The sequence below is a fragment of the Marmota monax genome, unplaced genomic scaffold (assembly GCF_021218885.2).
Source record: "Marmota monax isolate L192 unplaced genomic scaffold, Marmota_monax_Labrador192_F-V1.1 WCK01_AAM20220418_F8-fsc00080, whole genome shotgun sequence".
Classification (NCBI taxonomy): Eukaryota; Metazoa; Chordata; class Mammalia; order Rodentia; family Sciuridae; genus Marmota; species Marmota monax.
The window spans coordinates 2,203,518-2,333,389 of record NW_026694750.1 but is presented as its reverse complement, the minus strand read 5'-3'; the positions used below and the strand labels follow the sequence as shown (position 1 = coordinate 2,333,389).

The window sequence follows — 129,872 nt, the reverse complement described above, 5'->3', positions numbered from 1 at the left end:
GTACTTTGAGAAGTCTAAGGAGGTGATTATCATAATAGCTACATGCGTGCAGCACTTCCGTCTGCGCTTGTTTAGTACACTCACAAATTAGTCAGCTTTTCATCACTCTGACCAAAATACCCGACAAGAACAGCTTAGAGGGGGAAAGACTTATTTTGACTCACGGTTTCAGAAGTTTGAGTCCATGGTTGGCCGACTCCATTGCTCTGGGCCTGTGGTGAGGCAGAACATCTTGGTAGAGGGCATGGTGGAGAAGAGCTGCTCAGCTCACGACAGCGGAGAAACAGAGAGCGAGGAAAAGGCCAGGCACAAGGCATAGTCCCCAGCTGGGCACGGTGGTGCCCATCTCTAATCCCAGTGACACAGGAGGCTGAGATAGGAGGATCTCAAGTTCAAGACCACCTTCAACAAGTGAGCATGGCCCTGAGCAACTGAGTGAGACCCTGTCTCAAAATAAAAAAATAAAAAGAGCTGGGATTGTGGGCTGGGGCTGGGGCTCAGCGGTAGAGCGCTCACCTAGCACAGGTGAGGCGCTGGGTTCGATCCTCAGCACCACATAAAAATAAAGTAAAGGTATGGTGTCCACCTACAACTAAATATAACATGTAAATGAGCTGGGGATGTTGCTCAGTGGTAAAGCACTCCTGACCAGTACCCCCCCAAAAAAAAGATACAGTCCCCAAGGGTATGCCCCCAGTGACCTGCTTCCTCCCCCAGCGCCCCCCCTGTCTGCAGTGTCCACCTCCTTCCTGTAATCTGAATTACAAATCTATTAAATGGATTAATCCACAGGTGAGGTCAGAGCCCTCATGATCAAATCCCTCCCCTAAAACTTCACCTCTGGACACTGGGGCAATGGGAACCAAGTTTTCAACATATGAGCTTTTGGGGGCCATTCCAGGGCCCAACCATCACAACTGCCTTTTCCAAAGGGCATCTGAACGCATCTGGGCCCCACAGCAATCCCTTGGGTAGAGGTTTTTATTCATCCCCATTTAACTGCAGGGAAGGAGTTCAGAGGTTTGAGTGGCACGTTAAAACCAGCCATCTTGGAAGTAGCAGAGCGCAGCCTCAGAAAAGGCTTCTCTGGACTCCTCCCCCCACCCCTTGTGCTTTTCCTTTGGCCTTGAAGCTCCCTGAGCTAAAAAACTCCAATAAAAATCAAGAGCCATCCATCCCCAGCGTGCGCACGCACGCACGCACGCGCACACACAAATCTAGAGCCAGACTCTGGCCCTCTGAAGCCTCCATTTCACTTTGCTGCTTGGGGACACCTTTTTTCCTCCTTCCTCATCTGTGTAGCAGGGATTAATAACCCCCCAGAGATTAAAAAAAAAAAATACCGGCTCAGCTCCCGAGTTGTTTGCTGCAGGCCAAGCCTGCACAGAGTGTGCAGCGTGCGCTGCCTGATTCCATGCTGGCAGCAATCCCAGCCATGAACCAAATTATCATCCTTCTCTTACAGAACAGGACACTGGGGCTCAGAGAGTTAAAGGATTTGCCCAAAGTCACACAGCCAAGGAGTAAAGCCAGGATTCAAACCCAGATCCGTCAAGCTCTAGAGCTGAAGCTCTTGCCCATGACATCACTGCTCTAATGAGCAAAGTTTCTGCAGGGCCAGGAGAAGTCAGGGGCACCCAGGTGGCTGGCGTGGGGCCTGATCTCTCCCTCCAGCTCCAAGGGCTCGTGTTATGCTGTGTGCTCACGGTTGCGCCAAGATGCTGGGGTGGAACCGCGGGAGACGGGGCACCCTGAGCAAGGGCTGCCAGAAAGTGCCCTCTGCGTGAGGACAGGGCCTGCGCTGACCATCCCGACAGACCAGGCCCCCGAACACTGCAGACCTCCTGGCTGGCCTGCAGCACTTTCCCTGGGCCTCGACCCCGCGGGCCTCGACCCCGCTTACCCCGACCTGCCACCTCCTAGCTCTGTCTCTCCTCCCTGCTTCCTCCTCTGCAGAACGGGGCTAATCACCAAGTGCGCCTCCTAGGGACGGGGCGCCATGAAGGAAAGCTCTTGGCACTGTGTCTGGCCCACGGAGTACTCAATAAGAGGTGGCTGTCATCCTAGCTGAGACTGGTAGTGCTCATCTCACGACCCCCAGGTGGAACAGGTCAGGGTGACTGACCTCCCTCTCTGCCTGGCCAAGTCCCTGAAGGAGCCCTCTCTGGGTCTCCACCAGGGAGGCTGCCTAGCTGCCTTCCTCCAGACGCCACCGGACATCTTCAGGTGCTGCAGCAGAGCTACAGGACACCCAGAAAGCCTGTGGACAGGCCTGCAATGCCCTGTTCCCCTAGCAGCCGGGTGAGGGGAGCCAGAGGAAGGGAGCAGCTCCCTGGGGAGCCCCACTCGGCTCCCGTTCCTCTCTGTGCACCCGGCCTCCACCGGGACTCCCATGGGGCCTCTGTTTTCCAGCTCCCCTTGGGCTTCAGAGGGCAGCAGGAAGGGAGGGAGGGTCCTGCCTCCCCTCCCCTCTCCTCAAGGCCTGGCTCTGCGGCTTAGCCGGCCTCATTGAAGTTGCAGGGTGGGACTTTGATCATGGAGGGCATTGATTTAGGGGATGCAAATGAGAGGCAGCCCGGCTGAGGAAGACAGCCCCCAGGCCAGCAGACGGCTCCGGCTCCGAGAATTCTCAATGAGCTTCGCTGCAGCTGGCTTAGCCGGAGCCAGGGAGGAGGACCAGAAAGGCCTGGAAAAGGCAGGGAGGCTGTGGGAGACAGGGACAGCCTAGGGCAGGACGGGAAACAAGGGGAGCCCCTGAGGGTGAGGAGTCTGCGAGTCCCACTGCCACCCGGCCCCCGGTGGCACAGGGCAGGCCAGGGGCTGTGATAGTGGGGAGAATCCAGACGGCCTGAGCTGCGGGCTGAAAGCTCAGTCTGTCTCTACTCGGCTGCAGAAAGGCCAGGAAGCTGGGGGAAGAGGCAGATGGGGAGGCCAAGGGCAAGGAGCCCCCGACACCTGGTGGGCAGGGAGGCCCCAGTACCGCACGAGGGATGCTGCGTGTTGGGAGAAGTTGGTCCCAGCCTCCAGGCTTGAGCAGGGCACCTTTCAAAGAAGCAGGCAAGCATTGGCAGGGCAGTCTCCAGACAGTCTGTCCCCAGGGCCATGGAGACACAAAGCAGCCAGGCCTGTGTACTGAGAAGGGCCGAGGGAGAAGGTCGGGTGCAGATGAATTTGACCACCGCTCCTGCAACAGAGATGTGTGCGCTGAGTGTCAGTTTTCCAAATGTGACCCAAACCTGCCGCAGGGCTCCAACAGTCCCCACCTGGCTATGACTCATGCCACGCTGCAGAGAACAAAGCACCCGTGCTCCCATCGCCGGGATCGCTGCCTGCCCAGGATCGCTGTCTGCCAAGGCCCCGGTCAGTTGCCACAGAGCTGGGGCTCGTGGAAAGGCCTGGAGCTGGAAGCTGGGAGGCCCTTTCATGCCCTCATCTTGCCCCTGGCCTCACGGGCTGGGCCCAGGTGCCTGCCTCTGAACAGGACCCAGCCAGGGTTTTTGGAGGCTATCCCCATCCCCAAGGTACCCCCACAGCTGTCCTCTGGGCAGGAGGAAGGGGAGACGAGTGTTAATTTGTCCATCTTTGCTAATTTGAAGAGGAGCATAAACAGTGGTGCTCAGTCGCACAGCTCTGCCGAGGGTGTAGTTGAAGCCCAATTATGTGCTATGAGTGCGTTTGCTCTTTGTTTCCATGGCATATTAACTGCAGATCTGGCATTGTGGCAATTAACACAATTATGGGCTCTCTTTCTCTTCCGGCAGACCACAAGCCACATGCTTCCAGCCAAGCAGTTGGGCTGGTGACATGGAAGGAAAGGCCTACTGGGGAGAATACCCAGCGTTGTGGGTTGAATTGTGTCTCCCCGAAATTCATATGTTGAAGCGCTAACCCTCAGGACCCCAGAATGTGATCTTATTTGGTGATAGCGACTTACAGAGTTGAACAAGTTAAAATGAGGCCAATCCAGCATGAATGGTGTCATTGTAAGAAGAAGAGATTAGGACACAGACACAGAGGATGGCATATAAAGAGACTGGGGGAGTCAGGCACAGTGGCCCATGCCTGTAGTCCCAGCAGCTCAAGAAACTGAGGCAGGAGGATCTCAAGTTCAAAGCCAGCCTCGGCAACATAAACGAGATCCTGTCTCAAAATAAAAAATACAAAGGGCTACGGACGTGGCTTAGTGTTAAATGCCCCTGGGTTCAATCCCCTGGTACCAAATAAATAAACAGACGGGGGAGAAGATGGCCACCTACCAGCCAAGAGAGAGTCCTGGACCTGATATTCCCTCAGGGCCTCAGAGGGAACCGATCCTGCCAACACCTTGATTTCAGTTTCTAGCCTCCAGAACTGTGAGATAAGCCATTCTGTTGTTTAAACCACGCAGCCTGTGGCCCTGGGACACTAATAGAACCACTTCTGCCCCAGACAGTCTGCTGGGTGGGGCGAGGAAGGCTGGGAGCCGGAAGGGGGAACGAGGAGGTGTTGCTGTCTGTTTAGAAGAAGCTGCTCTCGGGGACCTCCGGCTGGCTTCCCTCACCAGGTTGACCAACCACTGTTGCCGCCCTCCTCCCTGCACCTGACTGCAGTGCCTCCTTTAGTCATCTGGCTAGTCATCTGGCTCTGCCAATCCTGAACTCATCACCTCCGTCCCCTTTGTCAACCTCCAGGTCCTTGTGACAGAGGGTCACCTGCTTGTAAGGTGAAGAATGGATGTGTTATTTTCCAGGATAAACCGATGGTGATCACCAGGAATCCGTACAACCCTACAGAGCATGGTGTTTTCACCTGGCCTTTGTTTTTTGTTGTTGTTGCTGGTACTGGGGATTGAACCTGGGAGCACTTTGCCCCTGAGCTATGTCTCCCCAGCCCTTTTTAAATTTTATTTGGAGACAGAGTCTGGTTAAGTTGCTGAGGCTCACTGAGATGTTGAGGCTGTCTTAAACTTGTGATCCTCCTGTCTCAGCCTCCTGAGTTGCTGGAGTTACAGGTGTGCATCACCTCACCTGTCTGTGTTCACCTATTTTACAGATTGGCGCACTGAGGCCTGGGAGAGTCCTACGACCCATAAGTAGCAGAGCTCAGGCTTGAACCAGGATTTCTGATGGCTTTTCTAGCACTCTTTCTTCACTGCAGCAGTTCTTAGGGCCTGTTCCATGTAGCTTAAAAAAAACAAAAACAAAACCAAAAAAAACCCAAGTTCTGTGGCCAGATAGCTGCAGGAAATGGCTGTCCTCCCTGCAGGACTTCCCAGAACCCTCACTGTAGCCTGACTCCAAGAGAGGGAATCAGCGTGCGGCATTTCCCAGTCTCTTCACTCTTGTGAGACACCTGCATTTACAGGTGGGGTCTCAGGACACCACGGTGCCACTGGATGATAGTGAAACAGGTCTATCAGGGAAAGAAGAAAGCTGATTTGTTGTTTGTTTGTGGTGCTGGGGATTGAACCCAGGGCCTTGTGCATGCAAGGCAAGCACTCTACCAACTGAGCTATAGCCCCAGTCCTGAAAGCTGTTTTTTTTTTACTGTTTATTTATTTATTTGTTTTTGAGACCAGGTCTCACTAATTTGCTTAAAGTCTCACTAAGTTGTCCAGGCTGGCCTTGAATTTGCAACCTTCCTGCCTCAGCCTCCCAAGTACCTGGGACTCCAGGTGCTCACCATGCCACCTGGCTATGAAAACTTAATCTCAGTAGGAGGCTCCTCTTCCTCCTTCTGACTGAGCCCCCAGGCTTCAGACTCACTGAGCCCCCAGGGCTGGTGTTACTGTGGGATTTTTCACTCCCTGGGAGTCAGCCAACACCAGAGTCCTATTGTGGACATCTCATCTTTGACTCCACAGCGTCCTTCTTGTATGAACCATCATCGTTCCTTCCATGTGGAGACATCGCTTTCAGTAGCCTGCTCTACCTGGTGCCATTTAGTCAATGGGATTATGACTAAATCTCCAGCCGCTGTGATTGTCCCAACAGGTAGAACCTGACTCAAGCCCAGCCAAGAGAGTCTGCCTTGGGATTACGTTGGGCCCTGGGAGAAAGCAAGTCCCTTTCCACAGATGTTGCCAGGAGCCACGTCCCACTGTGGGAGAAAGCCCATCTGATGAGGCCAAAAGGCAAGATCACACGGAAACAAGCAAAGTTGGTCCTAAAGGGAGGGTGTTCAGGAAATATCATGTCCCCAGTTCTAGGCCTTGAGGCCCTGGTTCTAATGAGCTACCCTCAGAGCCTCCCCAGGGCCATGAGCCAGTTGCAGTTGGTTTCTGTGGCCTGCAAACAAGAAAGTGCTGATCAATACAAGTCTCCTAGCTCCTTTAGAAGCCCAGGATTGATTCACTGGCCAAGACAGGCCCCGAAGGATGGTGAGCATGGGGTGCCACAGGGGGCCAGGGTCCACCCCCTGAGGTATGGAAGCCAATGAAACAGGCAGGGCCCCCTCCTCTCGGTAGGACCTTGACTTCCTTATCAGCATAACTTTGGTACAGAAAATAGGGTCATGGGACTGTGGGTCACTGAAGACCAGGCAGAGGAGCCATTCCACAGTCAAGGTCACCCAATCATCTAACAGAGCTTCCTCGAGAGCCCATGACATGCCAGGTACCGGGGACACATCATTGAAGAAGCCAGACAAGTCCCTGCTCCCAAGCAGCTTACTCTCTAGTGGGAAGAGGGAGAGATTAACAATTAAACAAGAAGCTCACAGTATTAAAAAGAAAAAAAAATTAGAGTGTCAGAGAGTGGACAACAAAATAGGGCAGCCAGTGAAGAGCCTCCAAGGTGCTGCACTGGAGTTCATGTCTGGAAACTGAGGAGGGGTCAGCCAGGTGGGACGAGCATTCCCGGCAGAGGGATCAGCAGATGCAAAAGCCCTGAGGTAGGAGCAGCTTCCCTGAGGACAAAGGGAGTCAAGTGGCCAGAGAGAAATGAGCAGGGAAGAATGAGGAGATGAGGTCAGAGAAAAGCAGGGAGCCAGGTCCACCGAGGCCTTAGGGATGCACTCCAGATGGAGGGGAGACGGAATCCTAAGCCCAGAGAGGGGAACCGGGCAGCCTTACTTGTGCTACTTCAGATGCCAGAAAAAGCAGGTGAGTCTGAGGGAATGCCCTTGGATTGAGAGCAGAACAGATTACTCTGCTATGGCCAGAGTTGGCCTGCCACACAACTTCCATGGTTAGAGAGATTGCTGATGCAACTGGAGCGGTCAGGAGAGGCAGGGTTATGCTGCAAAAACAAATAAGCCCAAGGCCCTTGGGGCATGAAATGATGGTTTCTTCTTCACTTGTGGAGCATGGAGTGGCTGGGGGCTCTGCCAGGACCCTGGCTGATGGGACAGTCACCTCTGGAACATAGAAAGTGCCCGTGAAGTTTCCACCTGGAATGATCCAATGTTTCTGTTCACATTGTATTGGCCAAAGCAAGGGAGAGCTGCATTTAATTAAAAGGGGTTGGGGGAAATATGGTTCTTCCCGGCAGAGGAAATATGGTAGATATGGGGAAATATGGTAGAGAGCTGGGTGTATTTGGCAAACATCATTAATTACTCCTGCAAGACCCTTGAGACTCAGACACACAAAATGGAGTTCCCCAAGGTAAGTGGAATCCTAGGCTGCAAACCCAGTCCCCAGCTCCCAGTCCAGGGCTCTCCACAGTACCCACCCCTCCCCACACCACCTGGTGTCCTGGTGTCCTCTCAGCCTAATGACCTTGAAGACCTTAATCTTCTAAGCCTCTCTGCCCACTTCACACATGAGCAACGGCTCATCCTCTCTGTATCTTGGAGGAGAGACAGGGTGAGTCCCCTTCTTGGCCACCAAGGGAACTGGAATACCGTTTTGCGTTTGGGGCCCTGAACAGGCCTCACAGTCTGGGAGGTGTGGGGAAAGCAAGTCCAAACTGGGGTGGGTGATGGTGTAGAGCTGGTGCTCTGGCAACAGCCCAGTTCCATGGAGACCAGACTCTTAGGCTTGTCCTGACAAATCACTCTCCACACGTTTTCCACTCCAGAAGCAGCTTCCCTGGGTTCTTCAACATGAGCCAGGGACCAGGGACCCCCCAGAAGACCCCACAGTCCTCTATGTCAGCCAGCCCTCCCTGACTTCCCCAGGGAGCCATGTGACAAGGCAGGGAGAAGGTTAACCCCATGGGCAGGTGCAAGGATAGCTCTTCCCTGCAGGCAAGCCTGGGTCTGCCAGCTCCAGCTTGCCTCCTCTGAGCCATGAGGATTTTTCCAAATCAGTTTCCTGCAGCAGCCTGAGCAATCCCAGGGCTGGGGCCTCCATCGCTGCCTTCCTGGCCCAGCCCCAGCCCAGTGGGTCTTCTGTCATCAGATCCTGACCAGCTCAGGCCTGGCAGGGGCCCAGCTGGCATGGACTGGGCTGGGTTAACTCTCAAGGAGCCTGGAGGATTCCTGGGCACCAGGCAGATGGCTCAGGGTTCACCTCTATAGACCCTGTCCAAGCTGGGCGACTCTGGGAGAGCTCTGAAGGAAGGTTCCAGATAGAAAGGCTGAGGGCAGAGTCCAGGCTACCCCCCCCCACTCCCAGGTCTCTTAGCAGCCTCAGCTCTTCTGATGGGGAATGAGGTGGTTCAGACAGAGAAAAGTCTACAGACCCCTGTGGCCACAGAGTTGCCCCCAGGCTGCTGGGCCATCCCCAGAGACAAACTCCCAGTGGGAAAAGCCAGCAGGAGCAGTCTGGGTTGAGGAGGGAGGGAGGGCAGGCGGGGCGGCCAGCCCCCACCAGGCATCACAGGCCTCCTCTGGGTTGGGATCTAGGGGCAGAATCTTTCTTGGGGCACCCAGCAGCAGTCACACAAGAGGCCCTGGCCAGTGGGGTGACCCGGGGAGGCTGTATGGGTGAATGGACCTGTCCCTGCTCAGCTAGGCGTGTCCTCACTGGACACTCAACTTCCCTCATCAAGACCCTCCAGTCGCTCTGGCTCCTTGCAAGCAAGGACACACGAGGATGTGTGGCCCGAGGCAGACAAAGGGCTATTTTTGCCTCCTTATTATTTCCTCCCTTAGCTTCCTAACTCCCCAGCCAAGGTACACCCCAGTCCTCCCTCTGATTCTCCGCAAACCTTGCAGCACTGTGGGCTCTGCCCTGCCGGGTGCCACCACTATCTCCTCAGGGTAGTCCAGGGCCCAGGGCAAGGTTCAGCCTATCCCGATTCCAAGGCTCAGAAGGGGCACAGAGGTGCCCGGCCCTAGGGCATCATCAGGACCCTGGGGCACCTCAGCCCTGTGTCTCCACCTCCCTCCCCAGCTGTCCCCAGTCCCAGCCCACCTGGGCCCACACTCCCCCCTAAGGGGGCCCCTGAGCAGAGGCAGCAGCCAGGCTTTCTGCCTAGAAGAGAGGTCAAAGGTGGGGGCAGCTCCCCTCAGCCTCAGCCTCGGGTTAGAGCCACCCCTGCAAGGAAACAGAAGGCACCAGGCCCTCAGTCAACCTTATTGTTCTGAAATTCTCTCCAGAAAACCCGCCCCCTTATTGTCTAAGCCCCAGGCAGGCTGCTCCCCACACCCCATGCCCCTACCTCAGGCCACTACAGCCAACAACTGATGAGGTGGGCACCTTGTGGTTCTCTTTCCAGAAAGGAAAGAGACGCTCATAGACCTCAGTGACACACAGTAACCTGCAGAACCTTTGGAACCCAGGCCTGCAGAGCCAGGGCCCAGAGCCCAGGACCTGTCTCTTTGGGCAAGGTGTGGGCCTTCCTTAGGTCAGGTGACCTCTGACCCCTGCATGCCTCTGCCTCCCCATTTAGGAGGGGAGTGGGAACCTTGACCCACTCCAGGGGGTGAGGGGCTGTTTGGTGGCAGAAGAGGGTGGCAGAGCCTGCTGGGTGTGGCTCCCCATCCTCCTCCTCCTCCTGTTGGCTCTGAAGCAGAGCCGCTGCAGACAAGGAGCTCCGGGGCTGTGGTGTTTTTTTTTAACCACTTGATCATGATCAAGGATTTAATTTTATCCCTTCCCTGCCTGGCTGTGATTCTATTTGGAGTTTCAACGCAAGCAAGTGGGCAGAAGGGTCCCTGGAAGCCAGGGCTCTCATCCCCCAGCTCTGCCCAGCTCCCTCCCTGCCTTGCAGCCAGGACAAAGTCTATCTGGGGGACCCCACTCAGCTCCAGAGGCCTGGGGGACACTGGGGGACAGGGCTCCAGTCAACACCCTTCCCCCATGGAAGCCAAAGCCGCTTAGCAGAGGGGAGGCGGTGTGGGGGTGGGGAGCTTGGCCAGGACTTCCACAGGGATCATCTGGGCTCCTCCATCCTCACAAAAAGCGCTTAACAAGCACCTAATTGGACCTGGGGCCGGGTTCCTTCCAGTGAGTGCTGCAGACAAGTCCTCAGGTTCTTGCTCTGAGTGACTTATGAGCAGGAGGGTGGGGGTGCAGGGACACCTACAATGATGACTTCATGAGGACCACGTGTCCTGACCGCCCACTGGGCTAGGTCGCTGGCTGAGCTTGCCTCCCTGTTCCTCCTTATTCCTCCACAACAGCCTTATGTGCAGATGCTCTTAGTTTCTCCCTTTTCTTAAATTCTTCTGCAGTTGCAGATGGACAGCAGGCCTTTGTCTTTTTTACGTGGTGCCCCTCGCATGCCAGGCAAGAGCCCTGCCGCTGAGCTACAGCCCCAACCCTTTTTTTTTTTCCCAGTGGTTACATCATCTGCCCCAGTCACACAGCTGCCAAGTGGCAGATCCAGGTTTCTACCCTGCTGGTCAGTCTCCAGGGCTCTCACTCTAAACCATAATGTCTCCCCACCCCTCAGCCACGTGGACATAAAGATCTATTCTGTGAGAGCAAACAGGATAAATCTAGAAGACTTAAAGTGGTAGAGGAACTTACACCCAAACCAGCTTAGCTTGGAGGCAGACTGCCAGGCTGCATGGTAAGTGTGAAAGGTGAGGAACTGGAGTCAGGATGGACACTCAGATTGCCATGGTGGACAGCCCAAGACATACTCACCTTGACTCACCTGATCCATGACTTAGGATGACATATGCCAAGTGCTACACACTTATACACAGGTGGCACTGGCTGTATTATTAATACCAAGACATGGAGATATCTGTTGTCTTAGTCTATTTTTTGTTGCTATAACAAAACATCTGAGACTGGATAATTTATAAAGAAAAGAGATTTATTTGGCTCACAATTCTGGAGGCTGTGAAGTTCAAGAGCATGGTGCTAGCATCTGGTGTGGGCCGCCTTCTTGCATTTTACATGGTGGAGGGTATCACATGGTAAGACATACCATGTGTGTTAGCTCGGGTCTGCTTTCCTCTTTTCATAAAGCCACTAATGCCATCATAGGGGCTCACCCTCATGAATTCCTCTAAGGCTAATGACCTCCCAAAGGCCGCTCTCCAATTACCAATGACATGAACTTGAGGATTAAGTTTCTAACACAAGAAATTCGGGGATCAAATTCAGGGGTGCTTTACTACTGAGCCACATCCCCAGCCCTTTTTAACTTTATTTTGAAGGCAGGGTTTCACTAACTTGCTGACACTGGCCCTGAACTTGAGATCTTCCTACTCCAGCCTCTGAGTCACTGTGATTACAGAGTGCCTCGCCACACCTGGTGGGAAGTGGAAAGGGTTAAGAGGCTCTGGGTCTGAAGTCACCTCCTGGGGCTGTGCAGAGTGGGGTGTGGCTCCCACGTGTGCAAACAGGGATGGCCTCCTGTTGCTACATTCCTCTTTCCCTGAGGACCCAGGAAGACGTGCTGGCAGGGTGGGGCGTGGCTTGCGTTGGTGGCTCTTCTGACTGGCCCACAAGGCAGGGCTGGCACAGCACTGCAGCCCTCTGGAAGCATCCAGGAGGGGGTAGTTCCATTATGGGGGTGGGGGGCAGGGAAGGCAAGACAATGGCTGACATTTATTTCATTGCCCTTGTCCCCTGAGGAGGCCTAGCCGCCACCCCCCCACCACACCCCCTCTGTCTCCCAGAAGGTGGAGTTCCTCCAATGGACAGCCAGGGTGGTGTGATCCCTTCTAACATGGCCCAGAGGGTGGGGAGAGGGGAAGGAGTGGTGGCCGGGAGCAGCCCCCAGAGAGGACCCACCCACACAGGAGGGGCAGAGGTGTGGTGCTGAGGTCCCCTGGGGCTCAGAGCTGCCCCAGCAGGAAGTTGGCTCCTGCCCCAACTAACAGAACCAGGTGCCACAGAGAGATCAGTTTCCCTGAGACAAAGGCCCCGTTCAAAGGCGGCCAGGAGCAGCCTGGATGCTCACAGCTGCCATTCACCTGAGGAGACAGAGAAGGCTCCATTCATTCTCAGCCGCCCTCCTTCCCAGGCTTGGGAAACATCAACAAAAGACAGTGCTCTGCCTTCCTGCCCCAGCCCAGACCTCCCCTAAGCTCAGCCTGGCCACATTGCCACCCGCCATCCCTCCGTCCTGCCTCGGCAGTTGCAATCCAGCCCCTTAGGGTCATTACCAGCCATGTACACCTGTGCCCAGGAAGGCAGACACAGAAGGGTGCCTGCTGTGTAGGCTGATGGACCCTGAAAGACCCAATGCTGTCCCCAATGTTTACCCATCGCCTCCGGAAGTGTTCCCATCTCCTCTTCCATCTCCTACTTCCCATTAAAGACCCCACAGATTAGACAGCTCCGGGCGATGATTCCTTCCCAGCCCGTCTGACTCTGTAGAGGCTGGGCAGGCCGGGCCATGTGAGCCAGTCTCTCCTCTGAGCAGTGTCTCTCAGAATACCGGGGAGGGGTGGAGTCCACATGTAAATTACCTAGCACAGGCCCTTGAATATACACCTCTATGCAATTTTTAGCTGACATAATAGCTACCTTTATTTGTCTTTCTTGCAATGACTATAAACTCCTTTCTGAACAAGAGCGATACAAAGACAGACCAATTCAATATAAAGATGAACGTAAGTTACCTGGAGACGAAATGGCTCACTTGTGAGGTAGTAAGTTTCCAGCCCTAGAGGGGATTGAGCAAAGCCTGGACAAGCCCTTCTCAGAGGGGATTCATGCATTTGCCCCGTGTGTGGGCTGTGGGCTGCCACATGGTATAAGATAAGCACCAAGTTGTTGGGTTTTGTTTTTGTTTTTTGAGATGGGGCCATGCTGTGTTGCCCAGGCTGGCCTTGAACTCCTGGGTTCAAGCCATCCTCCTCCTCCTGCTTCAGACTCAGCCTCCTGAGGCCCAGCTCAACACCAAGATTTAATGATGTGATTTGTGCTATCCCTGTCCATATTCTTAAAACCCCACAGAATCTAGGACCCAGAGAAATTTTTTGAAAAGGAAATATAAGTGGTGAGTTCACATAAACAGGGGGGAAAAAATCTAAAATGGGATTATGAAGGGTGGAAATGGAAATCTCTAGAAAGTGCTTTCCAAGCAAAAACTCCTGACGCAGAAATGATTTCAGCTTCCAAACTTGAATTTGCAGCTGAGTATCAGCATGTTTCCTCCTCTGCAGGAGAACAGGAGGGTCGGCTATTCTCTCTGGACTTTTGTCTTTAGACTTCCAAGGCCAGTGCATCTGGACGCTGGGGTGTCTACATCTGCAGGGTCCTCACACCTTGATGGCATGCTTAGGGTCTGTTCAAAGCATGAAATGGCAAGGTGACCCCAAAGATCACTGACTTGGGTCTGATCAGGAAGATACCCAGAATCTCCAATCTCTGGGGCTCACCCTTCCTGAGGCTCAGGCTGGGCTGGGCTGACCTGGAAATCTTTGCACACCTTGACCTCCCATCCAGGCCAGAGTCATCCAACTCGTGGTGTTGCTGTCATCCCTCCCTGTGCCTCCCTGGAGGAGGCCCCAGTGGAACCCATCAAAGCAAGGATTCAGAGGGAGAAATAGCAGCTAATTCGCCAAGCTATGAAAGATCTTTACTGTTATTTTTTCTCTAACAGATATATTTTTTAGTTGAAATATGAAGTCACAGCAACACTAGGACTTTTCTTCTTCAGAAGATGAGCCAGGCCAGGGTTGTTACTGTTATAAGAGTGAGAATTGAACCATGTAAAGTGATGCACACTTGTAATCCCAGCCTCTTGGAAGGCTGAGGCAGGAGGATTGCAAGTTTGAGGCCAGCCTCAGCAACTTAGAGAGGCCCAAAGCAACTTAAATAATAAAATTTAAAAAACAAAAAAATAAAAAAGACTGGGGATGTGGCTCAGTGGTTAGGCACCCCAGCCAAACAACAACATCAACAAAAAAAGAATGAGCTGCGATTATGACAAGGACTGGGTGGAGCAGAGAGCTCTGGCCCTGGATGGGAGCCGAGAGGGGCAGCTGGCAACACCCGATTCCACATGCTAAAACCTGGGGTGAGGTAGGGACTGAAGAAGCCCTTTCCTCAGTGGCACAGCTAGAGCTCCAGGCCAGTGAGCTGGGAGTGTGTGAATGAGCGTGTGCACGAGAGTGCCCGTGCTCTCGCACACTGCTCCTCCTGAGGGCAGACACCCTCAGGCCCTTGCTGCGATTGCTGCAGCTACATCCGTATTCCCCACTGTCCTCATCCTGTGGGGTCCGTGGACTCGCAGGAGGACAGGGGTCTTACTGGTATCATTCAAATCCTCGCAGAACAAGCGTGATGGTGTGCGTGTGTGCGACACTGTAGACACCGCTGCCCAGAGTCAGCCAGGGACGGGTTGGTGCATGCTCCATGATACACAGTGCCCCATGCCCTGGGAAGGGAAAGATGGCACAAGCGTGTCCTCCGAGGCCTTGGGAGCCAACCTGGGGCTATCCTCTGTGTTCTGGGCTCCTGGGAAGAGACCCCAGCTAGATGACCTATGGATTCTCACAGCTGAGAATATTACCTTTCCTTTCTGGGAGAAGGCCCAAGATAAGGCCTCGAGAAGGGGGACATGCAGGGATGGCAGATGGGTGAGTTGCCTAGCCCAGTGCTCTTCTGCTTAGCATGGCTGGCCAGGAGAGGCTGCACAGATTTCTTTCTTTCTTTTTTTCCTTACAGTACTGAGAATTGAACCCAGGGCCTCACCTGTGCCAGGCAAGCACACTACCACTGAGACATTTCCTGCACAGCATGTGAGACCATGCCCACTGAGGGAAACTGGCTTGTTCCAACTCATGTAAGTAATGCTTATAAGTCCTGCCTCCTATTCACCCAGGTTCTGGGTTGCTGGAACAGAACAACACCAAGCTCCTTTGGGGCCCTATTTTCCACTGTGGATCCTGCTCGGGGTCCTGAGGATCCCTGTGCTAGTAGAGGCAGGTGGTCATTAAAGCAAATGTAATCTAAGGTGGACTCCAGCCCCCTCTATGGCAACAGGAGTCATGGGCAAGCCAATCTAATTCAAATACAAACCCAAAATATGAGAGCAGCAGCAAGCTGTTTGTGTAATAAACATTGCAAAGCGCATTTGGTTTCTTTCTTTTTTTTTTTTTTTTCAAGTCAAATATAACAACCAATGTCCCAAACCCTGTTTTCTGCATTGAGAATAAAGAAGCTGTTGATACCAGCAGGACACCTGCAGCCAATCAAAGAAAAGACCATTTCCCACTGTCAGCCAATCATAATCCTTTTCCAGTTTAAGCAGCCAATTGGGCCTCTTCACATTCCTAAAATATGACCTAAATAAAGCACCAGAGCTCGGAGAGCTTCCTAGGAAGCCTGATACCGAGGCGCAAATTTTTTAAAAAATAAGAGTCAGAAATAAAAATAAAAGGTTTCCATTGGTCAAGGTTTAAAAATAAAAAGGTTTCTTCCTGAAGCCAATCATGAGTCCATCCCTTTAAGCCAAATGAAAACGCACCACTGGTGTCTCCCTTGATGCCAGCCCTGCTGATCGGCTGTGGCAATGGCTGTTGGGGGGCTGAGGGGTAGGAGTAGGGGGAGGGAGGGATGGTGGTCTGCTGCCACTCAGCCAGCCCAGGAGCCACACAGATCTCTTGGCCCTTGACAGCTTCCAGGGTGTTCCAAGGAGTTTACAGCTATTGCCTCCGGTCCTCCGTCTCCGACCTGGAAAACGCCATCACCACATCCTCGGCACCTACAGACCAGGGGACAAGAACTGCTGATAGGCTTCTAGTGTTGGCTGCAAGCAGGACGAGGCAGGAAGGCTGCGGGAACCACCCGCCCCAGTCCCCCTGCCTCCAGTACTGTGGCACCTGCTGAATACAAAGTGCTTACCTCTGGTCTGCCCTGCAGCCTGGCCAGCAGACGGAGCCAGCAACCCTGCTGCAGGGATGCAGGAGTGAGCTCAGAGGCTCACTCAAGGTTCCACCGCTAAGAGGTGAGCCATGACCAGGACCCAGGTCTCACACCCTTGCTCCAAAGTAACCAAAGTTGGGGAGCCACTTGGGAGTTCCCCCCCTTTATTCTCTAGACTCAGGTCCTGATCGCGTTGGAGGATCTTGCCCATTATGACTTGAACAGCCTCCCTTCTTTGCAAGAGCTTATCCTTTGCCCAAACCCGACACCTGCTCAAAGGAGCTTGGCCAGCCCTTCTCAGCCTGTTGTTTTTTCTGGCTGAACAAGATATATAATGCCCACAAGCCTTGTTATTTTTCTTAATCCTGAATTTGAGATTCGGGTCCAGATACTCATGAAATCATTCCTTTGTCTTGTTATAAGACAGGCTCTGACAGGCGGCCAGAAAGGCAGGGAGGGGGCAAAGAGCTTGGAATGCTACCCTGCTCCCCCACCCGTCAAAAAGTGAGGTGACTCGTAGGTTCCTCCCTGTCCCAGGGTCCCCCTGCTCTCTCCCCCTTTTATAAAGGGTGGTTCTGTGTTGTGCCCGAACACTGACAGTCGGGCTGCCCGGGGCCTTTCTGACATACTTTTCGCCTGTGTTACCAAAGAAATTCTCCCCAGAGGGGGCGGATCAGAAAGTCAGGGACCCAAAAGGCCACCCAAGGGTGAGCTGGTATGGGAGGTACACAGCAAGGCCTCTGGCACAGGGACCAGAGTTGGCACAGTGTTGGCCATCCTGGTCCACCCCATGGAGGGGGTCCCCTCCTGACATCCCTGCCACAGGAGGGGAGGAGGCAGCCAGCATTGGGGCAGTGCTGCAGAAGGAGGGCTTAATGCAATGACATCACAAAGATGTGCCTTCATTCTCACCAGGAGCCAAGGTGGTGCTAAGGGAAATACACTGCCACCCACCCTCTCACCTTCCTGGGGTTGTGTCCTTAGCCAGCACAACCTCTATTCCTGAAAATAAAAATAAGCTTCTAGAAAGAAGCTCAAGTCATCAAGGGCCTGTTTGGATCGGGCTCCTTTGCTCGAGAAGCCCTACAGTCCTGCCCCTCTTCTAGGGAACATTCCGTTCTCACCAGGCCTGGGACTTGCAGCACCACCGCAGGCAGAATCGTCCTAGCTACGCGGACTCCACAATTACATCATACCTGCGTGGCCACCACGCTGGTTACCTAACAGAGGCTGACTTCTCGGAGTGCTGCCCCCCTCCTCCCTAAGCAGGAGGGGTTGCCACGAAACTGTGACAAGGGAGGTGTCAAGACGCCCTGGTGGCAATGAGAGGCGGCAGCCCACTCGTTTCCTTCCTCCTGCCTACCAGGCTTTCTCACAGGCTTTCTCGCGGGACCGTGGGTCTCTGCAGTGTGCTGAGGCACAAAATAGCACTGGCGCCCCAGGAGGGAACTGTCAGCAAAGGGAATGGCCACCCAGGGGCCAGGGCTTTGCAGCCCCAGCCTGCCAGGGAACCTGCCTGTCCCCCAAGAGTGGGAAAGAAGTAGCCTTCTCAAGGTCACATGGGGACCTGGTAACTATTTAAGGAGACACCTGAAACAAAAGCGTTCCAGAATCCCACCCTCCCACGCTGCCAGCTGAGTCCCTCCCTGGCTGGGAATCCAAGCCTCATTATGGAGCCTCCCACTGGTGCTGCTGGGCCGCCTACAGAAGGGGCCTTTGCTGCCCAGCCGAGCCGTCCCAAAGCACTTGCTGTTTTCCACGCCTCTGCACAAGCACCTGCCTTCCTTTGGGGCTGAGGAGGGCAGGCTCTTCCAGAGCCTTTTCTGACCTATCCTCATTATGGGCTCTTGTCATGAACTTGAAGGCCTCTAGCAGAAGATGCTGATTCTCCCTCTCCTCTTCTCGATGGAATTTGGGACAATTACAAAAAAGTTATTGAGACTCAAGCCCTTTGAGTTTCTGAATCAGGAGGGACCTCAGAGGTTGGTCTCCTGAGTCTCTCCCCCTTAGAAGGCCAGTATATGGCAGTCCCCTTGGGCACTTTCCACTGTCCTTGAAGCACCGCTGGCCAACTGTGCCTTTGGGCCAACAGCTTATTTTATTTTTTATTTTGTCACTGGGGATTGGACCTAGGGCACTCTACTCCTGAGCCACATCCCCAGCCTTTTTTTATTTTGAGACAGGGTTTTGCTAAGTTGCTAAGGGTAGCCATGAACTTGCAATCTTCCTGCCTCAGCTTTCCAAGTTGTTAGGATAACAGGATGTGCTATCAGGCCAGGATCTGAAAGCTTTACTTCTTGTTTTTATTCCTTAAAAAAAAAAAAAATACATATATATATATATATATATATATATATATATATATATTCAACATTTTAATATATATTTATGATACTATATACATATATGTATTCTAAATATATATATGTATATATTTAGTTAGTTGTAGATCGACACAACACTTTATTTTTATTTATTATTATTGTTTTTAATATTTATTCTTCAGTTTTAGGTGGACACAATATCTTTATTTTACATTCATGTGATGCTGAGGATTGAACCCAGTGCCTTGTACAGGCTAGGTGAGCACTCTACCACTGAGCCACAACCCCAGCCCTTATTTATTTATTTTTATGTGGTGCTAAGGATCAAACCCAGTGCCTCACATGTGCTAGGCAAGCACTTTACCACTGAGCCACAACCCCAGCCCCACTTCTTGTCTTCATTCTCCTAAAAAGCTCTAGGGTATATTTCTGGGATAGTCTTCCCAGTATTTGTATCTTTTACAATTTTTTTTTTTTTTTTTTGGTGCTGGGAATTGAACACCTGGGGCTCTTTGGCACTGAGATACATCCCAGTCCTTTTTTTATTTTGAGACTGAATCTCACTAAGTTGCTGAGTTTGGTTTTGAACTTGCCATCACCCTGTTAGCCTCCCAAGTCGCTGGGACTACAGGCTGCACCCCCCACCCCACCTGCCCAACTCTAACTTGGTCTTAACACTTCTACTCAATATGTGTTTTTTTTTTTAATTGTTGATGGACCTTTATTTTATTTATTTATATGCTGAGAATGGAACCCTGTACCTCACACATGCCAGGTAAGTGCAGTACCTCTGAGTCACAGCCCCCCAGCCCCTCAATACTGTTTTGAAGGTCCATTCCTGGGCAATAGGCAAGAAGAAGAAAAGGCATCCAGAACACAAAGGAAGAAGCAAAAACATCTCAATGTATAGAAAATCTGAAGGAATCTACTTTAAAAAAAATGTTAGAACTAATAAACAAGTTTCAGGGTACAAGATCAATACAAAATCAATTGTAGTAAGGCATGGTAGCCATTCCTATAATCCCATAAATTTGGGAGGCTGAAGCAGGAGGATCAAAAGTTCAAGGCCAGGTTAGGGGTGGTGGCCCATGCCTGTAATCCCGCAGATCGGCAGATCCGGAGGCTGACATAAAGCCAGCTTCAGCAAAAGTGAGGCACTAAGCAACTCAGTGAGACCCTGTCTCTAAATAAAATACAAAATAGGGCTGGGTATGTGGCTGAGTGGTCAACTGACCTGAGCTCAATCCCTGGTACCTTCCACCCCCCCCAAAAAAAAAAAAAAAAAAAAAACCAGGCCAGCCTCAGCAACTTAGTGAGACGAGACCCTGTCTCAAGATAAAAATAAGTATGGGGATGTACCCTGCGTCCAATCCCTGGTACCATGGTCAAGGGCAAAGGAATGAATCTTTATGATTGTTATGGTTTGGATCTTCAGTGCCCCAAAGGTTCCTGTGTAGAAGATGTGGTCCCTAGCTGATGGTACTATTGGGAGGTAGGGAACCTTCAGGAGGTGGGACTTGGTAGAAAGAGTTAGGTCAGTGTGGGCATGCCCTCGAAAGGGACATTGGGAAGCTGGCCCCTTCCTCTCTCTCCTCTTGTCCCCATGGTCCTGAGGTGAGCAGCTTCCCCTGCCACACATCACCACAATGCACTGTCTTGCCACAGATCCAAAGTCATAGGCCCACTGCTGCCTCCACAGACCAGGGCACCTCCACCTTGGCTGCTTAGGCCAAGAGCCCAGGCTCTCCTGACGGCCCCTCCACATGCTCCACCTACAGAGCCATGTAAATACATCTGGGGCACTACCACAGCCCCTCTCACTGGAGCCAGGTCCCTGTTGTCCTTGATTTCCCACCTGGCACCGATGATCTATTCTCCACACAGCAGCCAGAGGTATGTTTTCTATATTTGAAGTCAGTTTCTGTTACTCCTTTGCTCAAAGCCTTTCAAAGACATCTTACTCCAAAATGTCTCACCATATTCCAAGTGAATGCCAAATACCATGCTGGTCCACAAGACTCAACACACTAAGCCCTCCAGATGCCTCTTTGCCTCCTTCTGCCCCTCTACCACTCACTCTGCTCCAGTTGTGCAGGCCTGCTGGCCACACTGCAGGCAAAAGTCTCCTGCACCTCAGGACCTTTGCACTTGCTGTTTGCCTCACTGAATGCTCTTTTCCCAGTTCATCCAAGTTGGTCTGACTTGTATCCTTGTTTTACAGATAAGCAACACGAAGCTCAGAAAGCCTGCCTCAGCAACTCAGGTGGCTGAGGCGGGAACATCCCAAGTTCAATGTCAGTCTCAGCAACTTAGGGAGGCCCTAAAAAAACCTAGCAAGACTCTGTCTCAAAATAAAAAGGGCTGGGAAGGTAGCTCAGTGGGAGAGCACCCTGGGTTCAATCCCCAGTACCAAAAAAGAAAGAAAGAAAAAAAGAAGAAGAAAATTCAAAATGGAACCTGGAGAGACAACCTGGGAGAAGCACCCCCCGCCATGGCTCTCACCTGAGTGCCTGAGTTACTGGCTGGGGGGGGATGGGGGGCTGGATCTATGAAGGAGGACAGGGCAGGGCCAGGCATCCAGGGGGCCCTCCCATCCCACGCCCAATGCCAGCTTTGCCCTGGTAATGGAACTAGTCAAATGACTGGGCAGAGAAAAATGACAAATATGCAGAAGCTTAGAAAAGGGAAGGGGCCCTGCTCCGGGGGTGAGTGGGGTGGGGGGCAGACAGTGGGGTCATTGGTCTGTTTGTGAGCCAGGATGAATTCACACAGCAGCGTAGGGGCTGGCACTCACGCCTGGCCAGAACAGCTCGCAGCAGGAGCCTGTGGTCAGGAGAAAGGACCCAAAGTCTGCTGAGAATCCCTCTGGCTATTTAAGGCTCCATGCTGAAGTGTTTCCAGGGTCTTTTCGTGAACGTGTCAGGCAGCTTGATGTGCTTCCTGAACTGAGAATGTGTCCCTATGGGCCAGGGAGGGTTAGAGTTGGGTCAGTGAGAGGGGATGGAATAGCAGGAAGGAGGAGCATGAAGCCAGACAATGGTGCTGGGGCACGTGTGCAGCCAAGGGGTCCCACAGCCTGGCCCAGGCAAACCAGTGCAGCCCCCATGCTTTCCCAGGACCTTCCGGTGAGCTCAGTGCACATTCGCCCCGAACCTGCACACTGCGAAACAGAGTGGCCCAGGCCATGTGGAAACATGGCCTTATCTTCAGTCCTGCCCCCACCTCCAAAGCATCCCCCAGACCTGTCTATGGCAGACTCCCTGCAGCTGTCCTCCCCAGGAGGCTCTGTCCCCCATGAGGGCAGGGATCTTCTGACTATGTGCTTTCTGCCTTCATTCATCACAGCACCTTGGTACAGGAAGGACAAGCTGATTTGCTGTCCCATTCCCCAGTCTTGGGGATCCTGCAAAGCCCAGCTTTGAGTCAGGTGCACAAGGTTGGCCAGAGAGGAAAAGAACAACCCTGAAAGCAAACACTACTTCAAACACTGATGAGGTACAAGGCCTTGCTTGGCTCCCAAGGGCTGCAAATGCCAAGACCCCACAGACCAGGCAGGGCAAGGCCCCACACAGATGTCACTGGAGAAAAGGGGGGACTCACAGGAATATCATTAGCCTGGTGATGCCCATATTACCAGATTCAGAGCCAGGGGCTCCTCCAAGACCAACTGCTTGAGAACCAAAAGGACTCTGGGGACAGGGTGCCTCTGCTTGCCCTCCCAAAGAACTCTGGAATCGTATCACCCCTTGGTAGCTGAAGTTTCTCAGGTCAATTCCAGTGTCGATATTCCTGCAATGGGCCTTGCACCTGCCTAGTTAGGGTACAACTTAGAGACCCAAAAAGCTCAGAAATAAACCCTGAAACCCCAGACACTCCACATTTCTGTGGCTGATGGAGGAAGCCCCTTTGCAAGCCACCATTAGCCAAGGGAGCTAACCTCAGCTAAGTGTTTCCAAATTATCCAGGAACGCACCTGCCAAGTCCAGGGCCCATCCTGGGCACACAAAGCAGACCACACTATTGTGAAGAAACCTCCACAGGCTGCCAGTTGGCCAGGGCAATTGCCACCCTGGGTGCTTCAGGCCCTTCTCTGACCACGTGAGTTTGGGTTGCAGCACCTCCTCCTGCGTGAGCTCATTATCTTGCTTGAATGCCAACCAACATCTGCTACCTGCTAGCCAACACGGCAACTGCTCAGCTACCAGCTCTGGGGAAATACTGCCTAGAAAAACAGGTCCTCCAAAGGAAGGAGCTTCTGGGAGGGATAAGACTGGGGTGCCACCCTGGACTTGCCTCCTCCCAGGTGAGCTGACACCCATAGGGTGCCATGTACTGTTTTGGGGAGCCCAGGGCTATGAGCCAAGTGTTCTATACATCTCAACTCTGGTGTCCCAAGTTCCCAAGGGACAGCTTTTACCCAGAAGCAGCATGACACTTCAGTTGCTATGGCAACAGTGGCCACTGATTCACCAAGGTCTCAGCAGCCAGAGCAGCGCTAGGCTCAGTGGCGCCTGCTGGCTCCAGGACAACCACCACCATCACGAGCACATGAAGCCGCAGGAGACGGGGCTGTAGAGGGCAGTGCTGCCACATGCAGGTAGAGATGCCCTGCTGGCTCCAGCAGAAGCCTTGGGCCTCCTGGGCTGGACAACAAGGCTCAGGAGGCAGCACCCAGGGTCCAACGGGAGGCACCAGCTGGGACCTGGCTTGGGCCTTGCCCTGCCTATCTGAGCATCCCATGGAAGCCCCTGAACATCCAGTCTCAGTTCACTCATCTGCAAAACGTGATGAAGGGCATCTACCCCACCCATCCATCTGGCCACGGAATAGCATCTAGCCTACAGCATTACGAACAACATCTGGGAGGTCATGTTGGGGCTCTGCTCTGCCTGCTACTGTTCTAATTCCAGATGTGACTCCCAAGCCCCTCCCTTGTTCTCAACCTCCCATCCCACCGATACTCACACTCACACCCTTTGTGGCTGGTACTCCCAAGTGAGGTCCTCATTCTCTTCATCTGAATTTTTGTTTCCTCAAAACATAAGCTCTCCTAGACCACACAAACTAACTATGCCCAAAGGGACAGAACATGGGAGGAAGGGTTGCCCATCCCTCCAGGAGTCAGGGACAACCAGGTCATAACCTACAGTCTTGCTGGGTCCTCAAGTTTTAGATTCTAGGCATCAAAGTCACCTTGGGGGTTTGCTTTGTGTTGAGATGAGGTATCATCATGTTGCCCAGACTGGCTTCCAATTCCCTGAACTCGAGTAGTCCTCCTGCCTCAGCCTCCTGAGCCACCACACCTGGCTCACTTAAAATGCAGACTCCCAGGCTCCCTGGCAGGCACTCTGATTCAGATGGGCTGGGATAGGGGGAGCGACTGGGATTCTGAATTCTTCACAAATACGGTTGGTGACTCAGGTGCAGTGGTCTATGAACCACACTGAAAACTTGAAGCTTCAGGCTGTCCTTGACCTCCACTCCACCCTGAGCTGCTGCCATTCTCAGCCAACAGTTCTAAGGTCTCTGAGGCTTCAGGGTTTATTTCTGAGCTTTGTGGGTCTCTAGGTTGTGCCTTCACTAGGCAAGTATCTTCTCAGAGACATCAGTTCTCACTGCTTCTTCCCAGGCTCTGCCAAAGGACCTCTGGGAAAAGGGCTCCACTGGCAAGTGACCTGCTGACCCTCTCCTTCCCTCAGAGCTCTACTCTGCCCCTCCTCACACGGACCCTGGTGTAGCACCCTCCCCATGCGCAGCCTACTTTCCCTGGGACACCCTCGTTTGACTCCTCTCCCATACCCACAATCCTATGTGCTTCCACCTGAGCCATGGCCCACTCCCTCCTGGATGCCCATGGGCACCTCCCATTCAGAACTTAGACCCACTCCCCTGCTTCCTATCATGTCAGCTGCTTAGCCCTAAATGTCCCACCATCTCTGGAATGTGTCCATATCACCTGGACATCCCTGTAACCTAACTGCTGCCCTGGGAACTTGCCCCAATGCCCACTCTGGACCATGAACCAATGGGCCATTCTTCCTCTTGAGGTGGGTGGTGACTCCATGAGGCTTTGGAATAAGCCCAAGCAGAGGCATCTGCTTTTCCACCCACTCTCGGTCCCCCCAGCAACCACACACCAGACTCTTAGGGGATGTGGAAACACCCTAACGCTTGCACATGTCTGGGCCGGCTGCAGGGGCTCTGCTGGCCGGCAGTCCCTTCCCTCCCCCTAGGTTGTCTGCAGGTGCCTCTCCCTGCGTCCTTCAGGAGCAGTGCAGACAGCACCTTCCCTGGGTTGCTTCCCCTCCGTCAGAACCAGTCACACTGTATCTCACCTGAAGCTCTTCCACATGTTCACATGTCTGCATGTCCTGGTGGACCAGCAGCAAGAGGACAGGGCTGTCCTGAGACTACACAGAGCTCGCAGTAACCAGGGACTAAGGTGAGAAGAACTGTTCAACTGCTGGGCTGGGCAGCCCCTCAGGGCCCCCTAAGAGGCCCCTCTGCGAGAGGGATGCGAGAGTCCTGGGGGGGGGGCGCAGGCCCACTGGGCTCCTTCTCAGTTCTCAACAACAGAACCTTCACGCTGGGTGACAAAGGTCAGAGCAGCCCTCTGTGAGCCAGAACCAGAATGTGATGAAGCAGCTGGGCCTGTGCCTCCCACATTCCTTGCCTTTTCTTGAGATTGGTTTTCTGTTTTTCAATGACACAGGTCATACCCCAAGTCCCGGTTGATTTCGGTTTGATTCAATGTACACATGACTTCTGGCTCCGCTGTTATTGGGTTATAGGTAATTCTCATGTAAGTCTTGATTAAAGTTAAAAGAAGATGAGTTTCCCATCCCAGAGCCAGGAATTCTCTCTGGACCTGACTCTAATTTCAGTGCCAAGTTCCCTGTTGCCTGGGGCCTCTGGGAGAAGCCTTGAAGCCATGAATGGGCAGAAAGGAGACCAGAAACCCCAGCAGAGGGCTGTGTGGTGCAGAGAAGCCCAGCTGGTTGCCCAGGGAGGAGCCACCAGAGCAACTAGGCCTCCTCAAGGAGGCGGGGCTGCTCAACCTCAGAATCCAACTAACACCTGCTCTGGGCCAAAAGCCGGACAAGAGCTGAATGTGACCATGAACACAGCACAGACCCCAGCCCCACGGGACTCCTGACACAGTGTGATCACAGCTCCACAAAAGGAAAGTGAGGGTCCGGCTCTAGGAGCCAGAGGGGAGGCAGCCGATGACCCTGGACTCGGGAAAGGCTTCATGAAGGACTAGAAAGAACAGAGGCTGGAAGAGAGTGGGGTGGACTCCAGAGAACTTTCCACACTGGCTGGAAAGTAGTAAAGATCTTGGCACCACCCCCACCCGAAGGGCGCTGCAAGGGTTCAACGGGTAGGAACAGAGCCAAACGAGGGGGAGCCACTTCCTTGGAGCGCTGGTCCCTGACTGTTTGCTGTGATCACAGTTATTTTAACAAGGTTCCCAGTGTAACCCTGAGACCGAAGGACCTATTTTAGGCTCTCTGGCAGCATAACTTGAACCAGCAGCCCCAGCCTCTGCAGGGAAAAAGCCAGCAGGAATTACCTGGACGTCTCCTGGCGAAAGTATGACCATGGAGATGCCACAGAAGCCGAGGGAGCCATGTGCCAGCACAGCTCCCAAGGGCAAGGAAAGGGGCAGAGGCACATCAGGTTATTTCCCTGGGAGGCCCCCAGGCAGAGAAAGGACTATGCTACTCCTGATCTACCTTAAAACATGACAGGAGGATTACCCACAGTATTGGTGAATGCTGGGTATGCCCAGACCCCACACTAGGCTGCCTTTGTGGCCTTGAGCTATGTAACCTTTCAGCCGGTTTTCTCATCTTGCAAATGGGGCCCTGGCAGCACCTACAGAACAGGCTATAGTGAGAAGTATTTGGGATACATCTCCTATGCTGTATGGCAAGGAACCTGCCACATCAGACAAGTTTAATGAATGTTTTCCATTGTTTTGATTAATGGCAGAATGGAACCAAAGATCCAACAGGAAGGTACTGGCATAGCCATTTGGCTGTATATTATGCAACCCCTAAAACATTTTCTTGGAAGTTGTTTAGGAGCACAGTAAAGTTACCATAAGTAATACATGGATGCTGAAATGAGTATTTAGCCAGGTGTGATGGTGCATGCCTGTAATCCCGTGATGTAGGAGGCTCAGGTAGGAAGAGCAGTTTTAGGCCAGCCTTAGCAATTTAGCGAGGCCCCGAGCAACTTAGTGAGAACCTGTCTCAAAACTTTAAAAAAGGCTTAGTGGTTAAGTGATCCTGCATTCAATTTCCTGTATCAAAAAAAAAAAAAAAAAAAAAGAGCATCGAAGGCTGGGTTGTGGCTCAGCAGTAGAGTGCACACCTAGCACAGTGAGGCCCTAGGTTTAATCCTCAGCACCACATAAAAATAAATAAATAAAGGTATTGTGTCCAACTACAACTAAAAAATAAATATTAAAAAAGAGTATTTAAATATAAACTATACATCCCAACTTTATGACGTGCATATTTTTAAAACTCTGCCAGCAAACTGAAGGAATGATGAATAGTGGTTATAGCTGAGCATAGGATTCAATTCTTTCAACTTTTCTGCTGTTTCTACCTCTCTCCAGTTTTCTGCAATGACCACGCATATATGATAACCAGGAGAAAGGATCAATATGCATTCCAGTGGGGGCGGCCCTGTGATGAGAAAGGAAAGCTCAGCACTACCTGTCTGCTTTGCAAACCTGCAGCCCTTCCCCGCTGCCCACAGCTGCCCTTCGCAGCAAGGCGACCTTCTTGGAGAGGTATTGATTTCCTTTGATTCAAAACATGAGTCCTCTTGGCTGTCAGGTCTGCTCGACCAACTTCAGAGACAGGAGACGGCACTCACAGAATTTTCTGCCTTTCTGGTAGACCTCTGGTTCCCATCCTGCTGTGTTCAAGAACCAAGGGCCTGCCAGGTGCAGTGGTGCACACCTGTAATCCCAGCACCTCGGGAGGCTGAGGCAGGAGGTTTGCAAGTTCAAAACCAGCCTTAGCAAGTTAGTGAGGCCCTAAGCAACTTAGCAAGACCCTGTCTCAAAATAAAAAATAAAGAGGCTGGGCTGGGGATGTGGCTCAAGTGGTAGCGCGCTCGCCTGGCATGCGTGCGGCCCGGGTTCGATCCTCAGCACCACATACAAACAAAGATGTTGTGTCCGCCGAAAACTAAAAAATAAACATTAAAATTAAAAAAAAAAAAATCTAAAAAAAAAAAATTAAAAAAAAAAATAAATAAAGAGGCTGAGATGTGGCTCAGTAATTAAGAGCCTCTGGGTTTGATCTCTGGTACAAAAAAAAAAACAGAAACAAGGTTCTAAGGGGCCCACCCAGGCCTAGGCCCAAGCTCAAGGAGCTCAGTGTCCAATCAACAGAGGGACCAGGAGACAGCATGGGAGTAGAGGAGCCAAGGTGTATGTGACAGGCCTGATCCAGGCTGTGGAGGTAAGTGTTTAGAACTGGGCTTCTGGATGCCAGGGCAAACATGGAGGCAGAAAGGGGTGAACACACAGGCCTGAGTCAAGAGTCAAAGCCATTCACTATGGCCATTTATGTTTTGAGTGAGGGGGTGGGCTCAGGGTGAACTGGGGTCTTGCTCATTATGCTAAGAGGACCGGAGTCCCTTAAGGCAGCAGGGAGCCACTGAAAGATTTTAAGTGGGAGAGAAACCTACTGATGTCCCTTTGAACCTCTAAAAGTCACTCTGGCCATGTAGAGGGTAGCACAGGGGGAAAGACAAGCCAAGATACCAGTGAGGAGCTCTTTGCAGCAACTGAGAGGAGAATGAAGACCAGAACAAGGGTCCAAATAAGAGGGAGAGAATGAGCTGGGCACAGTTGCGCACCCCTATAATCCCAGAGGCTTGGGAGGCTGAGGCAGGAGGATCACGAGCCAGCTTCAGCAAAAGTGAGGCACTAAGCAGCTCAGTGAGAACTCTCTCTCAATAAAATACAACATGGGGCTGGGGATGTGGCTCAATAGTCGAGTGCCCGGAGTTCAATCCCTGGTACTCCCTTACCACCACCAAAAAAAGAGGGAGAGGACAAAGCAGATTTGGGAATAATAAGGTAGGAGAGTCCAAAGGACTTGGTACCTATGGGGTTGCTGGGAAAGAGTCCAGGCTGAGCCCTGGTCTCTGGGTGTCTGTTAGGAAAACAGGTGGAAGAACAGATTCTTGGTGGGGAGAGGGTAAGAGTTAGATCTGCTGAGTGTGGGGAGACTGTGCCAAGCCGTATGGTTGACAGCCACACAGGAAGGTCTAGGTCAGGAAAGGTGTCTGGATTGAGGGAATATGTTTGGAAGGTACTGACCTGAGCTGTCTGTTGAAGGCACAGGGACATATGTGATCACCTAGGGAAACTGTGTGAGGCAGAGAAAATAGGACAGAGGGCAGAAGCTGGAGGACAGCACAGAGGGAGAAGAGAGCAATGGGCAGAGAAAGGAAAAAAGGGGTCATGGAGGAAAGGGAGAGGCAGAGGCCAGAGGAGCTTAGGACCTGGAGATTGACCATTTAGTACTGAGAGGCCACTGGGCCCTCTACTAGAACCACTTGGTCAGGCCTTAAGGTATAGGCCTATGTCCCAGGGTCTCTAGCAGCCGTCCATCTTCAGCAAACGTGGCTGGACTGTGATGAGATGCTCAGGTACTAGATCCCTCCAGCCCTGGAAGGTAGGTAAGTGTGGCCTAAAGGTTGTGTCTGGACCCACAGAGACAATGCTGAGTGCTGTCCTGTGGGCGCCGAGAGGAAACCTAGGAGAGGCTCAGGGAGCCCGGGATCTCATCTAAGTCTAGGGTGGAGCAGCTTGCCATCTGCTGAGAGACAGCACCACCTAGTGGGCAGGAGGAGCTCAAGCCAGCCTTCTCATCTCAAGGCTCCAAGCCTTTGGGGCTCTGCCCATTGTGTCCCTAGTCCTACCCAGTGTCCTGGGGGCACCAATTCAGGCTTTGGCCACAGGGCAGGGCCTGAGCCTCTGAAAGCAGGATACTCTGCTATCAGTTGAGATCGGCTCTGCCAATGGAGAAAGTGGCAGGTTAGAATTTTAGCAGAGATCAATTTGGCCCCGTAGTATGGGCACAAATGCAGACTTCTGGCTTAGACCTGCACAGTATGAGAGATGAGACTGAGACTCTGTTGTTGTGTATTTGTGGTGTCTTTAGGCACACATACAAAATAACAGGTTTGTGAAACTTCTTCTGGCACAGCTACCCCTCCCTTTAATTCAGCCATGTAATTCTCTGGGACTCCTGCAGCAGCATGTGCTTCAGGCCTCCACAGCCAGGTCAGAGGGGACCTTCCTTCCCAGAAGGGAAGGGGCAGGCTTCAGGGTACCCCAGCAGCAGAGAATCATGTCATCCACCCTCTTCTCAGTGATTCTTTCTGAGCGTTCCTTGGCTCAAGTTTTGGCTCCTAGAGCCCCTTGCTCCAGAAAGGGAAGTGTATTTGGATGCCACACACCCAGCAGGGCCCAGATTCCAGTGCTGGCATAGCTGACCACCCAACAGTCTAGTAAATCCTGGCTGCTCAGCAGTTTGGGGGCCCAGGCAACAGCGAGGTGAGGTCAACACAACCTTCTTTCACAACTCAGCAGAACTCCTTTTACTCTCAACTCTTGGTTCAGTTATATGAGATAAAGAATTCTATTAAAAATATTTTTGGTAAATATTTATTTTTTAGTTATAGGTGGACGTAATATCTTTATTTTATTTTTATGGTGCTGAGGATCAAACCCAGTGCCTCACACATGCTAGGCAAGCATTCTACCTCTGAGCCACAACCTCAACCCTATTGAAAATATGTTTTAAAAGATATTAAAATATTTAAAAAATGTTTTTTAAATATTTATTCTCAAGTTTTAGGTGGACACAATATCTTTATTTTATATTTATGTGGTTCTGAGGATCAAACCCAGGGCATCGTGCGTGCTAGGCGAGCACTCTACCACTGAGCCACAACCCCAGACCCCTAAAAATATATATATATTTAAAAAATTTTTTTTTAGTTGTAGATGAACACAATGCTTTGTTTATTTATTTTATGTGGTGCTGAAGATTGAACCCAGGGCCTCACACATTATAGGCAAGTGCTCTACCACTGAGCTACAATCCCAGCCCCCCTTAAAAATATATTTAAAAAAAAATATTTAAAAAATATTTTTAAGGCCTGGAGGTATGATTTAGTGGTAAAGCATTTGTCTAGCATGCATGAAGTCCTGAGTTTGACCCCCAACACCAGGGAAAAAAATGATGAGCACATGGCACATGCCTATAATCCCAGTGACTCAAGAAGCTAAGGCAGGAGGATTACAAATTCAAGGTCAGACTCAGCAACTCAGCGAGGCCCTCAGCAACTTGTCTCAAAATAAAAAATAAAAAGGATTGATGATGTAGCTCAGTGGTTAAGTACCCCCTGGATTCAATCCCTAGCACAAAAATTTAAAAAAAAAAAATTTTTTTAAATATATTTTTAAGGCCAGGGGCTATGGTTTAGTGGTAAAAGTCCACAGCTAGCACATATAAGGTCCTGGGCTTGATCCCCAGCATCAGAAGAAAAAAAAAATTCTGTGAATGTCAGCACATGCCTGTAAACCCAACAACCCAAGAGTCTGAGGTAAGAGGATTATAAATTTAAGGCCAGTCTCAGCAACTTAACTAGATTCTGTCTCAAAAATAAAAAAGGACTGAGCGAGGTATAGTGGCACCAGCAACTAAGGAGGCTGAGGCAGGAGGATTGCAAGTTTGAGGCCAGTCTCTTCAACTTAGCAAGACCCTCAGCAACTTAGTGAGACAGTCTCAAAATAAAAAAATAAAAAGACTGAGCTGCCTGTGGTGGTATATGTTTGTAATTCCAACAACTAGGAAAGTTGAAACATGAGGGTCACAAGGTTAAGGTCAGCTTGGGTGACTCAGAGACACTAAGCAACTTCATGAGACCCTGTCTCAAAATAAAAAAATAAAAAGGGCTGGTGATATGGCTCAGTGGTAAAACATCCCTGGATTCAATCCCTGGTACCAAACAAAACAAAACAAATAAAAAAACAAAACAAAAAACCCCAGTGCCAAAAAAAAAATTTTTTTTGACTACCTCTTATTGCAAAAAGAACGTATGAACAATGGCAAAAATTAGTTTTATAAAACTAAGCCTGGTGCTGTGGTGCATGCTTGTAATCCCATTTACTTGGGAGGCTGAGTGAGGAGGACAGCAAGTTCCAGGCCAGCCTGGGCAACTCCGTAGTACAGCTGTATTAGCAAGCATGCGAGGCCCTCACTTGATCTCCAGCACCACACACAAAATAACAGCCCAGGGAGCTTAAGTGGTGGGGACTCTGTGGTTCTGTCATTATAGTCCCACAACTTACCTTGATTTTCTATTAAGAGCTCCTGTAGGGCTGGGGTGTGGCTCAGTCGTAAAGCACTTCCCTAGTGTGCCCAAGGTTCTGGGTTCCATCCCCAGCACCACAAAAGGAAAAAAAGGTTTCCACTAAAGATGCCCTTACCACTCCACCACTCTCACTCAAGCTCTGGTTGACTCAGTGACCCAGGATCAAGTGGGGAGGAAGGTGAGTCCACAGGGACTACAAAGCCTGAGGTTTTCAGGTAGAGCTGGCTCAGAGGCCAGCAGAGACTCCCACACTGGAAACCTAAACCAGCCCTGGAGGAAGGAGGTCTTTCCCACGAGACCCTGGGAGGGCGGAGCACCTGGCACACAGGCTGGGCTGTGGCAGTGGTTAGGGCACAGCTCTCTGGGACGGGCACGCCCAGGCAGGTTATACATGGTAAGTGGTGTCTAGGGAACTACTGGAACCATTGGAGTGCCCAGAAGGTTTCTGCTGAGTTGAGTCCACATTCTGGGTCACACCCAGTGTCAGTGCTTTAGAACGTGCTCCCATGCCAGGGCAGAGCCCAAGACATTCAGGAGAACCAGGGCGGCAGCCCTGGGTGCCAGATCAGCTGTATCCCCAGCAGCCTCACCACACAGCCAACAGCGTCAGCACTCTGCTCCTGGGAGCCTGCTCACGTCTGGACATGCCACAGGCTGGAAGACTTCATGACCAATAATCCCATGAAGCATGAACAGAATACCAGGAAAGGACTAATTGGAGATGCTGGTCAGAATACTGGGGTACAGTACAGAACACCGAGGATGTGGCTCAGTGGTACAGCACTTGCTCACATGTGTGAGGCACTGGCAAAGTACTGCCCCCCCCCCCAAAAAAAAAAAAGAATACTGGACTACAGTGTTAGGACAAGCCTTCCAAGAGAGGCAGTACTTGATAAGTGGCCATGGGATGCAGAGCTGCCCAGCAGCCTCACTGGTTACAGGAGCGAGGACAGATAGTAAATGGCTGCTCTAGTTGGGCTGTGAGTTGCACCCCAGTTTGCACTGGCTATATGACCAACAGCAATGACATTGCTGCTAAGCCTAGTTTCCTTGCCTGTTAACTGGAAGTAAAACAAATAGCAGCAACACCATAAACACTGTTATTCATGATCATGAGAATTGTCTGGGCATCCCTTCTGGCTAGAGCCAGGATCACACCAGTCACAGCATGGCCTATGCCCACGGTTAAGGAAATGCAAGCAGACCCCCTGCAGTTACAAGGGCTCCCATACACTTCCATTCCTTGCATCCTCCAGGCCTAAAAAGGAACCCCACCGTTTGCCTTATTGGGTGCTCAGCTCCTACTGGGGGAAGAAGATGGGACCAGGTAGGAGGATCCATCTGTGGAAGAGAAGGGGCTGTGGCCCCGTTTGTCCCAAGTCCATCTTTCTAAAGAACCACTGCTCAATGCCCTGGGAAGGACTTGGCTGGCCCCCGGCCCCTGACTCACCCTGGTCGATAGAGTGCTGTGGCAGCTGGCTGAGCTGGCTGCTGACCACTCCCGCGTAGGTGCGCAGGAACTCCTCCTCGCTGGCTGTCAGCTGCAGGGTGAGAGCACAGCAGTGAGGGCAGCAAGCACCTGCTCCCTGAAAGGCCCCTCCCGGGCCGCCTGATCCCAGTGGAGGCTCCTCCTTGGCTCCCTGGGCCTCCAGTACTGAGATCTGACCTCTCTAGTCCAAAGCAGCCCAACCCCTCCCACCCTGAATACTTAGTCCCTGAGGCCCACAGGCTTGGGTATTTGGGTTGAATCTGACTGTAGCATCTGGTCTGACATAGGCCAGTGGGAAGGCGTAGGCCCTGCCTAGAGAGTTGATGGATGGCCAATGGGCAATTCTGAATCCCTCCTTCTTCCCAAAAACTTCCCTGCACCTGCAGGTCTGCTGTCCCCTCAGTGCCCAGCTGCCGTTTGCATGCCCCTGGGACAGAAGCCTCACAGGAATCAGCAGGGAAGAAAAATAGAAGGTCAGGGCCTTGAGGCCCTTGTCCACCCGGCTCAAGCATAGCACAGAGTGGGAGGCTGCCCCAGTGGCACTCTCAGAACTGGACATGCTGGGCTCTGTGCCTGGGAGGCCTATACTAGCCACAGAGCTGAATTACAGGCCCAGCTGCCTCCTCCTCAGACCACAGTGACCCAGGAGGGGGATCAGTCCCCTGCTTCAAGGCAGCCAGTTCCCTCCCTGGGAAGCCTGGTGCTCGCCCCCGCAGGCACTCACGTTTGATCCCATCTTCCTCAGCATGAGCAGCACTCGAACCTTCTGCTGAATGTACATCTCCTCCGGACTCTTCCCGGGTGCTCCTTCACGGTTCATCCCCCTGGCCCAGCTCTTGGGACTCCTGTGGGGTCAGGTAGACATTGAAGGGTCAGGGGTCAGGGTGAGACATGCTGATATAGTCACCTGTGGGTGACCCACACTTTCCCCAGTAGCCCCTTCCCCTAGGGTCTGCTTTCTTAGAGCACAGAGGAGGTGGAGAGCTTCCCAGCTTCTCCCTCACCCACTGGCTCCAGGCAGCCCGGGAGCAGTTTATTCCAGGAGGGTGTTGCAGGGGTCCTGGCCACTTCCATGGCCAGGGAGAGAGCTGACACTTTTACCTTCTAGCTCCCACACAACCTGCAGCAAGGTGCCTACAACAAGTTGCAGGGGACATGGTACAAGAAGCCAAAGTGTCCCAGGCTTTTAAAGCAAGCAATTTGTACAAGGTGCAAAGTTACGTCAATGAAAGTGGCTGGTTGGGGCCTGTGGCTTGAGAAACCATGAGATAAACCTCCACTCCAGCATGGAGTGGGAGGTTGCCCCAGTGCCCAGTCCCCAAACACAGAGACGGCTCCCTGTGCAAAAGCTCCTGCTGAGTTCAAGAGGTCAGCTCCTAAGAGGCTGGCTCAGGCATGTGGGACACAGGCACCCAGTGGGGTCGGCTGTCACCACCCTCACACACCCACCCCACCTGTTGAAAGGTGGTTCCTGCAGGCAGTTGTGAAGGCCAGCAGCTGTGTCCAGGTATCTCAGGAACCTGACCTGCAGCAAGGCCCCAGAAGAGAAGCCCAGAGCTTCCTCCCTCCAGGAGGAGGAGGAGAGGAAGCAGGCGTGGAGGGGCTTGAGTTACATACTTGTAACTCCTGGATGAGTCAGAAATAACGCGGCAGCTGGTGGGGGTGGAGTCTTGTCAGCCCTGCTGCCAAGGAGCTGCTCTAGGAGAATGGGGGAACTGGGCTGGAGGGACAAGGACACTCCTCACACTATCCACCCTCAGGGGCCCGATAGCCCTGGCTGGACCAGCAGGCTCTCCCAGGCAGGCGGCAATCTGTGCCAAAGGTATACTTAGGAGCAGCTTCCTGTAGGTACTTGTCAACTGCTCACTCCCCCCAAATAGGACCCTCACCCTAAAAGCCCGCAGAATAGGCTAAAAACCTGGCCAGTTGGGGCTAATGTCATAGCTGAACTCTTGATGCAGCACAGCTCCTTCCAGAACCTTCCTTTCTATCCCTGAAGCCTCAGAGTTCAGGCTTTCTTCCTCTGCTGTCTGCTGCCTTCCAACTCTTCCTGGGCTCAGAAAGGGTCCGAGTAACAACTGAGAACTGAGAAAAGGAATGGTGCACCTCAAGAACCCTCAATTCCAGGGTGCATGCCAGTCTGTACAGCCAAGCGGGAAGCTCACCTTTGAGCTACCCCTCCTCCTGTGAACCCATCCTCACTTCCTCCACTTCACCTCCTGTGCAGCACTACTACCTGGGGTGGACTCCACACGGCTTCTTGGAGCGAGCCCTACCCTGGGCCTCAAGCATGGAGAGTGTGGCTTCCATTTCCCCGCCACCCCCCGACTGCTGCTTCCCTCTGGGTTGTGGCTCTGGTCTCTTCATGACCTCCCCCATTTCCTTTCTTGCCCTTCTACCAACACAGTATCTGCAAGGATCTTCTCAGAAGACCAGAAGAGATAACTTCACTCCCTACCGAAACCTACCCTGAGGATACATGTAACAGGCCTGGCATGGTCAGCCCTAGCCTGCTCCAGCTTACCTCTCCCATCCTCCTGGGCCAGTCTCTGTACAGGGTGTCCCCTTGGCCTGGAACTGGCTTCTGATCACCCTTCATTACAGTTTAGAAATGTCTTTCCAGGGAAGCATCTGACGGCAAAATGCAAGCCGGCTCTGTCCCCCTTCCCCAGTTCCTCCCAGATATGTAGCCCTGTCTGTCCTGATTTTCTCAAAGAGTCCTGCTGGCATTCCTGCTTACTATCTCTCCTTTGCCCTGTGGAAGGCCAGGGCTGTGTCTACTTCATTCAAATGTCCTCAGCTGGCAGGCACTTAATAAATGCTGCCTGGTTGAATGAATGGAATAAGGAGACAGCCTGTGGTGTCTAAGCTTCCCACTCCCTATGACATCCACATTGATTTAGGGCCAAATATCATTGTGTTAAGAGTGCCTAAGGTGGCTGTGAGTGGTGGCCAACACCTATAATCCAAGTGGCTCAAAGGCTGAGGCAGGAGCATTGATTGCAAGTTCAAAGCCAGCCTCAGCAATTTAGCAAGGCCCTAAGTAACTTAGAAAGACCCTGTCTCAAAATAAAACATAAAAAGGGCTGGAGATGTGGCTTAGTGGTTAAATGTACCACGTTCAATCCCCAGGACTAACCCCTGCAAAAAAAAAAACAAAAAACAAAACAAAACAAAACAAAAAAAACAACTAAGTACTAAGCCAGTCTTCATAAACAATGTAGCTCTTCTAAAGACACATTTCCAAAGGACTCTGTGTTTCCTGAGCTATGGTGTTCTACAGAGGGCATCTGAAATGCTCCACAAAGCCTTCAAACTGGGAGGCAGAACTCCTAGGAGTGAAAACCTTCCAATTCTGTCCTGTGCTCAAAGGCTAGGTTTTAGTTTATTCTCCTTTGTAAAAAGACATGATGCAAGGGACCAGCCACTGGGTGTCGCCATACACGAGCGCACCAGAGATGCAGCTCCTCCTGGATACCCAGCAGGCTCCCAGGTTCTGTGGACCTCCTTCCATAGCCAAAGCAGGAAGCTTTCACCCCTGCTGAAGCTGACTTTATTTCAAACCCACTTTCACAAACCACACTCTAGCAGCTGAGTGAGGCAGAAGAATCGAAAGTTCGAGGCCAGCTCAGCAACTTAGCAAGACCCTGTATCAAAATAAGGAGGAAAAAGTGCTGGGGATATAGCTCAGTGGTAGAGCAAACTTGGGTTGGGTCTTTTGGTACCCCAGAACCAAAAATAAAATTAAAAATAAATAAAAAGGGCTGAGGATATAACTCAGTGGTAGAGCACCCTTGCATTCAATCACCAGTACTACAAAAGAAAGAAAGAAAGAAAGAAAGGAAAAAGAAAGAAAGAAAGAAAGGAAAAGGAAACATACACACACACATACAAATAAAAACAAAAACCCATCCCAGTCCTGGGTCCCAAGAGAAGATCTATCATTCAGTAAGGCCTAGCCAGAAATGGCTGGTTTGTGCTGCCACAACCTCAGGATCCCAAGAGTTCTGGAGCTCAGCGGGTGCTTACTGGAGGAACATCTGTTCTGCGTTATACGATCATTTTACTGGGGGCCCATATTAGAGACCTTTGCTCTGACAATCCTACCCTCCACCACTGTATAGATTGGTGTCATCCTGTCCTTCTTGCTGTTGTAGATTCGCTGACCCCAGGGACGTCTCACACTGATTGCCCATCCAGGGGCCAGAGGTGCCATCGGGGTGTTCATGGGTCTGTGCAGCCAGGTTATTCCTACTTCCACATGCTTCCCTGGCGTTGGTGTTTATTTAAAAATTTTTTTGCAGTTCTGGGGATTGAAGACATGCTAGGCAAATGTTCTACCTCTGATCTACATCTGAGCCTTCCCCCTTTTAAAAAATTTTATTTTGAGACAGGGTCTCACTAAGTTGCTGAGGCTGGCCTTGAACTTGTGATCCTCCTGCCTCAGACTACCAAATAGCTGGGTTTAGAGGTGTGCTCTAAGACTATGCCACACCTGGCTCAAGACAGTTTCTTAAACTGACTCTTCTTACTTTGGGAAAACTCCCGAACTGTCATTTCTACAAACTCTGGTCATCTAGTGTTTTTCAAGCTCTGCTTTGAGCTGATTCTGCCCTGCCACCTGACAGGGTAGAACGCCCAGGGCTGGATCTGGGGCAGAATGTGACCCAGCTCACATGTTCCCGCCCTTTGTTCTCTAGTTCAAGTGCTCTAGAACCATCATGACTGGTTGCTATGATTCTGCCTAATCTGCAGTAGGTGTTGACGTGAGAAAATTAATAATTGAAGAGAATATGCCATAATTAACTCAAACAACACAGACTTGGCAGCCACTGGAGAGCTCACCACAGCATATTGTAATGCATTTGGGGTTGTTGCCTATCCAAGTAAGCATGCTATTAAATGTTCATCACAATTCTGACAAGTACTGGAGTAAGTTCACTTGAGAATTCTTATTTTCCCTGTAGAGATCAAGAACTAGTCTCCATTAAAATGTACTTAGATTACATAAGCTCCAACTGCACCTAATTTAAACATACTGCTTATCTGGTCCTCAGACCTAAGAACAAAAAGTAATGATGTTTCTCAGTTATGGTCTCAGTTATCCCTATAAACATTCTGTTACCTAAAATGGGGCAGCACTTCCCTTCCAAATTCTAAGAAAATTTCTTAGGATTGCATGCACAGTGTTGGCCATACAAGTCAGAGATGAACAGATAAAAGGAAAACAGAAAGAAGCAACAGGCAGCTGTCAATTATGCAAATGAATAGGGAAAGGCAGAGACCTGTGGTTACCTATTGCGGATCACAAACTGCACTTTATACCAGAAGTGGGTGCCGATCCGCGAACTCACATCTGATGGGGCCAATACAATCACACAGCATGTACATTCACCCCACACCCAGAGAACACACATGCACACACACCACTAGGGTGGTTCTGAGCCACTTCTCTTTTGAAGGAATTTTGTTGGTTGTCAGGAAAAGACAGTAGGAAGTGGCTCCCAACCACAGCATGGGATTCATACAAACAGCTCTGTGGGGCTCCTGGCCTGATGGGCCACACACAGCAATCTCTGGGAGACATGGGAGGACATGATGCCACACTCCTGACCTGCCTGTGCATACACCTATTACTGGCCACCATGTGATCTTCAGCTTTTAAGCTCTTGATCTTACTTTAGAAGAATTGGGAGGTATAGCAGGAGGCACTCAGAGAACAAGACAAGAATGTTAGGTGCAGCAGCTGGGAGGCTCCAGCCGCCATGGGGTTCTATCTGGGAAATGCAACCAATTCTAATAAGGAGCCTGGAAAGCTAGCCTCCCTTTGACAGGCACAAGTTCCTGAATGCAAACAGAGCCACCTGCGCTCATTTTTATTTATAAACCTGAAATTAATGCTGTTTGAACACCCACAGTTATGTAAATTAGAATATTCATTTATACCCAGGGGGTCTTGGATCTGCTAGGAAAATTTCAAGTAAACTCAGCCTGCACCAGACCACTGGGTGGGTCCTTTAGGTACACAAGGCACCTCTGACCTCTGGGTTGCAGCATTTCTTTCGTTTTGTTTGTTTTAAAACACATCGTGATAGTTCTTAAATGCTTGCATTTAGAAATGTACACACATTTTCACAAAGTTTGTAGAAAAATACAATGTCATATAATTGAGTGATTCAAAGAGTTTATATAAAATATTAATTCAGAGTCTGCACAGGCTTGGCCTGAAAGAAATCAGCAGCACCACGACATTCACTCTAACAGCCACACATAGGCTGGGGTAGAGCTCAGTGGTAGAGCACACGCTCAGTACCACAGCACCCAAAATGAAAAAGGAGCCCCACAGCTGAAGAAATGAGCATTGTGAAGACAAGGGGAAAGATGAGCAGTCAAGGTAACCAGAGGGTCAGCCCCTGCTGACCAAGGCCACCGAGCCCCACCCAATACCACCTGGGGCCACAATGCTGAGCCCTTTCCTTTAGGTCCTTACCTGCTTCTGGAAATTCACTTCAGGCAAACAGGTGCTCAACTGTTAGGGAAGGCTGTGGCTGGGGAGAAACAAGAAGGTGCCGCCCTGTGGAAAGGGAACATGGGTCAGGGAGGAGCCAGGAGGGCCAGTGCTGCTGCAGCAGAAGCGGACACGTGCCCCGTGAGGAGGGAACAGGACCGCTGGCGGGAAGCTCATGGCCACAGGCTCGCCACAGTCCAGAAATACCTGTGTGTCAGGCAAGCCCATGAAACCTGCTCCAACACCTCGAGACAGGGTGCTGACTGCGGCTGGGTAGGCCTGTCACTTCCGGCCAAAGCAGGTCAGCCAGCTCCACACCACACACCTCCTCCCTGAGTTAGTCACCAACTCTAGAGTCATCAAGGACCAGAATGAATCACGGTGACAGCTGATGGGCAAGTCCTGCACCTGCACAAGATGACATCCCACCCACCAGACAGTACCCGTGGCAAGGCCCAGGTCCCTGTGCTCTACCTCCCGTGTGCTCAGCGAACATCCACAGCCACCTATGCAAACCTCAGCTAGCAGTCACGGGAAGCACAGCTGAGGCTGTGTAGGAGGCCAACCCGGCCCCGCATCTGCCTGCCCCAACCCAACTCTTCCAGGGTGGAACAGCACTGCCTTCTCCTGCCTCTCACACCCCTCACCACTCAGGTCCACCTCCCAGCTAATCTGGCACAAGCGCGGCCACCGAGGGACAGGACCAGAGAGCCTTGGCCCCTGCTCCAAGGCATACAGGCCTGGTGAGCCTCTGCCATCCCCAGAGCACCTGGCTTGGAGGTGGCCCCCAGCACTCAATGCTGCCATGAGAGGTTTGAGGACAATTCTGAGAAATGATGCAAGACCAAGGAGAACCTAGAACACCCCCTCGGTCTTCAGTGGCTCAGCGAACATCCACAGCCACCTATACGAACCTCAGCTAGCCCAGTCTCATGTCACACGCACACAGGAAACGCAGTGGAGGCTGCTCAGACACCTGGGGGGCCAAGGAAGAAGCAGTTCCAGAGAAAGTGGTATTTCAAAAGCCTCGCCTAAAGTCAGGGTCGCTCCAAGCCTCTGAGTCTGTTGTGTGTGTCCCTCCAATGAGTGGATGTCTCTGGGATAAAGATCCATCTCCCATGCTGCCACCCCCAACAGACTAACCCTACAGGAATAGGTCATTTATAGCAATTAATTACTCTTTTATTCCTCCAGATATCAAAGCACCAAAATACCAAGGAACCCTGGGGAACTTTCCACTCAGTCCCCACTCTCCTTCAAAAAGAGATGAAAAGAGAGCCTTCTCCCTCTCGAAGGGCTGTAACTCCTCAGCTACCATAATAGTCATGAATCCCTCATCTGCAGGGCTCAGGCCCTTCCAAGGAGTAAAGAACTTGGCATTCACAACTTTATGAGAAGGGGCCCAAAGGCCAGAACTGTGCAGGGGTCCGCATCCAGATGTTCTATTTGTCATATAATATAATATATAATTGGGTCATTGTTCCCAGTTTACAGAGAAGGAAACTGAGGCTTGAGGTGCCGGGGGCTCCAGAGCAGAGGAGATAGTAATGTGCTCTAGGGGCTGGGTCCTGTTTCAGGCCTGCTGTTGCTGACCAGCTAAGCAACCAAGTCCAGGCACCAATCACCTGGGCACATCACCATTTGTAAAAAAAAGAGATATTGGATTTGGACCACAGTCTCCCTGGGAGACAGGCAATGAGGGCTGGCTTCGTGGGCGTGAAGCTTGGGTAGTGGAATGGGGCCCCATACTTGGTTCACTGCTGTATTGTTACCACCTTAAAATTCTTATTTATTTTTGAGGAAGGAGCCCTACACCGGGCCCCGCAAATTATATAGCTGGACCAGAATGAAAAAGGAGGTCAAGATGCCTGCCAAACTGCCAAAGGCTCCCCAACCTTAAGTAGATGCTACCTGGGGACTCAAGAGAATTTACCAAACCACTGTAGGTACACACAGCCCTGTGCCAGGCTCCAGAGTAGAGATACAAAAGCGGGGCTATGCCATGCAGCCTGCCTGTCAGAGATGACTACATGGCTAAGGAAACCATATTACACATGCAGAGATAATAGTACAAATAAGACACAATAATCTCAGCTACTAAGAAGGCTGAGACAGAAGGATTGCAAGTTCAAGGTCAATCTAAGCAACTTAGGCCCTGGCTCAAAATTAAAAATAAAAAGGGCTGGGGAATAAAAAGTAGCTCAGTGGTAAAGTGCCCCTGTGTTCAATCCCTAGTACCACCCCCCACACACACACACTCAAAAGCCAGGTGCCATGGTGCACACCTGTAATTCCAGATGTTCGGAAGGCTGAGGCAAGAGGATCATGAGTTCAAAGCCAGCCTCAGCAAAAGAAAGAAAGAAAGAACTAGAGTGAGGCACTAAGCAACTCAGTGAGACCCTGTCTTTAAATAAAACACAAAATAGGGCTAGGGCTGGGGATTTGACTCGGGAGTTGAGTGCCCCTGAGTTCAATCCCTGGTACCACCCCCCCCCCCCAAAAAAAAAACAACACAATAATGAATCAAAATGATGTCATGTTAAGGCAAACAATCCCAGGGTACCAACCACACATCATAGACTGTACCCAGTATAGGAAGTGGCAGAGCAAGGGGGTGACAAGCTCTGTGAGAACAGTGGGAGGGACTAGCCGCCAGGGCTCTAGGGAGAACTCTCTGGAGCTGGGTCCTGAAGGCTGACCAGGAGTTTGCTGGTAAGGAAAAGAGGATGACACCGGGCACAGATATGCAATGGGCAATTACTGAGCACCTAATGTATGACAGGCACCAAAAAGACTCAGGTAGATCCACTTGTAAGACAGATGCCAGTCAAGTCATCCAGGACAATGCACCCCAGACTCTGTGACAAATGACATGGTGGGAAGTGCAAGGTGCCCTGGGGCATGTTGCTGGAAACCTGACCTGTTGGACTGCAGCTATGACTGTGGGGAAAGGCCTTGCACACACAGGTTGCCCAGGTCCATGGTGAGAGCCCAAACGACAAGCTGGAGAGCCAGGACTACGAAGCCCACACGGGTTCAGAAGCAGAATGATGCCGTTGACTTGTCCTTGAAGGAAAGTGAGCAGCTGCAAAGGGTCCTGGAGCCTGGATCTCAGGGTATCAATCAACCATATTTGGGAAATGCCAGACTTCCTGGGCAGTACTGGGATGGGGGGACGGTTTGGGAAGAGGAGCCACATGAGTCAAGGGGGCACTGGTGAGGGGACTTCCCAGCAGGAGGACACCTTCTATAAGACACTAGGACAGTGAGGACACAGAGTGGCCTGAGCTGTAGCGCAGGATGCACAGAAGGCCAGGTGATGTGCCGAGCTTCTCCAGTGACATCAGGCCCTCATCAAGAGGTGACTGAGCAGAGTGGTCTGGGGGGCTCCGTGTGATCCTGAGTGTAAGTGAAGGAGAGGGCGGGGCGAAGGGACCTCAGTGAGAGCTCTGCCAGAGGTGAGAGGGACAGGCTTGCAAGAGGTGGGCAGCTGAAGGCACTGTGTTCTGCTATACACCACCACCCGCCTTCGTGGGGCCACTGCTCCCAGACTGTGTCCCCAGTGCAGTGTTCATTAAGCCAGTGATTGCTAACGAGCTTCCACCCGCCAGCCTCAACAGCCAGTACTGCTTAGGTGGCCAGGGCAGTGGTGCTTTGAACCCAACCTCCTCTGGCTAGACATCCTTCTCTTCCCAGACTTCCAGTTCTCGGGGCCGCTCCCTTCTTGGTATCCTCCCAAAACTCAGCACCTACCCAGCACTTGCTGGGAACCTCTCTCTGTATCCCTAAGGGGCAGGGCAGGGGCACAGTTTTACCTATCCTTGTGCCTGCCTGGCAACTCTCTTGCGTGGTCATGCACTCACAGTTCATGGGGACTAGCCAGAGCCTTGTCTGTAATGGCTCTCAGCATCCTAGGCTGAGTAGATGCTCCATCTCAGTTTTGCCTCCTCCAGGTTGGGTCAGCTGACAGTGACAGAGGGGCTTCTCAAGGTTACTACCCCATAACCTCAAACAAAAGAAAGAGAGAGGGAAGGCTGAAGATGTTGATGGGAGGAGACATATCAGAAAGGAAGAGAAGGGCAAGGGGCAGAGGAAAGGAGGGCAGGAAGAGGCATAGACAATGCCCAGACAGAAGAGGGAGGGCCAGCAACAGGCCTGAGCTGACCCAACAGCAAAGTGCTCATAGCTGGGCCTAGGGCCTGCAGATCTAAATACTCCCTGCCACTTTATTTTTCTCTCCTCTTAAACACACACACACACACACACACACACACACTCTGTACACACACACACACACACACTCTGTACTGGAGGGGGGCCACCTAAGATAAGAATGTGCTCTAAGAATTGCTCCAGGCAAATTTATCAACCCAGAAATGGGAAGGCAGAGATCAGCCTATCCAGGATCCAAGGGGTGCCCACTCACAGGCTTCTCCCAGGGCGAGGGTGGTGGCCCTGGGCAAGGGGACATGAGGAGGAAGAAGGCAACACAGCAGAGCCCACTAGGTGGAGAACGACAGGTCCTACTCACTGCTGCTCATCTGCCACCAGTCTGCAGTCCTCACTTCCAGTCATCCTTCAGAAATTAAAATAGAGATGGGCTGCCCAAAGCTCCTCTCTGTAGGAACATCTAGAACTGGTGTGTGAGCCACGCTAACTCCCAAATATTTCCTTCCATCTATAGTTGATGGAATCTGCAGTGCAGACCACCAGAAGCCCAACTGTAGCATCCTTCCAGTTGCATCAATCAAAATTTCAGGTGGGCTGGGGCTGGTGGTAAAGTGCTGGCCTAGCATGCAGGAGGCCTTAGGCTTGATTTCCAGCACCAAAAAAAGAAAACCACAAAACAGTGCATAAACCACCAGACATGCAGGGAGGAACCCTACACACCGAGGAGCGAAAGTGCTTCATGCCAGGCTAGTTTGGGGCTCCACAAATGACCACCAGCCAACAGGGAGGGGCCCTGGGGCAGGCTGTTTTTTGCATATGAGACACCATCCTGGCCTGATGCCAACTGCATAGGCTTTGGGAATTGTGTTCATCCATTTCATCGATTTACTGAGTACCTACCATATACTTTCTAGAACACAGAAGTGGAAAAAAACTAGTCAAAACTAGTTCTACATACAGCCTAGTGAAAGGGGGAAAACAGACAATAAAACAAATATAAGCAATGAGCAAGTAATAGTCAAAGAAGGCGGCAACTGGAGCTGCCACACAGACTGAGCTGGTGGGGCTGTCAGGGCGGGTGAAAGGTGGGGAGGGAGCCCTGTGGTGGGGGCCTATGGGGTGGCTGGAGAGAAGCAGCCAAAGCAGGAGAGGAAACAGAGAGCTGATCATCGGGGCCATGGAGGCCTTTGTGAGAACCTGACGTTGGCCTATGTGAACAGGGCAGCTACTGGGAGCCTGGAACAGCCTCCCAGGTCTGACCTGGTCTGACCTGGCTGGGGAGGCCACCCTGACTGCTGAAACAGAGAGGCCACAGGGACAGGAATGCAGGCAAAGCTGTCAGGATCTCGGATGAGGAGCAGTGGTAGAGGAAGCACAGCATCCAGGCTGGGGCACGTGGTGCAGGCAGACCACAGGCTTCAACATACTGTGGGGGTGGGAGGTTGGGCGTGCAGAGAATCTCCAGTTTGCTGAAGGTCGCCATTCTGACCAACCAAGAGGAGGGAGACACAAGTAGCGTGGGCCTGGTGAGAGGATGAGGAGCTGGGTTAGATGTCTTAGAACCTCTCCCACCTCTTAGCCTTCCTTTCCCCATCTCTGTGTGTGGGAGATAATGGCACCTGCCTCAAGGAAGGTTGCAGAAAGTAGATAACATAAAAAGTACTTGGCACAGTGCCTGGTACCCAGCAAGTGCTCAATAAACACCAGTTACTATTATTAATGTTAAGAAGACAACAGGATGGGGCTGGGGTTGTGGCTTAGCGGTAGAGCACTCACCTAGCACGAGCAAGGCCCTGGGTTCGATCCTCAGCACCACATAAAAATAGATAATTAAAGATATTGTATCCAACTATAACTAAAAAATAAATATTAAAAAAAAGAAGACAATAGGAGATAAAAACAGTTAGGAGTTCAGTGGGGTGTGGTGGTGCTCACCTATAATCCCAGCAACTCTGGAGGCTGAAGCGGGAGGATCCTGAGTTCAAAGAAAGCCTCAGCAAATAAGCAAGACCCTAAGCAACTTAGCAAGACCCTGTCTCAAAATAAAGTAAAAAATTTAAAAGAGCCAGGGATGTGGCTCAGTGCTTAAGTGTCCTAAGTGCTTACCTAGCATGTGCAAGGCCCTGGGTTCCTTCCTAGTGCTGTGGAGGGTGGGGAATTAAAAGGCTTAAAATTGGGTTGGGGCTGTGGCTCAGAGGTAGAGCGCTTGCCTACCATGAGTGAGGTACTGGGTTCGATCCCCAGCACCACATACAAATAAAATAAAGATATTGTGTCCACCTATAACTAAAAATTAAATAAATAAACAAATATAATTTTTTTTTAAAGGTTTAAAATCCACTGGGTGTGGTGGCACATGCCTAAGATCCCAGTGGCTTGGGAGGCTGAGACAGGAGGATCTGTAAGTTCAAAGCCAGCCTCAGCAATGATAAAGCACTTAGCAACTCAGTAAGACCCTGTCTCTAAATAAAATACAAAATAGAGCTGTGGATGTGGTTCAGTAGTCAAGTGCCCCTGAGTTTAATTCCCAGCTGCCCCCACCCCCCAAAAAGGCCTAAAATCCCCTCTTCCCTCCATGTCTTCCCTCCATGTGTACCATCAGTCCCCATCTGGCTCAAAAGATGGAGACTGCCCTGGTCACATATCAGTGTTCCTGAAACCTCAGCCTCATGGGCATTTTATTTTTAGTTAGTTATTTTTTGGGGTACTGGGGATTTAACCCAGGAGCAATTTGCCACTGATCCACATCCCCAGCCCTTTTTATTTTGTATTTTGAGACAGGATCTCAGGAAGTTACTTAGACTTGCTAAATTTTAAATTTCCGAGGTGACCTTGAATTTGTAATCCTCCTGTCTCAGCCTTCTAAGCTGCTAGGATTACAGGTGTGTACCACCCTGCCCCACCCTGTAGACATTTTGGACTGATCTGTTCCTTGTTGCAGGGCTTTCCTGAGCATTCTGGAAGGATTAGTAACACCCCTGGATTCTGCCCCCTAAACACTGAGGGCACCTCCATCCAGCTGCAGGAATCAGAATCTCCTTCTGACATTGCCTCAGGTCTCCTGGGAAGCAAAATCGCCACCGCTAGAGAAGCCTGCTGTACGAAGCAGCTCACAGGTACTCTGGCTTCCTGTCTGCCATGTACTCTTCCAACCTCTCAAATAAATGAACTGTTCAGTCTTCACCAGAAATGTGCCTTTTAGGTCTCACAATGAGGACCTGGGCAGAGAAGTGACAACAGCCATGATAAGCCAGCTTGTCCAGACTGGAGAAAGATGTGAATCCAGGTCATGCAGCTCTCAACACTCTGCTCTATTACTCTCCAGTATATAAGCAGGTAAAATGCACTCAAGGTCCGCAAGAGGGAGACAGGGCTGAGGGCTGACTTGAAGCCCCAGGTGGCATCTGAGGTTCTCCAACAACATAAAAAAGGGGGCACCAGAGAGAATTTCCACCCTTTTCGTTCTCAGTAATTAAACTGCAACAACATCCCAGACAAACCTCTCAGGCCTCAGGAGCAGCGACCTTAATTAACAAACTCCACACTGCTTCTTCCTCAGTGCAGAGACTGCTCAGTGTTCTGGAACTCTGCTCCATGGGCAGAGCACAAGCAAAACAGGCCTCCTGATGACAGCTTGGCTGAGTTAGGGAGATTGCAGGGTGCACCAATCTCATGAGTGAGTTTGGGATTAGGAATCTGTCCTGAGGTTGCCAACCCAAATTCCAACGTGATCCAAAGCTCCTTCCTGCTGTGTAAAGCCAGAGGATGTTGCAGAACAATAATTATTGTTGCTGCAGCATTTTCTCAGTGCCAGGCATGGAATCATCACATTCATACTTGTCTTGTTCTAGACCTCCCAAGCCTGCAAGGCAGGAATTAGTCACATTTTAGATGAGACAACTGAGGTTCAGAGAGGGTAAGTAACTTGTCCAAGGCCTTGAGGCTAATGGGTGGCTGGGCCTGGATCTGAGTCCATGCTTTGCCTCCATCCTCTCAGCCCCTTCTAGATCAGTAGTTGATAGAAGCATTATCCATTTGAACAAAATAAAATGAAAACCCACCTTACAGAAGAAGGCAGGCAGGCAGGAAGGAAGACAAGCAAGCAAGCCAGACTCCAACCTGCTGCCAACCAGAGGTCAATAAGAAAGTAAGACAAGGCAGAATAGCAACCACAGTCAGCAACAGGTCCTCATGGCATCCAGAGTGGTGGAGGGAAGCCTGAAAGGACATTAGTGGGCAGTGGCGGAAATGTAATGGGAAGCATCTGAGATGAGATAACTGCATCAATGTTATTTGGGTTGAATATGATGATGATACTGTGGTTATGTTGAAAAATATCCTGGTTCTTAAGAGACACAGGATGAGATATTCAAGGATTAATTGTCTCCATGCTTGCAACTTACTCTCAAATGATCTAGAAAAAAAGGTGTATGTGTGTATTTGGGGTAGGGGGCGGGGGAGACAGGGGCCACATAAGCAAGCAAATACAGCAAAACGCTACATTTGGCAAATGTAGCAATGGGTATGTGGGTGTCCACTGTACTGTGACTTTCCCTCAACCTTGGAAGCAAAGTTAAAAGTTGGAAAAAAAAAATCAAAAGGCCACTTGGAAATGGAAACCACATCAGGCAGCAGAGAGGGGCATGCCTCTCTGAAGGCCCCTAGCTTGACAAGCGTCCCCTTCCCACTGCCCCATGTTAGCCACAGCCAGGCCTCCTCCCTTGGCAAGCAGCTGTGAATCCACATAGAGGGGAGCCATTCTCTCTGGCCACAGGTCTCTGGCATGGGAATGATTCTGGAATTGCTGACATTTACCCTCTGCACACTTCCTACCTCAGAGCCGCCTTCCTGCCTCCTTCCCAGCAAAACTGCTCATTCTGTTCCGGGTGCAGCACCCTGAAGAAGGTTCTTTGGTGATGGTTCTGGCAACATTTAAATCAAATTCATCTGACCTGATTCAAAACAGTCCCATAGGAGCCACGTGTGGTGGCACATGGCTATAATTCCAGTGACTCAGGAGGTTGAGGTAAGAGGTTCAAAACCAGACTTTAGCAAGAAACTTTGCTTGACCCTGTCTCAAAAAAAAAAGGCACTGGTGTAAGGGTGGCTGGGGATGTGGCTCAGTGGTTAAGTACCCCTGGGTTCAATCCTGCTACCAATAGGACCAGAGTGCAGGAGCCATGCCCAGCTGTCCTTATTGCCCCAGGGCCCCAGGGAGCTAAGCAAGCCCTGAAGGCCATCGGCAGGTGCTTCACCTCCAAGACAGGTAGGAAAAGAACTTACTTGGAAACAGCTTCCCCAGGACCTGCAGGCTGGGCAGGAAGTGAGAAGGGCTCTTTCATTTGGCCCACTGCAAGGATAGGCAGCCAGTTCCCAACTCACCACCATGTTCCCACTATAGCTGGGTTTTTTTGTTTGTTTGTTTGGTTTTGATATCTGTGATTGAACCCAGGGGCACTGAGCTACCCAGCCCTTTTTATTTTGAGTCAGGGTCTCACTAAGTTGCTGAGGCTGGCCCTGAACTTGCAATTTTGCTGTCTTGGCCTAGGGCTTCCTAGGATTACAGGCGTGTGCCACCAAGCCCAGGCAGATAAGTAGATTTTTTTTCCTCCCCCAGACTCAGGGCCTTAAATATGCTAGGCAAGTACTCAGCCACTGAGCTATACCCCCAGCCCTGAATGAGAAGATTTAATGAACCAAAGGAAACTCTCCCAGCCATGGGATGTCCTCACCTCCGCCAAAGGGCAAAATTACAATTTTGTTTAAAGGACTTAAATGTCTTTTTCTTTTCTTCTCCTTTTTTTATTTTTTTGGTACTGGGGATTTAACCCAGTGAGCACATTACTACTGAGCTATATCCCTAGCCTGTTCTTATTTTTATTTTGTGACAGTGTCTTGCCAAATTGCTTATGGCCTCAAACTTGCAATCCTCTTGCTTCAGGCTCCAGAGACACTGGAGTTGTGGGTATGTGCCATCATGCCTGGATTTTTTTTTTTTTTTTTTTTGATACCAGTGATTGAACCAAGGGTACTTAACCACTGAGTCACATCCCAGCCCTTTTTATTTTTTATTTTGAGACAGGGTCTCACTATGCTGCTTAGGGCCTTGCTAAATTGCTGAGGCTGGCTTTAAACCTGCAATCCTCCTACCTCAGCCTCTGAGTCGCTGGGATTACATGTGTGTGCTACCATGCCCGGCCCATACCTGGCTTTACTTCTGAATCTAGAACTGGATGACACTTCATTCCACAAAGCATAATAAGAATTCTGATGGATTAAGAAGAGCTGAAGGAAGCAATAACAAGACCAAAAAGCAGGTTGTCATTTCATTTAACTTTCTTTATAAGGTGGGGACAGGAAGAAAATAATGGAAAACCAACTGATTGGTCAATACCAGATTGCTTTAAGTTGCCCCCTTTTTTTTTTAAATAACTTTATTTTATTTATTTATTTTTTTATGTGGTACTGAGGATCAAACCCAGGGTCTTGCTTTTTTATTTTACATTTTTCAAGATCAAACATTGAAATGTTTAAGTGGATGACATATCATTCATAAAAAGATTGAATGTAAACCAACCTAAAATGGCGTGACAAAGACCTGTTAAGAATTTTCCTGTTCTTTCTCAAGCAATTACTATGAAATAATTTTTTAGAAATGAAAAACAACATATAAAGAACTATCACCGCTAGTGAAGGGGGAAAAAAGCCAAACAGAGATAGAAGGTCATGCCAAAATGCAACTTTACAAAATAGTTTTATATTTATTCTACTTGACCAGGTCTCTTGGATCCTTTCTCTGGATAAATATCTTCAAGTAGTTATGTGACTACAAATGAAAAAAAAAAAAAAAAAGCCACTAAAGTGACAACTATTCTTAGAGCCTTGAACCAGTTGGGATAATGTGGCAAGAGAAAAAGTTCAACATGTAATGCTATCCCCAAACCTATTATTCCTAAGACTATGGCTTCACTGAGTCTTTCAGAAATAAGGATGGCAAACCATGAAAACACAATAGGAGTTGCACTATTAGCTAAATTAAGGTAGTATGGTTTAGTTGGACTACCTTGGCAGAGCAAAACCTCATCTTACTCCTCCCAAGAAAGATAGGAACTAGCTCCATAAGCCATCTGAGTAAAAGCTAATTCAGGGATATAAGTGTTGGTCATGACCATGACCAATCCAACGGTGGAGCAATGAAAGGGATTAGTCTTGCTAGAGTTATATATAATGCTGGCTTTGGGCTGTCAGGCAGATAAGTGATGGTGCTCAGTGGCCTGGCTGGAAGTACTACTTGCTTCTGCTTCTTAAAGCTGCAGGGGGGATGTATGATACCATCGTGTCTTGCTCATACACACTGGAAATGATGGGAAAACACAAGATGTAGGAAACAAAAGGAATAAGTTCTGATGAAGAGATGATTTCAGAGAAAGTATTTCTATTCTCCTTCTGGTTCCCACGCTCATTGTGAATGGGTACTTCAGCATCTTTGAAGATGCTTGAGAAAACCTCTGGATGAAGTGAAGCATACTGGCCCCTATTAAGTCTTATTCAGGAAGATGCCAACCAGTTCTGATTACTGTATTTTTACATTTAAGAGGAGGGGTTATATCAGAAGCATGCTGCTTTTAAATAAAGGGCCTGGGAGTATAGATCCAAAGCAGAGTGACTGTCTAGGGTACAGGGAACCCTGGATTCAATCCTTGGCATTGCAACTGTCGCGCCAGTAAAAAGGCAAGCTGAACCTCAAGGACAGGGATTTGTGGAAAGGCCAAGTTGCTTTTTTTAATGAAAAGAATAAGGTAGAGAGAACTTCATGATCATCCCATTGAAGCTGGCCTGTTGGGGATCTGGCTGTTATCTCTCTAATCCAGACCTATCAGAAAGTCAGATTAACATTTATTTTCAGTTTATTGTATCGTCAAACTTTAGCATAGTGGCTCCATTTGTTCTTCTTCCATTTTTATTTTTAATTTTTTTTGTGGTACTAGACTCAACCCAGTGCCTCACATATGTTAAGCTACTACTGTATCACCAAACTACCTTTCTTTATTTTGAGACAGGGTCTTGCTATATAGCCTAGGCTGGCCTTCAACTTGTGATCCACCTGCCTTGGCCTCCAGAGTAGCTAGGATTGTAAGTGTGTATCATCTCATCCAGTGCCATTTTTTATTTTTCAGCCTGGTCTGTTAGGGTTTGGTGCATAAGTCTAGTCCAAAACAATGGCCTCCTGCAATTCTTATTTTTATATTTTAAACTTTATTTATGTATTTATTTACTTTTATTTGGAGGATGAGGAGCTGGAGATAGAACCCAGGGCCTCACATACGCTAGGTAAGCACTCTACCACTGAACTACATCCCCAACCCTTTTCTTATTTATTTAGGTACTGGGGGATTGAACTCAGAGGTGCTTTAGCACTGAACCATATCCCCAGCCCTTTTTCTTTTTTACTTTGAGACAGGGCCATCCTAAGTTGCTTAGGGCCTCACTAAATTGCCAAGACTGGCCTCAAACTTGCAATCCACCTGCCTCAACCTCCCAAATCACTGGGTTTATAGGCATGTGCCACCAATCCCAATTTGTTTTTTTTTGGGGGGGGTACCAGGGATTGAACTCAAGGGCACTCAGCCACTGAGTGACATCCCCAACCCTATTTTGTATTTTATTTAGAGACAGGGTCTCACTGAGCTGCTTAGTGCCTCACTGTTGCTGAGGCTGGCTTTGACTCATGATCCTCCTGTCTCAGCCTCCCAAGTCTCTGAGATTACAGGCGTGCACCATTGTGTCTAGCTGTTTACTTATTTTTGAGGCAGGATCTCACTGTTTTCCAGGCTGGCCTCAAATTCCTGGGGTTACAGGATCTTCTTACCTCAGCCTCCTGAGTAGCTGGGACTACAGGTGTGTGCCAATGTGCCTGTCTCCTCCTATAATTTGTATTTGACACCTGAGAATCAAAACATTGAGGAAATAGAGGAGCCTATAGCTGTATACATAATGTTCATATAACTGGACTGATGTAAAATACCTGTTTAATTCTTGAAAACATTAATCCTATGGGCTAGAGATTAGCTCAGTGGTAGAATACTTGTCTAGTTAGCTTGCTCAAGGTCCTGGATTTAATTCCCAGTACTGAAAATAAATAAATAAACATTTATCCTTGTGATTCTGATCCAACAAGTAGAAAAAGTTCCCCAGAACTCCTCTCTCTTCTAGTCACGAATTGGGTGAAATCTACCTTTGTACAGATGGGGGAGCACCTGGCTCTTCAGCCCCTTGCAGGTCAGTGGAGAACAATGCCAGCGGGAAGAGACTGTTGAGCTGAGGAAGTTTCCTGGGCTGCACAGAACACTCAGGATCCAGGGTTATGACCTTGGGCTCTACAGTTCTCACCAAGAGAAGTAGAGATTTATTCTCTGCACAGTAGGGGAACAGGACAGAAGGCATAAAGGCATGGCTGGGCTTCATTTAAAAAGAGATTCTCTTTTCTTCCCAGAGAACAGCTGGAGCCCTGAATCCTGGCCAAGTTGGAGCCTGAGACCTGAAGTCAGGAACCAGCACGCCTACAGAATCCGGCTACAGATCTTCCTCTAATTCAGCCTGACTCAGGACAGTCGACCTCTGGCAGGTTCCAGGGGGTGGGTAATGCAGAGTCCTGAGCCCTGGTCTATTTATAAGTGAATGTAAGGGCGGGAGTTCTCAGCTTGCTTCTGCATAAGAGGTCTCCCAACCCAAACCGATCTTCTCCAGGGCTGTGACTCTGGCAGGAAGTTTCCTGACCAACGGCATCGGAAGACCATGCTGTGAGCTGGAAGAAGGACTACCTTTTTTTGGGAGGGGATACTGGGGATCGAGCCCAGGGGCACTCTACCCCTGAGTTACCCCAGTATTTTTAAATTTTATTTTGAGACAGGGTCTTGTTAAACTGCCCAGGCCTTGAATTCACAAAGCTACCTCACTGGGATTACAGGTGTGTACCACCACACCCACAGGACAAATCCATTGATTTTTTTTTTTAATGTTTTGTTTAGTTGTAAATGGACACAATACCTTTATTTTGTTTATTTTTATGTAGTGCTGAGGATCAAACCCAGTGCCTCACATGTGCGAGGCAAGCACTCTACCGCTAAGCCCCAGCCCCATGCCACTGACTTTTTAAAAAAATATTTATTTTTTAGTTATAGGCAGACACAATATCTTTATTTTATATTTATGTGGTGCTGAGGGTCAAATCCAGTGCTCACACATGTTAGGCAAGCGCTCTAACTCTGAGCCACAACCCCAGCCCCCCATCCCCCACTGACCATTGATTTTTCTTTTTCTTTTTCTTTTTTTTTTTTTAAAGAGAGAGAGAGAGAGAGAATTTTTTAATATTTATTTTTCAGTTTTCGGTGGACACAACATCTTTATTTTATTTTTATGTGGTGCTGAGGATCGAACCCAGCGCCTTTGATTTTTAACATTTTGGTTTTTGGTTTTGGCAATGCTAGGGATTGAACCCAGGTCCTAATGCAAGCCAGGTAAGTGCTCTACTACTGAGCCACATCCCCTGCCCTCAGAGGGACCCCTTTTCTCTCCTGTGAGCTAGACCATACCAGAAATACTCCCAATGTGCTGTGCTGCTGAAGTCCCCAAGAGAAAAACTCAGTTGTGCTTCTGGTCAACTTTAGGCTTGAAGGACCAGTCCTAAAGGCTGGGGACATAAATCAGTTGGTAGAGTGCTTGCCTTGCATGCATAAGACCCTGGGTTCAATCCCCAGCACCAGGGAAGGGGCATGGCCAAGAGGTTCCACGGAGCTTGGGGGTCACCTCTATAGAAATGACCAGAATGTAAACGTCATCCAAGAAGCTCCATCAACCACGATGTCAATAGTTACATCAGCTTTTACAGGGCCACAGTTTAAAATTCTAATTAAACTTGAAAATTTTAAAGTTTTTTTTTTGTTGTTTGTTTGTTTGTGTGTGTGTGTGTGTGTTTCTCCAAAGAGTTAGGGAGAAGACTGACACAAGAGGAGGCTGTTCCAATTTCTTCATGAGCTGCACTCAGCCCCTTCACTCTGAGCCACACAGACATGCTCAGCCACCCTCACGTCTCAGGTAGGCCTAAGCAGGGCAAGCCTAGTGCTCCCAGGGCCTCCCAGAACACCCCAGGACAGGCTGGCCAGCTCAAGAATCCTCACCCTCCCCAGCTGTTTCTGCTCCCACTCAATCTCTGCTGCTTCCTTCTCCTTAATTTCCCTCCCATATTGGTTCAAATAATCAAGCTGCCTGAACTGAGGTTGCTGCATTGCCTCCACTTCTCAGGACTCAGGGAACCTCCAACCTCCAGTCCTAAAGGTTATGTCTTTAAATCGATTGGGTAGCCTACAGGTTGAAAGCTCAGTTCCTTAGTCACACCCCATGCCCCTAGCTGCCCAGCTCTGGGGATGGCCTTCCTCAGGCTCAGCTGGGAGCCCTAGGGGTGGCTTCCTGGGTGGAACTCATTGAAGCCAAACTGAAGAAAAAAGTTGTAAGGTGTAAAGCTAAGCCTCTTTCCAACAGGTTTTAACTGTATAGGAATGTGCTAATTTGCATAAAAATATAACTGTGTTCATTTAAGTTGTAAACATAGCCAAGTGTGCTGCACACTGGAAGATTCATGACCCCACACAGCATAAGCGCCACACTGATGTGCCTGGGTAACTGTTCCTGCTCTACTACACAGGCAGCGCTGTAGCTACTCCAAACAAAACATAATCCAAGGAAGGAGGAAGCCTCCCCCTAGGGGGTACTGGGGGCTCAGTTTCCTTCCTCCCAAGTATTTAACAAGCTGATAATCAAAATACAAAATGTTTTAAACAAAGATACTCCCATGTGTTTATTCCACTAACTTGCTGGGGAAATGGTATCAAGAGGAACACTTGTAGTCAGGCTCAAGGGTGCACACCTGTAATCCTAGTGACTCTGGAGGCCCAGGCAGTAGGATCACAAGTTCAAGGACAGCCTGGGCAATTCAGCAAAACCTTGTCTCAAAATATACTGCTGGGGGGCTGGGGATGTGGCTCAAGCGGTAGCGCGCTAACCTGGTATGCATGCGGCCTGGGTTCGATCCTCAGCACCACAAACAAACAAAGATGTTGTGTCTGCCGAAAACTAAAAAATAAATATTTAAAAAATTCTCTCTCTCTCTCTTTAAAAAGTAAAAATAAAAAATATATATATATAGTGCTGGGGATGCAGCAGTGATAAAGTACCTCCTGTTCAATCCCCAGTACTGGAGGGAAAAAAATTAGGAACAATCCTAATGGGTCACAAAGCATCATCCAGCCTGAGACCATGGACAGTGGAGGCTGCAGGGAGGTGTGGGAAGACCACCAAGCACACGTTCCAAAAGAGATGGGGAGACAGCATCTGGCACTGCAAACATGATGCCACATCTTCCAGGAGGGTTTGCTCAAGGTCAGGACCACTATGGGAAAGTTCAGGAGAGCAGACAGGAATGGGCTTAGAGGCCAGGGTGGTTGGCATGAGGGATCCAAGAAATTGCTCCATTGCTAATGGGCACAGGCATAAGCATCCAGAACTGGCCACACCCTGGTAATATAGCTCAGGAGCCAAATCCTCACCACCCGTTTATAATCCCTCATTCCCAAAGCCATCAAACCACAGAAGCTGAAGCTCCTGGCAAAGCTGGCCCACGAAGAGCTCCCCTGCCAAAAAGACTCCTGAGTTTAGACTAAGGACTCACACAAGATTGTCACATTTCACAAAATGAAAGCCAGAAGCCTTTATAAGTCTGTATTCCCAGAAGGCAAGCAAGACCTGCCCTCTTGCAAAACTCAGCGGAAAGGAAAAAGCTCAGACCAAGATTCACCAAGAGAGGCTTACTGCCCTATGCAGAAGTCTGGTGATATTTCTGAGATGCAAGATTTTGTTTAGTTCCCAGAGAACAAAACTTCTTGCAAATTTATTTGGGGCACACAATGCAATGTAAACAAGAAGAAAAACAATCAAACAAACAAAAAGACTGGCACCAGCACACCAGTGACAGCATGCTAGTCCCTGCTTCTAGAAGAGTCATTTAAATGACTTTTGTTATAAAAACTTTCCCAGTCCTAAACAAGATAACACAACCAAAGATGTTCCTAAGAGAAAGAAAAACAATGATTTCACAGGCTGCACAAAGCAGAAGAAACCAGAAATCCAGGACAATTGCCCAGGAGGGCCAGGAGAAAGGCAAGGGGCCTGAGTCAAAGTAAACTCCAGATGGAACAAAGTCATGTTTTTTGTTTTTCCCTTACCCTTTTTATTTTGAAAAATTTCAAAGCCTTAGGAAAGGTAAAAGAAGCCAGGCATGGTGGGTGGTGCATGCATGTAATACCAGCTACTCAAGAGGCCGAGGCAGGAGGCTGTCAAGTTTGAGGCCAGCTTTGACAACTTAGCGAAGCAATAAGCAATATAATAAGACCCTGTTTCAAAATAAAAAATAAAGGCTGGGGATATAATTCAGTTGGTAGAGTGCTTGCCTTGCATGCATAAGGCACTGGGTTGAATCCCCAGCACCACAATCAATCAATCAATCAATAAATAAATAATAAAGGAAGCCAGGCGTGATGGTGCACACCTGTAATCCCAGTGGCTTGGGAGGTTGAGGCAGGAGGATCAAGAGTTCAAAGCCAGTCTCAGCAAAAGCAAGGTGCTAAGCAACTAAGTGAGCCCCTGTCTCTAAATAAAATACAAAAAAGGGCTGGGAATATAGCTCAGTGGTAGAACACCCCTGGGTTCAATCCCTAGTACCCCCCCCCCCAAAAAAAAAGAAAGAAAAGCTCAGATGTACAATGCACGTCCAAATACCCTGCCCCTAGCGTCACCACTGATACCCTATTGGTATACTTGTCTAATGCCTCTCTGTGTTGCAGGCATAAACGGATGTATATACGTCTTTCTCTATCTCTCTCTCTCCCCCTGCCTCCCTACGTTCTTTTTTTTTTTTTTAATGGTGCTAGGGATTCAACCCACAGCTAAGGAGATGCTCTTCCACTGAGTTATATTCCCAGCCCCTTTTCTTTTTCTAGAACCATTTGATATCACATCACTTCACTAAACACACTCATTCAGGATCTCCTAATGCCCCTCTCCTAGATACCCACAATGCCATTCATTTTCACCCCAAGAAATTAATTTTTAAATTTTATTTATTTATTTATTTCAGTACTAGGGACTGAACCCAGGGGCACTCTACTACTAAGCTATATTCCTAGCCTTTTGTTTTGTTTTTAAATATTTACTTTTTAGTTGTAGTTGGACACAATACCTTTATTTTATTTATTTATTTTTAGGTGGTGCTGAGGATCGAACCCAGAGCCTCACGTGTGAGGCGAGCATTCTACCGTTGAGCCACAACTCCAGTCCCATTCCCAACCCTTTTTATTTTTATTTTGAGACAGGTTCTCTCTAAGTTACTGAATCTGATCTCAAACTTGGAATCCTCCTGCTTCAGCCTCCCCAGTCACTGGATTATAGACATATACCACCATGCCAAGCTACTCCAAGGTATTTAATAGTAACCCAGAACCATGGTTCCTACACAGACCATATCTATCTATATATAACATATCCAAATGTTCACAATCCTCCCCCTTCAATTTAGCCTTTACTGTTGTTTTTTTGTTTGTTTGTTTGTTTTCTCCTTCTTTCTTTTTCTCCCCCCACCGGTTTTTTTTTGTACTAGAGATTGAATGCAGGGGTGCTTAACCACTGAGACACATCCTTAGTCCTTTTTATTTTTTATTTTGAGACAGGGTCTTACTAAGTAGATCAGAGCCTTGCTAAATTGCTGAGGCTGGCTTTAAACTTGCAATCCTCCTACTCAGCCTCCAGAGCCATTGGCATTACAGGCATGTACCACCATATCAGGCTCCTTTACTGGTTTTTAATTGAGGACCCAATGAAGGGATCTTGATGGTCCTGGGTTCCCATCCTCTTTAACCTCCTTAGTCTGGAATGGTTTGTCAGCTTTTCTTTATTTATCAACACATTAACATTTTTTAGAGTTCAGAACCATAATTTAGGATTTCCCATAATCTAGATTTGGCTAATTGTTACTTAGAATTTAAAACATTTTGGCAATAAACTGCTGCAGCTGACATTATCAGTGTTCCCTAGGAGGTGCATAATGCAAGCTTGCCCCAATTCTGGTTAGACTGAATTTGATATATTGGTTTTGGATTAAAGTTTTAAACTTACAGAGTGTGAATATATTAGAAGAAAATACAGGCTGGGCACAGTGGTACACATCTGTAATCCCAAAGGCTCAGGAGGCTGAGGCAGGAGGATCACGAGTTCAAAGCCAGCCTCAGTAAAAGTGAGGCACTAAGAACTCAGTGAGACCCTGTCTCTAAATAAAAATACAAAAAATAGAGCTGGAGATATGGCTCAGTGGTGCCCCTGAGTTCAATCCCTGGTACCTCCCCCCCCAAAAAAGAAGAAAATACAGGAAAAGTGGGAGAAAACTACATGGAATTAAACCTAGAAGTCGGGGCTGGGGATGTGGCTCAAGCGGTAGCGCGCTGGCCTGGCATGCGTCCTCAGCACCACATACAAAGATGTTGTGTCCGCCAAAAACTGAAAAATAAATATTAAAATTCTCTCTCTTTCTAAAAAAAGAAAACCAACCTAGAAGTCACAAAAGATTTACAAAATCTAGTTACATAAAAATCAAAACTCTGGGAGCTAGGGATATAATTCAGTGGTACAAAACATGACTAGCATGCAGGAAGTTCAAGAACTAAAAACAATGTGTAGCTTAGTGTTTAACACATACCTAGAGTGCAAGAGGCCTGGATTTGATCCCCAGCACTATGAACAAAAACAAACAAAAGACACAAAGGCCTTGGTTAAGAGTGGTCACTTTGGGGGAGGTGAACTATGTGGCTACAAATCCAGGAAAGGCAGAAGATTTCGTTTTTACCATGTAACCCTTTGAATTCTGCACTATTAACTACTCAAAAAGAATGAACCTTTTCTTTAAAGTAAGTGGAATGAGGTCAGAAGATCAGAGTAAAAGAAGAGTTCCTCTGGGTAGTCCTTCCTGGCCAGGGCCATGTCTGATGCAGAGCGCTTGTCTCCATCTTCATCGCTCTTGGGCTTGAGATTGGTGATGCAGAGCAAATAGCCACCATTCAGAGCAGAGGTCAGCAGGGCAGAGGGGTGCCCATGACCTCTCAGGCAGCACCACCCCCACCCCAGGAGGGAGGAGAAGACCAGGCTTCAGCTTCAGCTGACTGGCTTCACTGTGCCTACCACATGCTCCAGAAGGCTGCTTCAGGCAGGAAGCTGACTGAGGGTCTAGAGGGACACCCTACAGAGAGCTTATTTGCCTAAGAAGCCCACCATTCCCTCCTAAGAGTCACAAACACCCTATCTTCCTGCAACCCCAGCAATTGGCAGAGGAAGGCCATGTGCTACAGGGCTGGGGGCAGTGCCAATGGCGCTGACAGGAGAAACAGGGAGCCTCTTCCTTGGATGCAAGGCCAGTGTGGAGCACAAGATCAGGAACAGGCTCCCACGGCCTAGACAGAGTTTACCTTGACCTTGATAGTTACCACCTTTTGCTCCCTTCTTTGTAAATAAAATAGGATCACTCAAGGGCTCAGAACTACCACTTTACCATCTTAAAGCTCCTAAATTATCCTAGTAGCTCTCACAACTTTAGGTATGTAAATCAGCTCCTCCCCATACACACACAAAAAGAAATGAGAAATTACAAATATAAAATCAAAATGTCCTCTACCTGAAGAAAACTAGAGGGTCCCAAACAGATCTTATTTTACAGTCCTGCAGCAGAAGAATGTTCAGGGAGGGTGAAGGTCAGGATGGGTCTCTGGGAAGCTGGGCTGCCTAACAAGAGACTGTGAGGCCTCTGTCTGGTCAGGGAGGTCAACTAACCCATATCCTTGGAAACTGGTCCATGAGTTACCCAGTGATTTAATCAGCAGAACAGGGGTGGGGCCCATGTTGTGAAAGATGTTTGATCCACAAGGGACCCTGATCTCTGCAGGAAGCCCCGCTGGCAGAATCCAAGGTTGCTGAATGACAGGCAGTAACTTCATTCGCCCTGGGCTTGTTATTCAGATCAGGGAAGCAGACCGTAGGATTCCAGCAGCAAGAAACATGTGGGTTGGATTCTTGGGTTATACACAAGCTGAAAAAAGCTTAATTGGAGCTGGTCTCAAAGCTTCCCACCCAGCTCTCCACGTGGGAGAGGAGGTGGAAGTGGGTCACATTCTTTCAGTTGCAACAGCACTGCTGCAGGTTCCAGCCATAGCAGCATCAGCCCAGGTGCACCGAGTGACCTGATCTCACTGTGCCAGCCACTTCCTCCTGATCAGATGCTGCATGATTCTTCCCTTGTTGCCAGACTGAAGGGGTAGCTGACTGGCACCAGGCACACTGCCCACCACTGATATATAACATCACCCAGAGATATGCCATGCCATCTTGGCACCTTCCTCTCCCTTTAAACATGGCTAGCTACCTCTGTCAGTCCTTTGCCCTCTCCACACCAGCCCTGGCTGGAGGGAGAGAGGAACACTGTGTGCTTCACATGAGCTACTGAGCCTCCCTGACTTTGGTCTTCGAGAGACCTGGAGGCCTGCTGCTAGGCAAATGTGGGGAACAGGAACCCAACTTCTGCCTTACTCTGCATATACTGACCCAAAAAAGGGGCTTGAGACACAGGTGTCTAATGCATCCATTTCTTCAGGAACTCTGGGGCACACCAGAAAGCCCCATAGTCCATTTGCCACCAAATGCCTGTTTTCCAAAGTTGGCAGTGGGAAGAACTGTTGGGAAGGAAGGACATCTGGAAAGACAGATCAGGTGACTGTTATGTACAAAAGGCATCAGACAAGTTGGTGACAGAATTCCAAAACCCAGCAAAACCTTTGGGGAGAGACCCTCAATGTGATCTCACCTCAAGTAACAGAGGTCAAGGCTATTAAGTGGAAGTAGAGTTCTTACTATACAGGGCTGTTCAGGTGCTCTTTGTGGCTAAAGATGCCCCTACCAAGTGCCACTTCTGTCACCTGTGACATAATCTAAAAATATTCCCTGTTCTTTTGGGGAGCCAGTGTAGCCTACCACCTTAATGCCCACCTAGAACAGGTAACCACTGGACTGAGGTGTATATCTGGAAATTGTATTCTGATTCTCCTCCTCAGAGGCATAACACTCTCACCAGCACATTCTTTCTTCATTCACATGACCCTCCTAGATAATGAGCCTCCTGGCCCTAGCCTACAAGCCTTGAATGGAGAACTATTTTTACCCCATCTGCCATAGCATTCCCCTTACAATGCTATGTGCCCAGGCTACAGAATATTAAAAAAACTTCACTAAATTTTTTCTTTCTCTTTTCTTCTTCTTCTTCTTTTTTTTTTTTTTTTTTTTTTTTGATAGTGCTATGGATGAAACTCAGAGTACTTGCCTAGCTTGCACAAGGCCCTATCACTGATCTACACAACCAGCCCCTAAATATTAACTCAATCAATGAGTCATTGCGGGTAGGAAGAGGGCAGGGAGAACAAATGGAAGACAACCACCTCCTCTTGGCATGTCATTCCTGGCTTACACAATAGGGAACAGATCCTGCTAGCCCCCTATGTGGCCTACTCCCACAGTGCTCAGAATCCTGCTGTGATGTGAAGCACAAACATCTCCTTGCACACAACAACACTGCCATAAAAATGGAGACATATTCATGACACTTGATCCTTCAGAAACCTGGGAAGGACAATGTTTGGGTCCAACTATGCCCACCCTGGAAGGATTCCTTCCCTCTGGGGATTGCTGTCTTTTCCTTTTTAACAAGGCTTCGTAGAGGACCAGGGCATAATGGGTCTTTAATAACTGAGTATAACAGCAGTTGGTGCCCAGTTCTCTTTCATAAAAGAAGTTCAAAAGCACTTTGGCTCAAACATCACAATGCTCCTGGGAACTATGAAGGCAAAAGTATCATTATCCCCATTTACAATCAGAGAAAGTGAGGCAAAGGGAGGTTAATTAGCTTGCCCAAGGTCAAATAAGACAGGGAAAGGGCCTAGTATTCAAATCCTTTGCAGCAGCCAGTGAACTAACTCGGGCTACCCTAAGCATGTCACCTGCACTGGGCTTAAGGGAGATTTTTCTTTTTTTTTCTCTCTCTTTGTAGTTTCATCTGAGAAATGATATATAACATGTTGCTCAGAGCTTTGCTTGGAAGCCATGCTGCCAAGACTGTTCCCAATGAGCTGAACCTCAAACAAATTTCTTAACCTTTCTAGGCCAGTTTCTGAATATGTAAAATAGTAACAACTGCACATATATCAGAAACTACAGTGAAATTAAATGAGACAATGTACTTAAAATGCCGTTACCATTCATTTTCTCATTCTCTAAATGAGCTCATATCCTTCTCATAATGAGAAAAACCAGTTACATGAGGAAAAGACAGTACCCACTGTTTACTTTTTATGAGACCACAGATGACATGTGACTAACAGGGATTTCAACTCTGCCAATGAAATGCCCCAGGACCCTGAACATGACTTATAATACAAAAGTTCTATTTAATTTCTAGCAACTCCTGCTGGCCTCTCAAGGTTGGCAGAGCAGTGATCATGGACAATAACTAACAGTGGCATGCCTACAGGAGGATCCAAAAAGCTGGCCATTGCACAGGATAGAAGCCAACTCTGGGTGAGCTAAGCCCCTGGGTCTGAAAGGCCCTTTCTGAGGGTGATGCTGAGTTTCCAATCCTACTAGCTCAGACCAGAGAGAGCCAATGTTTTCTAGGCACCACATGTTTCTATCTAGTAATCAACAGGAGGTACTCAGGGGTGACTGTGTAGATTGACCCTCTATAGTGGACAAGGTGGTAGTTGGCAGGAGGCTAGAAGAGAAGGTGACTAGGAAACCTGTCAGTTCTCTCTTGATATTCCAGAAACTGTTATCGGTGTGTAAGCAAGCCCATGAGGCACCAATGAAAAATTTCAGCAAAACTCCAAGATTGCCGAAGAGTCACTGCCAGGATAAGTGGCTTGGGTCAGGTGGAGCTCAGTGGTAGAGCACTTGCCCAGCATGTATGAGGTCTAGGTTCCATCCCCAGCACTGCCAAGGGGAAAAAAAAAAAAAAAAGATAAGAAGCTTTAACCACAGAACAGAGAACATGCAACATTCCACTAGAGATGACAAGGTGCTAAGGGCTGGCCATACTCATTCACTGTACTCAGGTATGGTGGGGCATGCCTGTAATCTCAGCTACCTGGGAAGCTGAGACAGGAGGATCACAAGTTCAAAGCCAGCAGGGGCAACTTAAACCCTGTCTTAAAGTAAAAAATAAAAAGTGCTGAGGATGTAGCCCAATGATAGAGTGCCTCTGGGACCAATCCCCAGTACTGGAAAAGAAAGAAATGTTGGCAAATGACTTACTGACTCCGGGGAGGAAAACACTCAATGGAATGTGCAGCCTCTTGGTCAACTGAGCTGAGGGTTCCTAGGTCATCTGAGTACCTGGGCTACAGATATGAGGACCCTGATGGGAAAATTCACTGATGGCCAGCTGGCCCACAAAGGCCTTCCCAGGACAAGGTCATGCCACTCCAGCTGTTCTTCCTAGTGTCCTGATTGCTGTTAGTATGGATTCAAATATTCTCTTAGAGACCCAGGAAAAGTTCCCATGCAGCAACTTCCCACTGTTCAGAGTTCAAGAGTAAAATCCAAACTCCTTACCACAGCCACAGACCTTGGCCCTATTAACTCTTTGCTTACCATACTCCAGGCCCACTGGGATTTTTTTCTCTTGTTCTCTCTGTTCATCAATTGTTTTTCTCTTGTTCATCAATTTAAAGATGAACCTTAGGGCCCCCATCCAAGTATCCATTCAAAAGTCACCCCTCAGAACTAGCTAAAGTTATGACTCTCACTTTTGAGGATGAGGCAGGAAGATCAAAAGTCTGAAGCCAGCCTGGGTAATTTAGCAAGACCCTGTCTCAAAATCTAATTTTAGTGTTGTATAAAAGGAAAGAAGGTTAGCATTCTCCTCTAGAAGGATTGAGAGGCCCGTGGGCCTGATAACATGCATATAGTCACAGCATTGCCACTTAGGCGTCTAACTGCCATTGTTCCAACAGATGAATGGATAAAGAAAATATGGTACACTGACACAATGAAGTTTTACTGAGCCATGAAAAATGAAATTATGACCTTTGCTAGTAAATGGATAGAACTGGAGAACATCCTGCTAAGTGAAATTAGCCAGACTCAGGAAGTCAAGGATCAAGGGTCATATGCAGAAGCTAGAGCAAAATAAGAAAAAAAAAAGGGGGGGTGGGGAGTGGATCTCACGAAAATAGAAGGGAGATCAGTGATGTAGAGGAAGGGGATAGAAGAGGAGGAGGAAGAAGAGGGATGAGAAAAGGAAGGAACCATGGAATGAAAATGACCAAACTTTGTGATGTACAGTCATGAATATGCCAGTGAATTTTGCCTATGTGTATCTCTATTATTGATTAAAAAAACAATAAATACATAGAAGAACAGTAGAGGAGAGTAAGGGGAAATGGGGGAGGAGGGGAGGAACAGGAAGTACTAGGGACTGAAATAGAGCAAATTATATTCCCATGCACATATGATGTCAAAATGAACCCCACTATTATGCATAACTATACTGCACTCATAAAAGCATTTTTAAAAACTAATAATTTTTAGAAAGGGCTGGAGGCCACACATAGTGGTACAGGCCTGCAACCCCAGCAAGTGCATCAGCCCTGCATTCTTTTGTTTGCTTGTTATTTATTTACAACTCTGTCACACCAGAAGACAAACTTCAGGGCTGGGTGGGTAGCAGAGTAGTAAAGGGCATGCTCAGCATGCATGAGGCCCTGGTTCCACCCTCAGTGACACACACACATAAAGAAGATAAAACTTCATTGGGCCACCAGTCTTGGCTACTTTATTCTTGGTTACATCCCTAGTACCTACAACAGCATAGTCAGTGCTTAATATGCCAATCAATTTAAAGATGAAACTGTAACTAATACTAGCTGGGAACATTGGCACACACCTATAACCCCTGCAATTTGGGAGTCTGAGGCAGGAGGATTGCAAGTTTAAGGCCAGCCAGGGCAATTTAGTAAGATCCTGTCTCAAAAAATTTTAAAAAGGACCACTGCTCAGTGGGAGAGCACACCTGGGTTTCATCCCCAGTAACAAGGGTAGAAAATAATACTTCAACAAAGTCCATACTAAGTGCTAGGTGCTGTTCGGAGCATCTAAAAGGTATTACTTAATTTAATCCTCCAACAGCTCCATGAGGGAGGTGCTATTATTTTATAGGTGGGGAATTCAGACCTGGAGAGGTTAAATTATTTGCTGAAGATTACAAAGCTCATGACGGATGAATCAAGATCCAAACCCAGATAGTCTCAGCACAAAGTCCGTGCTCTAATTAAGAGCTACACTTCATATTTGCTGAGTGTCAAATAACTACTTGGTCAGCACGCTTGGCAGCTGTTCCCTGCAGGCAGAGCTGAAGAGAGAGTAGCCCTGTCATAGAAGGGTTGCCCATACAGTGAGCATGGTGAAGGATAGGCTGCTGGGTTTCCACCGTGTGGTACCCAGAAAGGATTCTGCAAGGAAGCACAGTTTGATGAAATGACAAGGATAGGGTTAGAATTCTGGAGTATTAGTTTTAGGTGTTATGAGACACCTGGGTCAATCAACTGATATTTGATGAGTTTACACTTTGTGTAGGGCACCAATCTATATACTGTGAGGGATGCAAATGAATCAAATGGAGATGCTAGCCTCAGAGAGCTTGAAGTCATGTGCAAACACATGGACCTGAAATAAGAGAAGAAAGTGACAGGCACCATAAGGAAATGTACAAACTGCTTGGAACTTCAAAGGAATTACCTAGTCCCTAGGGGCCACTGCTACCCAATCATAAGAGGAGGCCAGCTACATAATCCCCAAGGCCCTCTCTTTCTCACAGTCCGCAAGTTCATGGCCACTCAGGTATTCTCCAACCTACTGTGAGAACAATCCAAGTTTCTTTCTTTTTTTGCAATGCTAGGTATTGAACCCAATGCCTCATGCATGCTAGGCACATGCTCTACCACTGAGCTACAGCCTCAGCCCCTCCAGTTTCTTTGTGCAATATCTTACAACAGAAGAAGGGCAGTAATGCTCCCACTTAAATACAGCCAGATGCAGGAACAAGCCATGTTCTTCTCGCCTGTATTTGTTTTTATGATTGAACCCAGAGATTGAACCCAGGGGTGTTTAACCACTGAGTCCATCTCTAGTCCTTTTTATTTGTTAAAATGAGACATGGCTTTGCTAAGTTGCTAAGGGCCTCGCTAAGTAGCTGAGACTAGCCTCAAACTTGCAATCCTCCTGCCTCAGCCTCCTGAGTTGCTCGGATTACATGCATGTATCACCTCACCTGGCTCTAACTGGTTTTTAAACCCAAAAGCCCTCTTCCATCAAGGAAGGGCAGCATGCCCTTCTGTTATAACACGGATATGGCAGAGTTAAACTGTGAGGTCCAACAGACTGTAAGCTCAAGGACAGTCATTGTACCTTATTTGTGTCCAATTCCTAGACTCTAACACAGTATCTGACTCATAACAGATCCTTAAAAAGTTTTGCTGAATTAAACTTGAACATGGTCAGTTCCAGAAATTCTCTAAAAGACACAGAACTTTCAACTAGTGTTTCCCAGAGTTTTGCTCTCCAGCTCTCAGCCCTTCCCAGGGAGACAGACTGCTATCACCCAAGTTCCCCAAGCCATCATCATCTCTTCCTAGGTAGCTGCAACAGTCAGTCAACTGATATCCCTGCCTCCATTGCTTCTCACAATCCTCGAATAAAGATTTTTATTGTTATTTATTTGTTTGCTTATTTGTTTATTTATATTTTTGCAGTACCGGGGATTAAACCCAGGACCACACACATGCTAGGCAAGTACTCTACCACATTCCCAGACCCAGAACATTGTTTTAAAACTTACATCAGATATTTTTTCCCATATATTTTTACTGGTGCATTACAGTTGTTACATCAGATCTTAATACCTCTACTTAAAATATCCAATGGCCTCTAACTGTATTTGGGATAAAATCCAAGTTCTTTATTGCTAACTACAAAATCTTTTTTCTTTTTTGTCCTGTGAGCTACAGATTCCTTTTTGGTCCTAGGGATTGCACTCAAGGGCACTCTACCACTGAACCACATCCCCATTCTTTTTCTTTTCTTTTCTTTTTTTGACCAGTTCTCACTAAGTTGCCCAGGCTGGCCTTGAATCTGCGATCCTTCTACCTCAGCCTCTTCGAATGGTGGCATTACAAGAAGGTGCAGAACTGGCCCCTACCCACCTTCATAGCGTTTACACTACTATTTTGTCCAATTATTTGTTTACTCAATTATTATCTGTCCCTCCTTAGAATGTATCTCCAAGACAGTAAAGGATGTGTCTGTCTTCACCATTGAAACCCTGGTGCATAGAATTGTGCCTGACCCAGAGTAAATGCTCACTATTGGATGAATGAATCTTCATCCACAGAAGCATCTTATATTTACAAAGGACCACTAACTTCACCAGGAAGCCATGAATGATACAATGGCCCTTGACAGCTGGTTCCTTTATTTATGATTCAGAGTCTTGTTTTAAATCCAAGGAAGCATTAGCATCTCTGGACACTTTAATGGCACAAGAGATCAGTTTTCACTTACAATCTAGAACCAGAAACTAGAGCCCAGTGGTTAGAGCAGGGAGCTAAGAACCAAGACACTGGGGTACAGAGCCTCAAGACAAATTCTAACTTGCCTCCAGGTCCCTTACCAACACACTTGTGCCTCAGTTTACCTAGTGGTGGCAAGGCACATTTCCTTAAGATCTGTGACAAGAGACAAGTAATTAACAGTTAGATCCTCAGAAAAAAGTGCTGCAAGCCACGTGTCCCATTATTCATAAAGGTCTTGATTTGTGGCCAACAGGGAGCCCCTTGGGCCTTCCCATGAGCTAATCTGACAGCAGGTACTGCCCAGACAAGTTCACACAACAGAAAGGGGGGGCTGTAGGGCCTAAGGATGTTGGATGTCCAGAGCTCAGGGTCTTGGTTGCCAGGTTCATGAAAAATGAACACTGGGGGTGATGCAAAGAAGGTGGGAAGTGTGGTTTTGAGTCCCAAGCGGTTAAATTTGCAGCTTCACGTATGCAAGTCCCACACGCAGATGAGACTTATGACTCCAATGTGCATCTTCCAGGGAGCGATGGAAAGGGAAGCTCAAACTAGAGAGGAAGGGCGGCCCGGTAGCCAGACCTTGGCAGCATTTACTTGGGGAAACACGGAGAGTCAGGATGCTGGGAGTGGGGCGCAGGTGAGAAAAGAGAGGGGGCACCGAGATCAGGAGGGAGGACAGGCAATGACAACCACGCGGGCGCGGAGGGGTGCGCGGCTCGGACACCTGTGGAGGCGACCCCCGTGCGAAGGTGAGGAAGGCAGGGGGGTGGTCCGCAGCGGGAGGCAGCGGCGCCAGGAGGGGTGAGGAGGCCCAGGCTCGGGAGCCACACAGTCGGGGACCCGCCGATGGGTCCGAGCGGGGTCCGGGGCGCCCTCCGCGGCCCCTCCCCGGGAGACAAAGGGCCAGCGCCCCCAAGCCCCGGCGCGGAGCGGGCCCCGAGCTGCGGGCATGGGCCGGCCTCGCGCTTACCTGGGCCGCCCGACCCGGCCGGCTGGCGGGGGCTGCGGGTCCGGGGCGCGGAGCGCGGCGGCCTGTTCGGGGCGCGCTCAGCCGGAGCAGCCGCGGCGGCGGCGGCGGCGGCGGCGGCGGCAGCAGCAGCAGCGGGAGCGGCCGCCTCAGCCTCCGCCTCCCGCTCCGTGAGTCACCGCGGCGGGGAGGGAGGGAGGCGCCAGGCCGCCGGGGGAGGGACCGGCGGAGGGGGCGGCATCTGGCTCCGCGTGGGCGGCGGAGGCGCGGCAACGGCAACGCCCAGCCAGGAGGCAGGCAGCGGAGGCCGGACGGCGGGGCGGGACCTGCCGAGGGCGGGGCCGGGCATTGGTTCACTCTGCCCGAAGGGCGGGGATTCAACTTCGAGGTGGGGCCTGAGCGGCGCGCGGGGACGCTCATTGCGCTTCTCTGGGTTGTGGGCGTGGCCATAGGCATGGAGGCGGGGCCACGCGGTGGGCGGGCAGAGCAGGGTCGCGGGGCGTGGCTGAGTCCGCGTTGAGAGCAAAGGGGTGGAGCGGAAGGAGGTGGGCCGGGAAGGCGGAGCGGGGGCTCCAAGGAGGCGGAGGCGGCTTGAGGGAGGAGCCCAGGCAAGGATGGAGCGGGCGCTGCGGCAAAGCCATTCTGCCTGTCTCTGGCCGTTCCGTGAGCACGGTAGCCCATAAAAGTAATGGCCTCTCCTACGCACGGGTCTATGTTTAAAACCCAGAGCGGCCAGACAGGGCGGGGTGACGCCAGTTTACCCAGAACCCCAGAAAAATCTGAAATGGACTCTCAGGACGTTTAGGGGCGTGGTCTTCCCCATCTCCAAGCTGGGTGCGCTGCTACCTTGGAAGCAATTAGGCCCGCTCCTGAATTTGGGCCTGTCCAACCTGGGATCCATGGAGCCCAGAGAGCCCAAGGAGGGCCTCCATCGGCCGGGTAAACTCAGAATATCGAGTGTACTGTAGGGCATTTTTCAGGGTTGGGGCAGGGGTCCGTGATTAAAGTATTCCTATAGAAGTCTGGCGCTATCTGGAGAGAGTACAGAGAGAAACAGCCCATTTTAGGCAAAAGGCGAATTGATTTTAACACCTGTCTTCCTTTTAAAGGGACACGAATCTCATTTTCAACATTCTGACCTACCAATTACATCGTGTAGCACTAACCCCAGTTCAGAAGCCATCCTGCCCGGCTTCCCCACCTCTTTTCTTTTCACTTCGTTCTTACACCTTCTTCCTTTTTCACTTTCTTCCTCTTTCACTAACTTTTCTATGCAAGAATATATAATTGTTTTATCTCCACTGTTTATAGCCTGAAATGTCTATATTCCTCTTTTGATTTCACGACTGTATTTTAGTCACAACTGGAAAATATTTTCGTTTTAATAAAAGTCGCAAGATTGGGCTGGGGTTGTGGCTCAGCGGTAGAGCACTCGCCTAGCACGTGCGAGGCCCTGGGTTCCATCCTCAGCACCACATAAAAATAAAAAAATAAAGGTATTGTGTCCAACTACAACTGAAAACTAAAATTTTTTTTAAAAAGTCATGAGATTGCAAACCCGTTAAGGGCATATATATGTCTTATTAGTGTCTGCATCTCCATTAGTGTCCAGAATGCCCATAGCCAGGGCTCAACAAATATTTGCCAGCACAGTATGCTAGTGGGTCCATCAGGGAAAGACATAGATTTGTCCAACTTGGGTCACATGTGTATGTATGTATGTATGCATCATTTATTATTTGTTTGTTTGTTTGTTTATTTATTTATTTATGGTTAGAAATCTGTAATTAACTGACTCATGAGTACCCTGGGGTGAGGAAGAGCAATTCCCCAAGGGTGAGAGATGTGCTGGACTGCCAGTACCAATAGCTGTTCCCTATTTCCTAAGCCTTTCATGTCTCACTTTTAAGACTGTACAGGTGGGTGGAACCTAAATTAATCCTGAAGTAATAGTGCTACCTAGAAATGCAGAACCTTCCTTTTTTTTTTTTTAGTTGTAGTTGGACACAATACCTTTATTTTATTTATTTATTTTTATGTGGTGCTGAGGATCAAACCCAGCACCTTGCACATGCTAGGCAAGCATCCACTGCTGAACCACAACCTCAGCCCCCTGCAGTTTTGAAATATAAATAATATTCACAATACGTGTGAAACTTTTGGGAAAAAAATTGTCCACACTATTACCTTTCATTTTATGCATTTCTTTCCCACCTTTATCCTTAATTAGAAATGAGGGGAAGTTTTCTCCCTCCCATTGCATCAAAAACTTCAGAGTATGATCTCAAGAGTCTTAGGAGTAGGCTGGGCAGTGGCTCAGTGACAGAGCACATGCTTAGCATGCTTGAAAATGGGTTCAACCCCAACACCTACCCCCTGCCAAAAAAAAGTAGAATCATCATCCACCCACCACATGGAATTTTTACTAGAGAGAAATTGAGTCCAATATTTAGAAGAGAGGAAAACGGAAAAGAGACCTCAACAAAATATGTGTTCCTCAGTTTGAGATCTCATGCCAACTCCCATCACAGCATTCCACATTTTATAGGTCCGCAAATTGACCTTTCTCTAGGGTCCCACTTCATTAACTGGCATCACTGTCTACCCAGGTGCTTAAACCAGAAACTTAAAGAGCATCCTTTATACCACTCTTTCCTTTATCTCTCATTTCCAGTTCATGCTGTTCCTACCCCTAAAGCATAGCATACATAGTACTCATTGAATTGAACTCACAGGTGCTATACTACTGAACTCAATCTCCAGCCTTTTTTTTTATTATTTGTTTTGAGACAGAGTCTCCCTAAGTTACCCACACTGGTCTCTAACCTACAATCCTACTGTCTCAGCCACTCACGAAGCTTAGATTACAAGTGCATGCCTCCATACTTGGTCTATCCATACTTTGATCTTCCTTCTTCCTACCATCACCTCTTCCTCAGTTTATTTGTTTGTTGTTATGGAGGTCTCAATATTTGCGTAAGGCTGTCCTGGAATTCCTGGACACAAGTAGTCCTCCTGCCTCACCCTCCCAGTAGCTGGGACCAATGAGCATACAGCTGCACCTGGCCTATGCACCTGGCCTACTACATAGTTCATTCTCTCTCTCTTTTTAATATTTTTTTTTAGTTTTCGGCGGACACAACATCTTTGTTTGTATGTGGTTCTGAGGATCGAACCCGGGCCGCCCGCATGCCAGGCGAGCGTGCTACCGCTTGAGCCACATCCCCAGCCCTTTTTTTTTTTTTTTTTTTTGAGCCTGGGGCTTGAACCCAGGCTTTCCCACATGTTAAGCAAGTGCTCTACCACTGAGCTACACTCCCAGTCCCCTCTTCCTCAGTTGAACATAACATTGGCTCTCACCTTGACTCTAACAATGATGCTCCAAGTGGTCTCCCATTCAGGCTTTCCCAGCTTCCTTGAATCCACTATCCACTCAACAACTAGAGGGATCATCTTAAAATGTACAATTCTTGTCAGATCTGTACTACTCAACTTCTCTTCATTTTCATCATTAAGTTCAAAATTTTTGTAGGGCATGGTGGTGCATGCCTGTAATCCCAGCAACTCTGGAGGCTGAGGCCAGAAGATCACAAGTTCAAGGCCAGCCCCAGCAATTTAATAAGGTCCTGAGTAACTTAGTGAGATCCTGTCTCAAAATTAAAAATTAAAAAGGATGGGGATGTAGCTTAGTGGTAAAAACCCTTGGGTCTAATCCCCAGTGCCCCCTCCCCTCAAAAAACAACGACGACAAAATAAAACCCTTAGCATTGCTACAAGGCCTTACCATCTGCTCCTGCCTGATCTTGAACCACCTTTGCCAGTTGAGCTCCAGCCATGGACAGGGCTTCTCCCTGTTCTTGATCACAGAACTATGTGCTTCAGACCTCTGAGTGTACAGTAGTCTTAGCTTCAATGGCTCTTTTTCTTTTCTCCCCTTTCTCCTGCCTGAATTTTTTTTTTTTTTTTTGGTCTTAAATTTAAGGAAGCTTTTCTTAATCTATACTAGCCCCAGTCCCATAGCATGACCACAGACTCCAAAAGGGCAAGGATTATTTGACTATAGCCCACTCTACCCCAGCATAGCATCTGGCTTAAAATCTTATTGCATTAATAAGTAACTTTCCCTCCCACTCCTGAACCCAACTCCAGTGCTATCTACCCTCTCTTCCTTAGACTTCTTTCACTAAATGTATGATTCTATATTTTCTCCTTTCAGCTTTGGGGAAGGCCTTCCTGTAGTCGCAGAACATATATGTAACTTTAAATAGTTGCTTTTGGAGCAAGAAAAAAAATCTGTGTCTTCTATATCAAAGGGATAACTATAGCAGTAAAAATTTCAGGCCAGAGAGTAATAAGTGGAGCCACAGCAGGCTTCGGGAAGGAGCCATGTTAAAGCAATTATGGTAGCATTGCTTCTCCATTTTTACCACTAAGAGGGCCTTCCTGCTTATGAGTTGAGTAGGTGCAAGTTGAGAAAGGAAGAGACTTTGTACTGAATCAAGAGGAGAATTTTATTTTGTTTTGTCTTGTAAAGAAAGGAAGAGGGGTGGTAATGTAGCTCAGTGGTAGAGTACTTGCTTGGTATGCACAAGGCACTGGATTGATTCCCCTGCACTGCAAATAATAATAATCATAATAATGAAACTGATTCTTTTTTTTTTTTTTTTTTTTTGGTACTGGGGATTGAACTCAGGGGTGCTTTACCATTGAGATACATCTCCAAACCTTTTTTTAGTTTGAGACAAGGTCTCCTGGTTGCTGAGGGTCTTGCCAAATTGCTGAGATTGGCCTTGAACCTGAGATCCTCTCGTCTCAGCCTCCCAAGTCGCTGGAATTACAGGTGTACACCATCACAATGTCTGGTTCTTTTTTTTTTTTTTTTTGTACCAGTGGTTGAACCGAGCTGTGCTTAACCACTGAGCTATATCCCTAGCTCTTTGTATTTTTTTATTATGAGACTGGGTCTCACTAAATTGCTGAAGCTGACTTTGAACTTGCAGTCCTCCTGTCTCAGCCTCCCAAGCCACTGTGCCCAGCTTTTTTGTTTTTTAAAAACTAAATTTTGGCCAGGTGTGGTGGCACATGCCTGTATTCCTAGAAACTTGGGACTGACACAGAAGGATTACAGGTTCAAGGTCAGTTTAGGCAATTTAGTGAAACTTGACTCAAAATAAAAATTAAAGAGTGTAGTTCAGTAGTAGAGTTCTCCTGAGTTTAATCTCTAGTACCTAAACAAATAAATAAAACTAAATTTTAAGCACTAATAATTTTCAATAATATAGAAAGTGAGGGCTGGGGTTGTGGCTCAGTGGTACAGTGCTTGCCTAGAATGTGTGAGGCCCTGGGTTCTATCCTCAGCACCACATAAAAATAAAGTCATTGTGTCCATCTATAACTAAATATATATACGTGTGTGTGTGTGTATATGAAAAAAAAAACTTTTCTTTGGTCCTTGTGCTTGTTTCCTGTTTATATTTGATGTGGCTCATCAGTGATATGGAGGACATTGATACAGAGGCCAAGTGCAGAGCAGAGCATACCACAGTCAGCGCCATCCTCTTGGGCCGTGCCTTGGTAAATAATCGTCATCTGATTTTACTTTGGAGATAATAAGGAATTTTTAAACACAATGGTGAAAGCATTTTGTAGATCAGTGAACATACATATCTTGTGTCATGAGGTGGGTATGTGCAGCTGTGAACATCTGGCTGTCCGACAACTTGCCCCCAGAATGTTGGTCTCAGAAGCAGCTGATGAGTAGACCTTCCCAACATCACAGAACCCTGCTGTGTGTGCTTGGGAACAGTAGAAAGAAATAGTGACTCCTTTCTGTGACTGAGTTTTGGTAGAATCGCATGTCTTTTAAGCATATGTTGTCAGTGCAGCCTCAGACACTCCCATTACCCAGTAAAGACAAAGCAACATGAGATCCAAATACTCAGTCTATTAGTCTTTAAACACAGAAGTCTGTTTAGCACCTTATTTCCTGCTGGTTATTGTCCAATTAAGGACAAAAAATGACCTTCCCTAAAAGCAAATAGCTTCTACTCTCTGGGAGTAAGTGCTAAAACAGTTGCCAGCCCTTCCTCCTAGAGATCATTACATTCCATACCTGTGCTGCAATGTTCTCCATGTATGCAGAGGCTAAAATGACCATTCCTGGGGATTCCTTCCTGGCCCTGTTGAGTTACAGACTGCTTAACTGTTTGTTACTGCAAATAAGCAGAAGAGCCTGCCAACAATAAAGAGCTGAAGCTTTGCTCCTGCCCGCCACCTCAAGATGATAAACCCTCCGTGTTTCACTTTTTTTTTTTTTTTTTTGGTTAGGGATTTTCTGAAATTCTGCTATTCCTAAAACTGAGGTTTGGCCACAAGGTGACTGGTCGATTTTGCATTTGGACCAGCAAAGCTTTCTCAACCTAAATGGACTTTGTGGCTTCATTTCTCCAAACCCCCCATCTTCTTCATTACTATTCTTCTGAGAAATTACTTCCCATCAGCAATACTTGCCCCCAGCTGGTGAACCAGAGGGGGTTCTTTATTGTAGTTCACAAACACTAAAGGCCGAGGGCAGCAAATCTACACCAGGTGCCAGACAATGAAAAGCCTCACATGAAAGCTTACGCAAAGGGGACAGGCATGGGGCAAATGTGCTGGTATCCAAGATTGCTCACTCTTCTCCCACACACTGCAGAACAGATAGTAATGATTATTAATTATTCAAGCAATGAACACACAAGCCAGCACAGATGGTTTAAAAAAAAAAAAAAAGAAAAGAAAAGGAAGTTACACTTTAGGATCCTCTGTTGATATCATCTTAATTAGCACAATCTATGGAGCCAAGGGAAATAGACCGAGATGCTTACTAGTAAAAGAATTTTTTTTTTTTCAATTTTCCTGTCACTTTTTTTCTTTAACCTAAAAAATCATTAAAAGACAACTTAGGGGCTGGGGCTGGGGCTCAGTGGTGGAATGTTTGTCTCGCATGTGTGAGGCACCAGGATCAATCCTCAGCAGCACATAAAAATAAATAAATAAAGCTATTATGTCCATCTACAACTAAAAAATATTTAAAAAAAGAAAGATAACATAGGTTATATTTGTATACATTGCTGATGAAATGGAATTTTAAAATCAAATGTTTTCCACAGTCTTTTGTGATAGCATATCAAAAAAGGGATGAAACCTTCACAGGTGAATTTTTTTTTTTTTTTAAGATAAGGTGTCGCTCTGTTGCTCGGGTTGGCCCTTAACTCCTGGGTCAAAGGAACCTCCTGCCTCAACTCCCTGAGTAGCTGAGATTGTAGGTGCACACAGCTGCACCAACATCATATTTTCTTTTCTTTTTTTTTTATTTATTTATTTTATTTTTTAGTTTTCGGAGGACACAACATCTTTGTATGTGGTGCTGAGGATCGAACCTGGGCCGCACGCATGCCAGGCGAGCACGCTACCGCTTGAGCCACATCCCCAGCCCCCAACATCATATTTTCAATTCAAAGCTTCAACCTCATGTCACTCCTGGTACATTTTATTTGTTCTCTGTATATATGATGATACATAGAGGAGTTTCTTCCTTTTAGATAACATCTGGCACTATTTAAAAGTTAAGAACCCTTATTAGGTGTGGTGGCACATACCTGTAATCCCAGCAACCTGGGAGGCTGAGGCAGGAGGATCACAAGTTTGAGGCCAGCCTTAACAACTTGGAGAGGCTCTAAGCAACTTAGCAAGGCCCTGTCTCAAAATAAAAAGGGCTAGGGATGTGGCTCGGATGTGGCTCACCCCTAGGTTCAATCTCCAGTACTAAATAAATATATAGATAGATAAATAAATAAATGTTAAGAACTACAAAAGGGGGCTGGGGCTGTAGTCAGAGGCAGAGCATTTGCCTATGTGAGGCACTGTGAGGCACTGGGTTCGATCCTTAGCACCACATAAAAAAAAATAAAATAAAATAAAGCCATTCTATTCATATATAACTACAAAAAAAATTAGAATAAAAAAGAACCCCAAAGGCAGCTGGGCAAAGGAGTGCACACCTATAATCCCAGCAACTTGGGAGGCTGAGGCGGGAGGATTGCAAGTTCAAAGCCAACCTCAACAAGTTAGCAAGGCCCTTAGCAACTTAGTGAGAGCCTGTCTCAAAATATAAAGGGCTGGGGATGTGGCTCAGTGTTTAAACATTCCTGGGTTCAATCCCTGGTACTAAAACAAACAAAGAACCTAAAAGGCATGATTTTGATCTTCATTTCAAATTCTAGGGCTATTGGCCCTGGTCTGAACTTATCAGTAGTTCTATCATAGTCCAACCTTTCCACATTGCCAGCCTTCCCACAGCTAATGACATTTCCTATTATCACAGTTTTCATGCGTCTAATGTAATAAAAGACATCTGACTCTCATTATTGCTAGAACCAACCTGGCCCTGTGAGTAAGGAGACTGTTTCCTCTGCAGGTGTTCTCTTGACCTTGTGCCAACACTCATTCTCTGCCTTACAAAACTCACTTCTCATGGGACCTTTCACTTGCGCTGATCCACGTCTTCGCCAGCATCAGGTCCAGTTTTTGGTTTTTTTTTTATTTTTTAAGTTGTGGGCGAACAATACCTTTATTTTGTTTATTTGTTTTTATGTGGTCCTGAGGATTGAATCCTGAGGATTTAAGTCGTGGGTGAACAATACCTTTATTTTGTTTGTTTGTTTTTATGTGATCCTGAGGATTGTTCAATCCTCAGGCTCTGCCACTGAGCCACCCCAGCCCACATCCAGTTTCTTTAGTCTGTCACTTATTCAAGGAATATGCACTGAGTGCCCCCCAGGTGTGTGCACTGTGCTAGGAAGGGGCTCAGGCAGCAACTCTGATGTGTGTTGTCCATGCCCTCCCTTTCCTCCTAGTGGGTCTGATGGACATCAGTGAGTTACAGTCAAATAAGTGTTTGTAATTATAGTTAAGTGCTAAAGGCCGATAGATCAGGGCCTGAATCCATACAACTGGGAATCTAACCTTGTATTAGGGTCAAGGAGAGCTTTCTTAGGAAAGAAACATTTAACCTTACACTTGAGGTGTAAGTTGAAGTTAACTAGGCAAAGAGGAGGGAGAACAGTAAAGCAGACAGTGGGACCAGCCAACCCACAGGTGAGTGAGAAGGCAGGAGAGCTGTCATACAGTGATGGAGAAAGAGACTTCAGGAAGAGGCCAGCCACAGAGGCTAGGTCCAGAGCCTTAAGGATTTTTTTTAGTTGTCGATGGAACCTTAAGGACTTTATAGGTCATGCTACACTATTGGTCTTCACCCCAAGATTAACAAGATCTGTCAAAAGTTTTGAACAAGTGTATGTGACATGATTGGATTTCCATTTAAATAGATGACTAGAGAAAGAGGAATGGATTTCAATGGCAGAGTGTGTTTAGCATGTACAGGGCTCTGGATTCAGTCCCTAGCACCACACACACATATACAAATGGCTTTGGCAAAAGCATGACAAATGGACCACAGTAGAAATGAATAGTATACTTCAGCTTTTGCTGGAATAACACTGGATTACAAACTACCTCAAAACTTGGAGGTTGCTTTTTACTTGACAACAGAGAACTGCCTAGCTTCAGGCTGCAGGTTGGCCATGACTCTGTTGTATTGGACTGGATCAGCAGGGTTTAATTGGAACTAAGTTTGCTCCACCTGTCTCCTCTCCTTGGACCACAGGTTGCCCAGGCCTGTTCTGCATGAGGAATGGCAAAGAGCAAGAGCACCAAGCCTAACTGAAAAGCATTTGGAAGGCCCCTCCAGGAGTCACGCCCACAAGTAGTCCATTGGCCAAATGGGCCAAAACCCTGGACAAGAAAGCAAACTCCACCCCAGGGAGAAAAGTGTGAAGAAATATTTTCTGAGTAATGGTCCAATATATTCAAATAGCTATGATCAAGTCATTTTCCATTCTAATGGAAACTAAATAAATGGTTGACTGTTGCTTTTCTCATCCTAAGATACTGTGGTTTAGCACCAAAACAACCTGCTTAAATTTCCTAAAGCCTTTAATGCTTTTGGTATAACACTGGTATATCATCAGCTTAGAATTAAATTGATAACTTAAGAAACAGCCAAAGATCCCTAAGCTCAGGTTTTTTGTTGAACCTGCAGATGATGCAGTATGTGTTATGATTTCTAGATGACTAGAAGCACTTGCTGTAACAATAATGATATTACAAGTTTTCAGAAACAGACTATTCCCCTTTTGCACTTCCATGTAAACATTCTGTGAGTCTCTTTCTGTTGGGCTGGCTCTGCCCTGCCTGGAGTGTTCAGTTCACTCTTCTGCCAGTTATGCCAAGGCTCCCAATTCTGGAATGGGCTCCCAAGGCAGAAGAAGAAAGGCATAGTGCATGTCCCTTGGTGACGGATGGCTCTGGTTTGCTGCTACATACTCTCATCAATTTTTAGATGTCATTAAAGGATAAAAGAAAAATGCCTGCCTTTTCCCAAAGTCCTGGTTTCTCATTTATATTCCTGGCCTTCACTTTACCTTGGGTCTGTCCTTTGCTTCCATTCTTGTAATTAGACATGCATTCCCAGTAAGAGTCTTGGTCTTTTGTAAGAAGCTAATCTTGCCAGGGATATCCATATTTTTACTGGGGTAAGGCTGAGGAGGGAGTTCATGTGACTTGGGAGCCTCTCTGGGGAGTAAAAGTGAATTATTTTTAGTTGAAGTGGAGGCAATTCACTTAAAGAATCCAAAGGCTTTAGCAATATCTTAAATTGACTTTAATGAGTAGTTAGACCGAAATAGCTACAGGCTCCAGGGGGTAGAGCAAACCTATTGAGGGCCTTTCCTGGGAGATAAAAAGGGCTCACATAGCTTGCACATGAAGTGGAGCGGCTTCCTCATGCCCCTAGTACAGCACTCAGTGTGGGAGCACATTTCTGCTCATCTGACTAATTGGTGGCTAAATAGAGATAGAATTGAAAGGGACACTTATTTCACTAATAAGCAGAAAAGCTTTCTTAGGAAAGAGGACAGGCTCACAGAGGAGACAGGGAGTCCTCAAGCAAGCATACAGGTGACACATAGGACTTTTTAACTTTGAGCAGGCAGTTTCCATTTGATTTCTTTTCAGAATAGGAGACACACACAAGCAGCAAACTAAAGGGGTTGCAGGGTCTGGTAAACATAAAAGGACTAGTTTTAATTTGCTTTACATTTCTATTGCCAGTGACACCCTGCTGAGACAGTCTAGTGTTAACACAGGAGTTCCCACACACCCAGTATTGTTCTTTCCTCAGGAAGTCTTGGGCTATTATAAGATCTCTTTAGACCATTTTATATCATTGAAAAGAAATAATTTCTTCAGAAAAAGTAACTCACCTCACCTCACCTCCAGGAAAGAAGGAGCAACAGAATGGTGGGTTTTTAACTACATTAGGTGTTCCTAGTTACTTTTTATGATTCATCATTTCCCATTACTTCAAATATCTTGATTATGAACATAAGAACTTCCTTAAGTCAATCCAAATGCATTGCTTCCTCTTTTATTCTTTCATTCACTGAGTACTTTTTTTTCTTCTTGGTAACCATACTGGGCATTGAACCCAGGGACCCTCTACCACTGAGCTAAATCCCCAGCCCTTTTTATTTTTCATTTTGAGATAGAGTCTCAAAAAGTTGCCCAGGCTGGCTTCAAACTTGTGATCCTCCTGCCTCAGCCTCCCAAATAGCTGCGATAACATGCCAGGCTTAAAATACATATTTAAATATTTTTAAAGATAGTATTTATTTTGCTTTCTCACAATTCTTTTCATTGCAGTTTTAAAGCAATTTACACATTTAATAACCATTCCTCACAAAATATCTACATGAATGTAGATATTTGAATGTTGACAAAGTAAGACAAAAACTAGGTATGAAAGAACAACGGAATCAGGAATAGAAATGGACTCTTCTAGAATGTAGCTGCGAATGTAGCTCAGTGGTAGAGCATTTACCTAATGTGTAAGGCCCTGAGTTCAACCCCGCAGCACCCAAACATGCCTATGATCTCAGTGACTTAGGAAGTTGAGGCAGGATTCCAAGTTTGAGGCCAGCCTGGGCAATTTAATAAGACCCTGTCTCAAAATAAAAAAAGTCTAGATATATAGCTCAGTGGTAAAGCACCCCTGGATTCAATCTTCAGTATGTGAAAAACAAAAAAAAAAAAAAACTAAAATAATTAAAAGATTATTTAGATCAAATTATATGGATCAGGATTATGATCAAGTATAGTATTCTTTATAATATTTGTTTGTTTTACAATATTTAGATGAACATTTTAAATGTTTCTAAGGATCCAGCTAAGAAACATCATTTTTAGATTTATATTCAATCTAGCTTTTATCACTATAAACAAAATTTTATGGTTATATACCTGTAATTTATGGATGTATTAATGATACAAGTCTTATTAATGATATGAGTCTTATTTGGGAAGAAAAAAAAAGGACCATGTCCAACATCCATTTTGGAAAAGTTAACAAAAAAGAACCAGGTAACCTGTGTCTGGCATATATATACCAGCATTCAGTAAATTGCTGATGAAAGATCCAATGACATCACAATCAGAGATTTCCCCAACTCCTATACAGTCACTGCTGCTATTTTTCTACAGTGAGCTGGGGATGTACCTCAGTGATACATCATGTGCCTATCTTGCTCAAGGTCCTGGGTTCAATCCCCAGCATGGCAGAATATTTTCTCAAACTATGTTTTCTTCTATTCAATTTTAATACCTATTCCCTTTCAAGGGAGAAGCACAGTTTGTGTTTTCAAACTTGAAGGGCCTAGAGGATACAGTTTGTCCAGTGCTTTTCTTTATGTGTACTAGGGATTCAACACAGGGCCTCAAATGTGCTAGGCAAGTGCTTTACCAATGAGCTACATCCCTTGCCCTCTGATTATAACAAAATTAACCTGGCACAATGCACCTTCCACTCTGGCACAAATAACATGGTGGGAGGTCAGAAACACTTTGCTGGAACAAAGGGTGCCACTGGCCTGGTCAGATTCCCTAAAATGAGTCCTGCATGGACACAGTCCACATTTTTCTTTCTGAGAATGCTATATCTATCTGTACTTCTTTATATGGAATCTTGCTCTTGGTAGTTTCTGGCCCAGGAACAAACCACTGAAGCTTCTAGAAGACAGTTTGAAAAGAAATGCTGCAAGGCTGAGAAGCTAAGAGAGTTGACCCTATGGACACCAAAAGTACAAATTCTCTTTTCATGAGTAACTATAAAGAGAATGTTTAAATAAATAAGTTCTAAGCTATATAAAACAAACCAAGTATAATTTGCCAAGACTTAGAATAAACCTGATGTAAAATTTGAGATGTTATCAAAATTATTATTTTGTTGTTGTCATTTTTGATACTAAGAATTTAATCCAGGGGCACTTTACCATTGAGCTACATCCCCAGCCCTTTTAATTTATTTCTTTTTTAAATATTATTTTTTAGTTGTAGAAGACGCAATACCTTTATTTTATTTATTTTATGTGGTGCTGAGGATCGAACCCAGGGCCTTGCATGTGCTAGGCAAGTGCTCTACTTTTGAGCCACAACCCCAGCCCTGGACACAATATCTTTATTTTACATTTATGTGGTGCTAAGGATTGAACCCAGTGCCTTGTGCATGCTAGGCGAGCACTCTACCACTGAGCCACAACGTAGCCCCTGACCTTTTTGAGACAGGGCCTCACTAAATTGCTTAGGTTGGCCTCCAACTAGCAATCCTCCTGCCTCAGCCTCCCAAATTGTTGAGGCTGGCCTATAACTTATGATCTTCCTGCCAGAGCCTCCCAAGTTGCTGGGATAACAGGTGTACACCACCACAGCCCATTTTTTTTTTTTTAAACATGAAACAGAAAAGCACCACAATTTCTAATATCAAGGCCCAACCATAGCTATAACAATCACAATCTAATCTGGGCCAAACATTTACTTCTACCTATATTTCCTCTTCAGTTCTCATTGGAGGTAAATGCCTCAGTATTTATTGATGATGTTGGGGATTTTATTTATTCATTCATTCATGGTGCTGGGAATTTAATCCAGGGGTACTCTACCACTGGGTTACAATTCTCTTTATTTTTTGAGACAGGGTCTTTCCCAGGGTGGCCTTGAACTTGTGATTTTGCTGCCTATTTGCTTACACATTTTAGAGTAAATAGATAATGTGTGCTTTTAGCAGGGCTCGGTGGTGCACACCTCCCAGCAGCTCGGGAGGTTGAGACAGGAGGATGGTGAGTTCAAAGCCAGCCTCAGCAATGGTGAGGTGCTAAGCAACTCAGTGAGACCCTGTCTTAAATAAAATACAAAAGAGGGGAAGTGGCTCAGTAGTTGAATGCCCCTGAGTTCAATCCCCAGTCCCCCACCACCACCCAAAAAATTAATGTGTGCACTTAAATCATTAAAACTTAGCTGCCTTAGTGATACTACAACTTCCAAAGAGATCTAAAAGGTGAAATTATGATTGTAGCACAGCTTCATCAGGTTTTTTATGAAAGTGCTCCAAAAACTCATGGTTATGGGGCAGAAGATCCGTGGTTGACACAATCTTAGAAGTAATGTAATCTGGTTTTTCAGTATTATATTCACTCAAAAAAAAAAAAAAAAATAGCACTTCATGCCTCTTTTAGAGTATTTTTTTTTTCTCCTATGCTGTGGACTGAACCCAGGGCCTTGTACATGCTAGGCAAGTGCCATACCACTGAAGCCACATTCCCCAGCCCTGGTCATTTTTAGTTGTAGTCAAATAACGAGACTGTAAGTAGTTCTTTTCTCACAGGCAAACCAAACAATGAAGCATTAGAACACTTGCAATAGATAGCTTCAAAACTCTACTTTGCTGCATTTCTTTGGAACAGCATGGGCTTTCCATCATGAACTCTGAAAATGTTGCTGACCCCTTGTGTTCAAGGCCCTGGCTGCAACGGTCTTTCCACTTTGCTGTGTGAGAAGGGAGGAAAACTTCAGAAGGCCACATTCTAGGGGGTTATCTATAAGAGACATATTTTTAATTTGCTTTTTGTGACTTGGTGAAATATTAAATACTAGTTTCTCCATTTTCTAAAATCTTTTTACTTCCAGGGCCAGACAGAATGGAAAATTACATCTTGCAGCTTGTTCAATGGGGTCTGTGGGAATGCTGACAGTTTTAATTTACATACTAATGTTGGAAAACATTCCGAAAGGCAAAGCACTCTTTGGTTTTAGGAAAGAACAGAGTAAGGGAAAAAAAAAAAAAAAAAACATGGACAGAAAAGTAGTTGAAAGGTTCTAGGCGAAATAGTCTGGATTTATTTGTTCTGTAATTAATTCAAGTTATCCATCCTTCACTGTAGTGAGATGCCATTTCAATGGTATAGCTGCAGTCTTTTCTCTTGCTAAAGATGACCTTTCTTTGGCTGAATGTCTTCAACAGAAGGTCTAACAATCCATTTGTCCCAACTCCAACTCTTTCCTGGGAACAACTCCTTCATCCCTCAGTTTCTTCCTGAAAAACCATCCACCTAGAATACCTATTCACCACTCAAGAGGATAAAATAAAACACTCATTTGGTTGGTGGCTTGCTCATTGGAACTTATTTCTGCTTCAGCTGTAGTTCTTTGAGAAATACAGGAATTTTTGCCAAAATATTAGCCCAACCAAAGAATGTTGAAAAATTAGCTGCCTTAGTGATACTACAACTTCCAAAGAGATCTAAAAAGTAGCAAAAGGTGAATAGGAAACATAGTTTACAAGTCATTTAATAATTGTAAATACAGATTTTCAACTTAATATTTGATATTCTGAATATCAAAATTGTGAAACAAAATCTGTCATATGGCTCTTGGAAGAGCTTTTATTTTTTTTTTAATTTTTATATTTTTGGTGCTGGGGATCAAACCCAGGGCCTTGTACATGCAAGGCAAGCACTCTACCAACTGAGCTATATCCCCAGCCCCTCTTGGAAGAGCTTTTAAATGGTAGATTAACTCCAGAACTTTTTTTTTTCTTATTAAGAGAGGGGAATGCACAGTAATCCTATGAGGTAGATCTTATCCCATTGAACAGAAAAGAAAGTGAGACTCAAAAAATGAAGTAACCAACAGAAGGTTATACAGCCATGATTGTGTCAGTGTCTTGCTGGCATTGAAAACCTGGCCTCCTGTAAAGGAAGATGATTTTAAATTGAATTCACTAATGTGATTAATGACAAACTATTTCACTGATGTTGGTAATAAAGGTTTAAGGGGAACTAAGATTAAGGACCCCAGGTTCACGTGAGTTTCTTTCAAATGCAAAATATTCCTTATTTTCCTAGTTTATTAGGGGGAAGGTACAGGGAAGAATCTTGCTACCACTTAAAAAACAATCAAACATAGTAATTCCATTCCTAGGTCTATACCCAAAGGAACTGAAAACAGGTATTCAAACAAATAACTGTACACAGATGTTCACAGCAGCACTATTCACAACAGCTAAAAAAGTGAAAACAACCCAACCCAGGTATTCATAGATACATAAATAAACAAAATGTGGTACTCAGCCACAAAAAGAAATAAAATACATGCTCCATGTGGATTAACCTTGAAAATACACTAAGTAAAAGAAGCCAGACACACCAAAAGGTCACTTATATGATTCTATTTACATGGAATACACAGTTTGAGATAAAACCCTAGAGCAGAGAGCAGGCTAATGGTTGCTGCAGGGCCGGGAGGAGATGGGATGGAGGATATCTGCTTGCTAGGTTGAAGGTCTCCTTTGGGGGTGATAAAAATGCTTCCGAACTAGAGAATGGTGGTGGCCGTACAAGACTGCAAACATGCCAATTGCCACTGAACTGGACATTATCAAATGATGGAGTTGTGGCACATGCCTGTAATCCCAGCAACTCAGGAGGCTGAGGCAGGAGAATCACAAGTTCAAAGACAGCTTCAGCAACTTGGTGAGGCAAGCAATTTAGCAAGACCCTGTCATCTCAAAATAAAAAAATAAAAAGAACTCGGGATGTTACTCAGTGATAAGTGCTCCTGGGTTCAATCCTTAGTACAAAAAAAAAAAAAAAAGGTGACTTTTATGTTATACAAATTTCACCTCCATTTAAAAAGCACAGAAAAAAGAAATGATAATCAAAAAGTTCTAGATGAATAGCCAGAAATTTTTCTAATTTGTCACAATTTCATTGAATTTTTGATGGTCATAAACTAGTATATATATAAAAAAATAACACATTAGCCAGGCATGGTGATACATGCCTGTAGTTCCAGCTACTCAGGAGGCTGATGCAGGATCACTGAAGCACAGGAGTTCAAGATTACAGAGACCCTGTCTCAAAAACAACAAAAATCATTAAAAGTTCCAAATAAGGCATCAATGTAGCTGAGGTCCTTTAATATGTTCAGTTGGCAAAGCACCTAGTAGAGTTTACAGTATACAAGAAGTGTTAAAAATGCTTTTAATTTGTATAAAGTGCAAAGAAACACTACTGAGAAACATATGAAAACATATAAAATGGCCAAAGCTAACGTACATGCACAGGGACACAGCTATATATTTGCTACTGCCTAGACTCAGACACCCAGGAGAGAAGCTTGCTTTTCCTCCTAACTTATTTTGTGTCTCTCCAAAAACTGAAGAGTTGATAGTAGCTTACTGTTGCCACCCTCTGAGTTTGGCAAGAGGTTATACACAGGGAGGGTTTATAGCTGCCATTTCCTATTGCTTCCGTAGTGACACAGCACGGGAGGTTAAGTTACTTCAGGAGCCTCAACAGGGCTCCCATTGTGCTGAGTTTGAAATTCAGGGATACAATGGGCCCCATTCATGCTGAGCTGAGCTCTCAGGCTGGGGAACTGCAAGGCTGGGGATCTGGATCCTTAATGCCCAGCTAACTTTGGGTTGGGACATAGAGTTTTCATAGACACTGACTTGCATCAACCCAAGTCAATTATTTTTTAATTAAAAAACAGTACAGAATAAAGAAATAAAACTCATGGGTGATAAACTGGGAGTCAGGACACTTAAGTCTTATCCCCAGTCTCTAATGTGACTTTCAACAAATTACTTGGCTCTTACTGTTTCAATTTCCTAGTTTCTAAAATGAAAATGGATTTCTAAGATCACTTAGACTCTGAATTCTATGAATATATATGAAGTCTAGTGATATTGCAATGTTCATTCTAAAGATAAGTTATGAACAGAAAAGAATCATTAGCTCATATCTTCCCACTCACTATAAGCACTTAAAAATAAGGACCCTTAAAAAAAAAATAAGAAGTTCATTTTCTGTTCTGTCTTAAACAGACAAATCATAATGAATAAAGTTCAGTGGGTCCCAATGTCCCAACAAGTCCAGGGTCACTCAAGCAGGAAGCCCTATACAAAGTAGAATGATGAAGAGTATAAACAGAAGCCATAGTATGTTTCCATGTCACCAGTTCTTGGGATATTAATGCATTTTGAGACTCTCTTTTTTTGCAATGACTCAAAATCCTCAGAAGAAAAAACACTATTTACAGTAAGAGTGTGATCAATATCAGAAGCTTCCACACTGTCATTTTTTTGCTTTTTCAACCTCAAAACTTGCTAGGGCAAGAACTTTGTCTCCAGAGCCTAAAGACAAAGACACATAATAAAAAAGATTATTTCAAATGCATTTACAATTTCAGATAAAGAGCAAAAAGTTATCACACAGATATTGAAAGAAAAAAATAGAATTAGCTTTCATTATCAATTCATTAACCCCTATACTGCCATTCCTATTTCCTTCTCTGCATAAACAATCCAGCCACAAAGAATGGATTGTTGGCTATAAACCCTTATAAGCTTCTAGATATGAAACAGAATATGTAACATTTTAGCATACTTTTAGTTACATCTAGCTCATGATTATTTTAAAATGTTAGACTACAAAGCTGTACGTAAGGGTGCACACCTATAGAGCGCTCAGGAGGCTGAGACAGGAGGATTGCTTGAACCCAAGAATTTAAGACCAGCCTGGGTAACACAGCAAGACCTAATCTCCAAAAAACAAAACAAAACTAAACAAAAAAATCTTATTTTTAAAAATTAGAGTTTATTTCCCAGTAAAACACTGGGAAATAAAACCAATACAAAGGATTTGTAAAGAAGACAACTCTGGTGTCACTCTAAACTCAAGAAAAGGTCATGTTGTCTCAACTCTGCTCTCTGTCAGTCTGGAATAGTATATGTGTCCAGTTTTCAGGAATATGAGAACAAGGGCCTGGGGGTGTAGCTCAGGGGTAGAGTGTATGCTTAGCATGCAAGAGGACGTGGGTTCAGTCCCTGAGAAAGGAAGGGAAACAAGAGCACTCACCAAGGTCAGTGGAGACTTTCTCAAACTGGCTGAGTATGGCCCCTGCATTTGCTGATAAGAAGGCCTCATCATCTGTAGTCAGCTAAACAAAATGAAACAAAGCCCAGTGGAGTAGGTGTAAATGTTACGAGCAGGTTCTAAGAACCACAGTTAAGAATGTCTTAGGTCCACAAACTAGATCGCAGGCCAAGAATTTCTGTAACAAATACTTAACATTTCTCTTTATACCTAATAAATAAAATTAAATACTGGTACCTTCTCTCCAAGTTTTCTGAGAGCTGTTAGTATCTCTACTTTCTGTTGAGTGTACAGGTCTCTCTCCAGCTTTCCTACCATCAGATCTCTATCCATCTATAATGAGTGAATGCAAGGCAAATAAGTGAAAAACATTCTGCGCACAAAATCTAGCTTTTCAGGTGTACTTCTTAAAAAAAAAAAAAACACAACTCTTTAGTTCATTAATATTATAAAGAACTATAGAAACAATCCAAGGCAAACATGATGAAATGCTTTTATGGAGTTTTAATAAGCTTTAATAGTAATCATAACTACTGTCTTAGTTATCAACCCTATTGAAGGTTAGCAGTAAGTCAACAGCTTCCTTTGGAGAAGAGCTATCCTTTAAGAAATTCCTTATGTTACACATAACCTCACTACCAAATACACTAATAGCATGTACCACATATACACTGGTACTTTTCTAAGTGCTTTTATTTTTTTTATTTTTTTACTTAAATTTTATTTTTATAGTGCTGAGGATAAATCTGTATTTTGATCTGGATCATGGCTCTGTGGTAGAGTGCTTGCCTAGCATGTATGAGACACTGGGTTCAATTCTTAGTACAAATTTTTCAATTCTTAAATAAATTTTTAATTTGTTTTAGTTGTCGATGGACCTTTATTTTATTCATATGTAATACCAAGAGTTCTACTATTGAACTACTTGCCTGACCCCCCCTTTTTTTTTTTGATATAATGTCTCACTAAATTGCCCAGGCTGGCCTCAAACTTGAGATCCTCCTGCCTCAGCCTCCCCAGTAGCTGGGATTATAGCATGTATCACACCACTGGCTGTTCCCAGTCCTATTTTTGAAAAATTTATTTATGTATTTATTTAGGTACTAGGGATAGAATTCAAGGACTTACACATGCTAGGCAAGCACTCTACCACTGAGCTACACTCCCAATCCTTATGTTTTTGGTTTTTTTTTTGAAACAGGATCTCTTATGTTGTCCAGGCTGTCCACAAATTCCTGAGCTCAAGTGACCCTCTTGCTTCAGCCTCCTAAATAGCATGGATTATAGATATATGCCATTGTGTCAGGATTCTAAATGCTGTCACATATAGTATTTCATTAAATCCATAACAACCACAAGAGGTAGGCACTATCTTCACTTTTTTACAGACAGGGAAACTAAGGCACTAAATGAAATAATCTGGCATAGGTCACATACCCTAGTATGTGAGGCAGGGATTTAAATTCAGCCAAACTGATCCAAATCCTGTTTTATCACTGCTAAAGAATTACCCATATTTGCAAATAATTTGTTAGCCCTTTATATCCAAGTCCATAAACAGACATCTGGATATTATCAGGTTTTCAAAGATGCCTGAAATTCTTAGATAGCACAGCACTGAATGTGCATGGAAGCAATGCTGTTAATGAATTCTCAGTGGGATTTCAAGTTAGAAAACCAGAAGCAAACGGTAAAACATTAAAGGAGGAGTAAGAAGTCAGAGGAATTTAAACTGCTATAAACTTGAGAAATCTGCATTATCAACCATAATTGCTCAAGGTACTAATTTTGTCAAAAAATTGTCAATGATGGCTCTAAAATCAACTGTAGACTATTACAATGAGCAAATTCTCAGACTAGGAAGAAAAGTAGTGATGGATCAATTTAAAGAAACTTTACCTCTGCTAATCTTGTCCGAAGCTGACCTGGTTGTTTCTTTGCAAACAATCTGATGACCTCTGGAGTTTTAAAGGCCTGGCTGATAGCTGCCTGAATAGCCTAAAAACACAGGAAGGCAAAAACCAAGGAAAATATTACAATGAATCAGATTTGCAATAATTGAGTGATGGCATTTTTTTTGTATACTGGGGCTTGAACCCAAGGGCACTTAACCACTGAGCCACATTCCTCACTCATTTTTTAATTTTGAGACAGAGTCTTGCTAAGTTACTTAGGCCTCCCTAAATTGCTGAGGCTGGCCTTGAACTTAGGCTCCTCCTGCCTCAGCCTCCTAACCAACTAAGCATGCAGGAGTGAGCCACCATGCCCAGCCTAACTGATAGATTTTTTATTAATAGGTCTTTGTTCATCAAACACTATTACAAAATCAGTTTTCATTTGCTATTTCTATGCATGTCAGTGGCGCCAGATACATAGCTAAGTGAAGATCTGAAAGGATATGCTGTTTTATGCATTAAGTAGAAAATCATGGAGAAGTTACACCCAAAAAAGTATACATTTTCTATCTGAAATATATTTATTTACCAGGAAAAAACAAACAAACAAGCGTAAGTTATGCTCACCAGCTGCATTCCACTCAGTTCATCTACCAGAGTCATATTTCCAGACATGATCTTCTTCAGTGAATCATTGAATTCACTTAGTTGCTCCAGAGTTTCCTTTTTGGTTTCTTCATATTCATCTGTATCAAGTTCTTCTCTGAAGTACAGTGAAAATCATAAAGCAGAAAAATAACAAAGTTCCAAGTGAAAAAAGCAATCTTAGTACTTGTATACTAGAGGAAAGCTGAAGGTAAATATCAAAATGCTAACGATTGGGGCTGGGGTTGTGGCTCGGTGGTAGAGCGCTCACCTAGTGTGTACGGAGCACTGGGTTTGATCCTCAGCACCACATAAAAATAAAATAAAGGTATTGTGTCCAACTACAACTAAAAAAACAAAAAAATTTAAAAAACACTGATGATTACTGATATGAATGTGTCTAGACAGCTGTAAGGGTAATTTCTTACAATCTGATTATTTTGATAATGATTTTTTTTTTCTTTTTCTTTTTGGTGTTGGAGTTAGAACCCAGGGCCAACAGCATGCATTCTACCACTGAGCTACACCCCCAACCCCTAAACATTTTTCATTTACCAAAATAGGACACACTTAACAAACTACACACCATCTTCCCCGTAGGCAGTCAATGGTATCACTTGAACAAAGCCAAGCCTTAGTTTATCTATAATGCTTTGGGTAATTATAGTACCTACCTAATAAGGTTGCTATGAGGTATTAAATGTGATAAGCAAAGTTCTGGCATATATAGTAACAGGTACCAGATAGTTTTGTTTTGTCGTACTGGAAATTAAACCAGGGGGTGCTCTACCACTCAACTATAGCCCCAGCCCCAGTCTCAGCCTTGCCACTTTTAAAAAATTTTCATGCAGGGTCTCACTACGTTGCTGACATTGACCTCAAACTTGTGATCCACCTACCTCAGCCTGTGGGGTTACTGGGATTACAGGCGTGTGCCTCGGCACCTACCAAGTAGCTGTTGCTATCATCATTAATGGTAGTAAACATTTTGTGTATACTACACAATAATAGCAATGCAGTACTTGTCATCTTAGTAAGAAATTATTTTAATTCACCAAGAAAGTCATTTATTATGTTTTTTTTAAACAAGCAAAGTACAGATTTATTTTATTTTTAATTTGTTTTAGTTGTCGATGGACCTTTATTTTATTTTTATATGTAGTACTAAGATTTGAACCCAGTGTCTCACACATGCTAGGCAAGCACTCTACCATGGAGCCATGACCCAAATCAAAGTACAGATTTATTGAAGGTGAAGGTGAGAGTAGAGTGGAGTGGGTCAAGTGAGAAAGAGACCCGAGGCCCCAGTGTCCAGAAATCAGTGTCATGTGCTGAGCTGTGATGCCTTCTCTTTCCTATATGGCTTATTAAATGTTTACTACAAGTAATAACAGCTCCTACTTATTGAACTTCCACATATTGAGCACCTACTCTGGGCTGAGCATTGTGTGGTCCCCCTTCATTTGTAATACCAACAACAACCTTGTAAGGCTGTCAAGAACTTTCTGGTTTTTTAGGGGGCTGGGGTTGTGGCTCAGAGGTAGAGCACTCTCCTAGAATGGGTGAGGCCCAGTTTCATATTTAGCATCTCATAAAAATAAATAAAATAAAGGTATTGTGTCCAACTACAACTAAAACATAAATATTAAAAAAAAAAAAAAAAACAAGCTTTCTGTTTTTTATTGGTTTGCTTTTGGTACTGGGGACTGAATTCAGGGTCTTGAGAATGCTAAGCACCCACCCTACCACAGAGATATGCCCCCAGCCTAGACTTGGTCCTTTGAGCAGTTAAGGCTGAAACCACCCACCAGGCAGGTCTATTTTAAATACTAAAGACAAGGTAAGTGTTACTATTTCCACTTCAAGGAGGTTAAATATTTTGCCCAAGTTCACATGCACTTAGTAATTACTTGAAAGACACCCACATCCTAGGCTTTATGACTCCAAGGCCTGCACTAAGTTTACTGCTACAACAAAGCACTGTGAAAAACACTACCGGGGAAACCAAAATCACACATGGGCCTGCATCCATGGAGCTTGTAATCTAACTGCAGAGAAAGGTCATTTTATAACATAACAACATACAATTATACTATTACCTGCATTCTTCCAGATCTTGTAATTGCTGCATTAGTCTATCCAACTGCTCTTCTAAATTCTGCTTTAATTTGCTTGTCTCCATCTTTCCTCTGGAAGCCATTTTATTCTCTATGTAGAAGAGTAAATCCACATCACAGTATATTTGGTTATTCGAAGAGATTCAACATACCAGTGCCATTTGTTTATTTATTTATCGTACTTGGGATTGAACCCAGGGTTGCTTTCCCATTAAGCTATACCCTCCAGCCCTTTTTACTTTCTTATTTTAAGACAGGGTCTTGTTAAGTTGCCCAGGCTGGCCTTAAACTAGTGATCCTCCTGTTTCAGCCTACAGTAGCTGGGATTACAGTCGTGCAGCAGAGCAGTTGTGATTTAAAATTAATTAATGCTACCTGAGGGATGGGGCTGTAGTGCAGTGAGAGTGCCTGCTTCAGCATTTGTGATACCCTGGGTTTGATCCCCAGCATCCCCACCCACCTCTGAATCCTATTGAAATTTTGACAAATTACATTAAAATAAAAGATGAATATGGAAAAAAACTGCATTCTTTTTTTGGGGGGTGGTGCTACGGGGGATTGAACTCAGAGGCACTCAACCATTGAGCCATATTCCTAGACCTATTTTATATTTTATTTAGAGATATGGTCTCACTGAGTTGCTTAGCACCTCACTGTTGCTGAGGCTGGCTTTGAATTTCTTGATCCTCTTGCACCTGGCAAAACCTGCACTCTTGAAATTTGTGAATTTTTTTGTTTGTTCGTTTCTTTTTTTGTTGCTGGAGACTGAACTTGGCACCTTGTACATGTTAAGCAAGAACTCTATCACTGAGCTATACCTCTGGCCCTGTGCTTTTTTTCTGTTTTTGGGGGGTGGGGGAAACTTGAGTTTTTCTTTCCAGAAACATATTGCTTCATTTACCTAGTTTTTCTTTTTAGTTATACATGGACACAATACCTTTATTTATTATTTAAAATGTGGTGCTGAGGATCAAACCCATAGCCTCACACATGCTAGGCAAGCGCTCTACCACTAAGCCCCAGCCCCAGCCCCTAGTTTCTTTTTTTTTTTATCATAGTTTTTAAAAAAAGGTGTTGTTTTATTAAAATAGGCTTTGAGCATTGGCTATTCTTAGATATTTTGTATTTTTTGGTAACATTAGAAAGAGTTTTTTTATTGTAATTACTTTTTGTTGTTGCTGGTGATTCCACCCAAGGCCTCACACATGCTAAGCATGCATTCTACCACTGAATTATACTTCCAACTCCATATCTGATTGTTGATAATGTAGAGGAAAGCTATCAATTTTGGTGTGTTGATATTGTATCCAATAGCTATAGCATTTAAGTTTCCATTCATAAAATTAAACTTAATTCCTTTCAGGGAAAGTAATTATTTTGCTTAATATTAAGTGTAAGGACTCATCAAAAACTTAAATCCAAAATGCGGCATGGTGGTACATGCCTATAATTAACAGGGGTGCTGAGGCAAGAGGATCACGAGTTCAAGGCCAGCCTGAGCAATTCAGCGAGACCCTCAGCAACTTAGAAAGACCCTGTTTCAAAATAAAAAGAGCTGACTTTACCTATCAAGTGCTTGAGTAGTATACATCCTCCAATTTACTCCCTTTCTCTAATCTCCTAATTTTCATAAATTGCTTACAACAGGTCCAGTTTTCTGATTGAGAAATTTATTTTTAGGTGCTTATTTCTTTTTTTTTTTTTAAATATTTTTTAGTTGTGGTTGACACAATACCTTTATTTACTTATTTATTTTTTATATGGTGCTGAGGATCGAACAACAGCACTCTATCACTGAGCTACAACCACAGCCCCATTAGGTGCTTATTTCTATAGCTCAATTACATTGATTTTTATTTGCATTCAGTTGCTTTTCCATTTTTAAATTATTTTAATTGATGACTTTTGTTCATTATATTTTTACAGTATGGCAAGTGGTATTATTTGTAGTGTCAATATGAAATTAAAAAAAAATAAATTTAAATTGAAAGTCAAAAAAAATTAAAAGGGCTGGCAGGCAAGTTGGCACAGGCCTGTAATCTTAGCAACGTGGGAGCCTGAGGTAGGAGGATTGCAAGAGAGCAGCCTAAGTGATTTAGTAAGGCCCCAAGCAACTTAGAAGACCCTGTCTCAAAATAATAAGTTTAAGCGGGCTGGGGATGTGGCTCAAGCGGTAGCGTGCTCGCCTGACATGTGTGCGGCCTGGGTTCGATCCTCAGCACCACATACAAACAAAGATGTTGTGTCCGCCGAAAATTAAAAAATAAATATTAAAATTCTCTCTCTCTCTCTCTAAAAAAAAATAGTTCTTTAAAAAAAAAATAATAAGTTTAAGAAAAGGTTTGGGGATGTGGCTCAATCCCAGGTACCAAAAAATAAATAAATAAATAAATAAATAGGGCTAAGGCTATACAGTTCAGTGGCAAAACAACCTGAGTTCAATCAACAATACCAAAACAAAATAAACAAAAAACTTAAATCCTTAATTTATTATAGCATTTAAAATGTTACTATAAGTTAGCATGTCAATATCTAGTGGAGAGGATCTTTATCTCATATTCAAAATAGAATGTAATCAATGACAATCTAGTCTCACTTCCCATTTATTTAGTGGTATGTGCTGGGGACTGGAGCCAGACACTCATGAATGCAAAGCACACATCCTACAATTCATGATCACTTCACCCTTCTCTTCTGAATCTCCACCTTTTTCTAAGTATTAAGTCTAGCTCATAAATTTTTCAAGGTCACCTACTGGATTTCCTTCCACTCATTAGGCTGTGGATTATTTGAGCATTGGGATTGTATCTTTCCTTTCCAGTATAATCCTGGATAAATAATTAGTAAGCAAATAATGAGAAATTATTGCTTCTTCCTCTGTACTCCACATTATACTGTCTATTAGCACTTATTTTTGCTATAAAATATGATTTTATTATAACACAATGTTTATTTGTCTAGCTTCCTCTTCTGACTAAATTCCAGAGAGCAGAAAACGAGTCAGATTTCTCTCTTAACCTTCTCAGCACCTAATACAGAACAGACATTTAATGACTGAGTCAAGTATAAAAGGGCTCAATTTTTATTGATGTATTTACTTATTGTGGAGATGGGGATTGAACCCAGGGCCTGACAAACACTATGCAAACACACTACCACTGAACTACCCACCTCCCCAGCCCTTAGAATTTTACTTATTTATTCATTCATTCATTCATTTTGGAGCTTGAATACAGTGGTGCTTTACCACCGAGCTGTATCCCCAGTTCTTATTTTTTTGGTATTGGGGGTTGAACTCAGATGTGCTTTACCACTGAGTTACATTCCCAGACCTTTTTATTTTGTTTTGCTTAAAAAAATTTTTTTGAAACAGTATCTTGCTAAGTTGTTGAGGATCTCACTACTTTGCCGAGGCTGGCCATAACCTTGTGATCCTCCTGCCCCAGCCTCCGGAGTCGCTCAGAGGCATGTGCCACAACACCCAGCTCTCAACGTATTTTAATGATGCCAAGCTGTTCTTACTAATTTCGGGAAAATAGGGGCACTTGAAAAGCCTCATCTTTATGGGAGATTTATCCCATAAAGATTTAACCCGCTGGCACCATCTAGTACTGAATGAAGGTGGTGCACTTTTACTGACACTACAGAAGGGGCTCTCAAGTACTGTCCTTCATGCTCACCTGGCTGTTAAGGCTGAGCACCTCACCGTTCTGACGGTCTCAAATTGCATAAACCTCCAATTCTTGAAGTTCCAAATGTCATCAACTTGAAGAAATCGAAACTTCATCAGGACAATAGGTTCAGAGTTCAAACCACCTGGGGGTGGAGCTAGCTAGAGAAAAGTACAGTTAACCTGCGGTTTATTGCTGTGCACGAACGCGGCCTAAAGCAGTCCAGACTGAGCACTGGGGCAGCCGGGGCAGCCAGGGCACCCGACACGCCCCGCGGGAAACTGTCAAACGCCGAAGCCCCGAAAAGCCGAGGGCGCTGAGCTCGCCCCCTGCGGCTGGGCGGGAGCAGCGCGTGTCGCACCCCCACCAGCCCGGCCAGGCCGACGATCCGACCACCGCCGACCCCAGCTCCCCGCAGGCACTTGAAGCTCCGGCGTTTAGGTCCCGCGGGCCGGGATGATCAGGCCCCGGGTGCCCCAGAGGCGGCCACGAACCCGCCGCCCCCGAAACTCTCCTCGACCCTCCCCAATCAGAAGCGGACAATCTCCTCAGCACCCCTTCCCCCACCCCGGTGCCCTTTCGGCCTCCCGCGAACGTACAGATCGGGGAGTTTGGAACCAGGGGCCCCGCCTACCTGAGGGCCCGGCCGGGCGGACCGCACAGGAAGAGCACTTCCGCCAGACGCACGCACTTCCGGCTTCCTGGAACCAATGAGAGTGCGGCCGCGGTGTCCTCCTGTGTGGCGTCCGGGCAGCGATCCTCTCCGGGAAGACTGGGTCCGTTATGGCCGTGAGAGCGTGGTAAGCCCCCGACCCTCAGCCCCTGGGCTCCGCGGGAGAGGCAGCCCGAGACTCCTTCTTGTCCGGGCAGTGGGGAATGCAATCATGTTCACACTTTGACCATTATCTTCTTCTGTGGAACCCAAACTTGGTAAATTTGCCTCTGACCTTCACCTTGGGGCGGAAATCTCCCCTTCCAGAAGCGAGGCGAGGGCAGGCACCTGGGCTTGGCTGGGGCGGAGGAGGCGGCCCTCCACCGTGGAGATTGCCCTTCCTTCCAGTCTGTGAAAAAGCCGGGTCCACTTTCCTGAAGGCAATTTGAGACGCAGGGCTCTAGCTGTTGGGCAGCACTTTAAAAATTACCCAGAAATGGGTGTCCAGGGGAATTCCCAGAGTGGGGGGACCCTGGACTCAGGACACGGGTCCTGGACGTTCCTGGAGCAAGAGCTTCAGCGCTGTCAGTAAAACAGAGGTTGATTTAGGAAAGCAAGGAGTACAAACTCAAGGAAGAATGCGGGCCATCTGGAAAGTGGGACTCGTTTGGAGGTTCCCAACTCTTGAAGGAAACTTGGTGAGGCATGGGTATGGGAAGGTGTGTAAAGATGACATCAGTCCCAGGATCTCAAGATGGTTTATGACACTCTGGTCATTCTCAGGATGCTCTGGCTTAGGTGGTCTCTCCATTATCTTAACTGATAGATAAGGGTTGGAATATCCCCTAAATTATAGATTTCTTAAAATGTTCTTAACCTGAAAATTTCTCTTAATATATTTATTGGTGGGCTAATTAGCAGTGCACACGATTATTTTCATAAGTGGGTGAACTAGCAGTAATCTTAAGATTTACAGATTTCCCCGAAATTTGGGAGTAACAGACCTGGGAGAGAGACTGTCTTGGGGAATGACAGACCTGGAAAAGTATGCAGTATTTCCGAATTAAAATTTTATTTCCATGTCCTTCATGTCTCCTTCCTACCTTTTTTTTCTTTTTCTCTCGTACTTCTATCATACTGTAATCCATAGGGCATTACAGCAAAACTGTCTCCAGGGTACAGTTATTAAATTTTGTATGTCAGCCTCTAAGGGCAAACTTCCAACTTTGAATATCATAGAACTCTGCGAAATGAAATGTTTCTGTAGGATTTGTCTAATCATAGAGTTCCTTATTACAATCAGTTTTTCCTCAGTTACAATTTGGATATGAAACCATTTTTCTAGACCATATTTTAGCCTACCTTGCAAAACACTTCAGATTCAAAGGAAACACCTGTTAAGTTAAAGCGATTATCCTTAATTTTTGGTATGTTAATGTATTCGAAGATGTCAACATTTGGGGTAAAATTCAACTCTCAGTGACAAATAGTGCCAAACAAAACAAAACTGGAAAGTATGCTTCCTTGTTTTACACATTTGAAAAATTTGCTGAATAAACCTTTGCTCACAGTGCACTTCTCTTAATTTTATTTACTTGTTTATTTGTTATTTATTTCTTGAAGTACTAGGATTTGAGCCCAGGGGTTCTTTACCACTGAGCTACATCCCCAGCCCTTGTTATTTTAAGATAGGATCACTAAGTTACTAAGGCTGCCCTTGAACTTTGTGATCCTCCTGCCTCAGCCTCCAGAGAGGCAGAGATTACAAAACTGCACCACAGTGCCTGGCTACTTCCCTTAATTTTAATAATGATGGTAAAGTTTTCTATTCAGGTATTCATGCTAGTTTGAGTGTGTGCAATCTTGGAAGGTATGCAGGAAAGGTCTTACTATGTAGGCATTGTAATTGCTTTCTCAGTGACTTAATCTGATTTAGCATTTCTGTGCTGAGGGTGTTCTTACATGCCTTGGGTTCTTGTTTAGAGTTAATGAATAATGAAAACATTCCTAGTGCATGAGTAATAAATTGGTTTGGGTTCCGGTTAGAGAAAGAGGAATATTAGGTAGATAGTCACAGTAGACAGAACTGAGCAAAGTATCCTCATCTGAGAATCATAACTGGGAAATCAGATAGATGTTATGTGGAAGCTGAAGAAGTTTAGGACACTTCATCTTGGACTTGGGATGGGATCCCAGAGAACAAGTAGGGAAAATGCTAGAGCAAATGATATTCTAGCGAGTAACAAGAGGTACCATGAATCAAGGGCTTCCAGACACCTGGTCCGCATTTAAATATCTACCAGCAGATAGTTTATGCCATTGTAAGTTTTTCATAATAGATAAGAACATGAATTTTTAGAATGAAGCATGTTACTCTAGCTGTGAGATATCCTGAGAAAGTTAATTGCCTGACTGGGCTTAAGTTTCCTCATCTTTTTTTTTTTTTTTTTTAAAGGCAAGAGTATAGGGTGATAATAATAGTATTGCCCCACTGGGTTGTCCTAAGAATTGTGTGAGAGTGCAGTGTGTGGCTTGGCTCATAAGAAGAACCCAGTGAATATTGCTTTTGTTGTTATTACCGTCATCATCATCATCATCATTGTGAAATAAATAAATTGGATTTATATATACAAGGAACATGCCCATCCAGAGAGACCAAGTAGATGATTCCTATCAAAAGCACAGAAGACAAAATGAGGATTCCATCAACAGGACCCAGATGCTTTCTTCTCTGTTGTGAATTTCCCATCCCCAGCTCATCTTAGCGAACCACTGATATGCCTCGCTCATAGGTTAAATTATCTAACACTTCATACAACTAGAAAACTACAGTGTGTACTTTTTGGTGTTCTGGTGCTTTTCACTGAAAATGTGAAATTTGTCCATGTTATTTGTATCCAGTTAAAAATGTTTTATAACTTATTCCTATAAGTAGATAGATAGCATTTTCTTACTCATTCATTCATCTCTTGATTGACATTTGAGTTTTTGAATGGTTTCCCAGTTTGTTGTTATTATGTATAGTGACACAGTTCTCATGGGATTCTAGTTAGTTCTCACAGAGATATTATTGAAGAGTAAAACTGGCCTATCTGCACTTTGGCTTCCTGTCACTGTCTGGTCTCTGTCCCTCACATGAGCTGCTGCTGTGATACCAACTGCCAAAAAGCCCTCACCAGAGGATGAATTTTGGACTATCAACCTCCAAAACTGTGAGCCTTTGTCCTTACATATTACCCAGCCTCAGGTATTTTGTAATAGCATTGGAAAACAGACCACTTCAATACTTCAGATTCAACCTCTATAAAACAGTAGTCATTATCTTTTTTTTTTTTTTTCCCTTTTGTACCTGGGATTGGACCCAAGGGCACCTAACCACTGAGTTACATCTTCAGCCCTTTTTGTTTTGAAACAGGGTCTTGCTAAGTTACTGAGGCTGACCTCAGCCTCTTGTTAGACCAGGACGCAAAGAAAAGACCACTGACTCCAATTAAAATCAAATTAAAGCAAGCTTATTATTTCGACCAGCCGGGCTGCCTCTCCCAACAATAATTGCAGGAACAGGACAGCACTGCAGCTTTCTTGCAGCCCAGCTTTATAGCCCAGAAAGTTACACAAAAGGGAAGCAGGTTACAGATAACAAAACTCTGAGGAGCATAACACAAAGGCTAGTTTACATTTTTGCTGGCCCCGATATCAGAATTTATGAAGGTCATTAGAGCCTCAGAGAGGGTCGTTATCCGGCCAGGGAAGGCCAAGATTTATGAGGCATCACTAAAGTTTCAGAGAGAGCTGCTATCTGGTCAGAGAGCCAGGCATGGGTGAGTTCAAGGCACGGGCAGGCATTCCAAGCTAGTTCAGAATTTACAGTAATTTACAGTAAAGCTGAAATTAGCTTTTCATGGCTTTGTGGCAAGATGGTTCCCAATTTTAAGAGGGAATGAGGCTGGGATTACAGGCATGTACCACCAAGCCTGGCTACTACGGTAGTTGCTATCTTTAACCCTTCTAATCTGTGTTCCCTTTTGTCCTCTTTGTCTAGAGGCATGCAACTGATCAGTCACTCAAGTAAGAAATATTATTCTTTTCCTATTTCTTCCTTCCTTCAGTCAATTAGCTGGACTGGTTGCAAACTCTTGACACCATCCTGTTTTACCTTTCATTGTCTCTAATCTAGACCATACAACTACAATACTACAGTGTGTACTTTTTGGTGTTCTGGTGCTTAGCTATATTCTAGTTTCTGAGCACCTTCCACATCCCAGACTTAATGCTAAAAATTAGGAACTAAAAACCTAAATAATACACATTAAAAATGAAATTTCCTTGAAATAATTATTTAATCATCAACAGAAAGAATTTTTTTTTTTTTTAAAGAGAGAGGAGAAGGAGAGAGAGAGAGAGAATTTATTTATTTATTTTTAGTTTTTCGGCGGACACAACATCTTTGTTTGTACTCGAACCCGGGCTGCACGCATGCCAGGCGAGCGTGCTACCGCTTGAGCCACATCCCCAGCCAAACAGAAAGAATTTATAAACAAAACAGCTTTGTTTTTAAAATTGTTCCAGAGCAGTGTTTTAAAACTTAACTATCTATACAATTAGTTGAGGATTTTTTTTTTTTTTTTAACAGGGATTGAACCCAAGGACACTTAACAACTAAGCCACATCCTCAGCCATATATATATATAAAAATTTAGAAACAGGGTCTTGCTCTAAGTTGCCAGGACTGGTTTTGAACTCAAGATCGTCTGGCCTTAGCCTCCCAAGGCACTGGGATTACAGGCATGCGCCACCATGCCTGGTTCAGGTGGGGATCTTAAGTAAATAAATTAAATAAATGGGTTTAGTAAATGTAAGGAAGAGCCCAAAATTCAGCCTTTTTTCTTACCTTCAGGTGTGTGTGTGTGTGTGCGCACGCGCGCGCACATTAAGGCTTGAACCCAGGGCCTAGGCAAGCTAGGCAAGCTCTCTACAGCTGAGCTGTACCCCCAGCCTGCGTCTTCACCATTTCCTTCTTTCTTTTTTTTTTTTTTTTTTTTTTTGGTGTTGAGGACTGAACCCAGGGCCTGTGCACACTAGGCCAGCACTCTGCTACCAAACTACACTCCCTGCCCTGGGCTGATCTTCCCCCTAAACCTATCGTGGCTATCTTTTTTTCCCTCAGTTTAGGCAGTGCTGTTCTTTTAGTTGCTTCTGCCAAAAGTTTTTGTAATCACACTTGTTGCTTCTTTCACAGTTCACATTCCATCTATTAGCAAATCACACTGGCGACATATTTTCTTTTGGACAGTATCAGACATACAACCCAGGGTTGTTCTACCACTGAGCTCCACTCCAACTGTTTTTATTTTGAGAAGGGTCTCACCAGATTGCTGAGGCTGGCCTCAAACTGGCAATCCTTCTGAGATGGCCTCCTGAGTTCCTGGGATTATAGGCCACCATGCCCAGTAAAGAATACTATCTTGAAATACTATCTTGAGTACTTTCTTGAAATACTATCAAGAATACTATCTTGACATTCAAAATTTTAATATTTTGGTTAATGAGTTCTAGAAAAGTAAAAGCTGTTTTGTTATAAATTTTTTTTTTTTTTTAAGAGAGAGGGAGGTGGGGGGGAGAGAGAGAGAGAGAGAGAATTTTTTAATATTTATTTTTTTAGTTCTCGGCGGACACAACATCTTTGTTTGTATGTGGTGCTGAGGATCGAACCTGGGCTGCACGCATGCCAGGCAAGCGTGCTACCGCTTGAGTCACATCCCCAGCCCCTGTTATAAATTGTTGATGATTAAATAATACAATTATTTAAAGGAAATTTCATTTTTAATGTGTATTATTCAGGTGGTTAGTACCTAATTTTTAGCACTAAGTCTGGTATTGGAAGGTGCTCAGAAACTGTGATATAGCCAAGGGCCTATAATCCCAGAAACTTGGGAGGCTGACACAGGAGGAATGTAAGTCTGAGTCCAACTTGGGCAATTTAGTAAGACTCTATCTCAAAAGAAAAAAGAAAAAGGGCTGGAGATGTGGCTCAGTGGCAGAGCACTCCTATGTTCCATCCCCAATACCATGGGGTAGGGGAGAAAACTGCAGGGTAGATAGATGGTGTGCTTCTGCTGGAAACCTCCCCCTCTATCTATACCTGGACAGAGAAACAGATGAATGATAGTCTTTTCCATCTGTCAAGGTGCTATGCCTATCATACTGTGTTGGAAGATGTTTATACTGAATTTCTCCTGCCAGTAAATGTTGTTCTTTTCCTCAAGAAGTGGAACTAGGGCTGGGGTTGTGGCTCAGAGGTAGAGCGCTCGCCTAACATGCGTGGTACTGGGTTCAATCCTCAGCACCACATGAAAATAAAATAAGATATCATGTCTGCCTATAACTAAAAAAATGAATATTTAAAAAAAGTAGGAGCTGGGGTTGTGGCTCAGCGGTAGAGCACTAGCCTAGCACGTGCGAGGCCCTGGGTTTGATTCTCGGCACCACATAAAAATAAATAAAGATGTTGTGTCCATCTACAACTAAAAAATAAATATTAAAAAAAATGTAACTAAGCTAGCCTCAGCAACTTAGCAAAGCCCTGTTTCAAATCAAAAAATATAAAGGGCTGGGCCCCTTAAGTGCCCCGGGTTCTAACGTGAGAGCATTTGTGTAACTAGCCTCTGCTTAAAATACCTCAGAATCTGTATACACATAGAAGTAAGTAACAAGACATGATGTGGATCAATTCGCTATTTTCTCTAGAAAACAACTGACCATCAATGCAAAAGATTGTTGTAATCCAGAGGGAAGAGATTATTATTTTTACTCCAAAATATCTCAGTGCATTTTGGTGTTGAGGGTTGAACCCAGGGCCTGTGCACACTAGGCCAGCACTCTACTACCAAGCTACACTCCCCACTAAGTGGGGAGGGTGGCCCTACTAGGGATTGAATCCAGGCATGTTTTACCACTGAGCTTTATCTCCAACCCTTTTTTGAGGAGGGTATCAGAGGTTGAATTCAGGGGCACTCAACCACTGAGCCACTCAACCCCCAGCCCTATTTCGTACTTTTTATTTAGAGACAGGGTCTCACTGAGCTGCTTAGCACCTTGCTGTTGCTGAGGCTGGCTTTGAACTCATGATCCTTCTTCCTCAGCCTCCTGAGCCGCTGGGATTGCAGGCATGTGCCACCAGGCCAGGTTCACACTACATTTTTTTAAATATTTACTTTTTAGTTGTACACAATACCTTTATTTTGCTTATTTTTATGTGGTGCTGAGGATCGAACCATTGGCCTCACATGTGCTAGGGGAGCGCTCTACCACTAAGCCACAACCCCAGCCTCTTGCACTACATTTTTCAAGAAGCAACAAGTTAGCCTCATTCAAATATGCAGTCTGAATCATTGTGTTCTTTCAAAACTAAACCTTTGTTGATTATTAAGATTTGTATTTTCCTTTCGTTTTCTGTTTTTTTTGTTTTTTTGTTTTTTTGGGGGGGTGGGTATCGGGATTGAACTCAGGGGCACTCAACCAATGAGCCAAATCCCCAGCCCTATTTTGTATTTTATTTAGAGACAGGGTCTCACTGAGTTGTTTAGCACCTCACTTTTGCTGAGGCTGGCTTTGAACTCACTATCCTGATCCTGCCTCAACCTCCAGAGCCACTGGGATTACAGGCATGGGCCACCACGTCCTTGCTTATCTGCATTTATTTCTGTAGCATTCATCCAGCAGATACTGCCAACTTTATTGGACAAAATAATAATAAGGGGCTGGGGTTGTGGCTCAGTGGTAGAGCGCTCGCCTAACATGCTCAAGGCTCTGGGTTCGATCCTCAGTACCACATAAAAATAAATAAATAAGAAGGTATTGTGTACAACTAAAACTAAAAAATAAATATTAAAAATATAATAATAAGGTTTAGAAAGTCAAAATAATGAGTTTATTGTGATGGCAATCCTGTGATTTCAGTAGACCTATTCCTATTTATACCTGAAAGTGCTCATTAATACTTAAAAACAGTTTTCTTCCAAGTGACTGGTCTTGGCGTGCCTCCTGTAGTTGGCCATAGCGTTCAGCTGATCATTTACTCAAGAAGCAGCAAAGCAGGAGATGATCACCTGCTTGCTGACATGTGGCAGTGCTGGTGGGACAGACTTGGCCTTCCTGGGATGTATATCTGAGGTTAGAGACCAGCAGGACTTGAAGGTCAAATTCATACTGTCGCTTTAGCCTCTGGCCTTGGGCAGGTCACCCTGGACAGCTGGATGAGCCCCATGCCTGAGAAAAGAACTGGAGGGTAGAGAATGGACTCTAGTTAAGTAGAGTGGAAATAAGGGGAGAGGATGGTTTTATATCCCCTCCTAAATTCCTTTTCCTTTGCTTCTCACGCTTTTTGGCTCTTCGAGTGCCTGCCATGAGAGGAGCCCGGGCTTCCCCTGCAATAGAATGCTCCTTCTCAGTGAGTAGGTACTTTCCTGGAAGGACTGGTGAGCATCCGACAGGTACGGCCACGTGGGGCACTGGTTTGCTTACCTGTAGACACCAGGTTGCCCACTGACAGCAGCACTGACAAGTAGTAAAGTTCAGGGGTTGTTTTTTCCTGTATTTGAGAAGAGAAGAGCACTGTGAGGAATATTTTGTCTTTTAATCAGAACACTATTAAAAATAAGACACTGGGGTGTAGATCAGTGATAGAGCACCGTGGGTTTGATCCCCGGTACCATCAAAAAGAAAAAAAGAAAGAACATTTTTTAAAAATCGCTTGTAGAATTTTTCTTTTCCTTTTTTTGGTGTGGTGGTGGGTGCTGGGGATGGAACCCAGGGCCTTGTGCATGCTAAGCCTGCTCTGTACCACTGAGCTACACCCTCAGCCTTTTATAGAATGTTTTTAACCTCCCCAGAAAAATGTTTTAACTGTGACGTGTCTAATTAGGAATTCCATTTCTACATATCTTTATTTTTGTTGTAAATAGAAAATAAATATTGAAGACTAATGGCATATTGTTTATAGCCAAACTTTCAGATTAAGATGAGCCTTTAGAAAGTCAGTATTTAAAAACGTACACAGTCTGATGCCAAAATTGTTAACACCATGGTGCAGACTCCTTCACTGAAGGATCCTGCACCAAATACACAATGCATCCTCTTCAGTGCTCGTGGGACTGGTTCCATCTGCAGAAGCAGCACAGTAAGACCTAAAAGGGAGGGGACAGCATTGGCTTACCAGGTTAATCACCTCAGAATCATATTCTTGAGTGCACATCTAAATATAATTTGCAGTTGACATTTTTGTTGTCGTTGTTGTGGTTGTAGTACTAGGGATGAAACCCAGGATCTCATGAAAGCGCTTGGCAAGCGTTTTTTCAAAGAGCCACTTCCCCAACCCAAATCTAAATTGCTTCCCTACTTTGCTCCTATGGAACAGAAATGCACAAAATCTAGCTAGACTAAGGTTTTCCTTTGATATGTGCAATGCTAATAATAATAACTGACTTTGGTTTCTTTATTTTATTTTAAGTGATTCTTCTCAATTAAACTTTACATCAAAACTATGGTGCAAGTATTTCTATCACCAATTTATAAATAATCAAAGGGAGTCTCAAAGAAATTTAAGTAACTCATCATTGATTATAGAGTGAATATTTGGACTGACCTCTAAAACCCTTCCCCATTATACTATACTGCCTCTTGTGGAGTTGTAAAAGACTCTCTTCTAGGCCTACAACAATAAATACTTTATTTTTTAAAAATTCAACATAGAATTTCAGTGCTGGGGATGGAACTCAGGGCTCTGCATATGCTGAGCACGCATGCCACCAATGAGATACACCCTCAGCTCCTCCACCGTTCATTATTCTTATATATGTTTCCACAAAGGAAAGTATAGTGAAATCTATGGATTACAATATTCCTAAAACTTCACATTTCAGAAATACACTCTTCATGTTTTTGTTTTGTTATGCTGGGAATAAAACCCAGGACCTTGAGTAGGCTAGGCAAGAGCTCTACCGCTGAGTTATAGCCTCAGCCATTCAGTGATGCTTTTTTGCTTCAAGCTGTCAATGACCCTATTTCCCTAACCAGTATAATCTCTTTCTTTCTTTCTTTCTTTCTTTCTTTTTTTTTGTGTGTGTGTTTCTAGGGATTGAACCCAGGGTCTTGCACATTCCCACAAGCACTCTACTCCTGATGTACTTCCCCAGCTGTATTTATCTGTTTGTTTTTGAGACAATGTCACAATAAATTGCCCAGGCTGGCCTCAAACTCACCATCCTCCTGCCTCAGCCTCCCAGTCACTGGGATTATAGGCATGCCACTACCACACACCCAGTCCTTCTATCATCTCTTGCTTAATAACCATTTACTTAGTGAATAACTAGATCTGGTACTTTAGTACTATAACCTTAAAAGAATTTTACAACTTAAAGCATTTGTATTCGACTAAATACAAACTTATTAGGTTTCATAGTCAAAAATTTTGGACAGCTGCAAGAGGTACAAGGGAATGTTTAAAATCTTCTGGTCACTTGAACTTTAAATGTGAATTTTTTTCTTAATATCCAGTCTGTGAGCCTGAAAAGCAGAAAACCCTATCTTAGCCATTTGTGTTCTAGCAGTGTCTAGCGAATGGGAGAAATCTAGTGAGTGGTGGGCAACTGACCGCACACTTACCAATTGTGAAGAAAGTAAAGATGATGTTACCCACCAGGTTGGTCAGGAGAGGTTGACTGCAGTATCGAGATGACCTGGGCCTGGAATTCAATAATGTGGTTGACATGGAATTCTTGACCTATTATAAGAAATCTTCTAAGCACTACCTTTATTTTTTTTCCTCTCTTTTTCTTTTTTTTTCTTTTTTGGTACTGGGGATTGAACTCAGGGGCACTCAACCACTGAGCCACATCTCCAGGCCTATTTTGTATTTTATTTAGAAGCAGGGTCACACTGAATTGCTCACTTTTTTGCTGAGGCTGGCTTTGAACCTGCGATCCTCCTGTCTCAGCCTCCCAAGCCGTAATCCTTGATTCCTAATCTTAATTCTGGTGCTAAGGTTCATCTTGGCTCCAGGAAACTCACTTCTCTTTTTAGAACTTGGTTAATAGTGACAGTTACCAATAGTCTAAATCAGTGAACAAATGTTTACCACTTTTCTAATTCATTCTAATTTGATATTTGTGGAAATTCCGACCTTGTAAAGAAACATACCTTCTTGCACATGAATCCTCTATCCTGAGACTTGGTTGATTTGAGTTAGGCTAATTACAACTAGCTCTGAAGCTTTCCCTCCTCAACTGGATTCTCAGTTTTCATATTTTTTTAGAATTTCACATTTTTAGGATTGCAGTTTTTTATTTTAAACATATCAAGTTGTATTTGCCTCATTTGCTCAGTGATGAAATTATTAACTGGCTGTTTGTCTTTTTTCTTGGTGGGGAGTGCTGGCGATTGAGCTTGAGGTACTTTACCACTGAATTACATCTCCAGCACTTTTTATTTATTTATTTTTATTTTTTTGAGACAGAGTCTCACTAAAATTCTCAGGCTGGCCTCAAACTTGCAGGCCTCCTGACTCAGCCTCCCACATTGCTGGGATTACAGGCGCGTACCACCACACCCAGCCTGATTTGGTTGTTTCTGCCAAGATTGATTTTCACCATAGAATCTGAAATAACATATCAAATCTTAATCTGGTTGTGGTTACCCATGTAGTCCTCAGCCCTGCAGACATTAGCTGATGTCAGACTGTTGGGACTGGTCTCTAGGGAATTCATAAATAACACTGGCATCCTCATTGTCTCCCATTTAATGGCTTCTTATACTAGAAGAAGTAAGGATTTGATCAACTAGTCTGCTCAAATCCCAGCTATCTTTGTTGTATGGAGATTTTTAACTTTTCAAAGAGGTGAATGGTGACTGCTGTTGATAATAGAGGCAGAAACAATGGGGCAGGCTGCAGTTAAACATGTTTCAGGAATCAGAGACAACACCCAGACCGCCTCCCCAGGTAAGACCTGTGTGCTGAGCTGCAGGTAGAACTTACCTTAGCAGAACGTAGAACTGGAGAACCAGAGAGGTGATGCCAAACAAGAACACTGTCACCTTGCTGCAGGGTACACAGTGGGTAACATTTTTACCTTGTCTGGTAATAAAATGACTTCAAGCAAATGCAGGTTCTATTTCATAATAATCAAACCATAGAGATGAAGTTTGAAACGTAGCAAGGATGAATTGAGGTCCATTCCATTAGAATAAAATTATATCTAATAATTTTCCAATAAGAATATGAATAATAGCTATTATAACCCATAAATAATATTAAGTTATTAATACAAAAGAAAACTCATAATATAAAAAGATTAATATTCATAATTAGTGGGTAAATGTATCAGATATTTTTTGCATTGTCATTTAATATACACAAAATTCTATGAGTTAAGAATTATACGTCTTGGGCTGGGGGTGTGGCTCAAGCAGTAGCGCGGGGCGCTGGGTTCGATCCTCAGCACCACGTAAAAAATAAAATAAAGATGTTGTGTCCACCAAAAACTGAAAAATAAATATTATAAAAATCTCTCCTGAGCCACTAGGATTACAGGTGTGCACCACCACACCTGGCTAACCATAGCATTGTTGGAATAAGAATATAGATATATGCTTAAATTTTTGGTGTGTTTTGTTTTTGTTTTTTGGTGGTGCTGGGGATTGAACCCAGGGCCTTGGGCATGCAAGGCAAGCACTCTACCTACTGAGCTATGTCCCCAGCCCCTTAAATTTACTATTTTGAAAGAAATACTATTCTTTTATGGTTGTAAATCTTGAGAGATGATCAAGTCAATCATATTATTCAGCAAATGGCCAACATGAGTTTAATTATACGAGCATCTGAAAATCTGACAAAGGAAAGCCACAGGGTTGCCATTTTTTTTTTTTTTTTTTGGACTGGGGATTAAACCTGGGGCATTTTAACACTGAACCACATCCCAAGCCCTTTTATTTTGAGATAGGATCTCACTAAATTACTTAGGGGCTAAATTGCTAAGGCTAGGAACTTGTGATCCTCCTGCCTCAGCCTCCAGAGGAACTGGGATTACAGGCTGCGCAACCAAGACCAGCACTGTTTTCTTTGAAAGAGTTGATGTTTTAAAAACTGGCTTAATGTTTATAAAACGTTTTAATGTTGGGCTGGGGATGTAGCTCAAGCGGTAACGCGCTCACCTGGCATGCGCAGGGTGCTGGGTTCGATCCTCAGCACCACATAAAATTAAAAAAATAAAGATGTTGTGTCCACCGAAAACTGAAAAATAAATATTAAAAAATTCTCTGTCTCTCTTAAAAAAATGTTTTAATGTTCACACCTCAATGTTTTTAAAACTTGAAAAGATCAATGATTTAAAAATTAAAAGTAAGTTTTAGTTAAACTTCAAGATTGCCTCAGAAGAAATGAACTCTACTCTGTTACAGTGGGTAGGGAGGGACACTTACAGTCTGAGCTGATGCGATCTGGGCAGCCAGCAGTGCAAGTAGTAGGCTGTGTGGGCCAAACAGAAGTGAATCATGGTGACCCTGGCCCTGGAGCACCTGGAGCAATGCAAGGATGATCAAGAACAATTCCCAGCAGGGCTGGGGATGTGGCTCAAGCGGTAGTGCGCTCGCCTGGCATGCGTGTAGCCCAGGTTCGATCCTCAAAGATGTTGTGTCCGCCAAAAAACTGAAAAATAAATATTAAAAAATTCTCTCTCTCTCAAAAAAAAAAAAAAAAAAAGAACAATTCCCACCAGGCTTTCAAACTACTTCTGTTCATCACCTGCCATTGCAGGACAGACTGCTCTGGCAGGAGCACACTCTGACTTAACTCTTCTGTGACTTTGAAGGTCTAGAGTCCAGTCTGAGCTCAGGCTGGCTGGGTTCACAGTGAACTAATGAAACTGCTGGTTATTCAAAACCAATCAAGAGTGTGTTGACAAGGGACAAAGACAGCTTCCTTTATGCTGAAAGATCATCTTCCCGCTGCCCCTCCCCATCCCCCAGGCAGAATCTGAAACCTGAACTCCTCCCTCAGGACACAGAGGGGCTCAGGGCTTTGTTCATCTCTGGCTCTGAAGTCAGTTTCAGGACCACAGGCAGCTCCCCTGAGCCCCCACATCATGCTCTCAGCCTTACCGTCTTCCCACTTAATCTCCCTTGGGGAGCAGGCCTGAAACCTGACATGGGCAAGGTCCAGGACTATACCAGGTATCAGCTGAACCCCTGGCCCCTGCACTGCTGTCCTGGAGAGTAGGCGCAGTGGCTTCCCAGCAGGGCCCAGGGTACTGTGGGAAGGATGCCTTCACCACCACTATAATGCAGAAGGTAGTTTGGATGGGGATAGGAATAGGGACGACAGGGTTGGGTATAGCCCCAAGTGAACCCTGGTATTATCCTTCGGTATGATCACTGAAGGGGGAGCATTTAAATCCTTCTTACCTATTAGCTCATTTTTTTCCCATACTGGGAATTGAGCCTAGGGTGCTCTACCAGTCAGCCACCCTTAGCTCTTCTTTTGCTAAGGCTGGCTGGGGTCATGGCTCAGTGGTAGAGCGCTTACCTAGCATGTTTGAGGCACTGGGTTTGATTCTCAGCATCACATTTAATAAATAAAGGTCCATCAACAACTAATAAGTTTTGTTGTTGTTGTTGTTTTTGGTGCTGGGAATTGAACCCAGGACCTTGTGCATACAAGGCAAGCACTCTACCAACTGAGCTATGTCCCCAGCCCTAATAAAATATTTTTTAAAAATTGCTGAGGTTGGGCTGGGGATGTGGCTCAAGCGGTAGCGCGCTCACCTGGCACGCACGCAGTGCTGGGTTCAATCTCAGCACCACATACAAATAAAGATGTTGTGTCCGCCGAAAACTAAAAAATGAATATTAAAAAATTCTCTCTGTCTCTGTCTCCCTCTCTCTCTCTCTCTCTTAAAAAAAAAAATTGCTGAGGTTGGCCTGGAACTTGCAATCCTCCTGCTTCAGCCTCCCTAGTTGCTGGGATTATAGGCATGCACCACCAAGCCCAGTTTATGTTTTGAGATAGGGTCTTGCTAAAATGCAGAGACTGGCCTTGAATTTGTGATCCTCATGTCTTAGCCTCCCAAGTCCCTGGGATTATAGGCATGTACACCACTGCGCTCAGCTGAACTCATTCCTTAATGCCATGCTGACCATTCTGACTGTTCTTTCCTTTATTTTCTATGCACAATTAGCACTGTCCCTGTGATCCCTATCATTATGCCTTTTTTTTTTTTTTTTTTTTTGAGATGGTGGTCTCATCATGTTGTACAGGCTGGCATTGAACCTGCTGGGCACAGGAGATGATCCTGCCTCAGCCTTCAAAGTAGCTGGGATTACTGTGTGTTTGGAAATGGCCTCAGATCTCTTTCTTAATTCTTACCCCAAAGATTTACTTAAATGAAGCTGTGCTTACTTTGTAGCTGATCTTTCTCTCTTGTTTTGCTCTTCTAATCAGTCCTGCCTCATCACCATCATCAGTATTATTCTTTTCCTCAAAGTCTTCAGCTTGCATCCATTTTAACACAGTGGTACAGGCAATATGCTGAGCACTTGGCCATGTATTATCCTGAGAAATAATCTTCAGGATTGGGGCAGAGCTCAGCAGTAGAACTTAGCATGCTGAGGCCCTCCCTGGGTTCCACCCCCAGCACCACAAAATAAAAACTTACTCAAAATAACTGAGATTGGTTCTGTCTCTATCTTCATTTTACAGTTGAGAAAACTGAAAGAGGTAATTGAATCAAGGTCACACAAATAAGAGGTCTATTTATTTATTTAAGTACTAGCGATTGAACTCAAGGGGTCTTTACCATGGAGCTACATCCCAGCCTTTGTATTTTTTGAGACAGGGTCTCAGTAAGTCTCTCAAGTTCTTGCTAAATTGCTGAAGCTGACCCTGAACTTGGTGATCCTCCTGCCTCAGCCTCCCCAAATCTCTGGGATTACAGGTGTGCATCACCACACCAGGTGCTTCTGGGTTCTTGGGATGAGAGGCTGCCACTTTCCCTGTCTGAAGCCTGAGGCAGCCGTTGTAAAGCTTTTCAGCTTCTGTGATCCTTTGAGAAAATCTGATCAATCTCTCCTCCTAATTACATATGTTCTTTGGTTCTGTTTCTCTGGAGATTCCTGCCAATACAGGAAGTCTGGGAGAGAGTAGCAAGGGATTATGAGAACTAATCCTCACAGATCTTAGGAGGATGTCATTGGGAACTCTGTAATTTTGATAACTTGAGAAATAGCATCAGAAGCTCACAATGTAGAATTATGGTAGAATCTAGCAGGAGAAATAACTGAAGAGGTGAGGAGTAGTTGCCTTTAGGCAGCTGGGGGAGGGGATGGAATGGTGGTTGGTTTTCATTGTGGGCCTTTTCCATGTTATGATTTCTATAGGTGGACAAGTTTGGTAAAATTGTATTACAGTTTTGTTTTTTGTTTTTCCAGTGTTGGGGATCAAACTCAGGGCCTCATGCATGCTAGGCAAGCACTCCACCACTGAGCTACTTCCTCACCACCTCAACTTTTATTTTATTTTATTTTTGGCAGTTCTGGAGATCAAAGCCAGGCCTGCATATGCTAGGAAAGTGCTCCACCAGGAAATGCACTCCGTCCCCAATACTTTAAATCAGATATCTAGCATGACTTCATTAGGGTTTAAGAAAGATTGAATAGAATGATGTTACAAAGATATATGTAGATTATAAATCTCACTCCATGCAAAATGATAATGTTGGACTGGGGCTATAGCTCAGTGGTAGAGTGCCTGCCTCACACGTGGGGTGCTGGGTTCCATCCTCAGCACCAAATAAATAAATAAAGATATCACGTCCATCTACAACTAAAAAGAAAATTAAAAAAAAAATGATGTCATGATCATGTTGACAAAGAGGTGAAAATACTGTTTTTAAAGACAGGTGTTAGGATTTATATTTGTTAGATGATAATATCCTCTCAGTTAACGATAACCACAATAACACAATCACAAAACTTGAGTGGCATCCATCAAAAATATTGATTTTTGCTTGTGAGTCGGGTCAGCTCGTGGTTACTGACCTGAGCCGGGTTTGGCTGATTCCACCTGGACTTGCTGCCTGTCTGCTCAAGTTTGTTGGGTTTGGCTGGCCTAGGACAGCTGCAGTCACATACTGTATGGTTGGCTGTCCATCTGCTGGGACACCAGCACTCTTCCACGAGTTCCACCACACTCCAGCAGGCTCGCTTGGGCTAGTTTTCATGGCTGGGTGGCAGTCCTGAAAACAGAAGGGTTCGATGCCTCTGCTATGGTTTGAATGTGGTACTAAGTCTCCCAAAAGTTCATGTGCTGGAAGCTTGGTCTCCAGTGTGGCAATGTGAAGGTGGTGGAACCTTTAAAATGTGGGCCCTAGTGGAAGGTAATTAGGTCATGGTGGTCCCTGAGGTGACTTCTCAAGAGAATGGATTGTTATAAAGTAAGGTCAACACTATACAACACTTTATATGTGCTTAGTTCCTTCTGCATGTGCCTGGTTCCCTTTCTGCTTCTCTGCCACCTTGTGATACAACCTGGGACCCTCAGTAGGAAGTCAGCATCATGTTCTTGGAACTCCTGAATTTCTTTTCTTTATAAAGCACCCGCTCTACTGTTCCATTATAGCAACAGGAAATGGACTAAGACAGCCTGTGAGGCTTAGGCTCAGAGCTGGCACCCTATTGCTACTGCCCACATTCTTTTGGGCAAAACAAATCACAAAGAATAGAGAAGGAGATTCCCTCCCTTTATGATAGGAGTTACATATTTATGTTAAAAAGGAGGGGTGGGGAAATAATGCCAATTATGTAATTCATTTAGCATAATCATTATAGACAAATATTGTCCATCTGTTTGAAATGATCACATGGATTTATTGATTTATTTATTAATGATCACATAACTGGATTTATTTTCTTTTTCCTTTGTAGACAACAAGGAAGATGTCAGAGTTTTCCATTTAGAGCACCAACTTCAAGTTCTTACCATGGACAAATCAGAGAAAACTGAAGTGGTTCTTCTTGCTTGTGGTTCATTTAATCCAATCACCAACATGCACCTCAGATTATTTGAGCTGGCCAAGGATTACCTGAATGGAACAGGTAGGAACAGTAACCAAAAGCAATGTAAGTGTTAGCTTGGTGACACATGCCTATAATCCTAGCAGCGTAGGAGGCTGAGGCAGAGGATCAAAGTTTGCCAGTCTCAGCAACTTAGCAACGCCCTGGGGAGACTCTGTCTCAAAACAAAAAATAAAAAGTGCTGGGGATGTGGCTCAGTGGTTAAGCACCCCTGGGCTCAATCCTCAGTACAAAAATAGAAAAGCAATTTAAGGCTAAAGAACCACTTGATTGGGTCTCTCTGTCAGTGTGAACAATTAATCAACAAGGTACAAACATGCTCCCTACTCATTTGCACAGAGACTTAGCCAAAAAAGGGTGAGGAGCTAAATGTAGTGGTGTGTGCATGTAGTCCCAGCACTAGTTCACAACCAGCAAGACTGCCTCAAAACAAACACAAAAGCAGGTAAGGTATGTCCATGGAATGTCTACGCATCTGGCTACTGGCCTATAGAATAAAAATTCAGTTTTATGTATTTAGAGCTCAGTAGAAGCAACAATGATCCTCAGAATGCAAGTTTCATCCAGGTATGATGGTACCCACCTGTGGACCCAGCTATTTAGTAGGTTGAGGCAAGAAGATAGATCACTTGAGCCTGGAAATTCAAGACCAGCCTGGGCCACAAATAGCAAGACCTCATCTCAAAACAAGCAATAACAACAACAACAAAAAAAACCCCTAGGACTGGGGTTGTGGCTCAGTGGTAGAGTACTTGCCTAGCACGGTGAGGCACTGAGTTTGATTCTCAACACCACATATAATTAATTAATTAAAGGTCCATCAACAACTAAAAAAAATATTAAAAAAAAAAAACACACTTGAGCTTTTTTGTTCCCTTATGAAAAAAGGAAACAAAACCTTGCTTTCATTATGGTTATATAATTCCATTTTATCCAGGGATTCATTTTATAACAGGTTTACATCATGCATATAAAAACTGTATCTTTTCCTCAGGCATGGTGGCACGTACCTGTAATCCCAGTGGCTTGGGAAGCTAAAGGAGGAGGATCACAAGTTCAAAGCCAGCCTCATTAATTTAGTGAGGCCCTAAGCAACTTAGGGAGACCCTGTCTCAAAATAAAAAATAAAAAGGACTGGGGATGCACCTCCGTGGTAAAGTGTCCCTGGGTTCAATCCTTAGTACAAGAGGAAAAAAGAGAGAGAGAGAAAGAGAGAAATCATTTGTTATGATTATTCACTTATGTTTCCATACTTCATGGTCACCATGTATATGCTCTAAGAGATAAATAATGTTATAAAAGAGCATGTATATGAAATAAAATGCTCACCTCTCATTTCTCTGGAGGCAACCACTGTTAATAGTTTAAAAATACATTCTTCCAGCCAAATGTGGTGATGCATACCTGTAATCCCAGTGACGCAGGAGGATCACAAGTTGGAGCCAGCCTCAGCAACTAAGCAAGACCCTGAGTAATTTAGGGAGACCTTGTCTCAAAATGAAAAATAAAAAGAGCTGTGGGGTATAGCTCAGTGGTAAAGTGCCCCTGGATTCAGTCCCTAATACCAAAAATAAAATAAAATTCACCCTTCAATCGTTTTTCTGTAGTTTTACATGCAAATATTTGTATATACACACATTTTATTTTGTTGCATAAATCATCAAGCAATTTTCTGTTAGATGCACATGGATGGATGGATGTTCAACCTTAATTAATTCCAATAATCTCAGAACCAAAATTAAAAATTACATATATTTTGCCCCTCACACTGACAAAAGTTTTTAAACTCAATAATGTCCAGTATTAGAGACTGGGGAGAAACGGTCTGCATACACTCTAGGAGGACAATGCAAATCCATTAAAGCTTTTTGCAAGGTAATTTGGCAATACCAATCAAATTGTAAACTGTACAGGCCAGGCGCTGTGGCACATACCTATAATCTCAGCAGCTTGGGAGGCTGAGGCAGGAAGATTACGAGTTCAAAGCCAGCCTCAGCAAAAGTGAGGCACTAAGCAACTCGGCGAGATCCTGTCTCTAAAACACAAAGTAGGGCTGGGTATTCTCTCAGTGGTTGAGTGCCCCTGAGTTCAACCCCCCACCATACCATCATCTCCCCAACTGAAACTCAGTTTCAGTTGGGGAAGATGAAAAAATTAAGGAGTATCCGTTCTGGTGATGGTTGCTTGTGCTTAATGCTGTGGAACTATGCATTTAAAGTTGTTAAATGGTAAGTTTTATGTATGTATATTTTATCATAGTTTCAATCAATTAACAAATCTAAATCACTGTTGTTTTTTTTTAAAAAAAGAAAGAGAATCTGTGATTGCAAAAGTAATATTGATCTGGGTACAGTGGCACATGCCTCTAATCCCAGCTACTGGAGAGACTGAGATAGGAATATTGCAAGTTTGAGGCCTCAGCAACTTAGTGAGACCCTGTCTCAAAATAAGGAAGGGTCTGGGGATGTGACTCAGTGATAGAACACTCCTGGGTTCAATCCTCAGTACTAAAACCAAAATCAAAAAGGGAGCTGGGATGTAGCTCAGTGGTAGAGTGCTTGCCTAGCATGTGGAAGGTCCTGGGTTCAATCAACCCAGTTCCACAAAATAAATAAATAAATAAAAATCATAATATTTTCTGTGCACAAAATTTCTTATTCCTAATTTCCAATCTAACTCTTTATCCAGGAAAATATAGAGTTATCAAAGGCATAATTTCTCCTGTTGGTGATGCATATAAGAAGAAAGGGCTCATCCCTGCCCACCACCGAATCATCATGGCAGAACTTGCCACCAAGACTTCCAACTGGGTGGAGGTGGACACGTGGGAAAGTCTTCAGAAGGAGTGGACAGAGACTGTTAAGGTGCTGAGGTAGTAATACTGAAATTAATATCATTTCTGTGCCTTCTTTTTGCCATGTTTCAATACTGTCTTACATCTGAATGGACAGATTTGCAAAGCTGTCACCAGAGCTGGAAAGACATGGCTGTGCCATTTCCATGGAAGGGCACCACAGGCTATAAAACACAGCACAGAGGTTGGGTGTTCCTTAGCCTTTGTGTCTGTCGTCGTGGTTTGAGATGTCCCCGTGTTTGGTACCCTGCAATATTTGTCAGGAAATTGAGGCAGTCTGCCTGGCCTGTCTGAGCCTCAGGTCAGAAAGGCAGAGTTGCAGAAGGATATTGCTGTCATCTGTCTTCAGTATGAGAGAGAAACAGGGGGCTTCAGGATGAGGAGCTGTAGGTGATGCTTGCTCGGGGACATGGGAATACCACAGACCTCTGTGCTAATACTTTTAAAACTTCCACTTAAGGGTTCAGAAGCCAGAGTAAGTAATATCTAATTATTTCTTTGATTATCTTGAAGGCAAATTTAAAAAGCTTTCTGAAAAAACTTTCTGTTCTTAGAGTTCTGAGCCTTCTGGTTACTGATAGTATGGGGGCGGGGTCAGAGTAAGAAATAGAGGCCACTCTGAGTACTAAAGTGAAGGGGAGTTTAGGTGCTCAGGCACAAGTGTTTAGAAGAGCTGGAAGAGTGGATGCCACCGTGTATTTCAAGGTCCTGCCCCCTCAGTTGCTGTGGGAGATCAGGAAATCAATTCTCCTGCTGCCACCTCTGCGGCCGTTAAGCTGCCTCAGGCTCCAGACGCTGGGGACTGGACAGTGGAGTGTGGAGTCCGCAGCCATGCACACACTTCGAGAGGCTACTTGTCAGGCTGCTCAGCCCCAGAGTAATAATAACCCCTGCCTCCCAGGTCTCTCTCGAGAGTCTCATCATGAAACCCAGTCACATCAGAAGCTGCTGTGAGGCCCTCTGGGCAGTGTGCTTAGGGCAGAGCTGAGCCCTGAGCTGGCAGATGGTGTCCAGCAGGAACTTACCAGGAGGACTCACTTTTCAAGCTTGGCAGGGAAAAGTCTCCTCTGCTTGTTGGCAAAAAATTCTGTAATCAGACCAGGCTCTGAACCTAGTCCTACCTATCTCTCTCTGGCTCTGTGGTAACCTATTACATATTCAGTTCAGCTGTTCAGGAGGGAAGGGATTTAAGAGCACAACGGCCCCTCAGTGAGTCCCACAATGTGGCTCCTGGACCTGAGGTAATGGTACAGTGTGGTAAGGTGGTGGCACCCTCTTCCCACCCCGAATGGAGCTGTGCACACATCTGCCTGTGTGTCTTCCTGTGGGGCCTCTGACCCTTGGCCCTCCAGGTCCTTATCCCTGGCGTGTGGTTCTAGGTCAGTCGTTGGTGGTCAGAAGTGTGGGTCTGAACCAGACTACTGGGTTCAAATGCTGTCTCTGCTATGTACAAGCCCAAAGACTGTGGGCAAAACTAGTGGGCTCCCCTCTTAATGGGGATGACAAATGATTCTGATAAAAAGGGGAGAGTCATCCCACTTCTTTGTGACAACCAAAACATTCATTCAATCAAATTGTTGTCAAGCCGGTGTGGTGGCTCACGCCTCTAATCCTGGAGGCTCAGGAAACTGAGGCAGGAGGCTTATGAATTCAAAGCCAATCTCAGCAAAAGGGAGGTGCTAAACAACTCAGTGAGACCCTATCTCTAAATAAAATACTAAATATAGGGTTGGAATTGTGGCTCAGTGGTTGAGTGCCCTTGAGTTCAATCCCTGGTACCCCCAAAAAAGTTATCAAATACCTCCTATGTTCCAGGGATTCTGCCACAAGGAGAGTTGCATTCCTAAGCCTCCATCTTCCCATTCATTGTGGGGATAATGATATTTATGATATGGGAATGGAGAAGATTTAATCAGACAATTCACACAGAGGTTCTACTGTGATGCGTGGCATAATAAATAATTCATGTTGACTCCTGCTGCTGTGGCACAGACACAAAAAATGGTGATAGACACCATTTGTGTTTTCCTAGGATTGACCTTGTACTGGCCATCCTAATTGGTGGGGTGCTGTGGGTACCAGTGATGAAACATTTTGAATATCACCCCATTTTACCATTAGGTCAGAGACTTAAGCATCTTCAAAGGGACAGTATTTCAGTGGAGCATCATAAGAAAGCAGGAAATACTATTTTATGTTGTTTTATAGACACCACCAAGAGAAGCTAGAGGCTGGCAACTGTGACCACAGGCAGAACTCACCTGTGGTTGAAAGGTCTGGACGGAAGAGGAAGTGCTTGGAACAAAGACAGGATTCTAGTCAGAAGAAATCCCTAGAGCCCAAAACAAAAGGTTCGTAAGTTCCACCAGCACTCCAAAGAGACCAAGACTAGAATAATTCAGATTCCAGAGCTGAGCAGCCGCCCTTGGGATTTCACATCTGGTGCCCAGAAGGTGGCCCTGTTGGCTTCATGAAGGAAGAGAGAGTGAAAGGTGCTCTGTGCTTACTTCTCCTGCAGTGCACTTTAGCTTTTGAGGTGTCCGGGATCATTTTTGGAAATCTGAATCTTATAAAAATTGAACTCTCTTTCCTGAAAAACACATACATATAGTCATTGTAACTGTGGGGGGTTATTGGAGAAGCCAACTCTGAAACTCTGCTTCATTCTTCCTCCCAGGTGTGCCAGAGGTGAAGTTGCTGTGTGGGGCAGATTTACTAGAGTCCTTCGGTGTGCCCAATTTGTGGAAGAGTGAGGACATCTCCCGAATCGTGGCAGACTATGGGCTGGTATGTGTCACTCGGGATGGAAGTGATGCTCAGAAATTCATCTATGAGTCTGATGTGCTGTGGAAACACCAGAGCAACATTCACCTGGTGAACGAGTGGATCAACAATGACATCTCATCCACAAAGATCCGGAGAGCCCTCCGAAGGGGCCAGAGCATTCGCTACTTGGTACCAGATCTGGTCCAAGAATACATTGAAAAGCATGATTTGTACAGCTCTGAGAGCGAAGATAGGAATGTTGGGGTTGTCCTGGCTCCTTTGCAGAGAAACACTTCAGAGGCGAAGTCATAGAAATGCTACAGCTTGACAGTTTGGATCACTCTTCTGGAGATTTTAAACAATCTGGTGTTGTAACTCAGGAAAGAAATCTTTATCTTTCATAAACAAAATTTTAAAAATCTGATAAAAGTCAGTTGGAAATTAAAATAAGATTTATTTTTTCTTTTTATCAGAGTGGTTAAGATGACTGTTTTTAATAAGGCCTTAAAAAAAAAAGAATGTACAAATCACTTTATTTTTAAGAGACTAGTAGTTCACTAAAACCTGAAGAAATATTAATGAAACTAATTCCAAATAAGTACCACACAAGAGAAAACAAAGTGTGAAAAGCAAATGTCCACTCCAGATTCTGATTCTAGCCGGGTACTGCTTAAGAGGCTGAGGCAGGAGGATCACTTGAGCCCAGAGTTCAAGACCAACCTGGCAACACAGCCAGATCCTGACTCAAAAAAAAACAGAATCAACCCCCACCAAGCCTAACTTTAGTTATGAAAGGAATTGACATTTTATATATGCCTATTGCAGGGCTCTCCACCAGGATGGATAAGGGAAGGAATTCTTCATCTTATTTAAATTTTTTTTTTTTTAAGTACTGGAAATTTAACCCAGGAGCCCTCTACCACTGAGCTACACTGCCAGTCCTTTTTTTATTTTATTTTTAAAAATTTTTTTTAGTTGTAGATTATCACAATGTCTTTATTTTTATGTGGTGCATAAAAATATTTTTATGGGTAAGGATCGAACCCAGGGCCTCATGCATTTGAGGCAAGTGCTCTACCTTCGAGCTACAACCCCAGCCCATATTTTTGTTTTATTTTTGATAGAGGGTCTCTAAATTGCTGAAGCTGGCCTTGAATTTGTGATCTTCCTGCCTCGGCCTCTTGAGTTGCTGAGATTACAGGCATATGCTACTGCGCCAAGCCCCAGAGAGAGCTTCTTATGGTTTGTTAAAAACTGTTCTACAATAGAAACAGGATCATGGTTAAATTCCCAACAAAAATAGAATAATTTATTTTTTTATAATTTATATTTATTACCTATACCACTCCAGATGAAGGTTTATAATTCTTCTTCAGAAAAAAAAATACTTATAATTGTGCAATTGTTTAGTCAGATATGAAGCTACAGTTGGAAAAAAGAAAATGTTAAATAAAGTTGACAAATGTTTACTCTACCACACCCAACTTAATCTTTTGTAGGAGTGGGGGTTTATTTACTTATTTTTATGTGATGCTGAGGATCCAACCCAACGCCTCACACATGCTAGGCAAATGCTTGAACCCTGAACCACAATTCCAGCCCTATTTTGTATTTTATTTAGAGACAGGGTCTCACCGAGTTGCTTAGCACCTCGCTTTTGCTGAGGCTGACTGTCTTTGAATTCATGATCCTCCTGCCTCAGCCTCCTGAGCTGCTGGGATTATAGGCCTGCACCACGGTGCCTGGCCAAACTTATCCTTACTAAAGCTGTCCGGCCAACTCGCAAAGACAGGAGAGGCACAAAACCTGGCACCCATGGGATTCAGCCGGAGTCCACTGAGTGAATAAAGGGTCAGAATCTCAGATCATAGAGATGAGGGTCATTTCCTCTACCCACTTGACTTTCGGAGCTTAAAGTTTGAAGTAGACCTGAAAAATAACCATCTACAGGCAGATGAAACTATCAAACTTGCTTTAAGTTCCAGAAAAGCTCACCTCATGGCTGGAGATATGGCTCAGTTGCTAGAATGCTTGCTTTGTATGCACAAGGCCCTGGGTTCAATACCCAGCACCACAAAAAAAAAAAAAAAACTCACATCATTCATCAGAAGCTTCTTCCCACTTCCAAGTGCCCACACTCTGTTTATCTATACTGACATCAGGACCCCCTGGGAATGCAGGCAGGGGACATTCCCAGGACATGTATTGTCTAGGAAAGAATTTTATCGTTACACTATTTATGGAATAGCAGCTTTGTACACAGATCCTGCTGCCAGGATATTTGTCGCAGAATAGCATAGTTTTGGGTGTCCTCCAGAACAGAACATTCTCTTTGGATAATGAAGATTAGAACAATTAATTTCACAGGGGAACAGGTATTCTCCACTGTGGGGATTTCCTTTAAGTGAGAGAAAAATATACCATTGTTTATTCCCTATAACATTTTTTTCATAATATGCTTTTGGAAGGTGAATTGAGAATATAGGAAATGGGTGATGTTCGTGATTTGTTTCATGTTGGTGGTTTTATGGATCGAATTCTGCTCCTTGCATGGTATAATTTGAGTGCAGCAACCAAACTTAGCAGTGAAAGTCCTTTACTGGCATCTCTTCAGAAAAAATATAGCGCATGAAGAACATCTTTGTTGTTTATCTGTGTGTACAGCAAATCTATTTGGTATGAGTGGTTCTCTTTGGTGATGCAGGTACAAGGATTGAGCCGGAGGATCCATCAGGTTTATCTCCTTGTACCAAAGGATGCTTTCTTTCCGTGCCATCCTGACGATCTGATCTAAGTAAAGGGAGCTGCTGTCTTTTCCCAAACTCACTGATTCTCTTCTCTAGGAGCCCAGTAGTTGCTATGTTATGAAATGGGCTCCTTTAACATTTATTTCAGGGTACTACAGGAAGTTCATTACTCTGCCACTCAAGATTGTTTCCAAAGGCTTCCATCTAAATCACCCACCATGGTATCCACTCAACTGTGAGAAGGCATAAACAGTGCCCATCTCTGAAATCTGCACCTTGTTTGCCAGTGGTGCTGTTTGAACTTTATAATGCCAACACTTATTGAGCCCTTACTGTGTGTTGGGCATGTGCTACTGAGTGCCTTACATCAAAAAGAATCTGATCATTCCTAGAATCCCAGCAGCTCAAAAGGCTGAGACAGGAAGATCATGAGTTCAAAACCAGCCTCAGCAACTTAGCGAGGCCCTAAGCAACTTTCGAGATCCTGTCTTGAAATTAAAAAAATAAAAAATAAAAAGGGATGGGAATATGGCTCAGTGGTTAAGAACACTGAGTTTAAAAAAACACCATGTCTTGGCCAAATCACTAGCATCAAACAAAAGGAAAGAAAGTGCTCAATTTTGGCCAAATAAATTTCTTCACTCTTTCCAGAGATAACCTTTGGTACTGACTAGAAGGAAGATCTATAGGCAACTCCAGCCTCTGACCACATCAACTGAAATTCAGTCCATCCCTACAGGATGACCCCTGTTCAAACTGGCCCAAAGCCATACCAACTAGCACAAAAGCTACAATAATTAGTATATTTCCGTGGCTTTCATTTTCAGGTCAAGTTTGAGAACAATAAGATTTTAAGGAGAGGAAGTATGATTTTTCCATGTCCTGTTCCCATGCTCTGGAAATCTGGTCAGAGTTCATGGTTCCGTCTCCTTTAAATGGCAAGGTATATCTAAGCCTGTCAGCTTCCACTAAGTAAATCAGTATCTCATGAGAACTGGCAGCTCATTCTGGGCAAGGTACTGTTACTTGGGCTTCTCAAGAAAAATGGCATTTCTCCCTTGGGAAAGGTCAAAATCATTCATTCATTCAGTCTTAGACATTTATTAGTCACTTGTCAAGCACTGTGGTAGGCCTGGGAATACTGTAGGGGGGAGTGACAGGAACACGGTCTCTGCCTTGCAAGAAAAAGGCAGTCAATAAATAAGGAGAAAAGAGATGTTTGTAGAATATGGCAGTTATGAAGGGCACAAGCTGAGCTGTGAAGTGGAGCATGTGGATGTCAGCATTGTACTGAAGGCTGTTCTGAGAAGGGGACTCAGAGGTTTTTTGTTTTGTTTTGTGGTGCTGTGGGTGGAACCCAGAGCTTCACACATGCTGGGTGTTGAGAGCCACAGCCGAAGGGGCCCCAGCAAACTTCCAGCTGCCGGCTGATGATTGGCTCACAGCGGCCCCAGCAACATCTAGCTGATTGGCTCCTCTGCAGTGATGCTCATTGGGCTGTTTCCCTGCCCTTTCAGACCACGGAGCTGCTCATTGGGGGACTTTTTTGGCTCCGCCCACGTGACCCAGCCAATCGGCCTCAAGAGCAGGAGGATTGTGGGAGGTGGAGAGAAGCTTGTGTGGGAGAGAGAGGCTTGTGGAAAGCCAGTGGTGGCAGTTGAGGCTCTGAGGGTTTTTCCTGAGAGGCTGTTTTGTTTGGCGTGTGTGGTTCTAAAAATAAAGTTAGTTTCTTTTGACAAGTGGCTCCTGATTGTGCCCAGCCAGACTGTGGCAGCTGGGCAAGTGCTTTGCCACTTTTTAAAGTTCTAAGCCAATGGAGAAATAAGATTTTTTTTTTTAATCATCAAGTAAAAAATTAAATGGCACCTTATTACTGATATTCTAGGTTAGAAGTTGTAACTTAGTGTGAGGGCCATTGTTGGTATGGTGTCCAAGATGGCTATAACAATCTCTCCCGTCCTAAATGCTCTTCTCACAATGTGACATTGACACTCCTCCCATGGAGGGATGAGGTGCATGTTCCTTCCCTTTGTTTTCTCAGTCTGGAAACATAGCCTCACATGTTCTGGGCAAGCACTGTACTACTAGGCTAAACCCCCAGTACAGCTCCCTCTCTTACAGAGTTCCAGGAAGCCTGGGACTCTGGTAGAAATGATTTAATATGACATCTGAGACCAGTACAGTTGCTTCCTGGTTCTCTTGGACTCTCTGAGAATCCAGTCTCTGGTGCTGTGAAGGAGCCCAAGCACCCCCCTAGAGAGTCCCACACAAAGAGGGACCTGGCCCCTGCCTCCCAGGCCCAGATGAGCTCCCTACTAGCACACAACTAGCATCAGTTTGCTGGTCATGAGCCTAAGCCATTCTGAAGAGCCTTCAAGTCAACTTACTCCAGCTAATGCCACACTGAATTAAGATGAACTGTCCCTAGGGAGTCCTGTCCAAATTGCACATTAGTGAGTAATTTAATGAATTTATTTAGTTAGTTAGTTTTTGGCGGACATAACATCTTTGTTTGTATGTGGTGCTGAGGATTGAACCTGGGCTGCATGCATGCCAGGCGAGCGCGCTACTGCTTGAGCCACATCCCCAGCCCCGAATTTTTTTATTTTTGTTACAGGGATTGACCACAGAGCTTCATACATGCTAAGCAGACAGACATTCTATCACTGAGCTATACCCCAGCCAATTTCTATTATTTTCAGGCTAACAGGGTTTTTTTTTGTTTTTGTTTTTGTTTTTGGTTTTTTTTTTTTAATGGGGGGTAATAATTTAAACACTATTCCAGTCTGGACTTTTACCTAAGGGAAAATTTGGATCTGTAAAATAAACACACTTCCAGTTTCACTTTGGAGTTAAAAATTTTGTTAGATTAACTCTCCCTGGTGGATTAAAGTGGCTCAGTGGCTACAGCCCTGAGGACAAGCATTCATTCCAGTTTGCAAGTTTTGTACTTTCAGCAAGAAAAGTTCCATGTCCTAAGCCCTCCTTTAGTTCCAAGGAAACCAGGACAGGTAGTCATCCTAGTTGCCTCCATCCAAGTAGCTCATCCTACCTTCATGAGGAGGAAGCTGATGGTGGACAGAAGCTGCAGGCATCTAGAGACAATTCTCCCTGTTGGAGAGTGTGATTGGAAAGACTGTTCCCTGAACAGTACTCTGGAACTACAAGCCAAAGGACTTAACCATACAAAAATCAACCAATCCCACCCTGGGAAGAAGAATACCAAATACCAAGCTCTGGAAGAAGGAAAACTGGAATGACTGGAGCTACTGAGTTTGGACAGATAGAAGGTAATGCAGTTGGTGAAGTAGCCAGAGGCTGATCAAGAAGGGCTCTGTAGAGTGCTCGCCTAGCAAGTGTGAGGCCCTGGTTTGATTCTCAGTACCACATAAAAATAAATAAATAAATAAAAGGTAATGTGTCCAACTACAACTAAAAAAATAAATATAAAATATACATATATACATATGTGTGTGTACATATGTATATATACACACACATATGTATATATGACCTCTGACACATATGTATGTATGACCTCTTCTGTCCCTTCCCTCACCACTCCGCACAGCTTTTGCACCCCCTCCTTCCCATACACACACACCATTTTTATTTTTTGGGCCATTACCCCATATTCCTTATTGCTACCAAAACCACAGGCTGGGGCTGGGGCTGGGGCTGGGGCTGGATGGAAAGATACCTCCCCCCTACCCATACCCCTCCTGTGTGGTTGGAAAATTTTTTTCTCATTTTGTGTTTTGTTTCTAAATGAAAAAGATTCTACTAAAAAAAAAAAAAAAAAAAAAAAAAGTTCACCCTGGCTGCAGTGTGGAGAATGGTTGGAAGGACTCCCAGGAAAAGCAGCAAATCCAGACACACACTTTTGTAGTGGTCTAGGCAGCTCAGGTTAAGATGGCAAAACAGCAGGACTTGATGACTGATTGAATTTGGGTGCCTAGGGAAGGGAGAATTCAACAATACCTTCCTGGTTCTTGGCTTGAGCAACCAGGTGACTAATGGCAGATTTTATGGAGATGAGAAAATGGAGAAACTTTTGTTCTTAAAAATTTCTTTCTTTGGGGCTGGAGTGGTGGCTCAGTGGTAGAGTGCTTGCCTAGCATGCATGAGGCACTGGGTTTGATCCTAGGCACCACTTAAAAACAAACTAATGTATCCATCTAAAAAACTAAAGATACATAAATAAATATTTTTTTAAATTTTTTCTTTCTAGGATGTGTCAAGTTTCAGATATCTTTAAGACATTTATAAGTGGAGACAGAGTAGAAGGTGACAGGTGGCACATGAGCTCAGGGGTCTCTTCCACCAACCGTATGATCTTCAGCAAATTACTTAACTTCTCTGTGTCTCAGTTTTGTCTCTGTCAAACAGAGATAATAAAGTAACTATTGGAGAAGTACAATTTCGTGACAAATGATAATACACAAAGTTAGCTGTCAATATATTTGAGACATGGGGCTGGGGATATAGCTCAGTTGGTAGAGGGCTTGCCTCACATGCATAGAGTCCTGAGTTCAATCCCCAGCACCACAAAAATGAGACTGGAGCTCATGGGGAAGGTCAGAAATGCACATATAAGCCAGGTGAGGTGGCTCAGGCCTGTAATCCCAGCAGCTGGGGAGGCCTAGGCAGGAGGATTTCGAGTTCAAAGCCAGCCTCAGCAAAAAAGTGAGGTGCTAAGCAATTCAGTGCAACCCTGTCTCTAAATAAAAGACAAAATAGGGCTGGGGATGTGACTCAATGGTGGAGTGCCCCTGAGTTCAATTCCTGGTACCAAAAAAAAAAAAAAAAAAGACAAGAAAGAAATGCTGCACATATAAAGGCTAGGGTCATAGCTCAGTTGTAGAGCACTTGCCTAGCACGGTAAGGCACTGGGTTCGATCCTCAACACCACATAAAAATTAATTAATTAAATGAAGATATTGTGTCCAACTTAAAAAAAAAGAAGAAGAAAATATTTTTTAAAAAGAGAGATGCACATATAAATCTTGGAACCAACATATATGGATGGTGTCGGGGGCTAATGTCGCAGGTGAGCCCATACTCTCACTCCTTCTCCCTTCTTTACTGCAGTGGCTAAGTACTAGAGACTGATTCCCACAGGCTCCCTCGCGGCATGGGGCGGTTTTAAGATGTAAACAAAACTCTGCTGAGGAGGTTTCTGCCACGGGGGTAATGGCCAGTGGTGCTTCAGGTCTTCCCCACCTTCGGTACAGATGTCCTGGCTGGAAA

The 129,872-nt window shown here is 45.7% G+C and overlaps 3 protein-coding genes and 2 pseudogenes across 8 annotated transcripts; 2 read left to right on the top strand and 3 right to left on the bottom strand.

The window, feature by feature from the left end:
• Positions 1-15,650: 15,650 nt before the first annotated feature.
• On the bottom strand, positions 15,651-34,218 carry Ctnnbip1 (catenin beta interacting protein 1). The gene is made up of 3 exons (XM_046424898.2): positions 34,104-34,218; positions 33,341-33,431; positions 15,651-15,986 (listed from the first exon to the last, which is right to left on the bottom strand). Exons 1-3 carry the CDS (start codon positions 34,197-34,199, stop codon positions 15,928-15,930), a joined length of 246 nt encoding a protein of 81 aa, XP_046280854.1. The 5' UTR covers positions 34,200-34,218; the 3' UTR covers positions 15,651-15,927.
• Lzic (leucine zipper and CTNNBIP1 domain containing) lies at positions 34,173-98,264 on the bottom strand. 5 transcript variants are annotated; one of them, XM_058572677.1, is made up of 9 exons: positions 98,118-98,264; positions 97,493-97,644; positions 93,795-93,903; positions 91,678-91,813; positions 91,055-91,153; positions 89,393-89,488; positions 89,138-89,219; positions 39,870-39,953; positions 34,173-34,224 (listed from the first exon to the last, which is right to left on the bottom strand). In XM_058572677.1, exons 3-8 carry the CDS (start codon positions 93,893-93,895, stop codon positions 39,889-39,891), a joined length of 579 nt encoding a protein of 192 aa, XP_058428660.1. In that variant the 5' UTR covers positions 93,896-93,903; positions 97,493-97,644; positions 98,118-98,264; the 3' UTR covers positions 34,173-34,224; positions 39,870-39,888. The 5 variants fall into 5 exon arrangements, with proteins under 5 accessions (XP_058428660.1, XP_046280849.1, XP_058428659.1 ...); XM_046424893.2 differs by lacking the exons at positions 34,173-34,224; positions 39,870-39,953 and adding an exon at positions 76,282-76,473; XM_058572676.1 differs by lacking the exons at positions 34,173-34,224; positions 39,870-39,953 and adding an exon at positions 76,282-76,473 and having other exon boundaries at positions 97,493-97,640; positions 98,118-98,239.
• On the bottom strand, positions 46,647-57,814 carry LOC131423413 (transmembrane protein 69-like; annotated as a pseudogene).
• On the top strand, positions 65,079-65,197 carry LOC124079389 (U6atac minor spliceosomal RNA; annotated as a pseudogene).
• On the top strand, positions 98,149-123,349 carry Nmnat1 (nicotinamide nucleotide adenylyltransferase 1). 2 transcript variants are annotated; one of them, XM_046424890.2, is made up of 5 exons: positions 98,149-98,283; positions 116,106-116,276; positions 118,944-119,127; positions 121,318-121,460; positions 121,787-123,349. In XM_046424890.2, the coding sequence occupies exons 2-5, from the start codon at positions 116,162-116,164 to the stop codon at positions 122,185-122,187; spliced, it is 843 nt and encodes a 280-aa protein (XP_046280846.1). In that variant the 5' UTR covers positions 98,149-98,283; positions 116,106-116,161; the 3' UTR covers positions 122,188-123,349. The 2 variants fall into 2 exon arrangements, with proteins under 2 accessions (XP_046280846.1, XP_046280847.1); XM_046424891.2 differs by lacking the exon at positions 98,149-98,283 and adding an exon at positions 98,517-98,833.
• The last annotated feature ends 6,523 nt before the right edge of the window (positions 123,350-129,872 follow it).

Excerpts from the sequence above, each read along its gene's own strand:
- Ctnnbip1 (XM_046424898.2), bottom strand. The coding sequence starts at position 34,199 with ATGAACCGTGAAGGAGCACCCGGGAAGAGTCCGGAGGAGATGTACATT. Across the intron at positions 33,432-34,103 it reads TGAGGAAGATGGGATCAAAC|CTGACAGCCAGCGAGGAGGA; the intron begins GTGAGTGCCTGC and ends CTCACCCTGCAG. Across the intron at positions 15,987-33,340 it reads ACAGCACTCTATCGACCAGG|GTGCCGAGGATGTGGTGATG; the intron begins GTGAGTCAGGGG and ends CCTGGTCTGTAG.
- Lzic (XM_046424893.2), bottom strand. The coding sequence starts at position 93,895 with ATGGCTTCCAGAGGAAAGATGGAGACAAGCAAATTAAAGCAGAATTTA. Across the intron at positions 91,154-91,677 it reads AACTGAGTGGAATGCAGCTG|GCTATTCAGGCAGCTATCAG; the intron begins GTGAGCATAACT and ends CTGTGTTTTTAG. Across the intron at positions 76,474-89,137 it reads GAAAGTCTCCACTGACCTTG|TGTGTGGGAGAAGAGTGAGC; the intron begins GTGAGTGCTCTT and ends TCTGTTCTGCAG.
- Nmnat1 (XM_046424890.2), top strand. The coding sequence starts at position 116,162 with ATGGACAAATCAGAGAAAACTGAAGTGGTTCTTCTTGCTTGTGGTTCA. Across the intron at positions 116,277-118,943 it reads GGATTACCTGAATGGAACAG|GAAAATATAGAGTTATCAAA; the intron begins GTAGGAACAGTA and ends CTCTTTATCCAG. Across the intron at positions 121,461-121,786 it reads CCTAGAGCCCAAAACAAAAG|GTGTGCCAGAGGTGAAGTTG; the intron begins GTTCGTAAGTTC and ends TCTTCCTCCCAG.